This window comes from Peromyscus leucopus, chromosome 15, assembly GCF_004664715.2.
Source record: "Peromyscus leucopus breed LL Stock chromosome 15, UCI_PerLeu_2.1, whole genome shotgun sequence".
NCBI lineage: Eukaryota > Metazoa > Chordata > Mammalia > Rodentia > Cricetidae > Peromyscus > Peromyscus leucopus.
In genome coordinates, this window is record NC_051076.1 from 39,111,464 (window position 1) to 39,255,642 (window position 144,179).

At 38.7% G+C, this 144,179-nt stretch overlaps 4 protein-coding genes across 8 annotated transcripts; 2 read left to right on the plus strand and 2 right to left on the minus strand.

Moving 5' to 3' along the window:
• Positions 1 to 8,273: 8,273 nt before the first annotated feature.
• Prg4 (proteoglycan 4) lies at positions 8,274 to 24,133 on the plus strand. Of its 3 annotated transcripts, none has more exons than XM_028874737.2 (11): positions 8,274 to 8,354; positions 8,897 to 8,999; positions 11,932 to 12,054; positions 13,396 to 13,515; positions 18,235 to 19,899; positions 20,486 to 20,563; positions 21,690 to 21,826; positions 22,069 to 22,225; positions 22,623 to 22,823; positions 23,158 to 23,283; positions 23,941 to 24,133. In XM_028874737.2, exons 2-11 carry the CDS (start codon positions 8,924 to 8,926, stop codon positions 24,036 to 24,038), a joined length of 2,781 nt encoding a protein of 926 aa, XP_028730570.2. In that variant the 5' UTR covers positions 8,274 to 8,354; positions 8,897 to 8,923; the 3' UTR covers positions 24,039 to 24,133. The 3 variants fall into 3 exon arrangements, with proteins under 3 accessions (XP_028730570.2, XP_028730571.2, XP_037067232.1); XM_037211337.1 differs by lacking the exon at positions 8,274 to 8,354 and adding an exon at positions 8,379 to 8,597; XM_028874738.2 differs by lacking the exon at positions 11,932 to 12,054.
• Positions 24,088 to 82,393, minus strand: Tpr (translocated promoter region, nuclear basket protein). Its single transcript, XM_028874730.2, is given in 53 exon segments — positions 24,088 to 24,287; positions 24,798 to 24,893; positions 26,869 to 26,987; positions 27,782 to 27,938; positions 28,058 to 28,153; positions 29,654 to 29,760; positions 31,177 to 31,271; positions 31,352 to 31,420; positions 32,611 to 32,706; positions 32,708 to 32,796; positions 34,366 to 34,456; positions 34,697 to 34,828; positions 36,074 to 36,268; positions 38,800 to 38,883; positions 39,460 to 39,608; positions 40,328 to 40,600; positions 42,055 to 42,263; positions 43,015 to 43,076; positions 43,232 to 43,437; positions 44,366 to 44,564; positions 44,727 to 44,870; positions 46,085 to 46,295; positions 47,285 to 47,415; positions 48,715 to 48,846; positions 48,949 to 49,086; positions 49,916 to 50,063; positions 51,268 to 51,452; positions 51,607 to 51,810; positions 52,087 to 52,203; positions 52,563 to 52,715; positions 53,489 to 53,655; positions 55,150 to 55,315; positions 56,142 to 56,282; positions 56,708 to 56,842; positions 58,029 to 58,191; positions 58,972 to 59,120; positions 59,213 to 59,346; positions 60,004 to 60,167; positions 60,716 to 60,942; positions 61,947 to 62,054; positions 63,815 to 64,012; positions 64,680 to 64,771; positions 65,115 to 65,255; positions 66,417 to 66,504; positions 66,581 to 66,661; positions 67,660 to 67,752; positions 70,694 to 70,858; positions 71,048 to 71,151; positions 72,970 to 73,066; positions 78,188 to 78,261; positions 79,708 to 79,812; positions 81,542 to 81,856; positions 82,223 to 82,393. Coding segments are annotated over 53 exon segments (7,272 nt in total). The 5' UTR covers positions 82,245 to 82,393; the 3' UTR covers positions 24,088 to 24,231.
• Positions 82,394 to 82,490: 97 nt separating this feature from the next.
• Odr4 (odr-4 GPCR localization factor homolog) lies at positions 82,491 to 114,976 on the plus strand. 3 transcript variants are annotated; one of them, XM_028874740.2, is made up of 14 exons: positions 82,491 to 82,630; positions 84,493 to 84,614; positions 87,656 to 87,790; positions 90,782 to 90,877; positions 92,909 to 93,015; positions 94,124 to 94,160; positions 94,842 to 94,982; positions 95,652 to 95,747; positions 96,656 to 96,721; positions 99,707 to 99,835; positions 100,629 to 100,719; positions 103,968 to 104,138; positions 112,706 to 112,816; positions 113,396 to 114,976. In XM_028874740.2, exons 2-14 carry the CDS (start codon positions 84,516 to 84,518, stop codon positions 113,461 to 113,463), a joined length of 1,347 nt encoding a protein of 448 aa, XP_028730573.1. In that variant the 5' UTR covers positions 82,491 to 82,630; positions 84,493 to 84,515; the 3' UTR covers positions 113,464 to 114,976. The 3 variants fall into 3 exon arrangements, with proteins under 3 accessions (XP_028730573.1, XP_028730575.1, XP_028730574.1); XM_028874742.2 differs by having other exon boundaries at positions 87,694 to 87,790; XM_028874741.2 differs by lacking the exon at positions 82,491 to 82,630 and adding an exon at positions 82,915 to 83,176.
• Positions 114,977 to 129,631: 14,655 nt separating this feature from the next.
• On the minus strand, positions 129,632 to 136,036 carry Pdc (phosducin). The gene is made up of 3 exons (XM_028874728.2): positions 135,766 to 136,036; positions 132,755 to 132,906; positions 129,632 to 130,551 (listed from the first exon to the last, which is right to left on the minus strand). The coding sequence occupies exons 1-3, from the start codon at positions 135,824 to 135,826 to the stop codon at positions 130,024 to 130,026; spliced, it is 741 nt and encodes a 246-aa protein (XP_028730561.1). The 5' UTR covers positions 135,827 to 136,036; the 3' UTR covers positions 129,632 to 130,023.
• Positions 136,037 to 144,179: the final 8,143 nt, after the last annotated feature.

A 144,179-nucleotide genomic window follows, 5' to 3' on the forward strand; every position in this document is an offset into this window, starting at 1 on the left:
TTTGTCTGTCTGTCTGCCTATCTGTCTGTCTCTCTCTGGTATCCACTATAAAAATCTCCCTCTTAACCATACCATGAAGCAGTGATATCATCAGTTTATACAGGTAGAATAGTGAATTTTTGTTTGTTTGTTTGTTTTTGTTTTTCCATACAGGGTTTCTTCATGTAGCTCTGGCTGTCCTGGTACTCACTCTGTAGACCAGGCTGGCCTTGAACTCACAAAGATCTGCCTTCTTCTGCCTCCTCAGTGCTGAGATTAGGGTGTGTGCTGCCACCAGCTGGCTCATGATAGTGAATTAGATGAATGCTTTTCTTTAAGTTTGTTTACAGTTACATAAAAAAGAAAAGCAGAGGTTTAGAGTTGCTTGTGCTCTGTTAGAGTCATCAGGACTGCACAGCTGCAAAAGGGGCTAATATTTCCACTTTTAAACGGGAAGAAAACAAGATCAAATCACCCCCAAACCTCATCAGGTCCATCTAGTAACTCAGTGTTCCTCCTGAAAATCAAGAGTAAGAGATTTCCCGACAAATGTACCTGAGAATCTTGTTCCTGGCCTTTTCACAGAGAAAGTTACCGGAAGTTTCACGCATGAGTCCTTATTTGTCAAATGAGGATAACAATCAGAGCTACCTCAATGTTTTGTCTTGCTTTGTTTAATTTTATACTTACTTTGCACTGATTAGGGTACCCAGCAGGTGTCTAGCTGACCCCCTATTCTTGTTGATTTGGGTGGAAATGTTCAAATCCTGGAACAGGATCCCTTTCCCCTACCTCAGTACTGGGAATTAAACCTAGGGCCCAGGGGCTTGATAGACAAGCACTCTACCATTCCCCTACTCACTTTGTTTTAACTATTTATTGCTGGTTGTTAGCCTAGTCTTCAATGGGAAGGCCATTTCTCTATCCTTTACTTAAAAAATTATTTATTTTATGTATATGTTCATTGTCCGCATGGATGTCTGTGTAACACATGTGTGCCTGATGTCCACAGTGGCCAAAAGTAGGATTCTCTGGAACTGGAGTTACAGACAGCTGTGAACCACCATGTGGGTGCTGGGAATTGAACCTGGGTCTTCTGGAAGGAACAGTGCTCTTAACCACTGAGCCATCTCTCCAGGCCTCGCCCTTACTTTTTATCTTTGAGACAGAATCTCATTAATAGATTTAAGTTGTGCTCTTCCTGCCTCAGCCTGAGGCTGAGATCTGAAGCCTAGTCACAAAGGCCTGGCTGAAGCTTGATCCTAATTGGTCTCATCAATAAAAACCCAGAGTCAGACATCTGAGTAAAAGCTGAAAGATCAGAGAAGAAAGGAGCAGCCACAGTCACGTCTTACCTCTCCAACTCCTCAGACTGAAAAGGGGCCAGCTCCTGTCTCCATCCCGCCTTATCACTTCTTGTCTTCTGTCTGTACAGACCTCCAGACCTCTGTGGTTAACTAGTGGCTAGCTCCACCCTCTGATCTTCAGGCAACCTTTATTTGTTGGAACACAAACAAAATATCCCAACACCGGGCTGGAATAGAATTCTTAAATGGGTGGTTGTGACCTTGACTTTCCCCTAGAGAGAACATAAGCATGTCACATACCACTTCAAGAACTTGGGGAAACGGAGCACCTGTCCACTGCTAGTGCCCTTAAGTGATTTCTTCACAGAAGGTGCAGAATACCAATAAGAGAACAAGCAGGCGTCATTTAACCCATGTTTTCCCTCCATCCCTTCAACACTGAGGACTAAATGTCACATACTGAGAACCAACTGTTTCACCAATATCAAGATCCTGACCCTCCAGTCCAAGGGAGAGACAAAAGAAGTTCTAACATCAGCAGTACCATTTGTTTATGAATTCATTTTACTAACATTATTGAGCCACCTGAGATATATACATCTTACTGAGTCCAGTTTCCCAAGAAATCAGACCAAAAAGGGGGGGGGGGGGGGGAGATTGCTGGATTTGTTTTTCAAGGCTTCTGCTTAGGTTTTCTGTGTCAAGTGTAATAATAAAAGCTTCAAAGAGGAGCTTCACTCTGAATGTCCTGCTTTCTGATACTTTCAGCAGGAGTTGCCCATCAACACAGGCAAAGTGATGTTAAAGTCATCATTAGGCAATGCAGGACAATGTGCTCCCCCCCCCCCCCCCCCGCAGCCCCCCCCACCACAGCATCTCTTTGAACCGACTGGTGTTCCAGTCTCAGAATGACTCACTGAATGTCTCTTGAGAGTGTCTCCTCCTGTCCCACCTAGCTGTGGTCTTTCAACCCCACCCGGCTTTGCGCCCACTCTCTGAATTTCCCAGTTCTTGAGTATTTGTCACGCTGAGTTACAGCACCCAGATTCACTTTTCACTCACTTAAACGGTTCTGTGGGAATTACTCATGCTGAAGGCCACTGGGAAATCAGCTTGTAATGTTTTTTGTCTGAGATGCCGCATATTATAGTATGTCTCGATATTCTGAAATCCAAGAGGTGTGGACCTGAATAATCACAAAGCTATAAGAACATAGATTAGGAAACAGAGCCAAGACAGTGAAGTGTCTATTAGAAGCAAGGGGCCTTAGTTTAACAGGAAAAAAAACAAAACAAAAACAAACAAAACAAAAAAAAACCCTACAATACTATGCATTACATGGAGAAACCACACAAGGTTTGGAAAATGAACAAGAGATAAAAAACATTCTAAAACCTGGGCTAGAGAAAAGGTTTAGGTAAACAACACTTGCTGTTTCTCCAGTGGACCAGAGTTTGATTGCCAGCACCATATCAAGAAGCTCAGGACTTCCTGAATCTCTAGCTCCAGAGCATCCAATGCCCTCTCCTGACTTCCTCGTACTATAGTGGGAAAGAAGGATACTGAGACATGAGGTGCCATTGAAAAGATACAAATAGAGCTGTGGAGGAGCACAGAGAAGATAGGGATCAAGCATGACAGCCTCAGGGCATTAAATTGGTTAAAATCATGAGCTTTGGGGTCAGACAGGTCTGAGTTAATAATATTCATAATAATATTTTATGGCTTTCTGGCTTCATGATCTTGAACAAGATATTTAATCTTTCTGTACCTTAGCCAAAAATGCCAAATAAGTTTAGTAGTAATCATACTGCCGTAAGATCACCAGGCTGGTCAATAAAATCACAAACACATGTCATTTAGTAATGTAGTTCATTAGGAAACGCCTATATGATTACCAGGTCATTTGTTTCTAACCATCAAAGTTTTATCATGGGCTAAACAGCAACTAGGTAAGAGGCGTGAAAGAGGGGGCTATACATATTTTTACCCCTGTTATGATGTTTGGCTACTCTTCTTGTTTTTAAACCTAGGGGCTTTCAGGCTCCAAATTACATGTCTGTTATCTGCAAGGAATTCCTCAGGTAGAGCTGGTCCTTATGTTTCCATAGCAGCCAGGTAAAGTTCTAGAATAATAATCATAACCACACCCATACTTTATTAAGGCTCTCCATCACATGTTCAGTGTAATTCTATCTTGTCTTTCATGTGTCTCTACAATGCCAAACAATAACGGAAATTATTGCTACTCCTTTACCCAAAGACTGGGAAACCGGGGTCTAGACAACTCAGAGACTTGTAGGGAATTGAATTTCAAGACTGAGATTTGTACAATGATTTTATGTATGGCAAAGCCCAACCCAGCTGTTGACCGCATGATCTTGTCCAGTCCCAGTATTTGAACTGTTTATTTCTGACCTGTCCAAGAGATCTTAGAAAACAGAGGTTTCCTCTCACACCCAAATGTATCTCCAGCAACCAACCCTGGGGCTGGAATGTATCATCGCTACTTGATAATTCTATTGTTCATCAAAACTGAATAAGTGAAGCCAGGTGACTCGTGCCTTTACTCTCAATGCTTTGAAAGCTGGGGATCACAGCAGGATCACTGCAAGTTCAAGACCAGTCTGTGCTCCATGGCTGGTCTAGGTCAGCATGGGCTACGGAAAGATACCTATGGGGAGATGGCTCAGTGGTTCGGAGCACTCGCTGCTCTCACAGAGGATCCAGGTTTGCTTTCCAGCATCCACAAGGCAGCTCACAACCTTCTGTAACCCCAGTTCCAGGGGATCTGGTGCCCTCTTCTGGCCTCCCTGTGCACCAACAGGCAAGCACACGGTGCACAGGCATACATGTGAGCAAAACACCCATACATGTAAAAAGTAAGACTTTTTTATTTAAAAATTTTTTATTCATTTTTACATACCAACCACAGATCCCCCTCTCAGCCCTCCTCCTGTTCCCCCAGCCTCCTCACCATTCATCCCCGACAAATTATTTTTTTAAACATGAAAAAAAGAGAAAATGAATAAATCAGTGAATTCAATGCATGAACCATTTATTCTTAGAAAGTTCAATCATTTTTATTTATGCACATCATTAATAAGTCCTTAACCTGAGTTTTGTCCTTATGTCTTATGACTTTGCTCAGCTTGCTCATTAGTTTTTCACAACTTTTCATGGGCTCTTAGCATCTTCTACATTCACCATTGTGTCCTCTGCAATAAACCGGTTTATAACTCCATTTCCAGTATCAGCACTTTATTACCAGCCATTTATTATTTAACATAATATACATCTAATTTTTAGGATATAATTTTTGTAAACACTGGGAATTTATTTTTTCTATGTTAGAATATTTTAGGAGGACCTTCAATTAAATTTATTCAAGTAAAATGGATTTTTCAGGAAATTATATAGCATCCAAGCCTCACATAGACCACTGGCATTTTTTTCCATGGCCATGGCTGGTCTCTGGTATCTGCAATCCAACATATAAGAAAGGAGAAAAAGAGGAAGCTGGGCAGGCAATTTCATGTTAAGAAACAGATGGAAATTGAGCAAATCATTGGTATTTCATCAAAGTAAACATGGCTGTGAGGTCACACCTACCTAAATGGGAAGCTGGGGTGCAATCTCTGGAGATACAGCTAGAAAAGAGGGGAAGGATTGAGACTGTGCTCTCCAAAAAACATTTAGAAACACTTTTACTGACCTAATGGTTAGACTTTTGGTCAAATATCCAGGAAAATGCACGTGTGTGTATATATACATGTGTATGTGCGCGCACACACGCGCGCACACACACACACACATACACATACTCCTTCCTAGTGTGTGATGATGCCTTGAACAGAATGGACAGAGTAGTCCCAAGATGTGGATCTCTATTCATATAGACGAGTTATTTCACCTCAAGGAGACACTGGTCACATGCAAAATGTGGCAGTGGAGAAGCTAGCATCTGTAGTTTCCCCCTGGCATGCTTCACTTTTTCCTGGGCTGCTGCTAGAAAAAAAAAGAGCATCAGAGCTGTGGAAAGGTGGAAGGAAGCCATGAGGCACAGACAGTCTGGCTGCAGGACAAGGTGGCAGCAGGGACGGAGACATAACAGACCAAGGAGAAGAGCAGCATGTTCTGAAATGATCTAGCACAGAGAAGCGACCCCTGAGTGTTCTCTGAAGGTGTCAGGGTGCTGCTTCCTGCTAGTAACAAGTCTAGAAAGTGATGCTCCGAAGGATTTTCATGCAGAAAGCAGCCCTTGGAGACGGGACCCGACTCAGTGTCCTATCTGTCCTCTCCGTTGCTCTTGACTCCCCCTTCCCAGGCATCCACATCAAAAACCAATCCTGAAGTAACTTGTATTCCAGTTAAATGAGGTTGAAATGAACATTGACAGAATGCTTTTAATGAGGGACAAAATCTCAAAGGCTTATGAAACAACAGGACCATCTCTGTGTAACACAGATGGCTAAGTGCACCAAAGCTTGCAGAATATAAAGAGTTGATGGATAAAAATGTTTCCCTACTCCAAGGGTGAACGTAGCCCAGAGAGTCTCATTATCCAGTAAAATTAGCTGATTTGAAGGTAAATAGAGCTAGGTAAAGCTAATCTTGGCATTTAAAAGTTTCCCATTTTTGACACATGTGCAAAATTAAGGCGACAATAACAATACATTAATGGATATGTTTAAAGTTATAGCTTACACTGGTTATGCATATGTGTGTATACATGTTTTCTTTGTCAGTTTGGGAAGCTTGGACCTTACTTAAGAACAAGTATATATTATTCAATTAATTTTCAAACATCATTTTCTGAAGCTGGAGAGAGAGCTCAGTGGGTAAGAAGACCCAAGTTCAAACTGCCAGGGCCCACAAAAAAAGCTGGGCTTGACCGTCTATAAGCCTGGAGCCCTGGTTCTGTCTCAAGGGAATAAGGCAGAGAGATTGAGGAGAAGACGTGATGTCTTTCTCTAGCCTTCTTGTGTGTACACAAACACAAACCCCACACACCTCCAAAATGTGATTTATCGCCACTATCGGATTCATATAAAGAAGGGGGATGATAGTACAGATAATTTAAAAGGCATAAATCAGGACTTAGTATAGATCTTATTCTTGTTTCCTCTTCTTGACTTTGGTAAGTCTAAGAAGCAAGATATTTCAGTTCAATCCACCCAATAAGACCTTTTATGTACATAATACAATTTTTTTAACGACTTAAAGTGGCAAGACCCTTCCTTAGCCTCCTCTCTAAAGGAGGAATTTACCATAAATATATATAACAAGATGTCAAATCTAAGACACAAGATGTATCCAGGCCATAGAAGGCTTCTGGAAATCTTTCCCTGTAGCTGCTTCATTCCTTTGCATCATTTCTGTCTGAAGAACTTTCTATAGAACATGAGCAGAAATCCACACATCACAGATCGCTCTTGGCAGAAAGACTTGTCCTCTTTGCATTCTAACTCCAAGTCTCCATGAGAATGAAACACTGATCTAAGGTAGTTCAAATTCCTCCTCTCGGTCATCTCAGCTGTAACAGATGCAGCCAGGTCATCTAAAGGGAAGTCACTCTGTGGATTGGGAGGTGGTGCTAGGGGAGATCACCAAGAATCGAGCAGACAGCCTCTATATTGTCTTTATATATTCGCCTGAGAAGTAAGCATATGTAAACACAAAGAACTGAAATATAATACAGTGACTACATACTGAAGTGATGGGTTTACTCAAGAGTGGGATATAATAGAAACAGGATGGAGCTTGAGTGCAAAGTTCTGGGTTCTGAGGATGGTCACACATTCTTCATTCATCACTTTTATCTTATTTATAAAATGTAGGTGATGATGTTTCTACTTAAAGGCATTGTGTGATAACTAAATGTCGCACCTACTAAATATACAATAAATGGCAAAATTTGGGCTAAAACAGTTTGTTTCACCAAAAACTTTTTGTACACACTATCTTGGTGAATCACTAGACTGTATGTTGGCAGTAGAATTAAGATATAGTCTTAAGGAAATCAGTGTCTGTTGATGTCCAGAGACAAATGGACAGGTAATTCCAATAAAATACAGCACATGTGTTGATTATCATCCTACATGTGACTTGGGTTGACGTGGAAGGTGCTGAGACATAGATGAGAACTTAGGAGAGACTTGAACCAGAACATTTTATAAGAAAATGGAGTAAAGCTTCCAGCTGAACTGAAAGGCAGATAGTTTACACTTCCTGTGGCAGGGAGACTCCACTAGGAACATAAAAGACCTCTTCTAAACACTGCCAGTTTTAAATAAAAGGGCCACGGTGAATACCAATACAGTTTCCAGTTTATGTTTGGTTGTTTATTATTTACTTTTGATTCAGAGTCCAACTGTGATGTGCAGTCTGGTCTCCGATGCCTACGCTTGTGATCTTGTTCCTCGGCCTCCAAAGAGACAGGACCACAGGCAGATGCCACTGTGCCAGATTTTCAATAGTCTTTTTACTACAAGCTTTTTACATGGTAATGAAGCCTGAAAACTCAGAGTGTGGGTATTTTACCTTCAGGTGTACTGAGAGCATATTTTCTGTGCTTTACAAAAATAAGAATTCGAAGGAGGAAGAGAATGATGTTACGTTATTGGTATAAAGGAATAATCTTTTCATCTCAAACTTACATTAGAGATGTTTCTGAAGCACCTTTACTGGATTTAACTGGCAAGAGAGGAAGAAATAGTCCCAGCTTGAGCATTTTAGAATTGCTGCTTTGCACTCTAGTCCAAGGCTTCCAGAGTGATGTACCATCTCAGAACAATTTGTTCACTTCACTTAGAAATTAGAAATGTGTTTTGGCCAATAAATCTAACTTTATTTTGTGGTAGTCATTTTTCTTAATGGGAGTGTTTTCCAGATGTTGCCTAAGTCTCGTCGTCTGGGCCCCTGGCCAACGAATGAGGAAAGCTTGATTTCATAGGTTGTCATTGTTGACTTTGCCTAACCTTTGGACTAATTGGTTCATCCCAATCCATTTGCACTGGTATATAAGACTTCCAGCAACACTGGGGAAATTCATCTATCCTTTTCCAGGTAAGTGTCGAGGTTAACATGCTTGTTGTAGTGTTAAGTTTGTCTTCATTAAATGTATTTGGAAAAGGACGGTAGTTGGGAAGTTTTGAAAAGAGTCACAGTTACGTGAGATACTTGCTGGAAGCCTATGAATTTATATTGAGTTAAAGGAAAGTTGGAAGAACTGCCCCCACTGCTCTTGCTAAACTTGACTTTATTGAAGCTGGTCATTTTATCTCCAGGATATCATTCAAGCCTTGCACTGTAAGTACAGACTGCTTCTCCAACAGAGTTTTAAAATAAGCCTCTTTTCTGCTATCATCCTGGGGTATTACAGTGCTTGGTAGTTTAATTGAGGTGGCTTGTTCTGTATCATATATTAAACAGACCGATCAACTACTTTCTCAGGAATTCAAGCTGATTGCTCCTAAGTTTTGCTCTAAGGATGGAGTGGTTTGTTATTGAACTGCATTTGGAAAGTTTCTGAACGCTGTGCATGGCGTGCATATTATGTGGCGGTGAGATTAAAGAGCAGGTTTCCGATGCTTTTATTTTTATTTCAGGCAAGGGTGTTGCATCCGAGAACAACCATGAGGTGGAAAATACTTCCCATCTGCTTGTCGCTGCTGCTCCCTGCTCTCTTGATTCAACAAGCTTCATCTCAAGGTAACTTCACCATCAAAAATGCTTCTACCCAACCGCTGTTGTGAAGCACCCAGTTGGGTTTTATGACAACAAGAAAACACATTCAAAAACATATACATTTGCTTGAGTCTGACAATTTGCAACCCTAGAGCTGAAACACACACGGCACATTTGTGTGTTTTGGAATTCTCCCCTTTTCCTCTGGGACTGTGAGAGCTTTGAAGGAGTTCTGAGTTTTGATAGAAAATAATGTCCTTACTCTGTTCAGCTTTTTCCCCCAAAATTAAAAAAAAAATTACAGACATGTACATAAGAAAACTATGCTGTAGCTACACAACACCATCAAAAGAAATGAAAAATGTAATATTCAAATAACACTTGCTGGTATGTTGACCAATTTAACAAAACTTTTACATCAAATGAATCAATATAAAATAACTTACTTTATCATCATGTCAACATAGATAGCAGAGTATAATGTACATTTACAGTGTTTCAAGTGGTAAAGCTCTTTTTTTTTTGGTAGGGACTGTTCGTCCCATTATGTGCTTGTACAGAGCTGAGTGCCATTGTTATGATATTGCAGAGTTCAGTCCTCCAGAGTCAGCCCTAGGGGGACAGCATGTTACTCCTATTTGGAGATCCTCCGTGTCCACGCAGCATAGCCATGGCAGAAAGAGTACACAGCATGAGGTTAAGTTGTTTAGTCATAACAATATGGAACTGTAGCTTTTCCCTTTAACATACACAGTGTGGGAGAAGGAAAAAAATCAATATCCATAATTATTACAGTGAAGTTTTATTTTTAAAATAGACATTTCTAGTGAAATGTCTAAAATTCTCATTGAACCTGAACAGGAGAGATGGCTGCTTGCTCAGGCACGGTTTCAGAATCACCCAGAAAAGACAAGGCGGAGAAACACAGAAACCAAATATAAATGCCGAGTGAGGAATGGTGGCCACATTCTCTGTCTCGGACCCCTCAGTTTTCTCATTTAGTATTAAGACTCATAACACGGGGTGTCTCCTAAGCCACCCCTTTTCTTTCTGAAACAGTGCTTGTTCAGTGAAGGTTCTTTTTAAATAAGTAGAATTATCATGATGATCGGTGGGACTGGGAGCAGAGGCTTGGTAGCAAGCTGACGATGCACAGCGTGAGAACTGGATTTCAGGTCCCTGGCGCCCAGCGAAAAGCCAGGTTTAGCAGCACAGGCCTGCAACCCGAGCTCAGGGCGTTAAGACAGGCTGGCCCTGGAGCTCACTGGCCAAGCAGACTAGCTCCAGCAGCAAGCGCCAGGCTCCGTGAGAGATCTTAGCCAAGAAAACAAAGGTGGAAAGTGATGGAGGAAATCTGGAATCAACCTCTGGCCTGCACGTGTGCACACACACATGCATGTACCACAGACAGACACACACACACACACACACAGACACGCAGACACACGCACACGCTAGTGGTTTAAATAAATAGCAAAAAACATAAGGCAATAATAGACCATCTATGAAAAATAAGTGGATTTGTTCTATAAATGTGCTAAGCGTAAAAGAATAATCTTTTGATGTTGTTTTGTCTGCTTTTCTTGCCTTCTCAACCTCTTCTCATTCTTTTCCCTTTATATATAATATATGTATTTATATACATACACTATATATGCATTTTTGTATGTATTGTGCACATATGTATGTAAGCAACCATTCTAAAAGTTATCCTACTCTTCATTGTTTATATATGTGTTAAGACTTAACTTTCCTGGATTCTCTTGAGATTTTTTTTTCAGTGTATTTTGATATCCCCCTACAGATCAGGACATTCCATTGGTGGATTCCATTGTTACATCCACGCTGTTATCTCTTGGGGAGGATCTTGCAGTGTTATCTGCCAAATAGTGTTTAGAAATATTTGAGGTTAATTATTTCATCCCATCACTATTGTTTGCTTGTCCCCAAACATGCAGTTCATGACCTTTATATCCACACCCAGATCCTAGTTCAAGAGTTCTCTCTTATTCCTACTGACAGAGGGCACTTACTGGAGCCTCCGCTTGCCTAAGCAGCCTCCTCTGAGTTCATCCTTGACAGCGAGAGGCAATGCGGTTAGTGGAGAAGGGCCATGCTTCAAATTCAGATACATGGGTTCAAATTTGACATGGGCTATTTGTTTAGGATGATCATATAATTGATTATCCCAAATCAGGGCATTTATAAGAGTAAAGGGATTGTATAAATGAGAAATATATATTCGTTGAACACACACACACACACACACATATATATACATATACATATACATATATAAACAGTAACTAGCTGTGTGTCACTGGGCAAATTATTAAAATTTGTCTTTTTTTCTTTTTGGTTTTTTTGAGACAGGATTTTTCTGTGTAGCCCTGGCTGTCCTGGAACTCTCTGTAGACCAGGCTGGACTCAAACTCACAGAGATCTGCCTGCCTCTGCCTCCCAAGTGCTAGCTTTAAAGGCATGTGTGGTACCATCACCTGGCCTATGTCCCCCCCTTTTTTTTTTATCTTGGAGAGGGCTACTAACACTTTCTTAGAACCATATTCATAAGCTCTGGAGAGAATGGATGGCTCAGTACCTGGCATAGGGCTGCTCAGAAACATGGTCCCTGGTAATAACAATGGAAGCAGTCTCTGCAGCCGTAACAGTCACCTTCCCCCAGAACTGTCACTCCTCATGCAGACATTCCTGGGCCCGACTTTCAACGGTGCATCCTGTTGAAACGTTTACCATCCCGATCTAGTGAAGAATAAAATGACATGACTAAGGCCACACAAAGGCTTACCCAAATATCAGCTAGGTCCGTCGCTGTGTGCTCTTCCCAGCATTGCCCAGTGGGTAAGGCTCTCCTTCCTGGGTGGCTTTGTCCTCCTTAATAGATGTCTCCTTTTCTAAGTGGTTTGGCCGTGTTTACCCTAGTATTGTATAATTTTAGATGTATCAAGCTGTGCAGGGAGATGTGGGGAAGGGTATTCTAGAGATGCCACCTGCAACTGTGATTATAACTGTCAACACTACATGGAGTGCTGTCCTGATTTCAAGAGAGTCTGCACTACAGGTATGTGCCGGGAGCTGGCCGCCGTCTGTCAAACCCGCTGCTCTGATCCTGCTTTGGACCCTTTGCGCTCTGTTCCTTCTCCCTCCCACCTCTTTCTTCAAGTGCCTTTTCCTTCACTTGCATAAACGTTGAAGTGCACCATACCCAGGGATGGCCCCAAAGCTTCTGATTTCTGGGGTTGTGGACAGAGGCCTGGGCACTTATCACCTGCACATCTGTACCAGCTGCTTGCGTGTAAACTGTCTTGAGTAGATGCTTAATAATGTGACTTGGTGGGTATCAAGTAGGAAGGAAGGCAGACGTCTTCACTAACAGTTGGGTTTTGATGGCTGAGGTCGAGCCTCTCAGATAGTTTCATCAAAAGGACCAATAGGCACAGAACACTGCCGTATGCTATTTGAATTTGGGGTATTAAATGTGTTTCTAAAGAGGATATTTTAAAGATCGAACAAATAGCAGGGTTAAATGATGAATTTCAAGGCCCAAACGTTCTGAATTATGAGTGGTATTTCAATTGAACACTATTTGGGCCATTTCTTGTAATAGACACAGACTATTTAATTTTCAATTAATATAAATTTAATATTCAATTTATGAAAACTATAATTAAAATCTGTAAAAGTTATGTTTGCATTAGAATTTGCAGGTGGTAACAATAGTGCTGTAAGTTTGTGTGTTGGGTGAAGTATTTCAAGCAGGCCTTGAGTAAATCATTGTACCTCCCACTGAGGTTTTTTTCTGGAACAAGCAGGCCTGTGTCATAGTCTACACCATGGCCATTAACTGAAACCTTTCAGGCTTATTCTCTGCCCAGTTTATCATCTTAAGAGTGTCTTCATTGTAGATGATTTTTGCCTGAACAGTAGTAGCCTGCTCAACTGGTTTCTTGGGATTTATTATTATAAGATCGGAAGATTCAATGACAGCAAATCTACTACAGAGAAATGGTCTTTGTGCGAGGCAGTGTTGGTGGTGTGAGGAGAGGACGAAGGATCTCATATGAAGGGCAGTTTGCCATAGAGATATTTCCCAGTTTTCTATTGTGTGTACACATGTAAAGGACTCTGGTAGCATCAGGGTATTTCTTGGTATTTTACAAGGAAAAGAATGGTGCCCCAGCTCATCAAATTTCTTCCCTAACTGAGGCTGTCTCTATTTGGACATCATCCTTTTAAATTTAATTTTTAATCCAGGATGATGTGTGTACTCCAAATTCCAAATAAGAGACTTGGAAGTGCACCCTTGGGACTCCCGTCAGCTGTCAGAGGAGAAAGGCTACAAGATCCGCGTCAGTGCTGCTCTGTGACTAATAACGCACTTTGCCTGTTTTGCTCTGGACAGAGCTCTCCTGCAAAGGCCGCTGCTTCGAGTCCTTCTCACGAGGGAGAGAGTGCGACTGTGACGCCCAGTGTAAAGAGTTTGGCAAGTGCTGTGCTGATTATGCCAGCTTCTGTGAAGAAGGTAAGAACCATGGCGCCAGCCCGGGCTGCTCAGTCCAGCCAGCCCCGTACACACCCGGGCTTCAGACACACATCTGGGGGTCTTGATTGTACTAACGTATGAGCTGCTTAGAAATAATTTTGTTTCACAAAGACAAAGCAAAGCATCTTCCGACAGGAGCCTCACAACGACCTCTAGTCACGAGCAGGGAGATATGGGCTGAGTGTACACGCTTTTATCTCCCAAGGTGCTTCCCTTACAGTTTAAAACTTGTCCCCACCTAATGCTGCCGACTTCACCAAATCAGCTGTCCTTAGAGCTCTCTGTGCTCTGAGCCTTACCGTACTGAGTATATATTTAAAGGCAGAGCACTTCCAGCTTCTTTGTATACACGAATCCACAGGAAAATCTGCTAAGAAGTTGGTACCTCAATTAATTATTTGTTCCTTCCCACCCCTCCGGTCCCCTCAGTAGTTTCTACACAAAGCTGGTGCAGGACAAAGTCAATATAAAGGGAGACTCACTTAAAAACCTTCTGTGGCCGTTAAACCTGAAGGAATACTTGAACAGTGTAACAACAGCCCCATCCTGGTTTCTTTTATAAATAATAATAATGATAATAATAATAATAATAATAATAATAATTGAATACTTTCTCTTCCAATACCTGTTTGTAACCATTCTTTGTCAAAATGTGAATATCTGTGGAGGCAAAATTGAGATAAGCATTACTTACATGATTTGATAATGTTTTTGTTAGGCTGTGTCTCTTCTTTGTTTAGAATGGTGCAAACTTAGCAGAGTTGAGAACTGTTTCTTCACTCTTCAATATTTTTACAGGAAGTATTCTAAAAATACAGGAGACAACACCCTTATTTCAAAACCCCAGAGCACAGCATTCCTGCAGCTTTCAGAAGGCACCGTGATGGGGATATATATTTACTCACTACCTTGATAATTATTTTGGCTAAGAGACAAGCCAAAACCAAAGAAAAGAAAACAAAACAACACCCTATCTCCCAAATACCCCAAGCAGTTATTATGGCAGAGGATGGATAGGAAAGAAAACTGAGTGAAGATACAGACAGAGCATTTGAAATACACATAGTACTTTGTGTTTCTGAAGTATACCCGAGGTTTAGGCTGGAAGTGGAAAGAATGGAGGCAATACAAGGCAACTCCATTCACAGATTTCAGGAAGACAGTCAGGCTCCCAAGTGAAAGTAAAAGAACTATGCAGAGCTTCAGAACTTCATTAAAAACAGTATTGGAATTGCCAAGTTGTTTCAGGGTTGCTATAGATACTGGTTATTGGGATCTATCTAAAAATTTCAACATTTTGAGAACGGACAGGAGTGATATCCACCCAATTGCCTCCCAACATGGGTAGAGAGAAGCCCGAAAGGTTATCTGTTTTGGCCACGATCCCTAACTAGTACCCGGCAGAGCTATTACTCAACTTGGCATTTTGTTGTGGGGAGGAGAAAGAGGGCGAGGTACAGTGCCCGGTTCCTGGAAGTCAGAAGAGTTCTGAGGAGATGGTGGGAGCAGCGGGTGTATGTAACTCTTGTCTTCCCCATCTCCACTTCTGTTTTCTTCTCTTCCAAGTCCCTCTCCTTTCTTCTGATTCCCAGGGATGCCCCATGCTCCCTCTTTTAGACATTAAGGAATGGGAGGAGGGAATAGAAGGCACAGGATATACACACCAAACCATTAGTTTGTGTTAACTCGGGAAGGGCCATTCATTTGTGGAAAAGCGTAATGCAGAGATGTGAAATCTTCAAAGTATACCTATACAACTTTTACAATAAAAATAAGGGCAAACTGGCATTGTTTGACCCAAATGCACATGGAAACAGGAAACATATATTCGAGTTGACTAGGGTATGATTTTTCCCATTATCCATATACAGTATTATTTTTGTAATTGTGGGATGATGGCAAGATAGGTGAAACTCATAGAATTACAACTTATTTTAGATGGGCATTCCTCTTCAGAAATGTTGAATACACATTTCACTTTACAGATGAGAAAATGTTCAATAGTTTGGGTTATTCCAAGGTCAAAAAGGTAGAGACACCTAGAGAAGCATATGACCATCATTAAGAGCATTGACCTCCTGAAACTGTTTTCTATCATAATTGCCCACAGTTTGAGAATCACTATTTTATAGCAACGTGTCCTCAGAATTACTGGGGTTATTCGTGTTGGGCTACAGCTATCCTGTACTGACATTTAGCGGTGTCTCCTCTCGAAGCCACATGCATCCCCGCTTTTCAGTTAGCGCTGTTGATGACTCTAAACTGGATGTTAATCAACCTGTCTTGTTGGCCTCAGTGCATAACCCCACATCACCACCTCCAAAGACTGCACCTCCGCCTCCAGGAGCACCTCCCATCATCAAATCAACCACCAAACGCTCACCCAAACCACCAAAAAAGAAGACTAAGAAAGTTGTAGAATCAGAGGAAATAACAGAAGGTAGGAAGATGTCAGACATCACTACAGGAGATTTCTGAGCCGAAATATCCTGTAGGTGGACTGTTCTTATGAATATCCTCAGAGGGTAATCTTTTGAGTCATGAAGGGCTCATCATATCTTTTTTTTTTTTGTTGTTTACTTGACTTAAGTTAAAATTTAAGCCAAAATATAAACCCTTGGATATTTATAGTCCTTATTTACCAAACCCAGCATGGGTGGTCCTCATCAGAAGAGGCAAATTTCACTATAAAAAATGAAAACATGATTTTTTTCTCCATTTTTTTTTTATAGAATTAGATTATGTAACTTTTATCAGGTGTGGAAAAAATCAGGAGAAAGTCACATTGTTAGTATGTACAGTCAACTCAGGTGACTTGCTTTTGATCGACAGCTTTAAAAAGTGAGTAGTGCTGTTACCCACAGCATGACAGCAGACTACAACTCTTGAAGACCAGTTATCAGCATTTCTTGTTGTGTGCAGACCAGCAGTTCTGTTTGCTTTGTTTTGTTTTAAATCACAGTTGGTGTGATCAAACTTTTTATTTGATTTATAGAACATTCTGTTTCTGAAAACCAAGAGTCTTCCTCCTCCTCCTCCTCTTCCTCTTCAACTATTCGGAAAATCAAGTCTTCCAAAAATTCAGCTAATAGAGAATTACAGAAGAAACCAAAAGGTTTGAGCATTGATAAAGATCAAAGACTCTATCAATGCTGCATTAAACAATCATTTTTCAAAAAGTTATGTGTTGATAGAACGGTTTGTGATCTCAGTATTTGGGGAGCATGTAACCATGGAAACAGTTTAGAAAGTACCAAATGAAAACAACTTACAGAGACTCAGTGGTAAGCAGCTAAGCCACCCTTTACAGCAAGGGATCTGAAGATGCTGTATTAGTGACTGGAAGCACAGATGGTACTAGAGACAATAGTTTGTGGCAATCCCTGTCTAGCAGATCACTGTGTCTTCTTCTCTTTCCTCTCTGCCCCCAGCCTTTGTTTTCCCTTCTATGGTTTTATTTAACAAAAACCCAGTGCTTTCCCAACATTAGTCCTTGACATTCTGCTAAACCTCCAGGGAAAGGCAAGATTATCATTATTATTTTCCTAACCTTTATACATTTATTTATTTATTTATTTATTTATTTATTTATTTATTTATTTATTTATTTATTTTGTTTTTTTGAGACAGGGTTTCTCTGTGTAGCTTTGGAGCCTTTCCTGGACCTCACTCTGTAGCCCAGGCTGGCCTCGAAATCACAGAGATCCGCCTGGCTCTGTCTCCCGAGTGCTGGGATTAAAGGCATGCTCCACCACCTCCCGGCTTTCCTAACCTTTAAAAAAAATATCTATCTCACTTCTCTCTGCAAGTTAAAGAATAGGCCATTATTTCCCGAGAAGAGATTCTATATTACCTGTTCTTTGTATTTCCTGAAATTCTAAAATACATTCTTTCTCTAGTAAGTACTGGAATTGTGAGGAATGTTTCTTTGGATGGTGGTAGTTTTGCTATAACCTTCTCTAGCCTGATAGCCAGATATTCTAACTTCAAGTTATTCCAAGAATCCTGCTCACAATGGAAGTGCAATACAAATTTGTTTGCCAAACAGATTTCATATCAGTGAAAAGCTTTTGGGGCTTGATAGCTCCCCTAAGGGGTAGCAGCTATGGGGAATCTTAAGTACAGTCAATTGCACTAGCGTCCTGATTGCCTGTGTCTTCTGGGACTATCGAGTTTATCAGCGCAGTCGGAAATGAGCAGTCAACAGCTTTATGGAGGGCGACTAGGCTCAGCAGAAACCTTGGAAAGAATGGGACCAGATCCTCAGTCAGTTGGAGAGAGCTTTGTAGGAGTTAGCGCTAAGAAACTACAAGAGGTTGGAATCAAGTTTCCAGGAAGAAGGGACAGCATCGAACAATACGGAATGGGGGTGGGTGGCATGGGGGAGCAGGTGAGGGGGAATGAGCATTAACACAGACATGCGTTCATGCTGCTGCTCACTTTGTTGACTTCAAGCTGCCACTGTCTTCCACATATTTATGTTTAGGGTTTCATTTGTGGTTTTCATCCGTTTACCTCGTTTACTCAATAAAAAGCCTCCAAAGATAAAAACTTTACCTTTTACCATATATTAACAGACATTAAAAGTTAGCAATTTGCCTACAGACACATAGTTAGTCAGGGATATGGCTCTGATCATTATGTTACTATTAAAGGGGGAAAAAGTATTCAAAATACAACTTCTATTTTTTTCTCTAGTAAAAGATAACAAGAAAAACACCCCTAAAAAGGAACCGAATCCAGAAGCACCAGTTGTAGATGAAGCTGGAAGTGGACTGGATAATGCTGAATCCAAGCTCACCCCAACTCCTGACAACCCGACCCCTTCGTCTCCCAAGACTACAGCAGCAAAACCAGCAAGTGCTAAACCCAGTCTTGCACCCAATCCTGAGACATCCAAAGAGGCATCTTCGACTTCCAATAAAGAGACAACCGTTGAAACGAAGGAGAGTTCTGCAACTAACAAACAGACTTCTGCCAGCAAGAAAGAGAAAACGACTTCAGCTAAAGAGATACGGAGTGCAGAGAAAAAAGATGCTGCACCCACAGCTGACAGCCCCCCACCCACTACCGCCAAGAACTCAGCTCCCACCACCACCAAGAAGCCAGTACCCACTACTACAAAGGAACCAGTTCCCACCACCACCAAGAAGCCTGTAACTACAACCAAGGAACCTGCTCCTACCACGCCCAAGAAGCCTGAACCCACCACCCCCAAGAAGCCTGAACCCACCACCCCCAAGGAGCCTGAACCCACAACCCCTAAGGAGCCTGAACCCACCCCCCCCAAGGAGCCTGAACCCACCACCCCCAAGGAGCCTGAGCCCACCACTCCTAAGGAGCCTGAACCCACCACCCCCAAGGAGCCTGAGCCCACGACCCCTAAGGAGCCTGAGCCCACCACTCCTAAAGAACCAGCTCCCACGACCCCTAAGGAGCCTGAACCCACCACCCCCAAGAAGCCTGAGCCCACGACCCCTAAGGAGCCTGAACCCACCACCCCCAAGGAGTCTGAGCCCACTACTCCTAAGAAGCCTGAACCCACCACCCCCAAGGAGTCTGAGCCCACCACCCCTAAGAAGCCTGAACCCACCACCCCCAAGGAACCAGCTCCCATCCCCACAAAGGAGCCTGAGCCCACTACCACGAAGAAGCCTGAACCCACCATCCCTGAGGAACTGACTCCTGAGGTAAGCGAACCTGAACCGACTACAGCAGCTAAAGAGAAGACAACAGAAAAAGACACACCCAAAACTACAACTGTTGCCCTTAAGACGAAAGCAATTACACCAGAAGAGACTACCAAATCAGAGGCAAGTACCACCACACAAATAACACCTACAACTCAAGAAACCACATCACCCCAAAAAACTACCGTGAAAGCAACTACTCTCGTACCCAAAGTACCGGCTCTGACTGAAGAGACTCTGAACAAACCTGAAGAACCAACCCCTGCACCCGAAGATTCTGATGATCCTAAGATATCTCCAAAACCCCAGAAGCCAACCAAAGCACCCAAGAAGCCCACCCCTACCAAAAAGCCAAAAGCACCCAAGAAGCCCACCCCTACCAAAAAGCCAAAAGGGAGAAAACCGAAAACGACACCACCTCCTCTAAAGACGACTCCAGCAATGCCTGAAGCGAACACCACTCCGTTAGACGTCGTGTTGCCAACCACCGCCAGCCCTAAGCAAACTCCAAACTCAGAAGCAGCTGAGGTAACACTCGATCGTGAAGATGCTGAAGGAGGAAAACATGTCATGATTCCCAGGCCTCCTGTGTTATCCCCCATTGTTATTCCGGGCAGTGATCACGTGGCCAGCGCACTCAACCACGGCATGAACATCAATTCCATGCTTTCAGGTACTAAGAATCAGTTCCTCTGTTGTAGAATCTCTCTATGGAGATCCAGGATCCAGAGCTCTAACTTGTGAACTTCTCAAGTTTGATTACAGCTTCCCTACAGGTGTGCAGAGTATGAATAATCATAGTCTATTTAGTCTCCAGGACATTTGAGTAGTAATTAGCGTCAGAAATTTAGTGTTGGCAAAGTCCACACATGTCTGTTGGAAGCAGAAATGGGGTGTAGAATGTCAAAATAATTTAGTTAGGACTGTATCCTTTAGAAAGCATAATGCAAAGAAAAAAAACAAAACAAAACAAACCCAGTTCCGTTTCTAAATCAACCCCAAAAGGCAGTGACTGAAAACAGTTCAAATGTCTAATAAATACATCATGTGAATGAAGATCTGGACAACCTCTTACACCTTACTATTTTTATGTAATACTCCTGAATCACAATAGGTAAGAGGAATTATGGAACCTTATCACCTCCTCTTCACCTTACTAGACTTTAGAAGGGTAAACAGGAAACAGAATCCTGTGAAGGATTTGAAGACAACAAATTGCTTTCCCCATTCTGTTCTTTAATAATTTTTGTTTGTTTTAGACGAGACCAATTTATGCAACGGTAAGCCAGTGGATGGACTGACTACTTTGCGCAATGGGACATTAGTTGCATTTCGAGGTGAGCTACGAATGTGCTTCTTGTTTTGTGTTGGCATTCCTGAGGACAGTCACGAGGGTGCTAATTTGAACTGTACTTTTGAAAGGAAAAACTGAAAATATTAGATTAATTTAGACACATAAGTACAACAAATATTTGTATTATTACTGAAGACTTCTTTTTTTTAACACAGTAATTTTAATTTTATTGATAATATATATTATATATTAACAAAAGCAATTCTGTAAAAATATATTCAACTCAAATAGGAATTCAGTGTCAATTTCAAACTAAAAGAAATGACAAGAGATTTGCATTCCCTGACCAATTTTCTTAGAAAATTATGCCTCCATTGTGAGGTAAGAAAAGTTGTACTTTTTGAGAGTTACAGAGAATTAAGTATATTTCCCATGGACTGATATTTTAGTATTCTTAGAACACGGGTTAAGTATGAACGAAAACAAATCATATGTAGTAAAGGTTCAAGAGATTTTAGTAATCATTAAGTTATAACACTAATTCTATAAAGAAAAAACACTGAAACCCAGAGAGCTATACGTCACAATGGCAAAAGATCTTTTTAGAGAAAGTAGAAACTGAGTTGGTGAGATGGCCTAGTGGATGAAGGGACCCACTGTCAAGCCTGATGACCTGGATTGATCTCTGAGACCTACATGGTGGGAGGAGAAAGCCAACTCTCAAGTTGTTCTGTGACCTCCACATGCACCCTGCAAGTGTCCACACATAACAGATAAAAAAAAAAAAAAAATCAAATCAAGTTAACATCAGGATGGGTGTGTAGTAGCACACTCTCATAATCCCAACCCTCAGGAGCTGGAGGCAGGTAGGATCTCTGTGAGTTCAAGGCCAGCCTGGTGTTCACAGACTGTCTCAAAACCCTCTAAAATTAAATTAAAAACTTAAAACATAGGAACTAAAATATCTCAAAATATCTCCTTTCCTAAATTTTGGGTTTAAGAAATATCTTAGAAATACACAAATTTTCTTTTTTACGTGGCTCTACTTCTTCTAGGCAATTAACACATTGAATCCATTTTTCTTGATAATCATCCTTTTCCATTTTCTCTTCTGTGGGGACTTATTTTAGTATTCAGTCTGTAGGCTGACTCGTTTCTTTACTTTCTAGGTCATTATTTCTGGCTGCTGAACCCATTCAGACCCCCATCTCCACCGCGCAGAATCACAGAAGTCTGGGGTATTCCTTCCCCTATTGACACGGTTTTCACTAGATGCAACTGTGAAGGGAAAACTTTCTTCTTTAAGGTAACACAAACCTTGCTTGGAAACAAGGATGCAGTTGCACCTTGTCCTAACACCACCTTAACCTTCCATTTGGAGACAATGAACTGTTTGTTTTCTCAAAAGCAACAATCTGATAGTACTTACCATCTGCTTATTCAAATTCAACCAAGTTATCGTCATCTGCCTAGGCTTCCATCTGAGAACCAATTCCAGAACCATGTCTACAAAAGCCTTTAACATTATTTTCTCCTTTAAACAATCAGGATTCTCAGTACTGGCGCTTCACCAATGATGTACAAGATGCTGGGTATCCTAAACCAATTGTCAAAGGCTTCGGAGGGCTAACCGGGAAGGTAGTAGCAGCCCTTTCAATAGCCAAGTACAAGGACAGGCCTGAGTCTGTGTACTTCTTCAAGAGAGGTATGTATCACACAACTGCCACCGTGACACTGCTCTTTAAGAACTGACTCTTTGATATGCGATTGCTAAAAATAGTATAGGACATAAGAGTTATTTAGATCTCCCGCAAAGTGAATCACAGAACATCTGGGTCTGATAAAAAGAACGCTGTCATTGACTCTGGGTTAGGCAATTTGTTGGATTCGTTTGTTCAACACACATTTCAGGTCTTAGTAATTACTGTATTTCAAGAATATTTTTCAATTAACTATTCAATTAACAATAGCCATTATTAAAGAATGTCTATATGTATTTATGAAACACAACCAAAAAATGTAAAGGCAATCTTAACCCATTCCTCTCTGTGTGGATTAACCTGAGTTTTTGTTTGCAATGTGGTTTTCCTCATATGTAACAGGTGGCAACATACAGCAGTACACTTACAAACACGAGCCCGTGAGAAAGTGCACCGCAAAGAGGCCTACTATCAACTACTCTGTGTACGGGGGAGCGGCGCAGGTCAGGAAGCGCCGCTTTGAGCGCGCTGTCGGACCTCTGCAGACACACACCTTCAGAATCCACTACTCGGTGCCCATGAGAGTCGCTTATCAAGACAAGGGTAATGTTTCCATCACATCAAGAATTCTGATCATGAAAGAGATTACTAGTCAAAAAGTGCTAACAATTTAAACTCATGGATGTAAAACAAATCCATTGGCCTTACTGAGTAATAACCAAAGATCAATTCTTTTTTTTTCTTTGTGGGTAAAGAAAGTTGTTTATTCAAATCTGTTAATTATAAACCAACAAGCACTGTATACAAGTCTGTAACCCTCCAGACAGTCCTAACAGTGAGGTGTTAATGCCACAGCAGAGAACAAACTCGGAACCTGGGCTTGTGCAGCTCTAAGGCTGCAAACTCTTTCAAACCTTTATACAAATTCTGCCCGCAGGTTTCCTCCATAACGAAGTTAAAGTGAGCACACTGTGGAGAGGATTTCCAAATGTTGTTACCTCGGCGATAACACTGCCTAACGCCAGAAAACCCGACGGCTACGATTACTATGCCTTTTCTAAAGGTAAGGAAGAGGAGCAGTTTGCGACCTTCCCAAGTCGATCTCACTTGTGGAAGCACAAACGTAGTCTAAGTGGAAAGGGCAAGTGTACACTAATGACTGGAAGTGAGACACTCAACTTCAGTGTTTACTCAGCGTGAAGGGAGAGACTGCTGCACCCATTTCACTTAGCTGGAGGGAGTGCAGTTCAGTCCTACCACACCGCTAGGAGAGCAGGAGGAACAGTCCCTCATTTCTATCATGAGAGGCACTTAAGATCTCACATGTCAATACAGTCTACAAGGTGTACAAGACATTCATGGAACCAGTTTTATTAACTCAAGTCTATTACCCAGGATACTAATGTTTGGAAAGACCAGCTATCTAAATTATTCTGCCCATGACTGTAATATGAATGCCTAAGAGGTATACTTTGAGAATGATAAAAGCCAAATGAATCACCTTTTAGATTACCTTGATTCTTTAAATACTTATTTCAAAAAGCAGAGTTGAACCTAGTATTACTTGAAAGATGCTGAAAGATCATTCCATCACACAGATTATTTTTTGTCAGGAAGTTAAAAATCACCTTTAATCCTGAAATGACACTGACTTTGAATCAACATGAACAAGTGTTTTACCTTCCTTTTAATTAAAAAGATGCCTTCTCTTTCTCACTAGATCAATACTATAACATCGATGTGCCAACTAGAACAGCGAGAGCAATTACTACTCGTTCTGGGCAGACTCTCTCCAAAGTCTGGTACAACTGTCCTTAGCTTATGCGCAAAGAAGAGTCATCAAAAGGAAACGAAGAAAACTGATAAATTTTGACATTGAAATACATTTTATTAATAAAGAATGTTGAAATGAGCATACCTATTTAAATACAAAACACTTCTCAACTTGACAATCATTATATTAAAACAGATTTGCCAATCTTATTCACAGGTGCTGTAGTTTACAGATCACTTAATTAATATTTCCTCTATTCAGTCCTCCTCTTCCTCCCATTGCATGGCTTACACCTGTAGACGGAAGTAATAAAAGGTAATCATGTTCAGTAGAAATATCTAATATTATAGATATTAAAAGATATTCCCCATGTTGACTAACAGTTGTTAAAACATCACTAGTTTTATGATGTAAATACAGTCTAATGAGTTACATTAGAAAACATGGAAATAATAAAATCTTGTATTCCTTTACTAGCTACAACAGCTACAAAACTTTTATTGCACAAAAAAGTACCTAACATCCTAAGAATGCAGGTAGAGCTAGTACATTGAATACACAGCATGCTAACACTTTAGATTCTCCAAATCTTCTTTGGATCCAATGAAATAAAAGGTACCAATTGTATGTAAGAACACATTCATTTTATAACAATGACAAGTAAACCGCCTAAAAGAAGCTTTCTGGTTGTTAAGTATCACAATATCATCATGTAATATGAATCAATCCTTATGATTTCCTTTAGAAACTTGTTGCACATGTTATTATTCACATATCAGGTAATTGGTATGTCTGGAACTCACCTCTCTGTCTGTTAAACTGACGACCACGGACGCCTTGTCTCAATGTTGTCTGAAGTCTTACTCGTCTGAAAGGCTTTGGCTGACTACTGCTAGTATCTAAAGAAAGCATTAAGATAGAAGGAAAGCGAGTTAACCAAGACAGCAGCTCCAGTTACTAGGTCAACCCACAGACAGACTCAGATGCGCCTGCTTAACTGTGCTCTTATGAGGGAAGGAAACTAAACAATCACACAAACACACACAAACATGGTACAGTAGAAAGTGAAAAAAACAACAAAATTGAAACACAGCATCAAAAAATCTACCTGGAGAAAAAAACATTGGAGTTTATTTAGTCAACTACTCAGGTATACACACAGTTCCTGGAGCAGGGCATATTATGGTAACAAAGAATCAGGTCCCAGAGAAGACAGACTACTGTAACATATCTGACTCGTAGTTTTGGCTAATACCTGAGATCTAATCATTAGCAAATCCTGCCAGCTCAGATGTAAAGAAACTCAGCACAACCACACATCTATGACAGTCCGAGTCACTGTCATTCGCATACAACAGCTCCCAGGTTTGGCTGGTTCTGTTCGTTATGAAATGTTGGTCTCTCTATACACCACGGGCAAAGCAACTGCAGTGTCCCCTTCACCTGGGTGAAGAACTTCAACTGTCAACTACGAAGGACAATTATGAACAACTGCGAAGGTCTACCCGACTCTTCCTGCCCACTCCTCTCACAGGCTCCCCAGTCTCAGTCCTCAGTCTGCTCCAGGCACAATGACCTCCTTGCTGACTGAATGGCCTAATGGCCCAGACACAACCCAATGGCTTCTGGGACTTTATACAACTGCAGAGCTTTGATCCCTTTCCAAATGTCAGTTTCTTGGCCACACTTCCTGTGAAATTCCCTATGGCAGACATTCAACTTTGCTGAATGAGTACCCAGACGGAGAAGGAAATTAATATTAAAGACAGTCTCTTTTCCAGTAACAACCCACCACATTTTCTCACACAAGGGCTACTTTAGTAACTAGTATTACTTCTACTATTGAGGAAAGATAATTCTCAGAGAATAATTATACTTAATTTCTGATCCTTTTGTACATAAAACTGAGAGTTACATACATAATTTTTTTTTTTTTTTTGCAATTCTGACTATGAGTATGAAATGTGGATATATAAAGACGCTAGCTGCCAAAATACTAATATAGGAGTTGAACCTAGAGACGTAAGCCATTGGTTGACATGTCAGGAAAACAACCAAGAGGGACAGGAAGAAATTTTGGGACTGCAAAATTATGTGATTGTAAGCCAACCTTGCATCCTGGCTTATAGTTTATTAGCTACATGATTTTGTGAAGTAATTTAACCTTTCTAAGCCTTAGTCCTCATATTTAAAATATGGGAATGGATCCCTACCAAATAGGGTTGTTGTGAGAACAGTATGAGGATAGCCTGAAACATTGTCTATACTCAAAAGATGCCATTATTTAAAAAAAAAAAAAAAAAAAAAAAAAAAAGCCCATAGAAGTAACTTTTATTATAGGAAGACATAATCTTTCCAAAATTAAATTAAAAAACTTGAAGACAACTCTTTACATTAGTAAATTTCAAACATGGTTTTGAAGTAAATGGAGTCCCACCTTCCAACCCTCCAATCAAAGCTGCTCTGGTTCAAACAGAAGGAGAGCTGGGAGAACACTCCTTCGATTCCTTCCCAGTACATACAACCACCCCTCCAATTCAAGTAGTACCTTTAGACAGCGAACAATTCCTTCATCTGAGAAGAAACCAGAATGTAAGCAGCACAGTTAAGAAACCCAGATATTTTATAGGACCTGTGCTGACACCATTTATCTGGATAAAATGTAAGTGAACTACTCTTGTGTGGATCTACCTTCTCCATGCTTCTGATTATCAATGCCAGAATAGCCTTGTAATAATAATGTAAGTTCCTATTAATGATAAAATTAAACAATGTGTTTTAAAAGTCAGGAGTGTGGACATGAGAGATACGTCTCTGGTAAGTATCTCTGCAGACAAGGGCAATGAATGCACGCTCCATGGGCACAGTCCTTACCCACAGAAGAGCTGGAAGGAGGGTCCTGGCTGGTCGAGGGGAGATCAGATTCATCAGATGCTTGCACAGGTTCCTCTTCCTGCTGGCTGTCAATCTCTAGGCCTGCCTCTGAACTAATACTAAGAAAATAAATGTTGATTAGAAAACATAAAATTGATTTGAGAATGTATCCCAAATCCTTTTTGATCTATTCGGTATATAATTAGTAACAGCTAATATTCTCAGTGGAACTTATAACCTCCCCCAAATTAAGTACCAATGTTAAAGAATACAAACAGATTTGCTTTTTACCTTATTATTATACCCCAGTAGACCTGGCTTATGAAGTATTATCAAAGAAAATTGAGTCCTTCAGCTCTAAGCAGAAAATGTATTCTATCAGCAAAGTTTCTGACCATTAAAAAAGTACAAACTTCCTACTTTACAAGAATTAGATTCCAGTTTGAAACTTAACTCTCCATGGGCTCCTTTTAGCAAATTATTTCTGTTTCCTTAGAATGAAAAAGTTTTCAAAAATGCTTTTTAAGGGGCTCGAGAGATGGCTCAGAGGTTAAGAGCACTGTCTGCTGTTCCAGAGGTCCTGAGTTCAATTCCCAGCAACCACAAGGTGGCTCACAACCATCTACAATGAGATCTGGTGCCTCTTCTGGCCTGCAGTCATACATGCTGTATATACAATCAATCAATCAATCAATCAATCAATAAATCTTAAAAAAACAAAAAGTTTTTTAAAATCATCTCTCATAGTAACCCTAAATTCTGAAGCTGGCTAGATTCTGAATGCAAGGTAGCTTTCCCAAATATAGTCTTGGGCTTATCCACAGAGCAGGATACCACTGAAAACAGACTCTGACATATTTGCTTGCTAAAGCAAACAATTATGACAACAAACAACTATACAATAAAATCATACCCTTCAGACTCTGCCTCCACAAACACTTCATCTCCATCGTCACCTGCTGCTGTTTCGTTTGTCGTGGATAAAGTGCCTGTGGACGTTGTCACCATCGGAACAGACTGAGAGGCATGTTCTGAAGCATCAGAGGTGGTACTCTCAGTAAACACAGTCACTTAGAAAGAAAGAGAATAAACAGTTACCTTTGTGGTTCATTAATTTTGAGCCAGAACAGATTCTATGGGGTTCTATGTCACCAATGAAACAAAATGTCCTCGTTTGTTTGGCACCAACCTGGAGCTGCTACTTGGAGAGGTGTAGTGGGAACACTGCGGCCACCAGACTCTTCTTCATGAGCCAGGAAGAGGGGTGTTTCATACATTCCCAAACCTAGAGACAATGTATCAGTGAGTGACTAAAAGAACATAAAAATGCCAAAGCAAAGGACTAGCACCAAGTGTATAAGCTTGTGAAGCTCATAATTTAGTTGCTCCATCAAGCAAAAATCAAGCTCAGTACATATCTTTTAAACTCTTTAACACTAATTAAAGTACCTCCAAATAATTAGCAAAAATGTCTTTTATTCATATTAGAACATACTAATCACACACACAAAAAGGTACTTTTGCTAAGAGTTTAAAACAAGCTAATTTTATGGAGTGTCCAATTCTGAACAAGTACTCGGTTGAGATCTAGTCCTCACCTAACTGCCAAGGTTAGTAATCTTCTAGTGACACTTAACTTTCCCTATGGTTATAAAGTGAGTTAGTGGCTACTAGCCTTCTCTATTCACTTGCAAAATGCCAGACAGTTTCCCAGAAAAAATGCTGAATTTCACTAGTGGACTAAATGGTAATTAATTCCACAAGCACTATAATTCACCTAACAGGTATCATCTACCTCTACTACTTAATTTTGGGGTCATTTTATTTTTGTATTTTTTTTTTTAGATTTATTTTATTTATTATGTAAACAGTGTTCTTTCTGCAAGTTAGCTGTATGCCAGAAGAGGGCATCAGATCTCACTAGAGATGGTTGTGAGCTACCATGTGGTTGCTGGGAATTGAACTCAGGACCTCTGACAGTGCTCTTAACCACGGAGCCGTCTCTCCAGCCCGTCATTTTATTTTATAGCTCATACTTTATTTTGAAAACAAATATTAATAGGGAAAGTCTAATTAGTTATATATTTAATTAGGTTTGCCACAACTCTCAAGTTGTAAACAAAAAACACACTGCACTCCTAAACTTAAAACAGCTGGTTAATTAGTCTATTTATTGGTTCAACATCTATCTTTGAAGATCTGTGTGGTACTTTGAATGAGAATGGCTCCTACAGGCCCCTGTTTGGAGGCTTGGTCTCTAGCCAGCTGAACTGTCTGAGGAGGATCGGGAGGTACGGCCTTGCGGGAGGGCACGGCCTTGCTGGAGGTATGTCACTAGGGCGGGCTTTGAGGTTTCAACAGCCCACGCCAAGCTCAGGGCCCTCTCTCCCTGCTTGCAGATCAGGATGTAAAGCTCTCAGCTACTTTTCCAGCACTGTGTCCGACACCATCATGCTCTCTGACATGATGATAAGGGACAAATTCTCTGAAACTGTAAGCAAGTGTCCCCACTTAAATCCTTTTCGTAAGTTGTCTTGGTCACAATGTTTCACTACAGCAATAGAACAGTAATTAAGACAATATACAAATATAAAACCAGTTTTTAGGCTAAGGGAACTAGAACTTCACTGATGAGATTAGAAAAGGCAATGCTCTAATAAGAGCCACATTGGTAGCTTTATGTAAATCAGGGCAGGGATTATATTATAGCAACTTAAAGTCACAGCATACTAACTTATACCTCATACATGAATTTAAGAAATCACAGGCTTATTTGCTATTTTACCTCCTTGAGAAGCAAGTTGGCCAAGATCAGAGTGGCTGGAACTTGTCTGTGGCATATCTTCAGGTGGCCCAAACCGGAATCTAGGAACACCAGCAACCTGTGGGGAACTAAATGGACAAAAAATTAATTTGATGGTAAATTTAATGCTGCTTGTTTAAACCATGAAAAAAAGACTATTTTTTTTTTTTTTTAAAAAGAGGCACGTCAATAAGCAGGGAAACAATGAAAATGGTGTCAATAAAGGATATCTGGCAAAAATATCATTCAATTTAGTAATATGAATACTTTGATTTATTTAACTTTTAGCTTCCCTGGACTATGCTAATGTTTTTGAACTTGTCTGAAACACAGATACATGCAACAAGAAGCAAGCAAGCAAGCAAACGTTTTGTTTCTGACTATAGTTTTCACTGTTTAGTAATATAAATCAACTACTCTCTGGCCTACTGCAGGTTAAACATCTAGCTCTAAGATTTAGAAAAACCCTGCGTTAGATGACTAGACTAATTGCTTTCTGCCTGTATCCTACAATAATATCATGTATCCCATTGCCTATTCAGGACATAAAACAGCCTCATTTCTTTCCCTCTTTTCCAGCCACCCATAATTACAAGTGCTTATGGGTTATACCTCTGTGATTATCTAGTTAATTTTCCCTTCTACTTGAAAGTATACTTTCAGTTAAGGCCTTTCCTTCAGGTTGGTTTTCAAACCTCCTCCATACAGCTGCTCTAGGAACCTTGAGCACTCCCTACTACACTTCTAACTTCCAGGCTGTTTATTTGGCCCCAAATATCAAGAGGTTCAAAGCCATTTCAACTTTAAATTTCTTCATGAAAGGTTCATGCTGGAGAACTGGTGCTGAAATTGGTGACCCTGGGGTCTGTGGAGTGGAATGTATTAAGGTAGTCCTCACAGGCAACAATAACATCTATCCTCACAGCTATAAGGCTTAAATAATGCACAGAAATGCTAAGTAATCATTAGGAATTGTAAGATTCAATTAATGCCCCCCCTTACTAACTGTTGGAATAATTACATTTCTGTTAACAAAGATCACTTACACTGTCACTCCCCTAGACAGTTAGGTGACAGCTGGTTACTCTAAGCTTTCACAATGTACCACGACCCCTGCAATGACAAACCCTTCCACCAGCCCCTATAGGGCATCCACTGCGTTAGGGAGTATGTAAACATGTAAGCACAAACTGAACCATTATCAGTAAATGAAGTTACTCAGAAGGGACAGCAAGGAATCTGCTCTTGTGAGGAAACCCTAGAGACAGGTTTCAAACACAAGCATCCTGATTGTAGAAACCACATTCTTAAGCTCTGCCACACTCTCTTAGTAGATGTATTTTATTCACCCTATATAAACTTCCTCATTATCCTCCTATTCCATGTGCAGATCAGTGGACAGCAGGGTAGGACTCTACAAATAACGCATCAAAAAAACAATCAATTTATGAGGTAAACAGAAAGAAGCTGATGCGTCTCCACACATTCCCATTTCATCAACTTACTGAATAGCTTCAGCAAACCCATCAGTGCGATGCGGCACCACAAGAGTTGGGGTACTCGGAACTGTCCTGTCTTCATCATCAAAAAAGTGTTGTTGCTGAAACAAAGAATGCAGGACTTAACAGGCCTAACCATATATGTGTAGATTCAATGCACACATGATGGCTAGATACTAACCATACCACCTATTCCTGGAGTCAACTGAAGTCCACGCCCTACAGACTGCCTCCGGGTCATCTGAATTCTCTGTGTTAGAGAAGGAATTACATTTGTTTTAAAGAATTAGGCAATAAAACAAACACCAAAGACATATTAATCTGGCAATGACATAACTGGAGAAGATTTGTAATTAACAGGACATTTCTAAATTGCTATTTATCTATTACAAATATCAGTGATACATTTTAAATTATATTAACAAAGGTATTTATGAACCAAAAGGCACCCTAATAATATTTAATTTGAACATGTACATACACTTAGTTCCTGTCTCTTTGATTAAGTATTAACAAGTGAGGTTTTCCATCGTAGCTTATACAGAACTGACTTATTACTCCAAAGCTAAGACAAATCTTGAATTGACAGACTGAATGATTTGTGATACCCACAAATGATCCCTTTAGGCTTTGTATTTTCAAATATGAAGTAATTTCCACTACGCTTTTTTTTTTGGGTGTGGGGTGGTGGTTGAGAAAGGGTTTCTCTGTGTAGTTCTGGCTGTCCTGGAACTCGCTTTGTAGACCAGGCTTGGCTTGCCTTGAACTCACAGAGATCCGCCTGCCTCTGCCTCCTGAGTGCTGTGATTAAAGGCATACACCCGATTTCCACTCCTCTTATTTTAGCTCTATTTATATATAATGGTTCTTAATATATTCCCCATGTCAGGAGTAAAACCCAGGCTAACTTAATGGAACCTTTGTGTGTTCCCTGCCATATTCTGCAAGAGCTTTTGACTGAGACACAGCCAAATCTACTCCATGCTCAACATACATTAATTATGGGTTATTAATTAAGTGGAAATATTTAATTGCACATGGTGAAAAAAAGTTAAGTAGAACAATAATTAAAAAAAATCTGTGCACTTTATAGGAAGAAATGTTCAAAACAAATGTTACTGAGCTGGCAAAAATCATTTCACATTAATTAAAATCTAAGAAAGAAATGTTAAGCCTATAATAGCAACCAGAAATTTATTTGCTCTGATTATAATCACTTTTATACATATACAAACATATATAATTTTTAGCAAGCCATGTTTCCATGTGTCAATTCATTTGTGAATGTAAACTTATAAAATCTTACAGCATGCTAAAACATTAAAAATTCATGTACCATCTGGAAGGAAGGAAGGAAGGAAGGAAGGAAGGAATGAGTCTGTCTAATGGAAAGTCACATTTTAAAGGGTGCCTTTTTCAGAAGCTGTTGTCTTTTAATACCTGAACTGGTGGTCCCAACTCCTGAGGTGGAGCGTGAATGGTCAGGCGTGGAGGAAGAGGATGTGGTGGGCGCCTTGGTGACTGGGGTGCTCGAGGGGGTCTGTCTCTCCGATGCTGATGTGGGCTGCTGTTCTCGAGCAGCCTCCTGAGAGAAAGACGACTCAGCTGCACTTGTACTCCCCTCACCTATGGAAGAAAGATTTCTGTTGGGAAACCGGCCACAGTAACAAGTCCTGGAGCCTCTGAGTTGTTTTTCTTGAAGGATTTGAGACAGGGTCTCAGTCCAGGCTGTCTTCAAACTTGCTATGTAGTAGCTGGCCTTTAATTCCTGGTCCCCCTATCTCCCAAGGGCTGGGATTACAGACATGTACCTCTCTTATGCCTCACTCAGGATCGTTAACAGAGCAAACAATATGCAAGTAAGTACATTCTCTTTAAAACTCAACATATGACACGGCAAATATTTACTAAATTTGGGCTTTACTATTTTTTCTAATGTTTAAGTGTGCATATGTGTGTATGTATGTTCATGTATGTGCCTATGGCAGCTAGAAGAGAGCACTGGATCCCCTGGAGCATGAGTTACAGGTGGATGTATGCCACCTAATATAAAAACCAAACTCAGGTTCACTGGAAGAGCAGTATATGCCCTTAATCACTGAACCATCTCTAGCCCAGGATTATTCTTAGTAAGTGTACAAATTACTTAACTCTAGATAAACAGCATGTCAATCAATCAAGATGACTAAAGAAAGGCCTCACCTAGTGATGTTTACACTTTTATTCCCCTAAACTTCAATTGTTACTCACTCAGGTGTCTAGATCTCCTGCTGTCATCCACTACAGAAAAATAGGATACCAGAGAATTAATAGTTTGTATCTGATCTAGAATCAGAACCTTGTCTTGACATTTAGTTATTTATGAAGTTTTTAAATCATTTTACATTTTTGTGGTTCAGATTACTAACTTAAACTTGGTTTAAGGACTCGGGACAAGTAAAGATAGTCACAGGAGTAGTAACTTAATGAAGAGAAACTATTTTTATTTCGTGTGTGAGTTTTTTGCCTGCATGTATGTCTGTGCACCACATGCATTCCTGGTATCCATGGAGGCTGGAAGAGGGTATCAGATTCTCCTGGAAATGGAGTTATTGTAAGCTTCCATGTGAGTGCTGGGACTCGAACCTGGTGTCTTTTCAAGGGCCATCTCTCTAGTCTCATAATTAACCTGAAAATGGACCAAATTCAACTATAACCTTAATTTTACTCAGACTACTAGACTTAATTTTGCTTGACTACATGAACAGCTCCTCTCTCCAAAAGAAGTCTTACAGAACATGTATCGTATTGGGTATATTTGGGAAAAATGGCTAAGACTATCTCCTCCTAATAAACTTTTTTAGTGCTAATATCTGAAGACATACATCTACACACACATTTGAAAACATTCAATTTGTTTGGACTGACCTCTTTCGGCTGTGAGCGGCCAGCCATCCCTGCTTTAATTACCCAGGCAGTAAAGGCAGCAGTGGCAAATGGCTCTGTGCTACATTAGAGGTTCCAAGATGCCTGACTCTTATGGGAGTTCAATGAGGGAGCAGACAGTATAATAATGACATCTAATAGACAGGTCACGAGGGTAGAAGATTGCTAGTAAGACCCTATCCTACTAACAATTTCCTTGAGTCGTATTACATCTAAGGTTAGTTCAGAAACGATTACCAGAAGTATTCTACTCAAGACCAATGATCTTACCACTGTTTTGGGAATCAGCAGCTCTCTGGTTACTTTCAGCTCCGCCCATACTTTCTTCTGTTTCCGTACCTGGATCAGTCCCATCACCACCCTAAGAACAAAATGTAACGACTGAAGCAAATCAAATGAACAGCCTTAAGAACAAAGCCACACCACATGATTATAAGCAAACAAACCGGAGGAGAACCAAACCAAGCAAGCCAAACAAACAAAACTCCAACGGTATAAAGACTTTTATTATCCTGGTAACACAGGCTTTTCCCTATCACAGGAAACAGCAAGCTTTCTAAGCACAGCTTTTAAGGAGACAGTCACACCTCTAACCAGTTACCTCAGCATCATCAGCTTCATATCCATCATTACCATCTGCACTACCAGTGCCTTCATTACTATCTTCACCCTCATCTCCCATCCCCGTGTCGTCTTCATCATCGTCATCATCATCTTCATCTTCTTCATAATCCTAGAGGGAAAAGGCCAAGTGTGAATCAAGTGCAGGCCCACCCACTTTGCACATCCTAACACCTCTTTAAATGACTTATTTTATTTTATTTTTTTTGTTTTTTTGTTTTTTCGAGACAGGGTTTCTCTGTGTAGCTTTGCGCCTTTCCTGGAACTCACTTGGTAGTCCAGGCTGGCCTCGAACTCACAGAGATCCGCCTGGCTCTGCCTCCCAAGTGCTGGGATTAAAGGCGTGCGCCACCAACGCCCGGCTAAATGACTTATTATTGATTAGGATATCGGAGTGTTTCAGGAGTTGTATGGGTTTATTTAGTTTTACAGCAAGGAGAAAAAAACTATAACATTTTATGAAATTAGTTAAACAGTGATCAACTCTGAAATGTTTCCATGCGATCTGCAAAAGTAATAGCTATCTACCAGGTGTCAGGTGGTTCACTTTATATCCAAATGTGAGTAGAATTAAAGAAAATCAAAACATGATAGTTTTAAAAATATGCTTTATTAACAAAAGAATCTAAAGAAACACCAATACGGAATTAAATCCCAAAGTGAAAAAATACCAAATTCTACCTAAAACTCACCTGATAGGGGTGATGAACTAATTTTGGATTACTTTGGAAATGGGTACAGGGTGCCAAGAGAAAAAAAAATAAACAAAACAACTACCAACTCCTATTTCTTCTTTTTATCTCCAGAAACAACGGCATGTATCATTAGATCTCTAGCCATTCATTTTTTACTAAGACTGCAGATGAAATTTGAAACAAACCAGCTGGCAGGCCATGGGTTCCTACAATCCCAGCACTCGGGGAGACTGAAGCAGGGGAATTTGGGGCAGTTCTAGCAGGCCTGGGCTATACACCGAAATCCTACTTCCAGTAAGTAACAAAATAATTCCTTAAAACAAGGTAAACAAAAAGTTTAAAAACGGATTATCTCATGGCTTGCTCTTTGATTATTTTTAATACATATCACAGTATACCTGAACTAATCAGTATAAAAGAAAAACTCGGTAATCGAGTGAGACTGACTGGGAATGAGAACTCACTAGCTGACATTTTAGAAGCACCAAAGACTTAAAGCACTGTGACTGACGCCGGCACTCGGGTAGAGGGAAGAAGGTCCAGAGCTCAAGGCCAACATGCACAATGTGATGGGATGGAGCCCCAGCACTGGAAGGGGAGTTTAAAAAATGAGAGCAGGAAGAAAGCTGATGAACCCTGGAACTTGTCAATACTAAACTCACTTCATGTTCTCCATCATTTTCTTCATCATCATCTTCATCGTCACTGTCAATTACAATTACATCATCTCCTTTGCCTTGACCATCCTGAGAAGAAGGAGTTTGTTGATCTGACTGAAGGGGTCCAAGATCGATTTGTAGAGACTGTGAAGTTTCTTCACTGTCTTCCATAGGTGTATAATCTCCCTGGGTGACTCCCTTGAAAAGTTAGAAAGATGTTTTACCCAAACTAGAAACAATCTGGACCCATAACGAAGAAAGTAAAATACTTCTATTGTTTCAAAAACCAACTTTACCGCCCACTACACTGAATATTATATAACTTGACTATCCCCAACCTGAAAAGCTGAATCTGAAGCTTTCTGAGCACTGGCCTAACACTTGAAGGGAGTGTGGGTAGAGGGAGTTATGGAGCAGACACATACAGCAATAAATAAGTAAGTAAATAAATAAAAGAATATCTCATGGGGTCACACATATGGGACAGGTAACTGATGACTGTTGAGAGGGAGAGTTACCTCATCCTAGGATGAACCCAAACTGGTTGTTCAATATACACAAAAGCCCTGAAGCTATACACACACACAACACACACAAAAGGGACTCAGGTTGTATTTAGATATTTGTACATGCCTGCCTACATCCATCCATACATCCACAGTGTAATAATGGTAACTGGGGAAGAAGAGGCTATCAGTTTAAGAGTGGAGGGGGCACACGGAAGGAGTTGGAGTGAGGAGACTTGGGAGGGGCTAAAGGAAGGAAAGGGGCGGGGAGAGTGCTGCAATTACATTTTAATTACAGTGTATAGAAACTAAACATGAAAAGCAGCTATAGACGGTTATGCCTATCAGTCTTAATGTTGTCAAGACTGGCGTAAGTCAAAGCTCTGCACTCTGAAGAACAACTTGTTCTCAGACCATCCTCTAAAAATGAGCAGGACAGAACTGGGGAGAGGCTGGGAGGACTCTGCCCAGTAAGTAAGCCAAGGCGTAAGTAAGCCAAGGCGCCCAAAGTGTTAGCACATGACATGTTCAAGCCACAGCTCCTCGCGACAACTACAGCCTCCCTCTACACATGAAGAACCACAAATGGCATTGAGAAGTGACAGGACAGTGATCCAACGTGGTGGGTGCTCTCTCTCAGCTGGTCTCGAGACAAATACTCCAGTCTGCAGGAAATGCTGTTGGCACTAAGTATTTAGGATAAAGGATACTAAGATATGCCAGATACTAAAATAATTCTTTGCTCAATAATTTTCCACGTTTTGTTCCCTACCGAAATAAACTTGTACTAACAAAAATTTCTGACATTTATTTAAAAATGTATCCTTTTGCTTATGTACTCAGTAAAAATCTATTTTTCATGTTAGTCATCAATAACATCTATAAACTAAAGAAATTCATGAAAAATACATATACCATATTGAGAAAAAATTCAGTAAGTTTTAGTGTAATTGAAAGTGTTCCCAAAGTGACTTGCTTATGTAAGAAAAAGCAATACTTAATGAGAAGTTAATGGTATGTTTGAATCAAAACAATTTGACATTCTTAAGAAACAGCTTTTCATAGATCTGAGGTTGATTTAACTAAGGCTGACAATAAAATAGAAACCTACACTTTATTTTATATTTCTAGTTTCTTTAAATATCATAGTCCAAAACACATAAGATAGCATTTACAGTGTTATATATTATATATAACATAGGCTTAGTTTTAAATTCGTAAATCAAAGAAAAGTGATTAATTTAGAACATTAATGCATCTCATAAACTAAACTTGCAGTTTATATTACTAACAGCTAGCTTCAATTTCTTAATTTCACAGTAACATGATCCTGAAAGTTTATCCAGAGAAAGTACTCTTTCAAGCTTAAGACTACAACTTAAGTTCAAGAGGGAACTACAGTGTGGGTTCAATTCCCAAGTCCACACTAACTTATCTTGGCATTAGTTCTTACATATAAAGTAGGGTTGTGTTCTAACAATTATGAGTCAATAAACACAAATTTCTTTGACTAACACTATAGTAGTAAGTGAAGGATTACTTTATGTTAATATTAATGACATGGATTCTCCTCCTGAGGGCAAGACAGAGTTTAGACGCCCTACAATCCTTACAATGTAATCATTTTCTCACAAGCAAAGCAATCGGGAGTTAAAAACATGCTTAGGCACATAGCTGCTTCTAACAGGTGGAGCTAGGCAGGAACCTAGTGGTAGAACAATACTTACTGGAAATAGTACCTTGCTTGGAAAACTTTTTACTGCATACGAACAGAAGCATTCTTACATGTTGGTTTTTGCACAGCATACTTACAGAAGCAAAACAATATAGAAATTGCACTGGTTCTAGGATATCTCAAAATGGAAGACCAGTTTTGCTGGATGTGGTGGCACACTTCCTTAATCCCAGCGCTTGGGAGCCAGAGGCAGGCAGATCTCTGAGTTTGAGGCCAGCCTGATTTACAGAGAAACCCTGTCTCCAACAACAACAACAACAACAAAATTATAAACAGTTTTAAAGTGCAATCTGCCACACATGGCAGTACCTGCCTGTAATTCCAGCACTTGGAAGGCTGAAGCTAGACTGTCTGAGTTTGAGGCTAGCCATAGTGAAAGCCTGCCTCAAAAAACAAAACAACTTAAAAATCCAAAGTGTTTCAGAAGGTCAAAGTCAACTCTATTATCAATTTATTTTTAGTAATTTTAGTTAAATGTTTCTACTCACCTCTCCAATGGAATCTTGAGAGTCCTGATTATAAACTTGAGTTTCCACCTCTCCATCAGTACTTTCTTCTGCCATAACTTCTTCCTAAATCACAACAGGTGATTTCTTATTGCCCAAGTGGGCGATGAATCGTCACCCACTCTGCCAGTTTTTCTATAAACATTTAAATCTACAATTCTATGAAGCTATGCCAGAAACGTTATTTATATCAAAATATACTCAACATACCTTTTCAAGGTATAAGACTTATAAGCATTAATTAATACATACAAGTAACACTAGTACTGTTACTGTTTATACAATCTAATTCATCACAGTCTATCACTGAAAAGAAACCTAATTTTGGCTAACCTTAATCTTAGAAACACATGGCAAGTAAGAATGCAGAATGTCAATGAGAAAACTTCCTCATAAAAATAGAATTTGTGTTTTTGCTTTTTATGAAAATGGGAAGAAACTCATGAAAAAAATATATATGCAAAGACTGTAAGACAACTGGTAATGGCAAAATACCTTCATTATCAGGAGAACTTTACAGTTCAAGAATTGCTCAGATAATACAGTATGCTCCCCTGAAGTGAACTTGCCATTGGTCAGGACTGACAGCTAACCCTCAGCTCTGCGGAGGCAGTGACGACACACAGGAGGGATGGTACAGACCTCGGTCCCCACGGGGGTGACTGTCTTCAGCTTCTTCGGGAGAGGCATCTCCACCGTGTCATCAGAGACCTGGTCCGCTGCTTCCATGGTGCTGTCCTCCTCCTCCTCCCGGGTGCGCTTTGGCAAGGAGGAACTGGGGGTCGCTGAAACTTTCAGACCACACAATTTAAACCTCAAATCAGAGCATGGCAACATCATTCAAAGATAATACTAGAAATAGTCTTAAATTAGCAAACCTGTGTAATATGTCGGATTCATTGTGACTGTACTGATAATTGCTATTTACAAAGTTTACACAGTACTTTATATCAAACCAAGAACTCCTTAAAAAAGGAAGACTATACTATGTGTAAAATGAACATTTTTAGTTTTCAGGATTCACATTAAGTTACATATAGTATGTTGGCTTATTTTTCACCTCTAAACACAGCCCAAAATACCTGGGGGATAAGAAAAACTTTTACTTAATGACAAAAACTGACTGAAATCTAACAGTACAATATGAATGAATGTTAAAAGTATTTCTTAGATATAATATATATTGTGACTTTTCTAATAACTTAAATTATTACAATAAATGTAACTTTTTTTGGCTAAATCAAATGCATATTTGAAACTGTTCTTGTATCTATTGGTCTAATATGATTAAAACCAAATGAAGAGCACTGGTTGTTCTTTAAGAGAACCTAGGTTTGTTCCCCAACACCCACATGGGAGCTCACAACTGTCTGTCACTCTGGTTCCAGGGGTATGATGCCCTCCTTTGACCTCTGTGGACACCAGGCACACACATGGTGCACAGACATACACAGACAAAATACAAACATAAAATAAAATAATTAAAAAATATATTAAAAGTAAATCTCACCAGTGCCAAATACTGCTGTGGAAGTAGATGGCCGCTCAACTGGTGAACTCTGTACCACCTCAACTATGTTTGGGGACAACTCTTGATTCGTGGGTTCAATCTGAGGGTGACTCTGTTGAGTGGGTTGCACAAAAGCTGTAGCCTGTGTTTGCTGCTGTACAGTTAGGATGGGCTGAGAAATGGAGGGCTGAACATTAGGACTAGTAGAACGAACAGATCCACTCGCACTTCCAAACACTGGAACGTGTTCCACCGGCCCTTCAGACTGCATAGCTGAAAAAATAATTAAATATTCGGGAAGTAAGCCTTCTGCCCTTACCGAAGCTGAGTCATTACTTACCCTATCCATTGGCATACAATGTATTCCCTAGTTTTTGTATGTGTATTACCATTTACTACACAAAAATCCTGTGGGAAAAAGTTATGTATTCTGTATTGTACTGCCTTTGTGACTATACAGTAACACATAATAATCCGCTGGTTAAATTAAATGTATATTTGAAATTGTTCTATCTATTGACCCAATAAAATTATGACCAGATGAAATTAGTATGAGGAAGCTGAAAATGGTCAGAAATCTTTTCCTAAGCATCAATTGGCTTTGAACTGGTCTCACACTACCGTCATGAGGACTGGGAATAGGGAAAGAGCTGAATGGTTCAGTGCTTGTACAACACGTGTAAGGCCCTGGGTTTGATCCTAAGTGTCCCCCCCCCCCCACACACACACAAACCCTAACAAAACAAGCTTCCTCCTCCCTAAAGAACATAGTTTAATTGGTAATCTATCTGATAATCTTTTATGGAATGGAGCTGAAAGGATATAGTCTTTATTTTCAGAGCGTTTACATCATGTACTGCTTGGGGACGTGGTCTCACTACAGAACTTTGGTTGGCCTTGGATTCAGATGTCTGCCTACCTCTGCTTCTGACTGATGAGATTTCTAAATACTTAGGAAAATTAACTCAATTCTATTACGTCAAGGCAGTTTAAGATCTTGCAAACCTTTTATTGGCCATCTATTTTGGGACCAAGGAAAGAGATTGAATAATAAATTGAGACTCTCAATCTAGTAGGTTAAAATGATAAGTGTAAAATCAAATCAGGTGCAGTAATTATTATAAGTGCAATTGGGACACAGTGAAGACAGCATCAGGAAGTACAGGTAATTTCAGTCAAAGAGTGATATCTGGTTTGAAAGTGCAATTTTATACTATGGTTTTTCAAAGTGGGTTTCATAACATGTTTCTTAGCCATTAGAAGTGAACATCTGGTTCCAGAAAGCAAAGCATGTATCTAGGAATATATTTTCCCTCTTCATCAGCTTAAAAACAAAGCAAAGCAGAAGAGAAGGAAGAAATTTACTGGGTTTACAGTATCTTGGACAGCCATGATGGCCCATGCCTGTAATCCCAGCTACTTGAGGCGATAAGCCAGAAGGATCATGAGTTCAGAGACCAGCTTGGCCTCAAAGATAAGCAAATAAATAGGTCCGAGAATATGGGTTAGTAAAGATTGCTTGCCTGAGTTTGATTCTTATTACTGAGGAAAAAAATCAAGCACAAGTATCCTAGGGAGCACATACTTCAAATATTAACTACTTTTATTATGATGGCTGACTTAAACTTTGTATGCTCCATTTATCCTTCCTTACAGTTAGCTACTCTCATCCTCTCAAAATCCATCTGTACAAGCAGTGAGTTCAACAGATGCGTTATTCCACTCACCTTCCTGGGACTCCACCTGGGTGGTGGGCATGACAGTTGCCGTTGGGGTAGTGGTTGGGTTTGTGACAGTTGCAGGTGTAACCATTGGGCGGATACTTGCCCTGGGCGTTGACTTATTCCCAGCCATGGCTGCTGCTGTCACTTTACTTGGAGTAGAGACAACAGGAGTTGGCTTGATATTGGCTGTCGGTGGGTCTGATGTGCTGGCACTTAATGGAAGGAAAATCCAAGAATAACGTAGTCATAAAACTTAGGTTGAAGATCCCTTGTAAAATATATATGTTCTATGAAAATCAAGGCATGTACTTTTAAAAATCAGTGTTCAGCATATAACCTTAACATGGTTCAAATCTTACTAGTTTTCTAAACACTGTTTTGAACAGACTTGGTAGGTTTAAAATAGGTAGTTTAAAGACTGAATATAGCTTTTTATTTTTCAGCCATAAAATTTGAAAACTTTTAGTAAAAAGGTTTTGAATTTAAGCATTAAAAGCTATAGGGAATAGTCCACAGTGGTTATAATCTGGCAATAAGGGAAAAAATACCCAGATGTTGAGTTACTGATTCTAAGCCTCAGCTCAGATCATGCCTGTGTGAATGTCTGTCTATGGAGCACGGGTGTGCCTGGTGTCCATAGGGGCTAGAATTGCTGGATCCCATGGAACTAGATATGCAGGAGGTGGGAATTGAACCATCGTCCTCTGGAAGAGTAGCCAGTGCTCTTAACTGCTGAGTCATCTCTCCAGCCCTACCCTGGACTTTTATACTTGTTATGAAACATCACAGGGAGTGTGTAGGAGCTTATCTTAGAAGCCAATCACAAACTAAGCTGCAAGGTGTTTCTGGTCACTGAAGCTTTTCACTTAGGAATGAAAGCATACTGCAAACGAGAGTTGACAGGTACATGACAATCTTCTCTGAACTTTAAAGACAGACTATAGAAGAAGAACAAAGACTCACATTCCTCTTTCCCCGGAAGCTGGAGTGGTTTTCAGTGTGATCTGTCTCTGCTGTTCTGGAGCCTGTAAAGAGGAAAAGCATTGACTTCTGTGCTTCCCCCACCCTCAAGTCCACCGAACAGACGTCACATAACTATTATCAACCATCTGTGGACTTGGGACGCTAGCCCACATTCTCTCTAACAAAGGCTCCTAAGTAAGCAGCACTTCCTGGTCACCTTATTAGTGGGTTCCTGAGGCTCATCTCTCTGCTCAAGGTGTCTCTCTTGATGCTCTCTGAGCTCTCTCTCTAAGCGACTAATCCGTCCTTCATACTGGGACTTAAGAGCAGTCATCCGGACATCCAGTTCATCTTTCTGTTGATCTAAAGCTCCATTCCTTTGTTTAAGCTCTTCATTTTCTTTAGTTAATTGATCTTTTACACCTAAAATAAACACATAATTATAATTAAACACCAGAAACATTCTGCACTTACATGGCATGTACAATCAGTATTAGATTCTGTACTATACTACGTATTAGTTTTGATACACTACCTATCTCAATGAGTAAATGTCTAAACATACCCATGTTTATTATATATACTTACTTCAGAAAAAATACATAAATTATTCTAAAACATCAAAAAATTTAAACTAATATAAATTAACTTTAGTAGGAGCTTGCATATATATGTATATTCAATTTATTACTAAGAATAATAAAATTCACATCACACAGTCTACATAGTATATATTAAAAAACATTACTGAAGCAAGGCGTGGGTGAGCACACCTTTAATCCGAGCACTTGGGAGGTAGAGGCAGGCAGACCTCTGTGAGTTCGAGGTCAGCCTGGTCTACAGAGCAAGTACCAGGACAGCCAGGGCTGTTACACAGAGGAACCCTGTCTCAAAAAACAAACAAACAAAATAAATAAAATTAAAAAAGGGGAGCAGTAACCCAAGCGAATTACCAGCATGCTTCATAAATACAGCAAACACATCATTAAATTTTCTGGGGCTGGAGAGATGGTTCAGTTAAGAGCACTGGCTGCTTTTCCAGAGGAGCCACATTCGGTTCCCAATATCCACCTGGTGGCTTACAACCTTATGTCACTCGAGTGCCAGTGTATCTAACACCCTCCGTTGCCTTCTGTGGGCACCAGGCACACAGGTGGTACACACATACACATACAAACAATTATACATATAAAATCAAAAATAAATCTTAAAAAAATTAAAGTTAAGTAAATCTGACAAATTCAAACAAACAAATTTACAGTATTGCCTTCTCTTTAGCATTTAACTTTGTCTGTACTGCATAATCAGGTTCCAGTGTGCCATTCAAATTGTAGCATCTACATGAACTTACCAGCCAGGTGTGCAATTTTTGACTTTGCTGCTACAATTGCCTTCCTTGTTTTTTCATCCTTCTCAGTTATTTGCTGCCGGAGCTGCTCCTCCTGGGTGGTTCTATCCTGAAGGTCCTGACGAAGGCGGGTCAGTTCAGACTGAAGCTGCGCAGTCTGCTCCTGGAGAGTTCTTGCTTCTGACTCTTTTTCTGATAATGTCTTTTCAAGGAAAAAGGAATATGCAGCTCAATCAAATCAGTACAAAGTATGTGTCTTATAAAGTCTTAAAGTCTTCATGGTAAGGAGTGTCAGTGTTTAAACATATTGTTCTTTACAGAGAGAATTGGGGACATTGGCTGTCCACCGCCCCCACAATCGTACCTTCTGCAGAGTTTCCACTTGACCCTCCAGTGACTTTGTCTTTGTTTCAGATTGGTTGAGGGTATCTTTGAGCTCCTGCATTTCCTGGACAGAGATGTGCTGCTCCTGATGGTCTCCAGAAGACTGAGTGGAAGTCTCCATGGCCTAAGATGATGAGTAGTAACACATTGTTACCTAGTGATTCTGCTGCTACAAGTTTAAAGAGACAACCCCAACTGTACAAAATGACTTATAAGAGCACTTAAAAGTGAATTTCAACAGAACAATTTTAATGTTCAAAACAAGAAAATTAGTTATGGTCCTCATACACATAGGTGTTAAAGATGATGCACTGTAGATGCACTTCTGGCCCTGAACTCAGCCCCTAATGATAAGTCAAACGGCACAGTGACCTAAGAGCATAGGCAAATGATACACCTTCTTTGGAAACTTGTTTTCTGCAAGAAAAGCACATTGAAGTGCTAACAAACAGAAAAAGGATTAAAAAATGTTAATAGTTATCATACACAACTTGTTTAAAGTGATACAAAACCTTCTTAGTTGTAAAAGCTAGTAGTTTGTTCCTATCATTAACTTGAATTAACAAGGAGCTACTGTGATGGTAAATTTTGGACTATCAACTTGATTATGGTAATGAACACTTTAACTGATGTGCCCACAATTCGGGAGAACCTGAGAGGGCTGTTTCAGAAAAACTGAATACAAAGGGACAAAGGAGGAAAGTGATGTGAGCCGGAACTCCTCCCCCTGCTCTGCTTCATGCAGCAGGCAGGCACATTTTCCTGCCATGGAGACACTGGGTCATGCCTCCCCAGCAGTGGGGGACTGTATCCCCTAAATATGATGCTATTGGGTCACAAGAACGAGAAAAGGTAACTGATATAGCTCTGAAATCAGTTTTGCAAAGAAATAGTATTAGAAATATGAAAAATAAGGCTGGGCGTGGTAGTGCACACCTTTAATCCCAGCACTTGGAAGGCAGTGGTAGGCCTTCAAGGCCAGTCTTGTCTACAAAGAGTTATAGGACAGTTAGGGCTACACAGAAGAGACTCTGTCTCAAAGGACAAACAAACAAACAAAACAACAAAACCAATCAGCACTTATAATGATTTGTCGTCACTGTATAATGTACTTGTGATCACCATATTATATAAGTATCTCTGGCCGGGTGTGACAGTGCACACCTGTAATCCCAGGACTCAAGGAGCTGTGGCAGGAGGCTCAGCAGCTGCAGGCTAGCTTGGGATATCAAGTGAGAAGAAGGTCAATACCAACGTTAGGCTTCTATTTCTACAGTGAATGGTAACCATAAACGTCTACGAGTTTAACTCTGGGGGAAACACATGTCTTACAAATACCTTATCCTGCTGCGCCTTCAGCTCTTCATACTGAGTCTTGTACCTGCGTCCGATCTTCTTGACTTGAGTGATCGTTTTGACTTTTTCCTGTATATCAATTATTTTGGCATCTAAATCTTTCTGAATGTTTTCCTTTTCAGTTCGCACTTTGTTTAAATCTTCCTTCAGACTCTGGATTAAATTTTGGTTGTTAGTCAAGGATGCATTTGATCTTTGAAAAAAACAGAAGAAGAGGATTCTTAGAAGAACAAAATACACAAAATGTTTTGCAAATTTTAAAACATTCCAACCTCAAGTTTCCCTTAAGGGGCAGAGGAACTTTACTGACTGGGTTTTTGTCACATGCTCTCCTGGATGCACACTCGGCGGTGCTCTATGCAGTCTGCCCTCCTATATGCGACGTTGCAACTGAACTTTCACATGAGACAATCTCAACTCAGAGCAGCAGCTACTACCAACTCTGTCCAGGTACAGTCAAACTTTTTTGTTTTGTTTTTCAAGACAGGGTTTCTCTGTAGTTTTGCGCCTTTCCTGGAACTCGCTTTGTAGACCAGGCTGGCCTCGAACTCACAGAGATCCGCTTGCCTCTGCCTCCCAAGTGCTGGGATTAAAGGCGTGCGCCACCACTGCCTGGACAGTCAAACTTTTTGAACTTTAGTTCTATTGGAATAGAGTAAATACAAGACAGAAACTTGTAAGCTATAAAGTGTTCTGAAAGAGACAGGGCAAACACAAATTCAATCCACACCCCCACCAAAAAAACCCACTTTACAGATTTACAAAACGAGACTATTAACAGAAAAACAAAAAGATGAACTATAAATTACTGATTATATTTTTTTAAGAAAAGAAATTAGCTTTAGAGTTACAACATGTAGCTTTCAAATAATCAAAGGAAAAACTTCACAAAGGTTTAAATGGTGGTAGCCTGACTCACCAGAGAAAGAGGCAAAGAACCACATGGAAGGGCTCTACTACTTCCTACTACCCAGGAAGCACTTCAGGATCATATAAAGAGTTGAAATAAACTTGAATTCTCATTAGAGCCAGTTGTGGTGTACACACCTGTAATCCCAGCACTTGGGAGGGTAACACTGAGTTCAAGCCCACCCTGGGTCACACATGGAATACACTTAGGATGTCTCATGGGAAAAGAAAAATCCTCTATAACATACATTTTTAAACTTTTATTCCTAATACCTTGCAATTTCAGCCTTAAGTCTTCCAACTTCTTCACTTAGCTGTTGAATTCTCTTAGTGTGAATTTCCTTTTCAGAAAGAAGCTTTCGATATTCTTCTGTATCTGGATCTTTCTGTTGATTTACCAGATGCTAGAATAATAGAAATGCATACTTTGCTTGCCAAGTTTTACAAACAAAAAGTACTATCATAAAATGGCAAAATATCTAATTACTTCCATTACCCACACTGCATGCAGAGTAATCAAGTACCCAACTGTAAGTTCAAAGCTCTAGTTAGGACAGTAAAATCCAGCTAAGACAGGAGGGCAAGAAAACACCAAACGTCATCAACTGTTCATCATTTTTCCAGAGCTGTGAATGGACGTCAGTAAATCTTAAAGTTCTTTTAACATTTTAGTTTTTATTGTGTGTGCGTGCACATGTGTGTGCGTGTGTGTGTGTGTGTGTGTGTGTGTGTGTGTGTGAGCGTGTGTGTGTGTGTGTGTGTGTGTTTGTGTACATGCCATGACATACATGTGGAAGTCAGAAGTCAACTTATGAAAGTCAGTTCCCACTGAGTCTTTAGGCCTGATGGTAATTAGTCATCTCACTAAACTATCTAGAAAAGCTTTTAATATTATATACCTAATTTCACTGAAGTAACATTTATAAAGAAAAATATATGTTTTATGGTCTAAACATGTAAGACCATTCTAAATGCAACTTATTCCACTAACCATAAAAATTAGGCCAACATAACAAAAATGCTCCTAGGTCTGGGTAGCTCAACTTCCTTTCATGACTTTTCTCACTGCCTGTCTAGTAAGGGCAAAACGAGCAGAAAAATGCTCTGAAATTCTAAAATACTATTTCCTTATCACTAAATGGTTACCACTGTCTAGTATTTTCTGGGTGTCAGAGAAACTACATTTCCTATTTATTTTCTGTCACCAGAACAATGCTTGAACACCCACATTTTACAAATGAGGAAAACTATAGTCCAGAGCAGTTAAGAAACTCACATGTAAGTCACATGCCACATAACTGGTACTTACAAAGGCAGACTTCTTACTAAATGTACTATGCTATATGATCTTATCCCCAAAGGCCTAGTGAACAAGTTTTCTACATGTGCCTCAATAAAAAATACATGCATTTTCACACATAAAATTATTTCAGAAATAAAACTAAAGCTTAGCCACTTAGAATGACAAAAGCTTTAAATAATATATAAAGCATAAGTGAAATTAAAAAAAAAAGTGAGCTGTAACATGCCATATACTTTGTGTGTGTGTGTGTGTGTGTGTGTGTGTGTGTGTGTGTGTGTGTGTGTATTAGGCTTCTACTGATAACTGCAATTTTCACCAGTGTCCTAACTATTTTTCCATCTCTCAGTTTTACTATTATTTAAAACCATTTCTATGGTAGTCAATGACTAACTGTATTTACCTGGTTCCGTGCCTTCCAACGCTTGACATCTTCTTCTAGCAGCTTCTTCTCTGCCTGCAGCATACCGCTTTTCTCACTTAGCTCAGCATTGGCTTCTTGTAAAGGTAAAATATCTAACTCCAGTTTCCTCACCTGAAAACAGTTTCAAGTTGAGTTTTTTTTTAATAGCCAGTGTTAAATTCATTTACATTACAAATAGTAAAAGCTTCTACTCTTGACTGGTAAGACACAAACCTTCGCTTGCATTTGCTGTAGGTTCTGTTCGAGCCTTTCCTTTTCTTCTCTGAGCATCTTATTGGTTTCCATGACTACATTCATGGTTTCAGTTTTCTTCATCAGTTCTTCATGTTGAGCCATTGTTTTTGCAGTCACCTGAAACAGACACAGACACAGAGGTCAACAGCCACATTCAAAGAGCTATCTTTTTCCTACCAGTTTCCAACTTCCCAAATAATAACAGTAGTTTCAATCTATTCTAGAAGGACTCTGGAATTTTATTCTAGAAGGACTCTCGATCCCATACTGGTCTGCCAGGCCCTCTAGCACAAGGCAATGATGAGATTGATAAATTATTGATAGGAAATGTGCTGGAGGCCTCAGAATTTCATAAAAAACACATGTCAATAGTAAAGGTTTAAAAAAGGATTTTTCCATAACCTGGCAACAAGCCAAAGAAATAGTAAAGAAATGCTCTACTTGTTCTTCTACAATCAAACGCCATTACCAGCAGGATGTAACCCAGAGGGTACTCAGAGGAATGAAATCTGGCAGATGGACATGTTTCACTTTGCAGAATTTGGAAAATTGAAATATGTACACCACACCATCGCATTAATTAATTAATTAATTAATTAATTAAGGTATTAATACACAGCAGCTGCAATAGATTAGAAAGCTGGAATTTAAATACCATACACTCTAGTCTAAATGCTTCATGTGCAGTCTCAATCCTTATAACTATCATTCACATGTTACAGATAAGGAGACGAAGTTCAGGGAAGCTGAGATCTAATCCTATGGAAGTGGAAGTACAAACCAGACAGCTAGAACAGAGCCTCTAATCACCACACACCTAGGCATACTGAGTAAAAGCTCAATGAATTTACAGGGTTAGGATGAGTGCTGACGTCCAATTAAATTCCTGTAACACGGTGGAAATAAGAATGAGCTTTCCTTCTTTAGGCTTGGTGTATGTGCATACCTGAACCTTCTCCCTTTCTGCATTCAGGCTATCCTGAAGATCTTGCAATTCCCGTTCTAGAAGTTCAACTCTTTGTCGATATCGCAGACTCTCAACCTGAGCCACCTCAAACCTCGTTTCAGCAATTTCTTTTTCTCGCCGTATAAACCTACAAGAAAACACATGTTAAAATTGTAGAAAGCTAAATATTTAGTATTTTTAAACTTGGGCAATTCTTAGATGACAAAAAGCATTTACTTTAATAGTTATTTTCATATTTCAATGATAGATTAGTTGCTACTTTTGGGGTTAGACAGCAGCATTAGAAACATATGCCGGGCGGTGGTGGCACACGCCTTTAATACCAGCACTCGGGAGACACAGCCAGGTGGATCTCTGTGAGTTTGAGGCCAGCCTGGGCTACCAAGTGAGTTCCAGGAAAGGCGCAAAGCTACACAGAGAAACCCTGTCTCGAAAAACCAAAAAAAAAAAAAAAAACAAACCCAAACAAACAAAAAAGAAACAAACAAAAAAAGAAACATACTATCCTGGGCCTGCGCCAAATAGCTCAGGAGTTAAAAGCAATGGGTATGCTTCTGGATCAGAACCAGATCTCTGGAACCCCCATAAAGGTGGAAGGAAAAATCCACCTCCATGAAGTTACCCTCTACTTCAACAGGTGTGCTGTGGCATGGGCATGCACACACACCAAGATACAATCAATAATATGGAAAAAAAATACATTATCTTTAGGTTGTGCACACCAGCACACACCTGTAATTACTGCCAACACTTGTGAGGGAGAAGCAGCCGGGGTTAGTGAGAAAAAGACTATCTCTTTACAATTATTTATGAGACATCTAGTTTTCCTTTCTTTCTTTCTTTCTTCTTTTATTATTTTTTTTTCTTTCCCGAGACAGGGTTTCTCTGTGTGGCCCTTACTGTCCTAGAACTCACTCTGTAGACCAGGCTGGCCTCGAACTCACAGAGATCCACCTGGCTCTGCCTTCTGAATGTTGGGATTAAAGCTGTGTGCCACCACCACCCAGCCTAATTTTCATTTCTTTTGTTGAGATGGGATCTTGTTATGTAGCCCAGCTGTCCTGGAATTCCCAGTTCCCTGCTTGGTCTTCTGGGTGCCAGGACTACAGATGTGCACTGCATCAGCACACACAGCTAGTGTTTAGTTTTTCACTAAGAATCAGCTCAAGTTTTCACTACCAGATTCAATCTTAAAATCACTTATTTTATTTAATGTATTTGTCAACAGTGCCACTAGGTTCTTTGGCCAATTAATATGGAATGAGCTGTCCAGTGTGCATTTGTCCCTGTCTTACTACAGAACCACTTTAAGAAGAACATATCTGACTTACCTAAGAATTTCTAAAATCTGTTCTTGAGATTTTCCGTCTTCACTGAGAGATGTATTTAATGGTGCTTGCACAACCTCTTTCATAGAGGCAACTACCTTGTCACTTAATTTTTCAATTTGATCATGAAGTAGTCTGTTTTGTTTCTCTAGATCTTCACAGCGAGACACACTCTTGGAAACTTCATCCTATAAGCCAAGAATCCATTATAATGGTTTCCCAAGTGTAAAGGGAAAAAAACAACAACCAAAAAACAAAACAAAAACAAAAACAAAAAAACCAACAACAAAACCAAAAACCTTTCATTTCTCAAAAAGGATCCACTGTAATCTGCAACAATACCTTCAACACCCTCTCTCTTTCTTCCCAGGATGCTTTACATGCCAACAACTGTGACTCTGCTTTCTGAGTTGTTTCTTCCAAATGCTGACGGACTGATGTCATCTTTGAAACCTGTTCCTTGGCAGCTTGCAGAGCTTCAACATCAGCAGCATGCAGCATCAATTCTCTCTCATACTTATTCTGAGCTTCCACAGCTATTTTAGCCTGTAATTAACAATTCCCCCATTGACAAAGAAGATTAAAATCCACGAAGTGAATACTTTCACACAAAAAATGTATTTTCTCTGTATGCACGTATTTGAAGGCCTCTAGAGCTCCCCATCTTATTTCTCTCAGACAGGGTCTTTCCCTGCATCTGTCTGCTGCCGGCAACCCTCCATCTTCTGTACATAGTGCTGGGGTTTCACATTTTGCGTGGAAGCTGGAATCCAAACTGAGGCTGAAAGCTCACTGCTCAGAAACTATGAAAAGGACACTCACTTGTTCCTGACAGTCACGTCTGGCTTGCTGTTCATTAGTTAAAGCTGTGCTTGCTCTCTGCAGAGCTTCTTGTACTTCATTCTGAACACTAGAAAGTGTCTTCTTCAATTCAGATAACTAAACAAAACAAGGGTCAGACACAGTTAACTACAAACTTGGAAAATTAACTAAATTGAACACAGCTATAATCTGATGCAATCTACAGTTTTTACTAATCCATATCCTCTGCCTACCAGTTTGCAAAATTTGAGGCAAAGCTTCTAAAAATAGCACTAATAGGCAATTTTGTAAACTGGTCTAAAATTTCCAAAAGGAAATTTATCCAGATGCACAGAATAGAGTGAAATACAAATTTAAAATTGATAGGTACGCATTGAATCCATTTTCTGCTGAAACAAGCCAAAGTGTAATTTCTGAACTGGTAAAGAGGATTCAACCTTTGAAGAAAGAGAGCTCTATGGACCCAGTGAACTCACCTGCTGCTCCATGCTCTCAATGGCTTTTCTCTTGTCATCCTGAAGTTCCTGTTTCTCCTTCTCAACTTCCATCAGCTTTTTCTCCAACTGTGTCTGAAACTCTGCTGATTCTTTTAAACGGACTTCAATATTCTTATGCACTTCCTCTGTCACCTTCGTCACATCACAGCAAGAAACAAAAGGGATAAAAATTACACCTAACATTTTTTCCCATTCTAAACTAAACCGGAACCAAACTAAAGTTATTATTTGTCTTATACTAAAAGAATCCCCAAAACACCGATTAGCTAAGCAGATATGCCACATAAATCTAGAAGCATAACTTCTCTTTCAACCTGGCTATTATTCATTTTTTAATTGAAATCCAAATCTCTTATTTCCCTGTCCAGCCTCATATCCATTAGCCGAAATCTACTTACTTGGTCTATCATTAAAAGATATTTTCCTTATATACTGATACCCATTGATGCAATTACAGGAGGATTTTCCAAAATAGAGAGTGACCTTACTGTTTTAGCCGCCACAACAATGTATCCTCAATCTACTACATTAGTCTTTGAAGAAAATTTTCTATGACACATTAAGAACCAATGGTCCCACATAAGCTCAGACATAATTTAACACATTTATCTGAAGACTTTCTCTCTCTCACATTGACACCTTTCTCCTACCTTTGATTATCCATAGCCTCTATTCAAATGTGCATGCCTGTCATGTTATGGGAAGCCATGCAGACATAGCAGGTCTCATTCCCCTCAATGTCTGATCTGTACCTATTCCTTGCTTTCTAAGTTTTGTGGGTTTTATTTTGATTTATTAGAACCAAGAACTTTTCAGCAGTAAGAACAATGATGCAGTCCAACCGATACCACGCTGCTTTACATACAAGCAAGTTCTTAATTAAAGACAATGTGAGTTATACATACCTGTTTCTCCTTGTTCAGGGAATCTTCTAGACTAGTCACCATTGCCCGATACTGCTCCACATTACTAGCACTTGTCTTGAGTCTCTCCTTCAAGTCATTGACCTGCTCTTCAGCCTGCCTTAGCTGACTCATAAGATCATCAACATCATCTTTGTCACTAGGCTGACCTGTAAGACATTGAAAGCTCTAATAAAATAGATACTTCCAATTAATGCTTTAAGCAGCTTTAAGACGACTACTACCAAGAGTGCATGAAACCAGGATTAAGGCAAAAAAAGTTGAATACCAAAATAAAAATTAGGCCAGGCATGGTGGCACATGCCTTTAATTCCAGCAAGGGGTAGGCAGTTCTCTGATTCAGGGTTGGCATGGTCTACATAGTAAGTTCTAGGCCAGCCAGAGTCATGGCAGCCAGGGCCCAAGAAAGCAAGGAAGGAAAGAAGGAAGAAAAATCTAATCTGTTATCTCACTGCTTCTAAAAATTCAAATGATTGAAATCTCATCACAAAAATTAAAAATATTTGAGAGAATATCAAACCAAATCTACAAGCTGTAGTTTATCCCAACTTTTGTTTGATCTAAAATAAATGGACGAGCAAACTGCAGGTTGAAAAGAATGCTTTGTCATAAAATATCAGTAAGAGGAGATTACTGGATAGTAACACATCCACTAAACATGTACCAGACACCTGTATCTAAGTGTGTATTATACACACACAAGCTTGTGTTCCACTATTAATACAATGATATAGAAAGATCCTATGGAAACAGAGGTTTTAAATTTGAAATGGCAGATCTGTGTGAGACAGCAGAATCAAACACAGTTTTACAGTCCAAGGATGCCAACCAACACAAACAAAGAATTCTTTGACAGGACCTTACCATAGATTTAGTAAAAAACAAAACAAAACAAAACAAAAAACACAAAACCAAAAAACCCTGTGGTGGTTTGAATGAGACTCACACCCCCCATAGGCTTGGTTCCCAGTTGGTAAACTACTGGGAGGGGTTGGGAGGTGTGGCCTTGTTGGAGCAGATGTGTCACTGGGGTTGGGTTGTGAGGGTTTCAAAAGCCCAAGCCAGGCCTGTGGCTCCCCTCTCTGCCCACGGATCTGCAGATCAGGATGCAGAATTCTCAGCTACTCTTTTAGCACTATGCCTTTCTGCCTGACACCAAGATTCCCCACCATGATGATAATGGACTGTCTGGAAATAGCATGTCTCCAATTAAATGCTTTCCTTTATAAGAGTTTTCCTTGGTCACGGGGTCTCCGCACAGCAGTAACAACCCTAAGATAATCTCTTATTTCAAACCATAAACAAATTTTAAGTATCAATAAATGGGTACATTGTTGTAGAGAACTTGCTTTACATATGTGATGGATGCTCTGGGTTTGAGCCACAGAAAGACCACACCATTCCAAGCCAGTGCCTTCAAAGAATGGGAAACTCAGAACATTGCCTAGCCTGGTGTCAAACACCTGTTTGAATTCCCAAGTCTTCCAAATGTATTTTAGAAAAACAGCTTTTCGACTTGGAAAGTAAAATGGTTTCTCCAGTCTTCATTGGGAAGCATAAAGAGGGGATTTATTTACAAGACAGGGCATAAGCTTAAAGACTAATCTTTTTTTATCAATACTACACCAAGCTACTCTTTTTACCTTTACCAGTTCTCTGCGTAGACTGAGAAGCAAGCTGGGCTTCCATATTATTAAGGTGCTGTTTCAGTGTAGCAGTTTCCTTCTGAGAATTTTTTAACAGTTCTTTTGTGTTAAGATGAAGGTTTATCTCTGTATCTAGCTGTCTCTTCGTATCTAACAGCTGAACCTGTAAGAAACAAATGCATTGTAACACTATAAAGATGACATGTAGGTTCCTAGGAAACGAGATGTTAAAAGCAATTTCTTAAGGATCCTTAGAACCCTTGCTCAGCAAGAGTAGAACCACTGAAATTCTTAAAAAGACAAGGGCACATGTTACAATCATGATTTGTAATATAAGAAAGAGAAGACTATGCTAGCTTACTGAAATAAGTATCTGGAGTATGTCACAAGAAAGAAAATGAAGAGACTTCAGCAGATTCCCTGAACTGAGAACACAGACCAAACCATCTCTAGTTCCTGCTACAGAGTACCAGAGAGAAACTGCACAGAAAGAGCACTCTCGGGTAAACAGAGGACAACTCTTCAATGTCCAGCACATTGGTGATGTGCACACATTTGTGAAATTATCACAAATCATCCAAAGGCTCAGCATGAAGAGGGCCTAACACTGAAAATGCCAGCTGAGATGCGGAAGGGGCTCCTGGCAGCGGACAGTGGCTAAAGAGGGAGCACCCCTCTCCTTTGGGGACCTGGCTACAGGCAGGTGGCAGCAGTGGGCTTGTGGGGGTCACTAATGATCTAGGGACTCGTACTAACAAAAGAGACAGGAAAACGAGGAAGGCGGGTGGGAGGGAGACAAGGTGGTGACAGCAACGGAAGCTGGAAGGAGGCCGTGGACAGATGCACTCCGTGTTATGAAATGTACTGAGCTTTCAAAGAGTAAGGTTACTTCAGAGTGTACGAACTTTGATAAAACCATGCTTCATCTTAGACAGCATTTCTACACAGAACAGTACCTACAAATTCCACATGCAGAGGCTGACACTCACATCTAGATTCCGAGTAAGCGTATGTCTTTGTTCCACCTCGTTCTCCAGCTTCTTCTTCAGGTGAGAGATCTCGTGCTCCAGTTTTTCTATCTGACTACTCAGCCTTTGTTTGGTTTCCGTTTCCGATCGCTCTAGTATTCCCTGAGGTGAAAAGAGCGAAGATGCTCTTTTAAATGCTCAATAAAGAAAGCAATACAAGGAACATTAGAGGCTAGGCAGAATTATGAGATTACAGTCTACGTTGAAGGTAGAAATGAGGTTTTCTTTGTAGGTTTACAAAGGAAGTATTAGCAACTTTCCATATTACAACACACATTTATTTAATGGTGTGGGAGTGGAGGCAAGAAACACTACAGTAGTTATACAGTAAATAGTTGTAAAGCTCTGACATGCCAATTATAGTGTTTCAATCAATTCTCTTCCTGAGTTTCCTTTAAAATATTTTTTAGCACACCTCCAATTTAAATGGTCACCATAATGGATGAAAAAAATAATGAATTGTCTTGCTAGGAAATTTAAGAAGGTACAAAGGCTAATACTATTTCAGGTGTTTTCTATTTGGTTACCTGGATTGTCTGTAGATTAGTCAGCAACAAGTTCTGTCCCCTCTGTTCCGCTAATAAAGACTCTCTTTGCTGAGAAAGACGGACTTCTGACAATTTAAGCATTTCTTTCTCCTTCTTCAAATTTTCTGCTCTTACCTTAAAATGAATACAAATGAAAAAAATGTTTGGAAATACTGCGTCAAATGTAATACACTTACAAAATTAAAATCAACTCTTCGTTATTATGTATTTCTTAATGTAATTTAGACTACAACCCTTGATCAAGTAAACATAATTCCCAGTTTCATGCACAGAATATAAAGATTGGGAATACTAACAGGTCAAAGGAAAAAAATCTATCACTCAACACCAATAGTCACAATTACTTTGCTTTAACAAAGTATTCTTTAAAAATAGTGTAACTCTAGCTGGAGACAGCACAGTGGTTAAGAGCATTTGCTGCTCTTCCAGATGTCTTGGCACTCACACCAGGCAGCTCACACCTGTCTCTACCTCCAGCTCAAGGGGATCCGATGCCTCTGGGCTCCTCAAGCACCTGCACTTACATGCACATATAACATACAGACATATGTCTACACATAATTAAAAAAATTATAAAAATGAAACAAAGCAAAACCCCAAATCCAAAACACCAGAACAAACAAATATGTGTCTAACTATGCCATAATCAAATTAACGTAACTATGAATTATTTAAGTTTTATATTCCAAATTCGTTTCAAAGGATTTCTTTCAAAGCAATGACTAATCTAATTAGAATTCTTTTCTTCCTTAAAGAGTGCACTCTACGTCTCAAGAGAGATGCAACAGTGACTTAAAATTCAATATTTTCAAAGTATTCAGATTGAGTCCTGAGTCATTAATTGTCAATCATAAAACTTTAAACTATCAGTTTGAAAAGAAAAAGTTCCTATTTCCTACCACAATGTAGAGCTAGATAAAGTGAAATGTAGCAGGCAAACTAAAACAATGAATTCAAGTTCTAACTAATTATTTCACATGACTATCAAAGATGCAAATTACTTACTAGGATCTTGAACCCATTTCTCCTAAAAGAGATGACAAATAGCACCTACCTTATTAGATAAAAACCAAAAACTGATGGTATATTAATTTTATCACAATCCAATTTGATATTTAGTTGGGTTTATTTCTTTTTTTAATGCTCAACTAAGATTTTATTTAGTCTTCCATGGACATAGGTAGGCTATTTCGAAAATATGTATTGTAGTCCATACAATGCTTAACTAAGTTCTTTCAACCAATAAAATCGAAGGAATAACTAGGGATAATACAACAGCTGGGGGAGGAACTGGTCTCACTTCGGCAACAGCGAGCTTCTCGTTGGCTCCTCTCAAGTCTTGCGTCATTGTGTTGATGATCTGCTCCTGCTTCTGAGTTGTTGCAGTGAGTTTCTGATTCCTCTCTTGCAGAGACGTTATTTCTCGGCGATACCCTTCAACATTATCTTGCAGCATTTCATAACTGGTAATAAAGACAAATATTTCTTAGGTCTCTGATGAATTCCACAAAAATTTAATTTCACACGATTAAAATTAGAAAGTGGCTTGTGTAATAATGTGTTACCTTCCATATTCCCCTTACTTAGCAGGTAAAACCGAAGTTATAAATAAGGCAGTATTTTATGCTCAATAACTTACTAAAAATCATGTTGAAAACAATGTCAATGCACTTTGAATACATAAGATAACAACCACAATGAAGGAAACGCTCCAGAAATGATAGCCACTGTGGCACACACTTGCAATACCAGCCATGGTGGCACACACTCATAATACTAGCATTGGGAGGCTGAGTCAGGATTCTGTTCCAAGTTTGAGGCTAACTTTGTTACTGACTATCAGGCTACCTGGGGATATACAGTGAGAGCTACACACCCACAATACTAGCACTGGGAGGCCAAGACATGCTAGCATGGTCTACTGACTATTATGCTACCCAGGCTACAGAGTAAGACCCTGTCTCAAAAAATTAACACTCCTCACCTCCTCAGAAAGAGCTCCAGAAACAATTTGAGGAAAGGAAACCAGCAGCATTCATTACATGAACCTCAACTGACAAAAATGCACCCTGGTCTTACCCAGGAGAATTCACAACCAACACTAAGATATGAAGCATTACAGTTTCCCATTGTGGAACACATTCCACAGAAAAACAATATTAAATTAATTCTCGAACCTGACTGACACGTATATTGAAGTTTAACATTTAATGTCATTAATTCTCAAACAAAAGAAAATTTACCGTTTAGAAGCAAAATCTAGTTGAGTTGAAATTTTGGTGTTTTGTGAGCGCAGATCTGTGACTTGCTCCTGAAGTTTCTCTAACTGCTCATTTTGAAGTTTTTCACTGTCCATTTTTTCTTTTTTATAGTTCTCAAAGATTTCCTGCAACTAAATATTGGGGATCATTAGACGATGATACTTTCCTTAAAACCTCAGCCTGAAACTAACCTGTGACTTTAGCCAGGTATCATAGTCTTTACCTGTTTCAGGGCGGCCTTGGCTTCTACAGCCTCTGTGGATTCAATGACAGGTACCGGAGCAGGAGTAGAAACAGTCTGTGAGGTACTTGAACGTTTTGGAGTTGACACAAGAGAAATATCATCTAAACTTGAAGCTTCAGAAAAAAAAAAAAAAAAAAAAAAAAAAAAAAAACATAAACTGTTTTGCTTACTTTCATAAATTGGTTTTAAGATTTACTTGCAAAAGCATCATTACTAAATCAAGAAGTGGAAAGCAAATTATTACTGTAGTTTTCAGAGAATGAATGAACCCATTAAAAACTATTAAAGATTGGTGGCTCAGTGGGAAGAGCTGCCTGATGACCTGGGTCTGACCCCTGGGACCCTACCCACTGGGAAGAGAAAACTACCAACTCCCACTAGTTATGCTGACCTCACACACACAGTAGCGTTCATGCGTGCACACACATGCATACACACACAAAAAGATTGTTCCTGGTTTTTTATTAGAGGCAGTTTGTTACAAATTAAAATAATAAAACAAGAAAAAACTCTGAAATTCACTAATAAGAAGTATGTTTTCAACAGTATTCATTGATTTCTTATTTCTTAGCAGTGTAAGAAGTATGTTTTCAACAGTATTCATTGATTTCTTATTTCTTAGCAGTGTGTCAAAATGACACCTAAAAATTGGTGACATAAATGACAAACAGTAGTTGAAGTCAGTTTCTATATTAGAGTAGCTACTGCCTTTGTCACAAAACCTATTCAGTATATTTCCAAAATACTTTCCTGAAATAACAAAAACCCACCTTGTAATGGAATGGCCATTCCCGTCGTCTGTGACAATAAAATCCGGTACATGTCACGCTGACGAACTATGGAATCAACAAGCTGCATTTGATGCTGTCGTGACTCACGGAGCTGTTCCAGTTCAGTCAGAGAGTTCTCAAGCTTATGTTGAAGCTCAGAAATTCTGCAGAAAACGGATAGTGTTTGTGGGTCCATGTTCAGAGGTGAGCACAGTTTCTATTACAATATAAGTCATCTAAACACCTTCTGCCTTCAAGCACACCGCTTTCCTATCTTTTCCCTTTTCTTCTGCTGATAATTACTTCTCACAATTCCTACCAGAGGACTTATCAACAGCATCTGAAAAATCTGTCAATATCAAACCAACTGAAACTTCAATCTTCTTGCTTTTTAAACTATTCTTCCTTCCCTAACACATATATCTTTATAAAAGTTCAGTATACTACTTGAGTAATGCCCACGTAGCTTTTCCACGAAGACTTGCTTCTTGAAACTTATATGAAGTCTGCCAAGCTACATATTGCTACTGACAGGCTTTTACCTATTTTAGCACTAGTCAAATTAAACTGAGGTTTACCTCCTTATTAAAAATAACTTCACAGTACTGTTGCTTAGCATGATTTTCCTAAGTCACTATAGTCCCATTATCCAGCATTGCTAAGGACACAAACAGTAACTAGTGCTTAGCACATTGGCGTGCTCGCTGCTTACTTAGAGGATGTTGTTTCTTGTTCTTCTCTTTCCCGGGTTTCCCCAAGTTCTCGAAGAGCAAATAAGAGACGCTGGTTCTGCTGCTGGAGCTCTTCGATATTCCTGTAAGATACTAGATGCTGCGATATCACTTCCGACGAGCTACTTATGTCGGCAGAGCTGACCTCTTCATCACGGATCACATGGTTACCCCGGGCTTCTTCAAGCTCCATCAAGAGCACTCTAATCTAGAAATGAAAATTGAATGTCATAAATAGTTACTGTTAGAAGCTTTGGTTCAGGGAACATATAGAAGAAATGAAAGATTTCAAATGATAGCATCATTTGTAAAAAGATTAAAAAAGATTTTTAAACAAAAAAGCAATTAATGCTATCTTAAAAAAGCAAAACATCAAAATTTATCACTTAGATGTTAAAAATGTAAAAAAAATTTAAATGAAAGTTATTTTTAATACAAAGAAAACTTACTGAAAAGCAGAAAACTATAATTCCAGAAACATGGCTACTTTTCTAAAGCAAAACTACAAGTAGCTATTCTGTGTTTATTTTATATGGTAGGGTAGACGAAGAGCAGACATGGTGATACTCATCTGAAATTCCAGCACCCAGGAAGATGAAAGAGACTTAGGGCTCAAGGTCAACTGGATGTATGAACAAGTCCCTTTCTCGGAAAACATGAGTAATGTACAGTATATTCTATTTTTTGTTTTGTTTTGTTTTTTGAGACAAGGTTTCTCTGTGTAACAGCTCTGGCTGTCCTGGAGCTCACTTTGTAGACCAGGCTGGCCTCAAACTCACAGAGATCAGCCTGCCTCTGCCTACCAAGTACTGAGATTAAAGGCATCCACCACTACCACCACCTGGCTTAGTATAATCTAATTTTAGCAAAACACACACTTACATATTCAGATGTGCACTTATTGATACATGAATGACACGAAGTAAATATGTACCAGTTTGCTAACACTGTTTACAGTCTAGGACCAGCAAGCTAGGAAGATGGGAGATGGAAACAATCAAGAAAACCCCCTCCCATTTCAATAGTTTGTGTACTCATTTCACAATTTGAAAATGAATCAAGACTAATCCTGCTGGAGTGTTCCTACTAATTGACTAGAACACCTTCCACCTTTCTTAGAAGGGCTTTCCTCAGATACTAGGACACAGACTCAAACATTACTGGGCAGTCAGCATTACAAAGAAACCTGGAAAACATACGAAATAGTCTAACCTGTTGTGAAAGATCTTTTATTTGCACTTCCATTCTCTGATTGTCCCTTTCAAGTACTGACGAATGTTTGTTGGCTTTATCAGTTTCCTCCTGCAGTCGCTGAATTTCCTTTAAAATGTAAGCACAAGTGGAAAGTCAGTAGCACCTTCAAGGATTTGTGTGTGTGCAAGAAACCAAGCATTTTCTGCCCTTATCAAGTTTATTGACAAGTACAGTATATTACCAAATGGCCCCCAAATCTCCATGACCAGAAGATCTACAGTAGCAATCATGGTTAGACTGATCAACTTGAGATGTCAACATTAAATGTGCTGGGTAAGACACAGAAGACTTGATTAAAAGCATCAGCAGTACATCTACATAGAAGCAGCACCAAACAGTGGCCACCCAGAAGGTGAGCACAGGGCTCTGCATTTCTACAACACAGCATCAGGCAGAGTTTTAAGAACCCTCCCCAAACCAGAGGGATTTAAAAATCTGTTCTATCTCCCTTTTGGACTCATAAGTTTTTACATAATTTAAATCTATCCTGGTGTTTTCATGTACTTTTAAGAAGCTGTGAATAAGTTAACTGCAAGGAGAAATGTGACAAAAGAAGTACACAAAAACTCATAAAAGACAGCAGCACTCATAAACCTACCAAGTCCAAAGCAAGATGTATTACACCGCATGGTAGATGTAGCTGGGTGACAATTAGAATCTTGCAAAAAAGCACTGAAGATTTACATTAGAGAACACACGATACATGTTATGGGCAGAAAATTCCAGTTATTAAAATATATACAAATGGCCTTTAAGCCCTGTTATTATTAGGAAAGTGAAGGGACAAAGTGTTTTCTAAGGTGAAAGCTGCTATTCTAATTGATAAGTTTTTCTGCCCGTTAATTATCCACACCCACTTAATTATCAGACACCAAGAAGCTCCAGGCAATATCCTATTAACAGGGAAACTTAATGGCCCAATTGGTCCTAAGAGAATTCTTCAAAAAATAGCACTGTGAGGGTATTTTGTCAGACTGCCAATAGTCCTTTAGGGCAAAATGAGTAAGTTACTCTGATGCAAAAGACTGTATTAGCTACATTTGCATTTCAGTGCTTTCTAAATCATAACAGAAGAAAACATTTAATTCTGAATTAAGGGTACAATTTTCTCATATTCTCCAAGAAGGAAATAAATCAGTTAATAGTAGCAGAATAAATTCACTTATCTACATTTCTTCAATAAAGTTCTCCCATAAATCTTAAAGACTTTTCTCTGTAATAAGCTATACCCTAAAAGTAAATTATTATTATTATTATTATTATTATTACTACTACTAATATTATTATTATTATCCTGGCTGTCCTGGAACTTCCTTTGTAGACCAGGCTGGCCTTGAACTCACAGAGATCTGCCTGCCTGAGTGCTGGTATTAAGGGCATACGCCACCACTCCAGGCTTAAAGGTAAATTATTTAGAGTATAAACTTCCTTCAATCATTAAGTAAAACATAACCTCCAATAGCAAAGAATATTCATGAACTTCTTGCAACGTTTAAAATGGCAAAGGAACTGTTACAAGATAATGCACAGATAGGCTAAATTTTTAAATGATACAAAAATCTGTGCCGTAATATCAAATAGTATAGTCATTTCTACATAGGCTATCAAAACCATCTGAGAAAAAATAGTTAAGGTTTACTTCTCGATTGCTTTAAAGTATGTAAAAGGCTCTTACAATTGAGCTGAGTGAAAGTGAAACTTTGTCATGGCGGGGTGTCATGTAAAGCTTCAAGCTGTTCCGGTGCAAAGACCTTTATGAAAAAACTACCCAGTAGATGTTTCGTTAGCAGCTCTGCCCAAAGCTCAAGTTCAGAAATGAAACCAACCTTCATAGCTTGCTCCAGCTTTGCAGATAAACTCGCCACAGCTTTCTGAGCACGCTCATACTCTTCACGCTGGCGTTTCAATATCGGTGCTTTGGCTTCCACTTCCTTTACTATCTCATCCAGATACTTATTAATTCTTTTATTTTCTAGTTTCTCCAAAAGCAACTGATCCTGAGTTTCCACATAAGCATTATATAACTGGAAACAGAAAAGGTGGTCAGTTCACTAAGCTGAAGTGTAACAACAGTAGTACATGGTCTACGGAGGCTCACAGTAAACATCCCTTACCAGTTACAAAAAAGAAATATTTGTTACATACCACACACAAAGAACTAAGAACAGTTTAACAATTCCTTTGTCCTGACTTATTGCTCACTTTTAATTATATGTCTGTGTGTGCGGGGTAAAGGGGGTTCGTGCATGTGAGTGAAGGTGCCTGAGGAGGTCAGAAGACGGTAAATCCCGTGAGCTGGGGCATGGTGGTGTGAACTGGGTGCTAGATAGGCACTTTTAACCACTGAGGCACCTCTTTAGCTCCAGCATCTCCCTCCTTTTATTATTAAAACGTTTATTACTGTATGTGTGTGTATAATGCATCTGTGTGCATGCCGAGGTGTGTATGCGGAGGTCAGGCGACAACTTTTGAGAGCTGGTTCTCTCACCAGGGGTTCTGAGGACAAAGTCTGTCAGACTGCAAGCTCAAGTGCTTCTACTCATGGAGCCACCTCCCTGGACAAAGAACTCCTCCTAAGAATGATCTGCTAACCACCAGGTTATTTAAGAAAAATGGGAGGGAGGGGCACTAAGTTTCAGAGACATCTGAGCACTTCTGTAATAATGGAACACAATCTACTACCGTTCTTACCTCAGTTAATTTCATGCCAGGCTTTACAATTTTAGCTACAGCTGCTGCAGTGGGAGACATGGCTGCAAGCTCTTCTTCAGACAAGATCGCTCCTGTGCAAACACAGGCAGAATTATTTTCCCTTTTTCCAAAATTGCAAAACAGAAAGCCACTAATGAATATTTAAAGAGAAAGGTAAGTATTTTACTTATTGTATTTCAAATATAACACAAATATGAAGACCACATAATGATAATTGGCTATTCTAGGAATTAATAATCAGATGTGATCAAATGGTACTTTTATCTGATTATGCTGAAGCCACACAGTGTGTTATTTTTCTAATAATTAAGTTTTCTATATTGTAGCATGAAAGAGAAACGCTATTATTTTAAGCTACCATGTTTAGATAGGTTTTATTGGTTCAAGGAATTAACAAGTATGTGTTAGTCATACCTTTACGTTTTGTGGCAGAAAGCAGGTCATTTGCATTCTCTAATTCCTTTTCCAATTTCCCTATTTTCTCAAGCATTTCTTTTTCCATTTGATCTTTAGATTCTTCAGCTTGTAGAAGATGATCTTGTATTGTTTTGTTGGCTAAACACATTTTTAAAGACAGAATATTGAAACATTAAAATCTTGCAGTTTATCAACCATAACATAGTAAGAATCTTTCCCTCTGGAGACAACATTAAATAAAGAGGCCACACTTGATGGTTATTTTCCACTGGAAGTCCTGGTTCTCCTTATCAGCCTTGAAATACTTCAGTCTAAATGCTTCAGTCTGATGGGGCTAGTCTCTTTTTAACACTTCTTAACAATGAAAACACAAGAGACTACATCTTTGGAAACCACTTTGGCCTTTACTTTAAAACATAAGAAATGAGTAGAAAAGATAACTAAACATAAAGATCATAAACACTGTTGGATTTCCATTTCCCTGAATTCCATATTATAGATTTAACCATGGCTTGAAAATGAGAAAAAAAATGTATCTGTAATGAAAATGCAGACTATTTTGTCACCATCCCATAAACAATAAAGCACAACTACTTATACTGTAATACATACTATGAACAACCTAAAGTTAGCTTAAGGGAGACAGGCAGTTGTGTGTAGGTTATAAGCAAGTCCTATACCACTTTAAATAAGAGAACTGAATATCTTTAAGTCTCCTTGATGGGTCCTGGTGCCAATTCTTGAGATGTGATGTTTATATTCGTAAGGTTAAAATTATCCTTTGCTTGAATTTTCTTCAGGTTTGGCATAATTTATCTGTGAAACTTTATCTATAGTTTTTGCTAGTTTGATATTTTAACAAGGAATCTATGTGTAAATCTAAAAGCCTAAAATCTATATAAAAGCCTAAAGCCTATATAAAGGTCTAGGTATGTAATTTGAATGAATAGGTAATTACTTAGATTATCTGAGGTTTGTCATTCAGTGAACTAGAATATCTCTAAGATCACTAAGAATTTATATCCACTGTGGTATGACTGACTAAATACATACGGGGTCGGGGGGAGAGGAAGGAGGAAAGGAGGGAGAGAGAGAGGGAAGCAAAGGAGAGAGGGCAGGGAGGAGAAACTGCCAAGGTTTAACGACTGACAACTTTTCTGAGCCTAGGCTCTTTATTCCGTACCAAATTTTGTCCCCAATAAAGCCAAGCCTTACTTTTAAATTAAACCAGCTCCACAAATACGAAGAAATGTACTTTTACCCTCAAACAAAACCATCTTGTCATCCTCTGAAGCTTACCTTCCCCAGCCTCTTTCAGAAGTTTGTGCAGTTCATCCACCGCCCGAGTCAGTTCATTGCTCTTGGCCTCAGAGTCGTCAGCAGCACTCTACAAGTTAATCATAAAGTCACCACCAGCCAAGAATCATACGGTAGGATGCTAATGTGTGTGGTGGAGTTCTTACCTTGTATAGATTGGAGAGTTTTATGTGAGCATTCAATTCATTGTGGAATTTCTCTTCCATACTGGCTTGCTGTTCTTTGGCCTAAAATAAGACAAAAAAAGTACAATTATATCAATGTATACACTAGTAAGTACAGCTTGAATTATTTAAGATATTTATGAATCATCGAGAGAAAGTCCATTTTGTAAAGATAACAATTGAAACAGATTTCTGATAGTAAATTACTTTGAGGATAAATACTTTTAAAGCAAAATATTAAAATTTAAAATGAACTCATACTAGTTTTGTACCTAGTATTTAGTCCACAGCATGTAACTGCTATTTATGATTCTACTCAGCCTAGTAAATATTTGGAGACAATCTGGTTGTTTTATGGGTGTTAGAGAAAGATGAAACCATGGAATCATACAGGTGTGGAAGTAAAGGCAGATAATCTTATCACTCAGGAACTAAGGATTATTAATTTGAGGCACCTTGCTTGAGCTACAGAAGTGGGTCTAGACTATCCTTGAAAACATAGTAAGATCTTATCCAAAAAACCAAAAATATTCGACAATATTTTGTCAAATAACAGCAGTCCACACTTTTTAGTACTTTTGTAAACAAAATTTATTTTAGGGCCTGTAGCTCTATTGGTAGTGCTAGGGTCTGAGAATCCAGGAATAATCCACCAGAAAGACTGGTCAATCTTGACTAGAATATTGATTCCCAGCACTATATAGAAGCAGGTGTGATGGGAGCACACTTCTAATCCCAGAACTCTGGAGAAACAGGAGGTTTAAAAGTTCAAGGCCTGGTAGTGGTGTACACACCTCTAATCCCAGAACTTGGGAGGCAGAGTTAGACAGATCACTGAGTTCAAGGCCAGCCTGGCCTACAGAGAGAGTTCCAGGACAGGCAGTTACATACCTAGAGAAATCTTTCTCGAAAAACCAAACAAAACCAAAAAAAGCTGAAGGCTCTCCTTGGTTACACCAGTAAGCCATAATTAATGCCAGCCTAGGCTTCATAAGACTCCTGAAATTAAATTAAACCAAACCACAACAAAACAAAAAGTATTTTTAAGCAGTCATATGTACCTCTTTTAATTTTGTCAACAAATCCTCTACATGTTTCTGAAGATGTTCATTTGATGTTTTTAAGCCATTCATCTGTTCTTCCAGTCTCAAAACCTAGAAACAAATGGAGGTGTCATAACTGAGATCAATTTAATATGAAGTTTATACTATCAAAAGGAAAATAACTCCCTTCAAAAAAGGTAATTTATAAGTATGCATTATTAAGAAAATAAGATCTTTTTTCTCTGTCATCTGCCTACAATGTGGTGAAATCCCTTTATTACAAACCTCAGCCTCCATGATGTCCCTGATCAAGACCACAGGCCAAGCAACCATCGACTGTGCCCTATGAGCCCAGAACAATCTGAAGTCTACCTCCAACAGTCTCTAAAAGAGCACCAAGGAGACACCGACTAGAACGCTGTGCCCTTTGCTATTTTACGACCGAAGACAATGCTCTAGCTTCATACAGGAAACAGCACAGAGCGCATCTGGTCCCCAGTAGCAGGAGAAAGACTATCTCTGGTTCTCACAGTGGATGTAACTCAAACAGTTTACTTTTTTTTGAGGAAATCCACTGAAAAGATTCTCATAAAAGTACAAGTTTCAGATGATTTTAAGGTCAGACTACTGGATTTGGTGAAAGAAGCCAAATATGACCCATCACCTCCTGATGGCAGCTAGTCCTTTCATGATGTACAACCTGGACAGAGTCTCTTGGCAACCATCTCAGAGAAAGACTCTTGAACTTGATGGAGGTCCATACCAAACTCTTATCACCTACACTGTGGGAAAATTGCAGGTCTTCTCTCCAGAGTTCTGGGGCTATGTGCTCATTGCATCCCCTCAAAGGAAACCTCACCAGGAGTGATGCTCCCCAGAAGTTAAAAACACTCTTGGCCTCGGAGATTATGCAACAAGACTTCTTTGCCACAAAAAATCTTTGTTCTTCTTCCTCTTTTACATAGGCCACATCTCTGCTCACCCATGACAAGATTTCAGAACTGAAACCATCTTCAGGAAACTTAGCAGAATACTGGATATGCTATGTTAACTAATAATCCTTATGTGGTCTTAGACATATTCTAGTTAACCTAATGACAAACCTTAGATAATTCAAGTGATTATCCATTCATTCAAACTACATACCTGGATCCTTATATAGGCTTTAGGCTTTAATATAGGTTTTTGACTTTTAGATTAGCATATAGATTCCTTGTTAAAATTTCTAACTTGCAAAAACTACAGATGAAGTTTCACGGGGAAATTATGCCAAAGAGTGAAGAAAACCAAACAAAAGATAATTTCAACCGTATGTAAATAACTTACAACCCTAGTTGTATTGTCTTTAGCACACAACCAGACAACCACTTAATATTAGCGCACAGGGTGGATACTAATAAGGCTTCCATATTAATAACTCCTAATGCATCAAGATTCCATAGGGAATTGTCTGGTTTGGGTCTTGAGGATGTCTTTTTAATTGAAGGAGGAATTAGCAATCATCACCCATATTCAGGCAACTCAATGTCTCAATGACTGAAAAATAAGGTTAATGCTACTGAGAAATTTTAATGGCACCACTGTTGCTCCATTCACAAATTAGACATAGTTATAGGAGCTTGCCAGCAGGTACACATGCTTTTAAACAGTCACTCTGTAGAACAATACTTATAAATGAGGTAACAATAAGAAATCTTTTGAACATTAACTATTGTACCTGAGTCTACTACAAAGTTTAGTATTAACCTGAAAAGATTTTTCGAATTCCTTGTGAAAGTTATTTTAGATAAGATGATTGCTCTGGACTCTGTGATCTACACAGGGAGGAGTGTGCTTAACAAGAGCACCTGCTACCCAAGGGTAAACACAGGTGGTACTGTAGAAACTACAGGGTCTAGTGCAAGGAATCAACAATTAGAACATGGAGACTCCTCTTACAGGTCAATCTTTACTCAATGCTCATTTCTTTACCTGACTTGTCATGAAACATATGTTAGTCTCTTGGAATTACCTTCACGTTAGTAATCATAGTGATCTTAGGTTTGTGTGCAGCCATTCAGTGCACCAAATGTCTCACTTCAGTAACCGTAACAAGAAGAAAACAGACATTCAACTGTTGAACCTACATCACTATGTTGTAGAATATTATTTTAAGGTGTATTACTTTTGTTTTTGTTGCATTTGTTTAACTCTGTGAAGCTGTGTTACTGTGTCTGTCTAAAACACATGGTGGTCTAATAAAGATCTGAACGGCCAATAGCAAGGCAGGAGAAAGGATAGGCGGGGCTGGCAGGCAGAGACTACATAGAAGGAGAAATCTGGGAAGGGGGATTGAAAAGAGGAGCCAGAGAAGAATGAAGACATCTGGGGCTAACCACACAACCAGCAACTGAATAAGATTTACAGAACAGAACAGGAAAAGCCCAGAGGCAAAAGGCAGATGGGTAAGTTAAGGAAAGCTGACAAGAAACAAGCCAAGCTAAGGCCAAGCATTCATAATTAAGAATAAGCCTGCATGTGTGATTTATTTGATAGCTGGGTGGCTGGCGCCCCCAAACGAGCAAACACCTCTAACAGTATCACTATAGTAACTGTGGGGCAAAGGCTCTAGGGTTTAGTTAGTCTCTAAACCTGACAAGACCGGCCAAAAGAGGAAAACTGTCAATGACCTAAGCAGGAGCTCCTTAGCCTGCTGCTGCCTTCCTTGTCTTACTTCCACCGTCGTGCAGGGCAGATTCACCTAGTGCACTGTGAGCCAGACCCTCAAAACAGAGTGAGTAAAGAGAGACTTACTCGATGGAATGATGTGTCTGAATGTAACTCACAAAGTTAGGGCTACTTCTTACTATCTTTGCAAAGAAAGGTGTGTTATTAGAGCAGGTGGTATAAATGTCATCAAAACTCCTGTAAAGTCTTTATTTCCCTAGTTTAAGGTGAGTTCTACCATGCCCATTTAGCACAAAACTAACCAGGTAGAACACTGTCGACACTTACTGAATTCACAATTTACTTACGCCATGCTCAATACAAAGAAGGTCATTTTACTGCTCACCTCTTCCCTTTTGTTTTCAAGATTACACTTAAGTTCCAGAATTTCATTTCCTTTTTCTCTTCCTAGGGCCAACAGCTCATCAGTTTTGGTTTTCAGCTCTGTGTTGAGCCATGAGTTCTGGTTGTGCAGCAACTCCTTTTCCTGTTCTAAGCGTTTTTCTCGATACTGAAAACAATTTTTAAGTAACAATGAGTACAACTATATAAAAAAAACCTTTCATTTATAGTTCAGGGACACATGAATTTTATTTCAGAATAGAAACATATAGACTATTAAGTAAGACAACAAAAACTAAAGTAACGTATAGCTCCTTAGGCGCGAGTCTGCATTCGTTGGGAGTCTATTATTACTTGCCTTCACAGCAACATCAGAAGCTTGAAGTTCATCCACCTTTAACTCAAGTTCACCCTTCGTCGTGTTGCTTTCTTTAAGTTTTTCATTCAGACGTTTAACATCCTCTAGAAAGGAGGGTGAGAGTAAGCATTAAAAATAACGACTAGTTAACACTTGCAGGAACTAAGTATCAAAGTAGATTACTAGAAATATAAACCTACTACAAACTCAATTTCTACAACTACAAACTCAATTTCTATTAAAACCTTTTAATTTTATTATCTATTTGTGTGTGTGTGTGTGTGTGTGTGTGTGTGTGTGTGTGTGTGTGTGTGTACTGTGTGTTGTATGAATCCTTTAGAACTGGAGTTACAGGTAATTTAACCAAATTCTAGTCCATTAAGAGCAGCAAATGCTCTTAACTACTGAGCCATCTCTCTAACCTGTAAATGCAGTTGTAACCAATAGGTAGAATCCAAATTTGTACACCCACCCAAGTGAATTAATTCAACTGGTTACTTAACTTCATAAATACTTAACATTAACTTTAACTTTTCAGCTTGATTCCTAAAGAGCTATTAAAATTTTTAAAAATAACCATTCAATTTAAAAGGTAAAGACAAATATAAAAACATATTAAATGCATTTAATTTTTCTTGTTCTTTAATAACCATGTTTTTATGAAAATAACTTATTTAGTCCTTATTACCACTAGCTAGGTAATCAAAACAATCAACACGCACTCTGAAGTCATTCTTCTCTGAGACTGGAAAAGCAGGTACCAAGTGAGCATTCCTACACAACATCACAGCATACATGTGAACACTTTTTCCTTATTTAAAGAAATTAATTTTTTTAAAAAAGCCCAAGGGAAAGTATAATTAACTGTTTAAGCCATTTTGACAAATATATCACACATAGGATGCTGATACATTTTATATTCCTTCCTTGACAGTTTCACACATGCCCAATGAATTCCAGCAGTCTCATCCACTGTTTCTCCCTGTCCCCCTCCTTCTGCTGACAGCCTTCTGCACAGCAAGTCCACGGCTATCTTGTCACCTCTCCAACCCTGTCATGGCTTCTTTTCAGGGCCTACCGAGTCCAATTATAGTTGCTTGCACTCAGGAACTCACTGCATAGCACAGTTACCTGCATAGCACTTGAGGAGATTGGGGCCTGTTAAAATTCCACCACAGAAGTTCTAGCAGTTAATGGTTGCGGAGGGTGTTTTCTTCAGCGGTACAGCCACCAGCAAGTTGCCCACACTCCAGTTTGTTTAAAAACACTGACTTTCTTTGAGGTTCTACGATTAAGTGTTTATGGATCGTAAAGGTATCTACATAAAATGAATGTAAGTTCAGCCTTTGCAACTGTACAATTAAACTCCTTTCAACTTGGTATTATAAATAGCATTGTAGGAACCAGACACGGTGGCATATACCTGTAATCCTAGTACTTGGGAGAATAAATCTGAACTCAGCGTGGGCTATTAAGTGAGTTTGAAAAAAGCCTGGAAACTTAACAAGACTAAATAAATAGTATTGTACTATAGAGTTGTATGTATAAAATTTAGCTCAAATTACAACTACTCTCAGTTTTCATGGGTAAACTTCCTAGACACTTAAGACTCTGTCTGTGTGTCCTTCCGTCCATCCATCTAAAGACAGGGTCTCTATGTAGTTCTGGCTGCCCTGCAACTCACTATGCAGACTGAGCTAGGCTGGCCTCAAACTCAGAACTGGCTGCCTCTGCATCCTGAGTGCTGGAATTTAAAGGCAGGTGATATGATGCCTGGCCAATCTCTTGATAAGTAAATGGAAGGAACAATAGAATTATTATACTGAACTCTCCCACACTAAAGAAATATAACAGAAGTATCAGCAACAGAAGCACCACCAGTAACAAAGAATATAGTCAGAGGCACAAACATTTCTTCATACCTGTTAAATATTCAACTTCCTGAGACAATCTCTCATTGGTTCTGATTAGGTCTCTTTTTTCAGCTTCTAACTCTTCCTTTGCTCTTGTAAACTGGCTCTGTCATACCAAGAAACAGCATGTTTCAAGAACATTAGTTAAACAATCAATACAGGTGCTTGAATCATTTCAATTAACATTAGCAGTTACTTGAAAATGTTTTCTTTCCCCTATAACTTAGGCATCAACAACTTACAAAAACTCATAATAATCTCAACACATCTACCTATATTTCTGATTTTTAGAATCATTCTTTGAAGTCAAGTTCTCTGTTCATTTTCAAAGAAAATTATTTGTTTCTACTACTACTTCTAAGAACTTTATGAAACTTGGACATTGGGCCCTTATCAGATATTTTCCCCCCATTCCTGGTAGCTACTGCTTTGCTTTATTTCCTTCGTAGCACACGAGATTTCAGTTTACAGTGATCACAATTATTTTTGTTCTTGTGGCTTACGCATTTAGTGTAATTTCCAAAAAGATCATCATCAAATTAAAAAACAAAAAGCTTTGCCCCGTTGCCTTTTAGTTTTATAGCATAAAAAATTAGATTAAAAAACAAAACGAAGACTACCACCATCAAAAAAAACCCAATTTTATGTCCATTATATAGTCCATATTCATCCTGTTGTACTTTGTGTCGCTAAGGAACACTATTCCTTAGACAGCATATATTTATTTACTTCTAAGTCTTCTATTTACTGTTGGTCCATGTTCCTGTTACAACAATATAAGACCATCCTGTTTTGTACTATGCTCTGTGTTATAAATCTGAAATCAGTAAGTATCACATATTCAATTTTGTTATTTCTCAGGACTGCTTTGGCTATTTGGGGGTTTTGTTTGGTTTTATGCAAATTTTATAATTATTTCTTCCATGTCAGTTAAGAATGCTATTGGAATTTCGTTAAGAACTGTGTGAGGCACAAGCCTGTAATCCTAAGAACCTAAGAGGCTCTGACTGAAGGATTATGAGTTCTAAGCCAATCTATGCTAACAGGCTAAATCTGTAAATACTGCTGTGGGTAGACGTCACCATTCTTCCACATTAGAAGAGATAACCTTTCCATTCGTGCTTTCCTCACTTTATCAACATCGTATAGTTATTTACAAATCTTCACCTTTCTTTAAACTTACTTCTAAATACATTTAAAAATGTTTTCATAAGTGGAACTGCTTACTTCTTTTCACTGATGTAGAGAGCTACTGATTCCTGTACACTTTGTACCCTCTAACTTTTTAGAATTCACTTATTAGTTCAAGGATATTTTCCATGGAATTTCTGACAAAAGATCATGGCATTTCCAACTAGAAATGACTTTTTAAATAATTTATACTTCTTTTATAATACTTTGGATGTCCTGTTTCTTTCTGATGTCTGTTCTTGTAGTTCCATGTTACAGATATGGAAAGTGTAGGTTCCCTGCTGATACTGGAACTTCAGAGAAAAGCTATCAGCTATTTCCTAGAAATCTTTCTCAATAAGAAATCAGTTGCTACAGCTTTGATCCCAAATAGCCATGCAAGGACCATAGTTTGGTTCTCAGTCTGTGGCAACGTTGTTGTTATTAACTGTTATTGCTAAGTGATATTAACCTCATAAGGTGGGTCCTAACATGAGGTATTTAGGTCACTGAGGGTGTGCCTTTGAAGGAAAAAGTAGGACCTCAGATCCTCTTTTTTATTTTTTTGCATCCTATGCTGAGGTGAAGCTTTCTTCACCACGTTCTTCGCCATAAGCCCAAAGCAATAGAGCAAATTGGTCACGACTGAAACCTGTAAAACTGTCTGCTGCGGGAGATTTGGAAGTTTGTCATTGTTTAGGAGGGTTAGTTGCAAGTTATTATTGGTCATGGTCAGTGAGGAAACTAAACAAAGGAGGTTAGATTCAAGGATTTTTTTTTTTCGTATCTTCAAGAGCTTTGCACTTGAGCCGGGTGCTGGTGGCACACACTTTTAACCCCAGCACTTGGGAGGCAGAGGCAAGCGGATCTTGAGTTTGAAGCCAGCCTGGTACAGAGTGAGATCCAGAGAGCAAGGTACAGGAGAAACGGGAGAGGAGAGAGAGAGGAGAGGAGAGAGAGAGAGAGAGGGAGAGAGAGAGAGAGAGAGAGAGACAGACAGACAGACAGTCAGACACTGAGATTTGAATTTGATACCAGTGAGTGAATTTTTTATTTAAGGAAATGAAGTCTAGAGAAGTGCATTAGATTTGTTTCAGAAATTTTCAGGACATTGAATGAAGACAGAGTTTGAGTCAAATAATAGACATGTATGATCCCATTTGTGTAAGAGTAAAAAACCAGGTGTTTATGATATGTTTGTATATAATTGTGCAAAGGGAAAGATGTGAAACTATGTTAAATTGTTCACAGTGAACCTCTGGGGATGAGAATGGAGAGAAGGTGGTTCAATTGGTTTATGTATACTGAATCAGTATTCTGCTTTTATTTCTGTATCATTTGAGTTTTTAGTGTGTATTATTTTTGTAATAATTTTTTTAATAAAAAAGGATAAAAGGGTAGATTACTGAATCTACTTTTAAACTAAAAAACTACTAATCTCAAATATTTTACATTGGTATGAATTTTCATATATTGATACAAATTTAAGGCTATTTTTGTTTTAAAATATTGTATACATGTCTCTACTCTTGTTTAAGGTATTATACCTTTCCAGCTCATTTTCAAATGTAAAGTTCTAGTCTTTAAATGCTTTTATTACAAAATGTTTAGGAAAATTAAGAAATGTAGGTTAGCAGTTAGTCATCTATAACAATCATACTTGAAACCATGCAGATATGTTTTCAAGGTTAAATAGATGTATTTTATTTAGATATATAGGTGGTCTTCAAACACTTCAGAGACCTACAGAATATAGCATTTAAGATGTTTTTAATAACCTAAGGTTTTTCACTACAGTGAGACACATCTGCTCCTGACAGCACCAATCTACCAAAAAAAAAAAAAAAAAAAAAAGATGCGCATAGAAGAATCTCCATATGGAACTTGCTTCTCGTGTATAAAAACAAGGTAGGGCAGTCCTTCAAAATTTTCCTGCTTCACAGAAAAGTATGTCAGATGTTCTAGACCTGGAGGTCGAAGACGGAAGCTCCAGCATTGCAGAGGAACCTTGGGCGACTGTCCAGGCAGCCAACCCGCTGTTTGTCTTTCTATATTTTTAGTTTTGAAAGTTGTTTGCTCTGCACTTCCTGTTTATTCCAGTAATATTTTATCCTTCTTGAGTCTCTAATGGGGGTTGAAGACTAGATAGTTACACTGTTTTCTTTGTAACCAAATTCAAGAAAGAAACTTACAAAAGAGATGTAAAGTTTATAAATGTTGAGACATAAAAGCTTAAGTTGTTTATCTAAGAAAATGTTTTAAGATTAAAAAAAATACTTGGGCTGGAGAGATGGCTCAGAGGTTAAGAGCACCGACTGCTCTTCCAGAGGTCCCGAGTTCAATTCCCAGCACCCACATGGTGGCTCACAACCATCTTTAATGAAATTTGGCACCCTCTTCTGTATACATAATAAATAAATAAATCTTAAAAAAAAATACTTTTAGGATGGTAATACAAGCTATGGTAGAAGGCGGTTTAGGTATAAAACTTTGGACTCATCAAGACAGAATACGTAATAGAGTATTTTCTCCAAAACTGCCAAATACAAACAGAGATTATGAATGTAATTCTTACCTGATAATTGCTCTTATTTTATATAGTTTTACTGTGTTAAGAGTTAAACCCTTTCCTTTTTATTTAGACAAAAGAGCGAAATGTTGTGAAATATTTGTTTACACTGTGAAAACGTGCCTTTGCCTTTTGATTGGTTTAATAAAGAGCTGAACGGCCAATATCCAGGCAGGAAGCAGTTAGGTGGGACTTCTGAGGACAGAGAAGACCCTAGGAAGAAGAAAGGCAGGGTCGCCAGCCAGACACAGGGTAATCAGGATGGTAATACAGAAATGAGGTAAAAAGTCTTGTGGAAGAATGTAGATTAAAAAATATGAGTTAATTTAAGTTATAAGAACTAGTTAGGAGCAAGCCTAAGTTAAGGCCAAGTCGTTATTAGCTAGCTGGTGGGCTCACAAGAGTCCAACAAGAAAGTTTGCTACAACTGTCAATGAAAATAAACCTCTTACCGTATGTTCTATATAGCATTTTATTACAGTGACTAACAGGAAGCTGGCTTACAAGGCAGTTAAACACATTATTTTCTAGCTCTACCAGTTTTGTTTTATTAAATTGTATTTATGCTTGTGCCCATTATTCTTTTGAGTTATAGACTTCACTGTTGTTGCTGTTTTATAAAACTTAGAATGCTTATCAGGATCTTGCATTAAAGCCTGTATTAATTTGGAAAACCATCTTAGCCAGGAACATGCTGTTTTTCTTCAACATACAAGTATAAATATGATTTTTAAGTGTTTAGAAAACTAAGTTTTTTTTTTAATACCAAGGCAAAAAACAAAAACAAAACCCACATTAACATTTTTAAAGTGCTTAAAGCATGTTACATTTCTTACAAATTAATTTATCAATGTATTTTAGGTATTTTACACTCCTATTCAGAACCTGAAAGTATAATTTTTTTTTCTTACTGAGTTTTGAAAGAAAAAAAAAAAACTGAGTCTCAAATCAAATGTAATTTTAAAAATGTAGTTTTATATGGTTAAAGAAAGACTGGATATGACTATTAAAAAACATAGTAACAACCATCATTATCACATTTAATCTGTTATTCTTATCATTGCTCTAAAGAAACAGTGGGCCGGGCGGCGGTGGCGCACGCCTTTAATACCAGCACTCGGGAGGCAGAGCCAGGCGGATCTCTGTGAGTTCGAGGCCAGCCTGGGCTACCAAGTGAGCTCCAGGAAAGGTGCAAAGCTACACAGAGAAACCCTGTCTCGAAAAACCAAAAAAAAAAAAAAGAAACAGTGATCCAATATCAAACTGTATCAAACCACAGTGAATGCTGGACTACAGTTGCTAGTCAACAGATAATACATAAAATGTCAATTTAGAGAAATTGTATGTATGCATTTCTATATACATATTTGTTAATAGTTTCTAGAACATTTCACCTTCCACTGACTAGTATCTAAGACATAAAAGCAGAATAGAAAACCTTCAAGTATCATAACTGCAATCAGCTTTATTTATGGACAGCGTTTTTACCTGAATGCCTAGATTACGATCTTGAGCAGTTTCGAGTTCTTTGTTTTTCTCAGTTAACACTTTTACTTGGTTATCTAGAGAAAGGAACGCAATGCACACAGATGTGTTAACTTAAAATTCGCATTTTTACCCAACTGCCACCATCACACTTTTAAAATGAAGAACCATAAAGACTGATCTAAAACCATATTCCAATTTTGTGAATATATTCTGGACTTATTGTATTCCAGACCAAAAGTTTAAATATACTCCAGTCAAATGTAATAATTTTACTCCTAATTTGTAGTAAAATTAGCAATGTCAGTTTTTCAATACCATTTTCTATTTAAGTTTATATAAAATAGGGGGCTGGAGAGATGGCTCAGAGGTTAAGAACACTGGTTGGTCTTCCAGAGGTCCTGAGTTCAATTCCCAGCAACCACATGGTGGCTCACAGCCATCGGTAATGAGATCTGGTGCCCTCTTCTGGCCTGCAGGTATACATGTAGGCAGAACACTGTATACATAATAAAATAGAACAAGCAGGTCAGGTCAGGATCAATACACATAATGTAATATGAACTACATATATGTATTCATTACATATAATAAACATGTGCAATTCTGTGCTTTTTTATTACTAAGAACTGTGCCTTTCCCATAAAAGAAAAAATTCTGTTTCCACTCCGATTGTATTCATGATGCATTTATCCTCCTGTATACACTCAGTTATATAGGAAAAATACACACTTGGAAATTTCTTTCATGAAAGCATCTAAAGCCAGGTCTAGTGTTACACACTTATAATCCCAGCACTTGGTAGGCAGAGGCAGAGCCAGCCTTAGTCTACAAGGTGAGTTTGGGGCTGCTCAAGACCTTGCCTCAAAGAGCAATATCTTAGTTGTAGGGAGAGAGATAGGGAGGGGGTTGAGAAAGGCACAGAACTGAAAGTCTTTATCACTCCTCAGTGGGTATGAAGCAAAGCTGCAGCCCTCTCAGAGAGCAGTGTGTTTTTTAAAGATCCTTTGTGAGGTAGTCAGAGAGAGATGTGAGCCCAAGGTCTGCTGTCACCATCAAATTAGACTAAAAACACCGTTTTTAGCCAGGCGGTGGTGGCGCACGCCTTTAATACCAGCACTCGGGAGGCAGCGCCAGGCAAATCTCTGTGAGTTCGAGGCCAGCTTGGGCTACCAAGTGAGCTCCAGGAAAGGCGCAAAGCTACGCAGAGAAACCCTGTCTCGAAAAACCAAAAAAAAAAAAAAAAAAAAAAAAAAAAAACCACACTGTTTTTTGTGGTTTGGGTGGAGGTAGGTGTTTGGAAGGCCCAAGGACATTTAGAATGAGAAAACAGGATTACAGATGTGACAGCGGTCAGTCTGCCTCTGGGCCTGAAGTCAGGGGAACTGGGTGTGTCTTTATTTTGTTCAGGGCTCCGCTATCTGGAAAACCTGTTTCCAGGAGAGGCAGGCGCTCTGCCTCAGCTATGCCAAGAGTAACTGAACACCCAAGATCAGTTAGAAAGATGTTAATTAAGTACTTACTTAGCTTCTCAAGCTCCAGCCGCAAGTTCTGACACTCGCGGGTTTCATTCACAAGCCGCTCCTGACTCTGGGATAACCTCTTCTCTATCTCAAAGTACTGTTGCTCTATGAAAGACAAGGCCAAACACTAAGAGTAAAGGCAAGCACACCTCCCACACCCCCAAAAGCAGCTGTCTTAAGACCACTATTCACGTCTGAAAAACTTAAGATCCAATATTGGAAAAATCGAATCTCAATAAATAGATTTAGCACTGTAAAGGACTTTTCTAACATTTTCAACTGACATAATATAACAAAGATAATAATGCCTAAAAGGGGATTCATAAATTAATTTCTTCTAAGCAGGCAACAATTTTGTATCTTGGTATTTTCTCCAGACCTCAGGAGATTGTTAAACATTTAAAAATAAGCATTTATTAAATTAAATTGTTATTTAATTAAAAACTGAATTTTTTATAAAGGTTTGATGTAAAACAATTAAAATGCCATCTACTTAAAATTTCTGTAAAAATAAATCTGCAGACTTCCCACAAAAGGACTGTGCACAAACTGTTTATATCATCCCAGTATTGGGACATATTTAAAAAAAACCTCAATATTTGTTGTCTAAATTAATAAATAGAATATAGTATATTATGCAAGTTATTTAAATTCACTAATTACCTGTATAATTGCTGCTAACGTTATCTACGTTGCTTGATAACTATACTTTTTTGAAGTGAAATTTAATTTGGGTAGAAATTTCTAATCTCTACCAAAACACAGCACTAATTCCCTCAATTAATAGTAAACCAAGGCTGGGGCAGTGGTGGCACAGGCCTTTAATCCCAGCACTCGGGATATGGAGCAAGGCGGATCTCTTTGAGTTGGAGGCCAGCCTGGCCTACAAATCGAGATCCAGGACAGGCACCAAAACTACACAAAGAAACTCTGTCTGGAAAAACCAAAAAGTAAACCAAAACATGTAACAAGAAAAAATCCTGCTGGGTGGTGGTGATGAGGCTTGGCGTCGTCGTCTTTAATCCCAGCACTTGGGAGGCAGAGGCAGGCGGATCTCTATGAGTTCGAGGCCAGCCTGGTCTACTGAGCTAGTCCCAGGACAGCTAGGGCTGTTGCGCAGAGAAACCCTGTCCCGAAAAACCAATAAAACAAATTCTTATTTTATTAATGGGTAATTACTATTATCTTTAAACCAGTTCAAACCACTAAGTCCACAACTTTCTTATACGGAAGCAACTACAAGGCCATATAAGCAGATCTGTATATATTTTCTATTAATCTCCAGCTTTCTGAGGGAAACACGATACAGCCAAGTCATTTAGTGCAATTTCATTGCTTTTTTTTTTTAGTGACATCTGTTGCTTCCAAATTCATTTTTGTGACCATTTACTTTGTTTTGGGACGGACAAGGCACGGAAGAGGTGAAATTGGCAAAGGCCTATAAATCCAGGTGGGTAGAAAATAGGGGGAATTACTGTCATTTAAAGAACAACAAAACAGAATCAGGTTAGGGTTGCAGAGTCCTAAACATCTGGTGCAAATTGACCAAAATTTCTCCATAATTTGTCTGTGGGCCCAAGCTAAGAGTTCCTACGTAAGACAAGTTGAGGGTGGATTTAGATCTGGGAGGAGGAGGAGGAGGAGGAGGAGGAGGGATCGCTCCTATTCTTTAAAAAAAAAAAAAATCCCTCAGCGAGGAGGGAAGAGAAGGCCTACACTGCACATGGAGCCTGCGTGATGCTACCCGCACACCTCGCCGAGAGTGCAAGCGGGTAAGGAGGAAGGTCGAGCCTCAGCTCCGCAACCAGAGCTCGGAGAGAGCTCACTCACTTACCGCTCTCGACCTTAAATTTCTCGTGCCGCCCCTTCAGGCCATCGATCTCGGACTGCTGATCAGCTAGGAACTTCTCAAGTTTGTTCTGGGTCGACTTGGGGAGCTTGTTCAGCTCGGGGCGCTCCAGCACTTGCTGCAACACCGCCGCCATGTCGGCCGGGGTCGCGGCGGCGGCGGCGGCAGCAGCAGCCGCCGCCGAAGGAGAAACGAAGGAGCAAGGCGAAGCGCGGAAGCCAGAAGTCTGAGCCGCCCCGTCCGCCGCCTCGCTCGCTGGCTCCCTCGCGCCTGCCCGCCGGAGACTCCCGCGGCGGGACCCTGGGAAATAGAGTCCCGCGTTAGACGCAGCACTCGGGGGGGGGGGGGGGCGCCACCACGCCCTCTACGCGCACGCAGCTGCCGGAAGCTATGCACCCTGGGAATGCGAGTTCCCAGCGGGCCTCTGACCCCAGCTTTCGGTGTCACCGGCTTCCTGACCCGAAGGCTCCTGGGAAATGTAGTATTCCTCCCTCGCCTCGGCGAGCTCCGTCCCGCCCCCACCTCCCGTTCCGCTTCCTTCGTTCTCCCCGCCCCCCGGCTCGCCTCGTTCCGCTGGGACAAGTGTCCGCGCGGTGGCGCTCACATGCGTGCTCGGCAACCATCGTCCTCCCCCCCACCCCCACCCGGGGAGCAAGGAGGCCTTACCGTCAAAACCCCGGGATGCCATGGGTCCTCCTCGGCGGTCGCTTCTAGAAACCGAGCCACGAGCGGGTCACAGCAGGGCGGATCGACAGGCTCCGGGCTACCGCCACGCTCTCAATGGTGCCCCGAAGGGGGCGGGGTGCAGGCCACGCTTGCTTTGGTGGAAGAGCTGCGGAGATGTGTGCCGGGGACGGTGTGCGTCATCAGGCTGCGCCCGTCGGTGCCCTAGTTTGGAGAGGGAAGTGGAGCGTCCCCAGTCGCTCTCTGATGAGCTCATTGGCGGGGGAAAGCGGGACCTGAGTGGCATCGCTCTGACCCTGGAAGGCAGCTAACTTGTAGTCTCACCGGAGTTCTCTTGCTGACAGAAGGTTCGAGGGGTTTGTTGGCCACGTGTGCACATTCTGAGAACAAGTGAGTCGGCCCACGAATGTGCGTGCACTCGGGCACCAACAACTTCCTCTTCGAGGGGGAAAAAGGAAAGGATATAGTTAGGGAACATATGGACGATCACTCTGGTGCACACTGAAACCCAGTTCTGAGGAGTTGGACTCGTGTCGATCCTCGTACAAACATGGGGGTTGAAGGCACTGAATGATTCGGTGCGAATTAATATAGTAGTCAAGTTAATATTTTAGACAAAAAAGAAATCAGGAAGAGTTTGAATGTAGTTTATATATGAAGATGACACTGCAGAAAAATGTCTGATGTTGATGTTTTTATATGAAAATGTTTTAAAACATTTGCCACAGTATCATCTTGCCAGAATAACAGAACTGTGTTTGTTTCCAGATCATGTTTCAGCACTGTTTTTCAGTATGTACTTTGTTTCATGGAAGAAACATGTTTTCTGGAAGAATGTGTTGACCCTTGATTGAAAATAAGGGTTAGCACATGCCTGTGATCTCAGCACCTGGGAGTAAGAGGCAGGAGGATTGTTATTATTCCAGGACAGCCTGGGTTAGTAGTCAGACCCTGTTTCAGTGAAGGGGGTGGGAGGGATTAAGTTAGTACAGATATACTAGTTTCCATTCACAAACTGAAGGACAGGACAGGAGCTGTCCGTTGCAATGATTTCATTGAAGGGCAGTATATGTTGTTGATGTGAACAAAACAGGACTGTCAGAGCTTAAATCCCTCCTTTCCCATGAAACAGTTTTGTCATTTGGAGGAGTTATTTCCTTCTTTTGATTTCTTTATGTGTAAAACGGAGATGACAATACTAGTACTAGCCTCATGGGGTATGTATTAAATGTCAATGCATGTAAAGGACTTAGAATAATGCCCTGTGCAGAATGGAAGCTACATAGTTGTCATTACTGTTTACTTATGTGGCTGTTAAGTGAGTTGTCTCATGTCAGCAATCATTCACTTTTGTACCTTCCCACTGAGTACAATTTCTAGAAAGTAATCATTTGAATCAATTTGAATCTCTCTACCTCTTAATGAATGAATCAGAAATTCGTCTTTCATATTTTAAAAATGAGAACATGGAAGTTCACCAATAAATTAACAAAGAGAATGTAGCCAAGGAGTAGATCTAAAATAAGAAATTAGATGTGTTGACTAATGGTTTCATTATTTCCTTATCCCAAGAATGAGAAGTAGCTTTAATTTCTCATGGTTAATTGGTAATTGTGATTTTTGTTATTGTTGTTTTGTTTTCTTTCTGTGTTTTTGAGGCAGGGTTTTGCTGTTTAGATCCAATTGGCCTGGAACTCACTGTATAGCCTTGGCTGGCCTCCAACTCCTGGTATCAAATCTGCCTCAGCCTCTGGAGTGCTGGAATTCTAGGCATGCGGCACCATATCTGGCTGGGAGCCTATCTTTCCTTCCTTTCTTTTTTTTTAAAAAACATTTATGATTTTAATTTGTTGTACATACCTGTGTGGGTATGCTACATGTATGCCGACTCCAGAAGCGGGACTCAGATTTCCTGGAGCTGGAGCTTCAGGCATTTGTGCACCACTGGACTTGGGTGCTAGGAACTGATCTCAAGCCCTACGAAGAAGCAGCAAGCACTCTTTAAGCCACTGAGCCATCTCTCCAGCCCCCAGGGAGTTGTTTCTTACAGCACTGTACTCAGAATTCCAAAGCTACGTTTCAATTGTACAGAAAAAGAATGCCCTATGTAGTAAATAATCACTATAAGACATAGGACAGTTGTCAGGATTGTACCACTTACTTTTTTTCTCTCTATTACCCTTCTGTCCATTCTAAAACATTAAAAATTACATTTTTTTCCAAAAATGCAAATTTTATTTCTTGTAATTTAGGCTCTTGAATTTGGCTGTCAATAATGGGAAGAACCTACATTGTAGAAGAGACTGTTGGCCAGTATCTTTCAAACATCAATCTCGAGGGAAAATCTTTTGTCTCTGGTCTTTTGATAGGACAGGTATGTATGTATTATATGTCTGTTACTCTACATATTGATGAAAACAAATTACTCATTAATTTAAATTAAGTATGCCATTTAATAGTAAATTCAAGGTTGTGTATGGAAGGAACATAAATCTGAAGAAGGTAACCCAAAATGGATCGTTGAGTTATCATTTAAAAGAGAGGGAACCTGGCTGAAGTTTGAATAAGTACAATTACATTCCCTTTGGTACTGTGAAAGTAACTTATAACGTCCAAACTTCAAAATTTAACTCTTCACCGACCAGATTATTCACATTTTGCTTTCTTTGTGTTTTAGACTGGATACATAGCTCAGTTGGCACTTGCCCAACATTAATAAAGCCCCAAGTTTCAGCCTCAATGTTACTGGGGGTTGTCAGCATGGTGAAAGTCAGGATCAGTTCTTCCCAAGTTCTTGGCCTCTTATCCAAATAATTGAAAATAAGGACTCACCAGTTTGCAAATGTGGCAAGATAACTTTGTAAGAAACAAAGCAGAAGTTCAGATTCACTGCAGACCACATGAGTGAGAGTCCCTAAGTGTCCAAATGATTGTTTGTGGCTTACTTCTATGGGGTTCAAAAGAAGGAGATGCTGGCTTCTAAGGATATAGTTTGAGTGGTTGTCTATTGTGATTGCTAGGTTACATAAGGTCTGATACTTATTTTCCCTAATGTACATGTCCCTGCCCATAATCCACCTGATTTAATTCAATTTAAATTAATACATAGACATAAGATTTTTCCTTAAAAGTTCACTTGACAGTTTGTCTAACTGCACATGCATCTAAAACCGTTTTAGGCTGGTTGGACGTTTCTATTCCTCTTACCAGATATGTTGGGAATACAGTTGAATAGAAACTGTCTAATGTGATTGTTACCAAAGACAGGGAAATCTGTACTGTTTCTTAGAGATGGAAGTATTGTGTAGCCCAATGTAGGTAGTGGCCTCAGGGGGTGAGGCTGCTAGGAGAGAGGTGTTTATGCCTGGTTCCTACAGGTGAAGGGACTAGGCTACCAAGTATATTTTAAGAGGGGGCAAGTAAGTCATGACCCAAGTGAAATAGGGTCCCAGGCTAAAGGACTTCCCATGCTTGCCTGCCTCACTCAGCACCTCTTAAACCAGGCATTTTACTACGGAGCCCAAACCAGCCTTGAACTTACCGTTCTCACTATAGATGTGAACCACCATATCCAGCTCCATACTGTCTTTATTTCTTCGTTTTCTGCATTCTTTCTCTTCCCTTGATTCCAGAGCTCACCTTTGTCCTCGTCTGTCTTCTCAAGCTTGCTTTTTTCCTACTCGAAATGTTAGTTTCTCTTTCTTTTCAAAGTTCAACATCTTATGAAAGAAGGGACTCCTGTATGTGAGGCATGGTGGCTCATGGCTGTAGTCCTGGCACTTGGAAGGCGGAGGCAGAAGGATCAGTCTTGGCTGCATAGTGAGTTTGAGGCCAGCCTGGGCTATGTAAAATCCAGTTCCAAAACAAAATGAGAAAAGGGATGGGGAGAACCTAAAGAAAAAGATGTAGATATATATCTTTACATTTTATTTTCATGATTTTTTTTCAGTGTGTGTGTGTGCATGTACACACATGCACATGTGAGTGCAGATGCTCAAGGAGCCCAGAGGGGTTGAAGTCCCTAAAGCTGGAATTATAGGATGTTGTGAATTACCAGATGTGGTTGCTAGGAACTGAACCTGGTCTTCTGCAAGAGAATACTCACTCCTGACCACTGAGCCATCTCTCCAGCCCTAAGAGACATGTCTTTAATCAAGCCATACACTCTTGTATATATTTGAAAGTGATTTTCTGGAAATAATACTTATTTCAAGATGATGCTAATGATCTCTAGGGAGTTTTAGGTCATATTTGCAGATAACACCAATTAACTACATTATGAGCCGTATTAACTAACTGAGGAACCATGCTGTAGTGAAACTGAGATATCTTGTAGTCTATAAGTTTATTTTTAGGTCTTTCACTTTTAATTACCATTTTTAACTTGTTAAAAATGAAGGACCTGGAGTTTGGAACCTCTTCGAATTTTGTTCCAAATCCCCTCCCTTTTTCTCTCAATGCATCTCTGTAAGTTTATTTATTTATTATTTATTTATTTATTTATTTATTTATTTATTTATTTACTTACTTATTTATTTATTTATTTATTTATTTATTTACTTTTCATTATTATGGCAATCCAAATAAAATAAACAAGGTCATCGTCACTTTCTAAATGAGATTTTATATTTGCTAAACATCCAATCCATTTAAACTACAGAGAAAATAAATAAAATGATTGGAGTATTGGCTAAGCATAGTCCATTTTAGTTATGTCAGTTCACTTGCACATTCAACATCAAAAATTTTGTTCAACAATTTTTTGTTTGTTTGTTTTTTTGTTTTGTTTTGTTTTGTTTTCGAGACAGGGTTTCTCTGTGTAGCTTTGGAGCCTGTCCTGGAACTCACTCTGTAGCCCATGCTGGCCTCGAACTCACAGAGTTCCACCTGCCTCTGCCTCCGAGTGCTGGGATTAAAGGCATGTGCCGCCACCGCCCGGCCTCAAAAGTTTTGTATAGCCCTGACCCGCCTCAAATTCTCTGTAGTCCAGGATGACCTTGAACTGTGGTTCTCCTGTTTCTATTTCCTGAGTGTGCTGGATTACGTATGTATGCCATCATGCCTTGTTTACGTGGCACTGGTGATTGATACTGGGGCCTTCTCCATGCTAGGCAATTACTGTATCAACTGAGCTACATCCACAGTTCCAGAATTATTTTTAAAGACCACTCTGATGTATATTGAGGATGTCCAAGTAAATAATAAGTTGCTATTACATACATTAAAGATAAACAGCATTATGAGAGACATACTGCAAGGCTGTTTATTAAAATCAGTTCCCTTGAGTATAGCTTCCATATAATAACATGAGTATTAACAGTTTAAATTGCTGAAATACTGTTTAGTTTTTGCATGACAGAGCTAATTCTTCAATCAGATATAACTGCAATAAGCTTTTACAATTTGTTTTTAAAGTGTTCTTCACAAAAGGATTATGTGATTCTTGCCACTAGAACACCACCCAAAGAGGAACAAAATGAGAACCTCAAACCTACCAAAGCTAAGTTGGATACTTTGGATGAAGAATGGGCCACAGAACATGCCAGCCAGGTAAAATTGTCTTGCCGTATAGATGTTTGTATTTAGTTGATAACAGAAAAAAAAAAAAAACGCTTCCTGCGTTACTAGACTCGAATTTTGCAGTTTTCTTTCTTAAGTGCATGCCAGTGGTTGTATTCAAAACACTTTTACAGAAGGCTTTGAACAGAAATGACTCTTAGGACTTAGTTATGGAACAAGTCAGAGAACCCATTCAGTAAGGGCAGGACAGTGTGGTGAACTGACACAAAGATAATACTAGGGAAACAGCAAGCAGTTGGGCAATTGCGTGTAGTTGAAACACAAAGCGTGTAGGAAAATGTAATTAAATACAAGGCTTGTTTATGGGTGGCTTTGGAATGCAATTCTAAGAAGTGCACTTGGTAAACAAAAGCCCAGTGGTAAGGGCAGAGAGAGTCATGGTCCTTTTTTAAGGATGTGGCCTTAAAAAAGTGTATGTGGCCACCAGGAGATCAGTCAGGCTCCATTGGATGGCCCACACCTGTGGATATATGGGCAGCACAAATTGGACGCACAGGGTTATTAAAAAAAAAAAGTAGGACATGAAGTTAGAAGGAAAAGCATAGGGTAGTGGGCTGGATCTGGGGAGAGTGGGGATGATTATGATCAAAGTATATTGTGTGAAATCCTCAGAGTACTCATAAAAGTATTATATTGAAAAATCCAGTGGTAAGCCCTGAGACCCCTGTATTTTAAAAGAGGTTAAAGCGACTTATGCCAGTAATGTGTAAGGTAGCATTAATATTGGCACAGTACTAGTGGAGAGTAGAACCTGGAGACAGAAGAGAAACTGTAGCTAAAGCAGTAGTCCAAACCAGTGAGGGTTTGAGTCTGAACTAGATTCTGAGCTTTGTGAGGGCAGGACCTGTTTCCTGTATTTATGGCTGTAAGCTGAGAACCTACAGCATTTCCCTGGTTTATAGTGTGAGTTGTAAAATACTAGATAATGCGTGGATCAATTGGCTTAAACTTCATTCATAATTTCAGAGAAAGAGCTAGAATCATGAAAATTTAGTGACCAAGTGGACTGAGAATAAAGAGATTTAGAACAGAAAATAGACAAAGATGGCTGAGATTTTTACCTTGAATGTTTGTGAGACAATATTACTGTTATGAGAGAAGGAAATGGATTTAGAGGTTGCTGAAAAATGTAATAAATATGCTAATTCACTTAAAACATTTCTTGAATGAGTTGTGGTATAGAATAAAAAATAATAAAGATGATTAGAGTAAGATGAAAGAATTATTGTATTTCTTTCTCAACTTAAAACCTCTAAGATAAATAAACGTGCATATATTTGTGATGGGTGAGTAGTATGCAATTATAAAAAAATTCCAAGAATTACTACTGTTGCCTCTTAAAGAAGGTATTACTTTAATTCCTACTGGTATATATAAATGACTTTCTATCCTAAATTTGCTTTTGCTTTCTTATAATTTTTTTCTTTCTTTCATGTCTTTTTACTGTGCATGTACGCTGTGTATTTGTGTTTGCAAGTGTATAAATGGAGGCTTGAGGCTTAGGTCAGTAATCTTTCTTAATCACTCTGCATCTTACTCTTTGAGGCAGAGTCTAGCTTGTCTTGCTGGCCAGCTTGCTCTAGGGAATCCCTGGTCTTCACTCTCAGGGGATGGAATTATAGGCCAGCTGCCAAGCCCATCCAGCATTTACATAGGTTCTTGGAATTTGAATGCCGATCCTTTTGCTTGTGTGGCAAGTGTTTTAACCACTGAGCAACCCTGCCTTCCCCATGAAATTTAATGTGTTCTGTATAATTTACATGCAAATACATACACAGAGAGACTATGCCTGAATTTGTAATAGTAAATTAATATTTTTGGCTGGGCAGTGGTGGCGCATGCCTTTAATCCCAGCACTCGGGAGGCAGAGGCAGGCGGATCTTTGTTCTTTGTGAGTTCGAGGCCAGCCTGGTCTACAGAGCGAGATCCAGGAAAGGCACAAAACTACACAGAGAAACCCTGTCTCAAAAAAAACAAAAAACAAAAAAAAAAAATTAAGATTTTTACCTCTAGAAAGATTTAACTTTGTTTTAATTTTTAAAGCTTTTAAAGGTTCCCCATGATAAATATGAAAACTGTGTAACATTTGTCAGACTGATTAAATGGAAATTATGAAATCCGAGGGAACCATGAGCTGACATAATGCAGATATAGTAGAAATTATGTTTTAATATCTAATTTTCTAAAATTTTAACTTGGTGATCGTTTGCTTATACCATAAGTCTATGAAAGCTAGCAAAAGTACCCTTGTCACTGAAATTGGCTAGCAGAGAAAAACACATATAGTTTTAAAACTAGCCACATCATGTGCAGGGAAAATAGTAATAGAGGGCAGATTAGTGTATACACATACAAGACTGTCTGGTTCTCCAGGGTAACTGGAAGTTCAGAGATCAATGTGCAAGAGAAAACAGCTCCCTCAAGTTGACTTTGAAGTTAGCTCACTGAATTAAGATGTCAGTGTCCGAGCAGTCAGTTTAGGCTGAGGAAAGAACCTGAGGAAAGGCATAGAATTAGACAGCCTAGGGCAGTGTGTGGGGAACAGGGAGTAGTTTTGACCATGCTTCACTATTTCAGAGAAAGTAGATCAGCTATGTCTCTGAACATCAGATTGGCCGGATTCTGGAGAGATTAAAATGGCAGTCTAAGGTAAAATATTTATTTTGCAGATGGTTGGAAGACCATTGAAAAAAATTCACTTTACAAATCTTAGGAGAAAAGAGTCTATATATTGATGCACCTGAACAAGTTACTGAAGTGATTTTAAGCTACAAAGTTGAGGGTGCTCTGAGAAGGGAGATACATTTATCTATATAGTTACACTCTAGTTTTTCAACTGTCTCTACCCGGATTCTATGTGTATAGGTGGTCCTGGATAGGTATTTGCTGATTTAGTGTTTACTGCATAAATAGAAGAGATTGACATGCTTATGATAGCTAATACTGTATTTTTATCTTTAGGTGTCCAGAATGCTCCCTGGAGGACTTGTGGTTCTTGGAATATTTATTATTACAACTTTAGAACTAGCAGATGATTTTCAAAATGCCCTGCGCAGAGTAAGTCCGAAGTAGCATAACCTCTTAATGAAATCAAAGTTACATATTATTTTAAGCATACATATATTAGTGTTCCATAATTCTATATGCTAGAATTATGTTGAAATAGCCTTTTCTATCCATTGGCTTGCAGATCTTATGTGTAATAAATCTAAATATTTTTTCAGTCAAAGCGACATATTTTAAAATACTTGTAAAGGTTTGTTTATTAAAGACATATGTATGATTGTGGGGGGCGGGTCATGCAGCCACCTCGGTGAACTTGTGGAGGTCAGAGGACAATGACAACTTTGTAGACTCAGTTCTCTCCTTCCATCCTTTTGTGAATCCCAGGGCTTGAAGTCAGGTTGTCAGCCTTCCACGTCAATGCCTTTACCTACTAAACCACCTTACTGACCCTTAAAACACCTCTTCACAAGATGGTATCATGATGTTATGTAAGCAGTCATAATGGTCTGTTTTTCTTGTGTAATAGCAGTTTTCTCATAGACCTTCCACTTATTAGGAAGTGATTGTAGTAATATCAAGTTATACTTGTCACATCTTTTGAAGTTCTGAGATTAATATATAAACAATAATCATGTACTTAGTCTTCACTCCTGGAGAGGGTGCATATCCTGCATCTCTTTTTTTTGTTTGTTTGTTTTGCTACTACATCAGAAAACCAGGTAGTATAATCAGTCCAAAAGTAAATGGAAAAGTCCCAAGCTGTTTTCTCTTAAACTCAAACTAAAGTAGTCTTCAGGAAGCTTTCCTATCTTTACATACTCAGTTTCCACATGTACATTCACAAGCGTATCTCACCATGTGAGCAAGAGGGACTTTATACCATTCAGAAGCACAAAGCTGGTAGCTGGAGGCAGTTTTTTAAAAAAGCAATCTATAGGTGCTGTAGCTACCTCCACTTTTGTATCCTCTGCTGCAGATACTTCACCCATGACTTTGATACTTGGTGCCTAGGAAGAAAGGATATAGACCCTCCCTGGCATGGTTTTCAGTCTTTTGCACTCTTCCATTTTAAGATTTACTTAAATTTATTGCCTTTTTCACTAATGTAGTGCGAATCCTAATTGGTCTTAATAATAAAAGCCCGGATCCAGATATCAGGCTAAATGCTGAAAGATCAGAGAGACAAAGGAGCAAGCCACAGCCACCTCTTCCCTCGCCAGCTCCTCAGCCTGAAAGGGAGTGAGCTCCTGTCTCCTCCCACCTCATATTCCTCTCTCCACCCAGCCATATCCCTTCCTGTTTCCACCTCCTAGTGCTGGAATTAGCGGTGTGTGCCACCACAGCCTAGCTTCTAGTGGCTCGCTGTGCCCTCTAATCTCCAGGCTAGCTTTATTTGTTAGAGCACAAACAAAATATCACCACAAGATACTTTAATAAATAACTTTATAAAATGTGTTGTTATTGTCAATACTTTTGGTCATTATATAATACTGTGCTTTGTGGAGCAATTTCTTTTGATATTATCAGGAAAGGCATGTGTCTTCTGGTAAGTTGTTTTCAGCTTATAGATCATAAGAATGAGATGACAAATTAGACCGCTCTACACATTGTTGTAAGAAAGCTTAGAGCCACATTCATCACCCTCTATCTTCATTCTAAGTCGATGTTTTACAGGTAGTATTTCTGACACAAATTTAGGTCACTATTCTGATTTTTTTCTCCTAATTTTTTACTGCTTTCATGTTTTGTGAAATTTAAGTAAGAAATGCTAGCTATGCAACATGTTTTATTCTTGTAGTTAAAATAATCACTACTTTCCTTTATAACAAAAACAAAGTTTGTATTCTATATTTTATATAAATGCTAGTTGCTCAAAATTAATGTATCATGCCCAATTAATTATTAATTATGAGGAATTACGTTTTTTAGTTAAAACTTAATTTTTATGTGGATTCTTTTATGAAATCACAAATGGTTATATGATGATATAGTCCATGAAATTCTGAAGATTGCAAATTATCATTGCCTTTTCCCACATTTTTCATTATGTGATGAATTCATGTATATTTTTCTATCTTTCAGCTAATATTTTCTGTGGAAAAATCTATGAATAGAAAAAGACTATGGAGTGTCTCAGAGGAAGAGGTCTCAGAACGAGTGATACTTCACATTTGTTCTTCTACAAAAAAGTATCTTTTATTTAGGTGTTTATGATTAATGTCTGTGGTTCTGGCTACAGTACTAGTGTTGCTGACTAGTCTGCACCTCCCACAGCATACGCTGCACTGAACCTGCCTTTCCTCTCTCTCTCTCTTCCCCAAATCAACATATGCTGCACTGAACCTGCCTTTCCTCTCTCCTCCCCAAATTATATGCTGTGCAAATCACAGTCCCACAGTTCTTTCCTTCAACATTTGTTTAAATCATCCTTTTGAAAAAAGACTATGAAGTTTGTCTTTAAAGAACACATTGTTATGATCAGGGAGGCCAGTAATCATATTAATAATGATCATGGCTACTGGTTATGTGCTGAGTTTGGTAGAGAGAAAGGACTCAGGACTCTGAATTCTTTGCCAGCTCTCTAACCATGTATACTTTTGCACTGTGGGTTCTTTTCAGAGATAAGCTTAAGCTTATAATGTTTTTTGCTGTGTTAATATTATTTTTATCTTCATTTCTTAAAGTTAAAATGTGCAATTTGAAGCACCTATAATTGAGCTGGACAGTGTAGGAATTCTTATGCCTTCGCCATGGTTACATGGCTTCCTTAGACTCTTTCCTCTATAATTCCCCAGGATAGACAGTCACTAAAGAGGAGACACAATCCAAGGACCCACTAAATGAGGACTTGGAGAAGACAAAATTCAAAAAGAGACTTTTCCTGTAGAAGATGTGATACTTGCCTGGAAAATGTCACAGCCCAGTAAATGTTCCTGAGCTTGATCCCATCTGAAACAGCACTGTTTGTGCTGTGCAGACGATGTTTGAACAAGAACTCACAGGTGCTTCCTTTCCATTTATTATGATTAGCAATATTTACAAACAGAAGGAAACTTGTTTTGTTTGCTTTTTTAAGCACCAGGAGTACTGTAGTCAGCAATCATATACACACATAATATACATAATACCTGAACATTCGAACACTTATATAAATGCATACCTATATATCTGTATATGTCTTTTAAGTATCTGAAGTATTATAATTTTTAAGCACTTATATGTACCATTTTTAGTTTTTGGATCATATTTTATTATCAGGAATTCTTTCGGAGTCATTTATGACCTTAATTAGTAAAGATTATCTTGTCGAACTTATGATGTCCGTGATCCAAAGGTAAGAAAAACCACTCTTTAAATATTTTTTTGTTTTACAAGCTACTCTTAATAGTCAAAATTCATCTTTATTTATATTTAGTTTTAATAATTTTCGGTGTCATCACTTCTTTTTGATGCATATGACCACCTGTAGTTTTTTGTGTGTTTTTTGTTGTTATTGTTACTGTTGTTGTTGTTAATCTCCTGGTTTACATTTGAGAAGCTGGTGATGGTAAAAGTGACTAAGAATTTTGTGTCGCTTCAGTGCCTAGTCCAATGGTTCCCGTTTGGCTTGCCGAAAAGCAATATGAAACTACTCACAGTGTAGGGAGCAGGGAGAGGACAGCCACAGTGAGGCGCCTCGGTGAGCACTTGCTGCACGCAGAGTCTTTAGAGCGGGCTGGCGAGGCCACGGGTGAACACAGATGCCTAGGGCACCTTTTAGAATTCTCCACAGAGCTCTCTGACCCTTTTTCTGCCTACCCCCGTGAGGCTGCGAAGATTGTCTAGCGTGTATGAGAGAGGACTAAAATTAATGCATGCTCACTTTATATATCTCCTTAAATGGAGAATTGACAGGACCTTACAGGATGCTAGCCTGTTCAAGTTATATATAGATTTTATACCTTATATTACTTTATTAGTGCATATATGTTACCTAAGCCATATCATGTTTTGTTTTTCCACCTTCCCTCTAAAGAGTTCTTCAAGACCTGCAGATTGGAAGTATCAAAACAGAGTGTCTACCTCATGGCTGTCTCTAGAGTGTACCATTCACGTTAATATTCACATCCCACTGTCGGCTACTTCTGTCAGTTATACTCTGGAAAAAAATACAAAGGTATCAAGAAGTAAAATATGTTTTCTTCATTGATTACTGAGTGGGTTCTCTGCTGTTAATCTGGTTGTGACATTTATAATCCTCAAAACTTGTACTTTATTAAAATGATTTTTATATATATAATGAACTTGTTACTCTAGCTGGATTAGGAATTTTTTTTAGCATGAATAATGTCATAATGTGTATTTAGCATAACAGGTACTTAATAAATATTTATTAGTTAACATATGTAGCGTTTAATTATGTCCATAGATTTACTGATGGCCGTCTCTTGATCCTAATTAGTTTTGCTTTGCTTTTTTCTATTCCTTTGTATTTCATCATTTTTTGTTTCTGTTTAATTTTTCTTCTTTAATACTGCCTTATGCTACTCAAGGCTCATTTTTCTATTTTTTAAAAGATAATAGACACCATTGGGTTTTATTTCTATGCTCGTGTAGTTATTAAGACTTTGGAGTTTGTGGTATAAATTTTAGGAAAAGATCAAAAAACTTATTTAATATGGATAAGGAGCCAAAAGATTAGGACTTGAATTTGTGGTACTAGATTTAAACACTGTTATTGACACTTGGACGTTTTCAAGATTTCAGTGTAGTAGATGGAGAATAACAGAAGAGGAGGCTTGATTAAGATAACTTTACATCTGACAGATTCCATCTTGTTTTTAAGAGTGGACTCACACGCTGGGCCAAGCAAATAGACAGTGGTGTTTATTTGATTAACGGACAGGTTAAAGGCGAAGATTGTGACCTATTAGAAGGACAGGTGAGTCATGAGAAAATTGTCTTACTTAGGAAAGAATTTTTTAAGGAAAAATGGACTTCTCTTTAGTTCTTGTCTTCATTAAAGCAAGCTTTATTTACTCATTTCTAGGACCTTTATTTATTTATTTTGATGTAGGGTTTCTATGTAGCCCTGACTGTGCTAGAACCCCAAAGATCTGCTGCCTCTGTCTCCCAAGTGGGAGGACTGAACGTGAGCAATATCATCCTGGGTCTTACAAAGTAAAGGGCAAATGTTTTTCTCAGGAAGTGATAGGAAGAGGCTATTTCTGGTGTAACTGAGATACCGAATTCTGGGATTAGGAATGTCATCTGCATCTAAAGCCTATCTAATCTCCACATTATGAAAGCTTCTTTAAAACTGGCTGTCTTGTGTGCTGCCATCTGTAGCTCCATGTGGAAGCCTGCGTAGGAGTCTCCAATACCTTGACCTAGAGAAGGAGGAGTGGAGGTGATCTCTCTTGTGAAGCAGGGGTCTGCAAACTGGAAAAAGCCAAATAGTAAATGCTTTAGGTTTTAGAAGACATGTTAGTTCATGTTCAACTATTCATCTCTCCTGTTGTCCCATTAAAGTAACCATAGACAGTAGGTAATATAAATGAATGAGCTTGACTGTTCCAGGAAATACTTATTTACCCAAAGAGGTGGCAATGTAATTTTTTACCTACAGAAAATAATATACTAATCTCAAATCTAAAGGAATTAGAGTAGGGAATAATTTTAAGAGATTATTAATGGTTGATGTAAAGTATATAATGCAGTGTGTCTGTACAAAAGCAAAATTAATTAAGATTGCATTTTATCCTTGTTATTTAGAAAATGTAAAATAGTTCTTAAATTGCCTTTTAATTTTCATATACAACCTTAACAGTCTGGCTTTTGTATTTTTAGAAAAAATCTAGAGGAAATACTCAAGCAACCGCTCATTCTTTTGATGTCCGAGTGCTAACGCAGTTGGTAAATATTTTTAAATACACTTATTTAAAATAAATTATTTCACCTAACATAACGTAAAATTAGGAATATAATTGAATTAATTAAAAAATGTAACAAGATATGAAACTATCTAAGACATCCAGTTATAAGAAAATTATTCCCAAGAAGCATTGCTCTGATTAAACCATTTTGAGCCTTTTTGTCTCAAGGCTATTAAAGTGTTAACACGTAAATAGCGATTTTGAAAGCATATGTACATATGTATCTAAATACTTTGAGCTGTTGATTTGATTATTAAAGTTGGAATTCTTAGAAACTTTTAAAAGAAGATATATGTTGATAGACGGAGAGTTGTCATATATTTAATTTGAGGTATATAGTCCTTCTTATACTCTAATTTGATAGAAACTCCAAAGGGGAACTGGAGCAGTGGTTCAGCATTTCAGAGCATTTGTTGTTCTTGCCGAGATTATGGGTTCGATTCCCAGCACCCACATGGTGGCTCCCATAACTCCAGTTCCAGGGAATCCAGTGCCCTCTTCTGACCTCCACGTGCACTAGACACATACGTAGTACACACATACATGTAGGCAAAACACTCATACACATGAAATAAAATAAATCTAAAAGAATCTCCAAAGTATTATTTAGCAAGTTTCATTTTTTTCTGTATGCTATTTTAAAATTATACATCTATTTGGAAATTCAAATTTTTTTAAAAATTGGGTATATTGAAGAAACTAAATTAAATAAAAACCACTTAAATTAAAACTACTAATTACTTCTAAGTGTTGTTCACTTTAATACTGCCTCATGCTATTCTGAAGAACAGTCCATGATTATAAGAAGTATAAGAAATTTTATTCCAGTATGACTCTAGAGTTTGAAACCCTGAAACACTACCAGAACTTTCAGTTTTTTAACTAAATTGAGAAAGTGGAGATAATTTGGTTCTTAAGGTGCTTTGCCATCTGTCTCTGTGTTTAACTATAAGACATTGCTAAGTTGGCATTGGACTTGAGCTTCTCCATCTAGTTTCTAGTGTTGTTTCACAGTACTTAACAGTACTCTTTTTTGTCTTGTATTTTCTACTTGACTTTGGATTTTAGAAGTGTCTTTTATTTCAAGGCATGCTATTTTTCTACATATATAACCCTTTACTAGTTAGACTTACTTTTGGGGGCTTGGGGATCCGAGACAGAATTTCTCTGTGTAGCCTTGGCTGTCCTGGAACTCACTCTGTAGACTGGGCTGGCCTTAAATTCAGAGATCCTCCTGCCTCTGCCTCCAGACCACCACCTGGCTTAGACTTACTTCTTGATATTGCCTAGTTAAGAAGTCTAATTCAAGACTCTTTACGGTATCAGCTCATGTGTTCTGACTTATCTTAGATGTCTCTGTGGTATCTGAATTCTGTGTGTGTCCCGAACCACTTGTCTTGCCCATGCCACCTGTGTCCTGCTGCTCATAGTCATAACCCCACCTATACATCAAGATTGAGCCACAGTTTATTAATAACAAAAATAAAATATGAAGTATAAAAAAGACATGAAGTTGGGAGGCAGATAGGCACTTGGGGACTTAGAAGGAGGTCATGATAGGTGGGTATGATTAATATCACTGTTTAATGTATGGAATGTTCAAAGAATGAAAAATAACTTTTAAATAAAAATCTAACTCCCAAATGCCAGTACTTCCATTGGGTTTCATTTGGTCAGCAAAGTCAGAGGCTTCTTTTTCCAAACGTTTTGTTAGTACCAAAAGGTTCCTTCTCTTGTGAGCACATTAGGGTCTTTGTTTGTTTGTTTGTTTGTTTTGTTTTGTTTGTTTTTTCGAGACAGGGTTTTGGCATCTGTCCTAGATCTCGCTCTGTTGACCAAGCTGGCCTCGAACTCACAGAGATCCGTCTGGCTCTGTCTCCCGAGTGCTGGATTGTAAGAGCCAGAGGTGGTAGATGACTCAAGGAAACAGCATTTCCCAGATATAGCAGGGCTGGTAGACATTTGAACTCAGAGACTACAACTGACGGACTGATGCTTTGTTTTGTTTTAATTGGGATGTTTTGCTTTCCATCACGATCAAAGGCCTTCAGAAGTATTTTCAGTGTTCCCATGTTGTCCTTGTTTGGGCACTTAAGACAATCAGACTTAAACTGTCTGAATGGGGTGGGTTGATGGCACTTGATGTTCTCAGAGAGGACCCAGGTTTGCTTCCCACATCCACTGGCAGCTCACAGCTGTCCATCTGTAACTCCAGTTGCTGAGGACCCGATACCCACTTCCAGCTTCCTCCGTACTGCACACACATGGTCACAGGCATATGATCAATCAAAACATTTATTTGCATAAAATAATAATAAACATTTAAATGTCTGGAGCATCTGAAAAACAAGAGATATTGTGTACTGCTTAGACTGGAGACGATGGGCCATGAAGTGAGAACAACCATGTCATCCCTTTGAAACTGTTAACAGCATTTCCTGGTGACAGCTCTTGCTGATGTCAGGATCTTACCTGAGGGAAGCGTAGGTTTGCTTTTAGCATATGGAAGTTTGAAGTATTGAGAACACAGCAATAAATGTGTGTCTAGGCGTTGGTTAGAATTCGACTGTATGTATGGTGTCCTAATTTGTATACTTTGGTGGTTTTCCTGTGTTCCGTGCTTTGTATCTCCTACTGTAGCATGTCTTCTTTCTGCTTCTTTTTATAATACTTTTCTGAGGAATCTACAAATAATGTATTTTTACAGAACATACTAAGTATTAGTATTTTAAATAACATGTTAGTGAGAAAACGTTAAGATGTAGTTGGTTTTCTCTCTATATTAAGAATGTAACTTATAAAGAGACATATGAAGAACTTAATAATTTATGGAGAATATTTTCAAGTACTTATGCAAAAAAATCCTTCCTTTTCTATAAAATGGTTACTTAATGGTTAAATGTTTTCTACACTTAATAATGTTAGGACTATTAGAACTAATATGGATTAAAATTTTGTCTTTTAGCTCCTGAATTCAGACCACAGATCCACGGCCACAGTCCAAATCTGCAGTGGTTCTGTAAACCTGAGGGGAAATGTGAAATGCAGAGCTTATATCCACAGCAATAGACCCAAGGTTAAAGATGCTGTGCAGGTATAGAAGGAGTAACTGACATGAAGAAAATGGAAACAGCTTAACATTAAAATATCCTAGAAGTTTACTTTGTTTTTATCTTACTTTTATGATTATTAATTTGGTTTTAATTAATAAAGTTCCTATTGGATTCAAAATTTTTATATATAAACTGTATATGAATTTAATAAGTATTCTACCCTTGTAATATATCAATACCTTTGAAATAATTTCTTTTGAGGGGAGCTCAATTTCTTAACAGAAATATTCACAGGAAGAATTGTTAGGTAATGTTTCAGAGTCCAAAAATTTGAAAAATGATGACCAGTATTTACATTGTAATACATTTCCTGATTTAGAATATTAGAAAAATTGGTTTAGATGCAAACTTTAATTCTTTATTTGGCTTTAATATACACGTAGTATTTAAATGTGGGCTACATGGATTTATCATTCAACTACAACTATGTTAAAAATAATAGCAATAGGTATGCTGAGTATATAGAATAATAAGTGGAGTGATATATCAGTTATTGAGTGGACAATTCTTACTCCAGAAAGCAAATTGTGGTGTGTTTTTTTTTTTTTTTTTTTTTTTTTTTGAGACAGGGTTTCTCTGTGTAGCTTTGCGCCTTTCCTGGGACTCACTTGGTAGTCCAGGCTGGCCTCAAACTCACAGAGATCCGCCTGCTCTGTCTCTCGAGTGCTGGGATTAAAGGCGTGCGCCACCACCGCCCGGCATATTTTTTTTTTTAATATAATGAAATAATTCAACTTTGAAGTATTTTATTTCTTACTGTGTTTTGTCCCATAGGCAGTGAAGAGAGATATTTTGAACACAGTTGCTGATCGCTGTGAAATACTATTTGAGGACCTGCTTTTGAATGAAATTCCAGAAAAAAAAAGTATGACTATAAATTAATACTTTTTTGTGTTTGTTCTGTTTCATACAGTAAGGTGTCAAGATTTAACATGTATGTCATCTTCTATGGTATGTTTTATAGTAGTAAGTTGTCTTTTACTTTTATTGCTGAATAAAACCTTTTCAGATGCTCCCTCCTCCACCATTGTGAAATGTGTTTTGAACATTTTCTATTAGCAAAGCTGTTGGCGTTTAGCTGTTGTACGGAAGATTTTTTTTTTTAATGTTTTGCACCTTTTTCCTCATTTTTAAAATTAGTTCTGTGAGAATTTTGTACGGTGTATTTTGATTATATTCACTCTCTCCACCATCTCCTCCCATATCCTTCTTACTACCCCAATTTGTTTGTTTGTTTTTTTATAGCACACCAGGTATCGTTGGCGCGGCTTGAATATTTTTTGGACATGTTGCCTTCCCCTGGAGCGTGCTTAATCTGATAGGGGCCACACCTTCCAGAAGACCGGCTCTCCTTTCAGCAGCTTTCAGTTGCAATAGCTCTTAGCCAAGGGTGGGCCTTGCTGCGCACTTCCCCTATCTGCGCTGGGATTTTGTCCGGCTTGAGTGTGCGCAAATCTTGTGCCTGCCTTCACAGTTTGCCCTGCTATGTCTGGAAAGCGCTGTTTGTTTATAGTCCTCCACCACCTCTGGCTCGTACTGTCTCTCTGCCCCTCTTCTGCAGTAATTCCAGAGCCTTTGGCAGGGGTGTGTGATATAGATGCCCCATTTAGGGCTCAGCATTCTGCAGTCTCTCGTTCTCTGCACCATGACTGATTAATTGCCATTTCCTGCAAAAGAGACTTCTTTGATGAGGGTTGAGAGAGACACTGATCTATGGGTGTAACTATAAGACATTAGTATTTGGTTTAATGTGATTCCCATTTAGCAGCATAATAGTCTCTCCTCTAGGGCTTGTGACCTAGCCAGCCAGAGGAGCTTCTTGGCCCTGACAACAGTGCCAGGTGTGAGTTTCAAATTGTGGAGCAAGCTTTACGTCCATTCAGAAACTGGTTGGCTCCTGTATGTCATTCATGCACTAGTAGACATATCTTACCAGGCCCGTTGTCCCTGTAGCTGGCAGGGTTCACAGCAGACTAAGATTGATTTATTTTTTTTCATCAGCAGCGTACAAAGCACCTTCTAGTACTGTGAAAGCTGGCCAGTAGGGGTGAGGCTTTCAGAGGAGTACCTGCTTGGTTCCGTCATGTTTTAGCACTCAGCAGTAGGGCTTGACAGTGAGCAAACAAGAACATTGACATTAGCTATACCACTCGGGGATTTATGGGATCTTCCTGGCCAATAAATCCAAAAGAAGTAACCCATTCCCAGCACCGGACTTTTTATTGGTTAACCTGTGGTGTTGTAGAGGCATTGTTGCCCAAACTCTACATAAACTTTTATATATGTGCATGTAAATACTTCTGGAAGCTTCTACAGTAGTGGGTTTTCATAGGATGTCTGCCATGTTAGTTCCTTTCCTGTATTCCCCCTCTACCCTGCCCTTCCATTTCCACCCTGTATAACACTCTCTTCCATTACCCCCTTTACTCCTTATAGCTGCATTCTCCCCCCGCTCTCAGGGAGGATGTTAAAACAATTGCCTCTGATGAACTAGTTTTGCCAAAGGAAACAGAGTCAGCAGTTTACATGTAAGACTTTTTGTTGATGTTGTAGGCTTTAACACAACTTAGGTGTACTCAAACATTAACTTAGAGGTGTATAGTGGATTTTCTTAAGTTACTGTTTATACACTGTTATGTTTTATATTTCTTAGCTGTTTCTCTAACAGACTTGATTAGGTTCAAGAAAGGTTGAATTGCATCTTTGGGGAAACATAAGCAGTTTATGTTTTACATCTTGGTAATTTGTATTAAAATAATTTTGTACTCAGAAAAATTATATTAAGTATGCTTTTGAGACTACACCTTTGTGTCTCCATTCTGACTATTCTGCTGGTGGGTGAATTTCTGATTCTAAGGGTTTTGTTTTGTTTTTCTTTTTAATAAGTGATTAAATGCAGTGCAACTAATCTTTGGCATTCAGTTTTTATACCCTATTCTTTCTTCAGGGACATTTAGAATCCAAATTTGAAATGTGCTTAAGATTCTGTACATCAATTATCCATGCATATTATAACCATCTTCTAATTTTAACTTACTATTCAAGTATGTTTGGTTCACTCTATCCATCATCCTATCCATCATCACTATAACCATCATCCTAATTTTGCGTGCTCTGGTACAGACTGCAGTTATGTAATTTAACAGTAGGAGGCAGTGTGGTCAAAGAGTAAGCCTCTTCTTCCAGTGCTGCACAGATGAGATCATACCCTGCAAGTGGAGGAGTCGTGTGGTTTATGTCACTGCATTCCCTGTGACACTTAGGAACACTTCAGCATCTCTGTCTGTAGGTATATAATGTAACCCTAGTTTCCTGAAGAGGAAGTGTAGATTGCTAATAGAATGACCCCAGTTTTCTTCTGCTTGATCTTTACATTGATAGCTTTTTAACCATACCTGATACAAAGTGGTTATTATCTACGAAAATGTCTACTTCTGAGTTAGTTCGTGAGAGCCACATTTAGAGCTAACCAGCAGTTACATTTATGTAGCTAGTAATTTTTAAAATTTAGGCACGTACAGTCTAATTTGCAGGTATCCAAAGAAATGTGAAACATGGTGGTTTGGGGAGATGACTCGGTGTGTAAAAATGTTTCTTCCCAAGCACGAGGACCTGAGTTCAGTCTCTAGAACCCATGAGTCCTGAGAACAAAGCCAGATGTTATGACATAGACTTCTAATCCCAGTGCTGGGGAGACAAAGACAGGGAAGGCCCTTACATTGACTTCAAACATGCATAAATGAAGAATAAGTTAGCAGTAAAATCCACAATACTTAAAAGATTAAAACAAACGAGAAAGGCAGCAGTCTTAGGGGAGTTACACAGTTGACTGGGTGTTCCATCATAGGACACAGTGGGTCGTATATGGACATGTGATTAGCAACATCTTTACAGTAAAGGTAAGGAGGGTGTGTGTTTCATAGGTATATTATCCAGGTCTCTTTGGAGAAGCTAGGGAAATTGAGAAAAGAAAGAACTCAAAGCAGTTTTATCAACTAGAAAGTTCAAAATCATTATCATTTCAAACAGACGTTTTTATGTTTTTTGAAGGTAATATTTGTTGACACCAATGACAGATATATCTAAATATTGATAATGTAATATTCTTTTTAGATTATGAACTTCCTCAGCGAGTTTTTGTTCCCCTTCCTGGATCTGCTGTAATGTTATGTGATTATAAATTTGGTGATGAGTCAGCTGAAGAAATCAGAGACCATTTTTCAGAGATGTTAGATCGTGAGATTCAAATAGAGGACTTGGAAATTGCAGAAGAAGTAAACACAGGTAAGTGAAATCTGAGTAGACCACACCTAAACTCACCATGCCTTCCTGTTTCCTTAAAGCTACTTCTGTTTAATACTTCGAATTATTAACTGAGGTATGTACGAACACACACACATGACAGATCTCTGCACATAAAAACATAGAGTATTTTCTTTGGAAACTTACCCAAACTTAAAACACATCAGGTGTTTTTGAGTCTAGCCAATGAATCTTCATAAGACAAATTCAGCTTTAAATGTGTGGAAATAGGTAATTTTCAGGTATTTATTTCAACATGAGAAAAGTTTTTCTCAAACTGTTTTAGAAAATTTTCTCTGTATAATTTGTCATTTTCTTTATGTCCTCATTGTATAAGGGGGCACTAAAGTAAGGTAGGCAGTTCCAGAAATCAGATGAAGATGCTTTGGAGAGAGAGCATAGACTTTTGATACTATTCAGTTGTGTAGACTAGTGATTCCTCTAGACTTTGTTTGCACATTCGACCTCACCTTTGGAAGGTTTTATTTTCTGTAATAAGTACAAGATATAAAGATGTGTATATAAAGAAATGTGCAGACCTATCTAAATATTATGTAATAAAATTAATTATTTGTAAATATTATTAGATACTGAATAAAGAACAGCTTAATTTAGAAGTTTCTGGCTTGGTAGAAAGTCTTTGGGTTACTTTTGAATATGAATGTCGATTAAATTTGAATGTAGCAATTGTAAAAGTTTCTTTTCTAATTTCTTACTCAGTTCAGTTTCATTAATCCCCATTCCCCATCAGGGGAGAGTACAGTGTTCATTTTGGTAAAACCATGTGGCATTTAAGTGGGGATTTCCTTCAAATTTGTCAGTGAAGGATGAAGTTAGTTGAAGACGCCTATGTCTAGTTTTCTCCCCAACAACTCCAGTTCTGTGTTGATAATGATCAAAAACAGTATCTTTATTTTTGAAGGGGAAAGAGATCCTAAATTGCTCAGTGTTTGATGTTAAAGGAACTGTGTGTTAATCCTTTGAAAATGATATTTTTAACGAGCATATTCCCAAGGAGATCAAAGCTGTTTTTTGAAAGTACCATGGAGGGGCTAATGCAATGGCTCAGTGGTTAAAAGCAACTGTTGCTCTCGCGGAGGATCTGGGATTGGTTTCCGGTATCCATATGATGGCTCACAGCCATCATAACTCTTGTTCCAGGGGTTCTGATGCCCTCTGCTGACCTCACACGAGGTGCACATATATACATGTGGGCAAGACACTCATATTCATAAAAATAAATAGATTTTTAAAGAGTAAAAATATTTGAAAAACAAAGTATGCTGGAGCAGAGGAATCTGTGCCATTACAGCTACCCAAGAGGCTAAAATGTGAAGTGATAGGATCCTTGAGCCTAGGAATTTGGGCTGCCTAGTCTGTAAAATAGAGAGAACATTTGTCTTCCCCGAGAAAGGAGAAGGTAGCATGTTGGCTGTTCATCAAATACCTTTACTCAGGTTAGCGACTCTGTTCTTTTTGACAACTAAGTGTCCAATGATGTTCTAGCTTCATTGTTGTTTCTGTGCTTAAATACCCTGACAAAGACAAAAAATGGGGAGAAGGGGTTTATTTTAGCTCCCATTCCAGTTTACGGTTCACCATTGTGAGAAAGTCCCAGAGACAAGAGCTGGTCCTGTCAGCTCCACCACAGTCAAGAGCAGAGAGATGTATGCATCTTTGCTTAGTTTCAACTACCTTGTTTTCTCTTTGTAGCCCAGGGCTCCAAACCAGGGGACAGACGGCACCATACACTTTCACCCCGTCTTCCCACATCAGTTCAGGCAATCTAGACAATCACAGACATGTCTACAGGCCAGCTTGATCCAATAGTCCTGGCTTGAAACTCTTCCTTGTGAGTCTAAATTGTGTCAAGTTGACAGATGAACTATCATGCGTGAGAAGGAAGTTTTTGTTGTGTTTACTTCCTTGTCTCTAGTACCTAATGATAATTCTTGAACCATTCTATTAACAGTAAGCTAAATCAGTGGTTCCCAACCTTCCTAATGCTGTGACTCTTTAATCCAGTCCTCATGTTGTGGTGACCCCCAGCCATAAAATTATTTCATTGCTACTTCATAACTGTAATTTTGCTACTGTTATGAATTGTAATATAACTATTTAATATGCAGGGTGTCTGATCTGTAACCCCACAGGTTGAGATCTGCTAGGTCCTAAATGAATCTTAGAAATGTTGGGGTGATCAAGTTTCTGTAATTCATCCTTTTTCCTTTAATACAAAGATCTGTATCCCAAGGTGAGTATACAGATTCTTTTCTTCCTTATTCTGAGTAGCAGTCAGCCTTCCTGTAACGCATTCTTCAGGAGTATGGATCCATAGACACTTGCACTGCATCCTGACTTGCGTTCATGGTTTAAATTTGAGGCTAACTAGCTGTTCTAATATTTTAGAGCTAAATAGTTCCACACACTTTATTCTCTTTGTTATAGTTACTAGAGAACACTTTTTTTCCCCCTTTCTTCCTATTTGCCATCTTCTAGATTAGGAATTTCTAACCTGTAAAGACCAAAGCTCTTAGGGTCTGAATTGACTTAGAAGGCCTACAAACCTCTTGAAAATGTTTGTGTATTTGCTAGGAAATGTCTTGTATCTTTCAAGGGGTTAGTGATTTAAAGAAATAAAAGTATCATAATACAAATTACATTTTTATTGCCATTACCAAATAGTATCTACTAGACCATCCCAAGAACGAATTACCGGAATGGGTAGAATTGTATACCCATCCCCTCCAATATAGTGATGCTTTATTTCAAGTACTTTAGATTATGACTGTATTTGGGGATACTTAAAAGATGATTTTGTTAAATGATATCATTAGCATGGGCCCTAATCAACTCTTGCCAGCATCCTTAGGACAAGGCGAAATGTATATATGTACATAAGGGCACAAGGGACGATTACACACCAAGAAAGGCCTGTGAGGACAAAGGAGAGCAGTGGCTGTCTGCAAACTGAGGAGAATGTACTCCGAAGAAACCAGAAGTGCTCATGCCCTGAGATTGAGCTTCTAGCCCCCAGAACTGTGAAGAAAAAAACATTTCTATTGTCCAAACCAAACAAGGGAAAACAAAACAAAACAATAACCTGTAATCTGATTTAAAAGATAGACAGATGTCAGAGAATATAGTGAGAACACCTAAGGACTGACTCAAGAATAAAGATCAGGATTCCAGGGTCTACAGTTACTTGATTAGTGATTCAATAAGAAAAAAGTATTTTTTCCCCAGGCGTGGTAGCAGATTAAGTGCTAGTCCCTACGTGCTAGCACTCGGGAGACTGAGGCAGGGAATTGCCAGCTTGGACTACATAGGGAGTGCCAGGCCAGCCTGGGAAACAATGTGAACTCTTCTCAGATAGAACAGTAACAACAAAAATTTCAAACATCAGCAATATGCCTTGTAAGTGTATGATCGACAAGGTTTTTCTTTTTATGTCTTTAAACTGTATTTTTTTTTCTTCAGAGAGCCAGCATTTGGAGAAGACAGTAGATTAGCTTCCTAAGGTTCTGTCTTCCACTTTCTCTTTAGCCAGTCTGTTGTGTAACAGGTCAGCACAGTCAGTGATCTTCCAGCCCTCCTGTCGGGGGCTCGGGCAGACTCTGAGGTTGATGGTGTTCTTCTCCACACCATGTCCCCTCCCTGTGTAGCAGACTGAGGGTGTGCAAACCCCAAGGCCTCCAAGTCTCCTGCTGAGCCTGCCAGTTTAGATGTTAAAGTAAGACCTTGGTTTCAGCTCCCACTCCTTAAGGAAGGGTTGGGAAGAGACACCCAGCTTTCGTAGTTCACAATTCTTCCCCGTACTGCTTGTATTTGTCATTTCTCGTGCAAGCACACGCCTGGTGACAGATTGCTGTGTAATACAGTAGATAATACCAACTTTATTAAAAGCCTCATAATTTTGACTAAGTCTCATTTTTGCAAATAAATGACTTTTAGACCTCAAAACAATACACTTTATTATCAGATTAAGGGCTTGCCCCATGGGCCATATTTTATCTTTTATTTTAGCGTTGCTTATATCATGTTAAATATTAATATTATCATGATCCAGGGAATATAAATACCTTAAATATTCATACTAAAATTGTACTTAGTCCCTCTTTAAATATTTAGTTGTTCTAGATAGCATGTAAATACTAATCCATACATCTGCTTTTGTGGGTTTTAACTTCTATAAGCTTTTAACTTGGAAATTTAAGCTTTTAGGTTTTTTATTTGTTTATTTGGTTGGTTGGTTTTTCAGGACAAGGTTCCTCAGTATAACCTTAGTTGTCCTGGAACTAACTTTGTAGACCAGGCTGGCCTTGAACTCACAGAGATCCCCCTGCCTCTGACTCCTTAGTGCTGAGATTAAAGGTGTATGCCATCACGCCCAGCTGGGAATTTAGTTTTCTTCCTCACCATATTTTATATTTTCTTCCTATCTATATTTTTCTTATTTTGGCAGCCTAAGGTAAAGATGATGTCTCAGTTTCTTTTTGATGGCTGTGATAAAATACCCTGGCAAACAAGTCAAGGGAGACAGGGTTCATTGTGGCTCACAGTTTAGGACTGCGGTCTGTCGTGGAGAGAGTCACAGTGGCAGGAACTTGAGTGAGCTGGTCACGTGTGTCTGCAGTCAGGAAGCAGAAAGCAGTGAATGCAGGTGCTCAGCTGGCTCTGCGTTTTATGCAGTCCAGGATACAAGTCAAGGGATAGTGCCACCCACTTTCGCAGTAGGTCTTTCCCTCTTAGGTAACCTTCGGGTCATTCCTCATGTGTGCGCTTGGAGGCTTGTCTCCTAGCATTCCAGATACTGTCAGGTTGACAAGCAATACTGACCGTCATTGATGGGTTACCTGAATGTATTTATTACAGTAACAAAGGGGACAAAAGAGTGGTTTGAAAGTTAGGTGTGGACACTTAGATAAACAGTATGTTAGCACAGAAACTGCACTGAAAGGAAACAGTGACTTTCTAGATAGTGCATATTTTTCTGTTTCTGGGATTAAGTAATACACTGACAATATTACCATTCAATTACCTGTGAGACTACCCAGCTTTTGAAAGTTATAAATTATAATCAAGCTAATAATTTATTATGTATTGATTGCCTATAATATATTGAACATTCGGATTCTAAAGAAAGATTAAACTGGTACTTCTCAACAATCTCACAACACAGTAGAATGTACAAAGAAGTAGATTGCTGTGAACAAGGTGATTAGGTCTGGAATAGAAAAGTGGACAGCTTGCCAGATACACAACAGATGTGTGCTCTCTGTATGGGACTCAGAGACATTTCTTGACTTTAAGTTGATATTGAAGGAAGAATTAAGTAAAAGTGATCAGGCATTTGAGGAGTTGAACACTGGTCTGAGATAGCCAACAATAAAAATTATCTAGAATTAGGTTAGCTTTGCCTCACTCAGAATTTGTTAAATTGGAAGGGGGGATTTAGTAATTCTGTATAGTTTTAATAGAGAATATGTTCTTTATTATTTTGGGGTGGGGTAATAAAACCACAAATTTCGTGCATATATTAAGTGTTTTAAGCTAAACTTTTTGTTTGGGGTTATATCCATTTGTTCATTCTTTTATTTCATATAATCAAAGACATTGGGTGTATAGTTTTAGCTTATCTTTTAGATGCATAATGAAAGCCATAGTGTGATTTGACTTGAGTCTATGCTTGCCACTAATAGCTGTATAACCTGTCTAAGGCCTTTCTGAGCCCCAGATTCCTTTGGGCTAGGGGATATATTTTCTAAAAAGTACCACACATAAATGGAGGATGGTAGGATACTTTATCAAATAATTAATTTTCTCTCATTGAACTTTTGCACATTAACAAAAATACATTAGTATTAAAGTGTGAACATAGTATTTTATAATAGACTTGGATTTTCATAAGCATCTGAAGTCAGGATTTCTATATACAATAAACCTCTGAAAATAGTTCAAGTTCAGAAGTGGAAATGAGTTATATATTTAGGACTATTAAACTTTCTAAATATCTGGTATTTTCTAAGTTTTTGAAATTATTATTTGCTTGTCTATTGCTGTGTGGTCTATAATATAGTTGCCAAGTAGTTGCTATGTTTAAAAAATACACATTTTGCCAAGTAATCAAGTAACATACTTTTAAACAACTTAAGGGATAAAAAAACAATTTGTTTGTCAAAATGACTCACTAATGTTGAAGGATAACTATGACTTTAAACTTTCTTGAATGTGTTAGTCATCTCATAGACATTAACTTAATAATTCAGATGTACTTTGTCTATTATCAGATAAAAATAAATCGAAGACACGCCTTTAAAATATGCTGGGACTCATCTTTGTCAATTCTATTATGGTATTGGACATGTTATTCTTTGTTACTAAATATTCATCGTTTATTATTTTCTGTGGTTGAATCCAGGGCCTTGTGCATGGTAGGCATGCTTCATACTATTGAGCTATGTCCCCACCCCTTGGTCTTTTGAGACATGTCTTGTTATGTGATTCAGGCAGGCCTTGAACTCCTTCCTGCTCCAATGAACACTCGAGTGACTGAGAAACATTAATAATTTAAAGGAAAAATAAATAATCCAGATTACTTAGCTGTGCTGCTAGGAATAAAACTCAGGGCCTTGTGTGTGGCAGAAAGTCACATTACCATTCAGCTATATCTCAAGCCCTGGTTCCTCCCTTTTTAAGCATGATCTGTTTTCTTCAAGTTTGCTATCTTTCTGCCTCAGCCTCCTGAGTGCTGAAATTTAGGTGTGTGACAGCACCACACCCACCTAGGGGGATGTATTTATGGATAAATTGTTGACTGTGGTTCTACAGGGATAGGGAACCCATCTACTTAAAAGGTTCAAGTCCTGGGTGGCTGGTGAGATGGCTGAGCTGGTAATGCCACTTTGCTGGCAATACTGATGACCTCAGTCACAGAAAAATAATGAAGTAGATAAAAGCACCCTACACACACCTTTTTTTTTTTCTTCATTTTTTGTACCAGATCCACAGATACCTATTAAAATACATTTTTTTTTTTTTTTTTTTTTTTTTTTTTTTTTTTTTTTTTTTTTTTCGAGACAGGTTTCTCTGTGTAGCTTTGCGCCTTTCCTGAACTCGCTTTGGAACAGGCTGGCCTCGAACTCACAGAGATCCGCTGCCTGCTCCGATGCTGGATTAAAGCGTGGCACCACGCCCGGCTAAAATACATTTTTAATAAATACATTTTAATCAAATACATTATGGGATAACTCATAAAGACTTTTTAGTTCTTTTCAAGCCTAGTTCTCTGGAATTTTGTAGCACTGTACTGCACCACTGCTTCTGGGAGACGGTATGAGTCTGGCCAGGCTCCTCCAGGACTCTCCATTCCTGCCACAGCCTCAGTAATGCTACTTTCATCTGATTTACATATGATGATTTTCATGTCAGATTTTGTTTTCGTAGGATTGGTTAGCACTTTGGAAGAGGTTAAACACTTTTAGTTGGTGTTAAGTAAATTTAGATAGGCCAATGTATATAAATTATTGCTAGCATAGTGAAGTAAAAACTTAGATTTGGGCTAGGGAGAAAAAGTCTGACAATTAGAGTTCCATCTCATGGACCCTTGGTTGAGGGAGAGAACAGACTCCTAAACGTTGTCCTCAGACCCCACATGTCTACCTCAGCACATGGGCACCCACACTCATGCCCATGATGTCTCACACACACACACCAATAACAATACAAGTTTTTAAAAATTATTTTCTACCATTTACAAAACAAGATGAAAAAAATTACAAACCCTAAGTTGACTACCTAGAATCCTCAGCTTCACACTTTACCTACTAGGATTTGTAGAATGTGATGCAGTATTTGCCTTCCTTAACTTTCAGAGGTTTGCAAGGTAAAATTTCTAGTCATATTTTCTTGGTATATGTCAGATTTCAGAGATTAAAAGTCAATAATCTCTTTCTGCATTAGGCCAAATAGAAAACCTTTACATAATATAGTTTACCTCAGTTCTTTCTCGTATTTTCTTTCTGGAATCCAATTTTAGTTTGAAGACTGAATGAATACAGGAGTTGTTCAGTTCAGTTTAGGTCAACAGTAAAACGACATCGAGTGTTCTGAAGACTGTCACCTTGATATGCACCCCATGAAATTTAGTCCACCTGCATTCAGTAATGAACAAATCATGTTAAGTACAAGAGGAAGAGGGATCAGGAAAGATGACTGTGTGGTTAGGAGCACGTGCTGCTCTTGCAGAGGCTCTAGATTCAGTTCCCCGCACCCCTATGTCCACTCAGAACTTTCTGGAAGTCCACCTAGCAGGGATTTGATGCCCTTTTCTGACTTCCACAGGCGCCAGACACACATGTGGTGTAGAGACATCCATGCAGGCAAACACACATACACATAAAAATAAAGTTTTGAAATAAAAAAAACAGATCTTTAAAAAAAAAAAGTCAGTGAGTGGAAGGACAACACTGTTGATTGTGTATATTCTTTATTATGTTGTTTAAAAATGGCAGTTCTCGATTTCTGTAGTTAGTTCTGATTTCTTGCAGCTTGTATGACTTCCTCTCTGAAGAGCGAAGTGTCACTGACCGACACAGGGGACGAACAACCAGAGCAGCCGAATACAACGACGATTGGAATGAAGATCCAGCAAAACATAGGTATTCGCTTTTTTATAACTTGAAACAATGAAGTGATTCTGAGTTTTCTTTTGATCTTAAAATTAATTTCATTTCACCAACGTGTTAGATTAAGACAGTGTTTGCTGGGTGTGATGAAAGTGGCCATAGCCTCACAGGTAACGTGCATTATAATGATTGGGAAGCACCACCCTCCAGATCTGTGCTTCAGTGTCATCGAAGTGTGAAACAGCTGACGTGTGGGCGGGTGTGTGTCTCTGTGTACTTATATGGATGCGTATGTCCGTACATACACGCATATATTTACAGAAGCTTTTTAAAATACTTGTTCTGTTTTCTCTTAGTGTGCGTATGTGCAATAGAGACATTTTGTCCAATCTTTGTGACCTAAGTTTTCAACTTACTACCATATTTAAGAGTTCTCTGGATTTTAGTTCCTGCATATCTTTTCACATTTGAAGTAGGTGCGTGTATGCATATGTCTGCTGTGTGCACTGTCTTACAGGCCCCTCTGTTACCCACACTTCAGAGCCTGGGGGTCAGCCGAGCCTTTCTTTTGCACATTCCACTTCCGTTGTTTTGTGTTTGTTTCACTTTCAGGTGCGATTGCTGCACTCACACTTGCGGTCCTTGCGGCGGGCATCTCCTTTCACTACTTCAGTGATTAGGGTGAGGCCCAGAAGCTTCCCGATCACCCGGAAACCATTGCTCAACAGCCATGAAAAATAAAGATGGAAATGGCCCACCTGCATTTAAGCTAGCAACGAGCTCTGCTGTGGCAATGTCTATTAGATATGTTTCTGACTTACATGACATCACCAGCTGCCTGGTTTAGCCCTGCTTTTATTATCTGGCCCAGATTTCCAAAAGTAAACGATGCATCTAAATGGAGTTGCATGAAACAAATCACTATTATGTATTTTCAGAAGAGTCAAAATGTGAGCTATTTTAGAGTTTAGGCCTATTGAACGGCCTCACACATTGATCAAAATCTTGAAACTTTGAGCAGTCAGTGGAAACCATAGTTGATAGGATAAACAACTAAGTTTATCCTAGAGGACTTTTCTAATCTGCACCTAGTTGCAATATTTTGTAGACATTGTTCAAGTTGGAGGCCGTGAATACTATTTTAACTTAAAAATGGACTGTGGCTTCCTGGACGCAGTATGCTATTTGCCTCAAACCAAAAACAAAGAAAAATGTAAATCAGAGATGCTCTTCTAGTTAGGGCAGTTAATGTTCAGTAGCGCTCACCTTGCAGCCTTGTGTAGCTCCTGGCAGAAACAAACTAGACTGACTCTTCACTTAGGCCCAAGACTCCCATAGATTATGATCAAACAGTATTTTTTCATGATTGTAAGTCATGAGGTACAAGCTTCACTGAGACAGTAGAAGAAATAAACTATAGGAAAAATACACATGAAGCCAGTTCTCCCGAGTTCACAACAGCAATGTAGGGAATAAAGGACAGAGCCATTGATGTGGGTAAGAGCCAGGTCATGCTCCTTAGAACATGGAGTGCATTCTTTGAAGGAGGAGGGCAAACTGCAGGCTGGTTAATGGTAGTAGACGCAGCTGAAGAGATCAGTGAACTGGGAAGGCAGAGCATCAGGAGGGATGTGCGAAGGGAGGGTGACAGGGTCCTGGAGAACCAGGAGGGGAGAGTGGAAGAGAGGCAGCCCTTGAGATGACAGGGTTCTCCACACACGTTAGCAAAACATTTATAAATTCAAGAAACACATTATAGCTGAAACACATTTAAAACAGTAAAGTCCATGATTTGATCCAAGTGGTGAACCACAGGATACAAAGCAAGGTTTAAAAAAAGCCAAAGGCATATATAGTTCCTCAGCTAAGGCAAGTCAGTGACATACAGAGTAGACCCCTCAGTAGCAACTGCAACTGTGTACCCAAGACACCGGAAAACTGCCTTCAGAATTGTGAGTGGAACTGGAAAAGTTGGTGCAAAGCAAAACTGAGAAACAACAGACCTTCATTAAAGAAACTGAAAAAGGATGGTTAATGAGGAAAGTTACTCCAAAAGCAAGATCGAAAATGAAGTATTAATGAACAAAGTGATTAATATTGTAAATTTAAAGTTGTTTGTATAAAGCAATCATAATGAAGTGTTTACAGAAATTGTAAACAGATGTAAAACTGAATAAATATTGTTATGCAACATTCCTGTGGAATTTTCAAATAAGGCTATGACTGGGAAAATCTGGTTTCAAAGGTCAGAGGACGGTGAGAACCAAGTGGTCTGAGGGGCTGGTGCTAGGAGTCAGGAACCAGGTCAAGAACGTTTAAATAACATTATTTCAGTATGTGCTTTACTTTCAATGGTACCATCTCAAAAAAGCCATCGGGAGAAACAGCCCGTGAGAGGGAGATTAGGAAGGCAGAGACGGTACAAATAAAGGAAGAGACTAGAGGGGACACACATGGTCAGTAGAGCTACATGTTTCACAAGTCCAAGACCCTGGCCTGCAGCCTCACTACAAAACAGACGAGTGAGACCCTGACTCAGAAGAATAAACTGAATGGGCAAAGTGTTTAGATCAATAAATTCTGGAAAGTAAAATTGTAGTTAAATGCAGATGTTAAATAGACCTGTTCAGTAGTGTTGAATAGTCAACAAATTAAGATTTTTTTTTCTGTCATTACCAGCCTCAGTTTTTTAACCCCTCTTTTAAAGATAATACTACTCCTCAGTTTTTTAACCCCTCTTTTAAAGATAATACTACTATTCAAAATCTTAAGCAAACTTTCAAAGCGTATGTGATGAGGGAAGACTTTCTAGGTTATTGTATGAGGTTCATATAAGTTGTTAAAGCCAGAGATAGCCAGAGAAAACTACAGGCTAATAACACTTCTTAACACATGTGAAAGTCAGATTCACTATTCAAGTTAATTCAGTACTGTATTAAAAAGATGTATGCATTAAATATCAAGAGCATGATGATACTTGTTAACTTTTTGTTAATGATCTTAGAAAGATAAAAAAGAAACAAAAGGAACCCAAGGCATTTTAAGAACATGTGACTAGACTATGAAGAGATTCATCTGCATAAGAAACTAATTATGGCTATAACCAATACCATTTTACATTCACTAGGTTGAAAAATTAAGACATGGAGGGGCTAATAAAAATGGTATGATAAAAGACATTTCACACTGTAGGTGTTCAGAAAGCTATTTGGTTTTGTAGAGTTAAGTAATTGTATACATACATACCTTAGGTAAATTCTTACATAGATACAACTCTAAGAGTATGTAACAATGTTTATGACTAATCCAAATACTTATTAATTAAAAAATAAATTATACAGGATGTAATTTTATTTAGCAGGGAGAATGTCCTACATGCAAACACAAAGGTAGAATTTAAAAGCCTGCCTTCATGGCTCATACCTGTAATTTCAGCACTGGAGGTTGAGGCAAGAAGGAAGACTTCAAGTTCAATGACAGTTTGGGCTGCATAGTGAGACCCTATCTCAAATAAAATTAATTATATTTAGAAATGATTAGGCAAATGCCAAGTCTACCTATAGTGTAATACAGTTTGTAAAGTCAAGCAAATTTAAAATATATTGCATGTTTTTGTGGTGAAATTCTTGTTGAGGTACAAAAGTTGATGATGGCAGAACAGGGAAACAAGGAAGGTGTCCCAAATACATTGAAAACAGCATTGCCATGCTTTGCTTCATAAGTACCAGGTGTCCAGATGCTCATTTTCTTCATGCCAGTGATAGATTAGTTTTCTATTGCTAATAGACCATCTCTGCTTACTTCATTGTCATTTTTCTCACAGTTCTCAGAGTAGACAGAAGTTACTTTAGTTCTCTACCTGGTGGTTGGTAGAACATCTGTTATCTAGGGGCAGATTGGAGTTGAAACATACAACATAGTTCTTTCACACGGTTGACAATTGATGGTAGCTCTCAACTGGGAATCTAGCGATCACATCTCAGTTCTGTGTAGGGTTTGCATCTGACGAGTTCTTCCATCATACTGGCTGAGTTTCTTCGTATTTTATCATTCTTGGGGTCAAAGAAGTAACACGAGCACAAACATTCCAACAAGAGAAAAATAGAGATTGAGTCCTAGAACCCTGGCTTGGAAATTCCCGAATATGATTTCTGCTACATGTGTTGGCCATCTTAACTTTCAGGATAAACCTAAGTTACAAGACAAAGGGAAGAAATTCTTTATTCAGAAGGGGAATATGACCTATACAGTTAGCACAGTTTGCCTTTTAATCTATTGCTTGCTTTCCTCTGCCATGCTGCTTCTGTAGACCTATAAAAGGTCTCTCCTTTTGCGTAAGTCGTAAGTTTTTCTACCTATCAGTAGTTAATCACTTTATTACCAACACAGTGGGAATTAACCCAAGCTCTATGACAAGCTCATAAACTTGCTTGATTCTTACTTTAGGGGTTTGTCTAACTATAGATTAGCTACTGAACAACAAATGCCCAGGAAATTGTTAAAGACATATTAATGTTAATACTTGTCATTAAGGACAAACAAAAGAGAAGTGACTGGTTTGTCTTTGCTTTCACCATTTTGAAAGCACTTTTGCATTCATTGTCTCGTTGATGTTTATAAAATATTTGTGTTGTAAGTGGGGCAAAGGCTGATAGATAGGACCTTAACCTGATGACTGTAACTGAAGAATTGCTCATAATTAGGAAGAGTAAACATTTGAGTAATGTGCTGGATAGTTTCCTTGTCAACTTGAGACATGCTAGGGTCATCTGAGAAATCAACCATCAACCTTTGGGAAAAAAGCCTCCATATGATTGACCTGTAGGCAAGCCTGCAGGCCATTTTCTTGACAACTGTGTGGGACCATCCCTGGTCAAGTGGTTCTGGGCTGTATAAGAAAGCATACTGAGCAAGCCAGTGAGCAGCCCTCCTCCATGGCCTCAGCATCAGTTCCTGTCTCCAGGTTCCTGCCTTGAGTTTCTGCCCTGACTTACAGCAAACAAAAAGATTATTCTGCTGGGCGGTGGTGGCACACACCTTTAATCCCAGCACTCAGGAGGTGGAGACAGGAAGCTCTGTGAGTTTGAGGCCAGCCTGAACTACAGAGTGAGTTCCAGGAAAGGCTCCAAAGCTGCACAGTAGCAGTGGTAGCACATGCCGTTAATCCCAGCACTCGGGAGGCAGAGGCAGGAGGATCTCTGTGAGTTCGAGTCCAGCCTGGGCTGCGATCTTATCTATAAATATTGAAAACAGTGTACTAAAATCTCTGATGAATTATCATTTTCTCTTATATTCAGTTATTTTTATAAGAAACAAGGAGTATTTTGCATGTTTATTATATTCATGTTTCTATACTATTCTGCTTAATTCCTTGCTGTGACCAATTAACTGACAAAATGTAATCTAAAGGAGTAAGAATTTATTCTGGCTTACAGTTTGAGGAGACACAGTCTATTATGGCAGGAAAGACATGGCAGAAGTGGGAGGCCAGCTGGGTCATTGTATCTTCAGTCACAAAGCAGAATGAACAGGACCTGGGTCAAGCTAAAAAGTTATAAAGCCCAGCTACAAATATCTCCAGCATGAATCCACCTCCTAAGGCTTCTACAACTTTCTCCAGTAGTACCATCAGGCTGGGACCAAGTGTTCAAATGTGAGTGTGCTGGAGACATTTTACATTCAAACCATAGCATTCTATCCATAGCTCCCATTAGTGCATGTCCATTTCATGGTGTGAAATGCATCCCTCTCAACTTTCCAAGTCCCTTTGATGAATAACATTCCCAACACTCTTTAGATGCCTAAAGTCTCTTCTGAGGACCAAATCAATCTCTTAACTGTGAGCCCCTTGAAAATTAAAGGGAAAACTACATATTTCCAACATAAAGTGGCCAAGTAAGTGTTTCTGTTCCAAACTGGAGACTGGGAGTAGAGCAAAAAGATTGAACCAAAGCAAGACAGACATCCAGAGGAAATAGCAAATCTTCTGGCTCCATGTCTGGCATCTTGGACTACTGATAAAATCATCTCAGCTCCAAAGGGCTTAGGTAGGCCCTGCTTTCCCACCTCCAGCATGAGTCTTTCTTGACCTCTCTGTTCCACGTATGCAGCATTCTTTGGTAGATGTCCATTGGTCTGACCTCTCAGACATCCTGAGCCCTTCACTCTCATGCTTTATCTTCACTCGAAGGGTCTCTTACAGTATCTCTAACCCTGTCACGTGTTGCTTGACCTCATAGGCTTTCTGGAACCATAGAGCCAGAGTACAGGCAGCATTTTTCATGCTTCCAAAAACCAGTGCCATGCAGACAACACTACCAAGTACAGGCAGCATTTTTCATGCTTCCAAAAACCAGTGCCATGCAGACAACACTACCAAGTTCTGCTGCTAGCTAAATATAGACCATGACCCACTTGGACCACAGCTGTAGCCACTCTTGTGTGCTGACCCTAGGGAAAACACTTCCCTGGGCAGTCTTTCTCTGAGAGGAAGGAACCACTTTGGTGTTCTGAGTCTAGGCTTTCTTCTTTCAAATGAGTTTGCATTTTCACAAGTTGGAGCCTTGGATGAGTGGAGTCCTGCCCTCCAGCACCTTTCCTATGCCTCTGCAGAACAGGAGGTTTCTCTTTAAAAATGGCAGCTTCTTTTCAGCTGTAACTTTAATTTTGCTTCTGTCCTTTTCTTAGACAGACTGCACTGTTTTTTTTTTTTTCCATTCTGCAACACTTGTTGATCTTTTCTACTCAACGCTATTAAGTTCAGCCTCATTTCAGTTCTCAGGACACGAGCAGAATGCAGCTAGATTCTTTGCCAGAATGTAATCCTGATGACATCTAACCTGCTTCCTGAGAGAGTCTTGTTCCTCTCCAAAACCTCAGGAGCCAGGCGTCCACAGTCCACATTTATTTCAATCTCTGGAGTTCCAAAACATCTACCAGAATAGCTCACTAAGCTTTGTGCATGTTGTGTCTATTGTCTAGCTGATACAGCCTGGAGTCACCTGAGAAAAGGAAGCATTAACTGAAAAATTGCCTCCATCAGATTGGCCTGAATTGTCTTGATTGTTGATTGATATGGGAGGACCCAGCCTGTAGCCGGAGTTTTCTCTGGTCCCTCCTGGCCCTGTGGTCCACAGCTGCTTATAAAATAATCACTCAGAGGGTTACTATTATTTACAAACTCTATACTATTTGGCAGGCTTCTTGCTAGCTAGCTCTTATAACTTAACTCAACCCATAACTATTAATCTATGTATCACCATGTGTTCCATGGCTTTACCTGCATCCTATTACATGTTGCTCCTTTGGTGGATGTCCCGTGTCTCTCTAGACTCTGCCTTTCTCTTTCCTGTCTCTTTCCTTGGATTTCCCCCCTGCCTCTAAGATGCCTTGCCATAGGCCAAATTGGCTTATTTATTAACCAATGAGAACAACACGTATTCACAGCGTACAGAAAGATATCCCACAGCACCAGCACACTGTGGCACCATGCCCAGGCAAGTGGGTATGAGTTGCATAGGAAAGCTGGATGAGTGAGAGCCAGAGGGAACCAGCTCAGCTTCAGTTCCTGCTTGAGCTCTTGCCGTCCCTCAATGATGGACTGTGATCTAGAAGTGTAAGCCAAATAAACGCCTTCCTTCCAAGTTGCTTTTCATCATGGCATTTACCACAGCAAGCAAAATGGAATGCCTGTTTACAGCATTCAAGGGCTTTTCTAACCCAAAGTTCCAAACTCTCTCACGTTGCTCTTGCTAACCAGTTGCAAAGGCCCAAGTGCCGTGGAGTTGGGTTTATCTCAGCAGCAGCTCCACTTAGCAGCACTAAATATGTTAGTTATTTTTCCTTTTACTAACATAAAATACCTAGGGACAAGCAAGCAATTTAAGGAAGGAAGAACTTGATGTGGCGTGTGGTTTGAGGGAAGGCCTGGTGGCAGAATGGAGGGCCAGCTGGTTGTAGCGCACCAGCAGTCAAGAATTAAAGTTCAGTTAATTGTTACTGTGTAAATTCTATGACATCTCATTAAACACATGCATGTATGAATTGTAGTCCTAGCTTTCATGTACCACTTTATCATTATTTCTAGCAATAATCATTATCAATAATCTTTTCTGTATTTAATACTTTTCCTCTTTAAGGTTTTTATCTTAGCATAGTGATAAATGCTTTTAAAATTGTTATTTGCCTTATATACATTTTGCATTATGTTATATTCTATTTTTCTGTATCATTAATGATAAATTAATTTCTTTTGAATAAAAGCACCTGGAATTTTTATAAAAATCAAATTAAACATTGAAATATTTGAAGAAAGAAAGAAAAAAGAAAAATTTTATTTATAAAATTGATATCTGCAATGTGTATGTCTGTGTGTGAGTGCAGGTGCCCAAGGAGACAACGTGCCAATGGATGTGGATCCCTTGGAGCTGAAGATATAGGTGCTGGGAAGCAGGACATGTGATATGGGTTCTGGGAATAGAATTCTGGTCCTATGCAAGAGCAGTATACTCACTTAACTACTGAGCGATGCCTCTCCTGCCCTTTTAAGGGAAGCTGGAGAGAGAGTGTTTGACAATGTGTATCCAAGGACTTAAATCATGTCCTCTAGAAAAGTTGAGCCTTTAATGGCTCAACTGTCTCTGCAGCTCAACATCCACAATAAAATTTTTTAAAAAATATTAAAAAAATTATTTTATGTATTTGCTTGACAATATGCATGTGTGTGCCCTCTCTGTGTGTGCCTGCAGAGACCAGAAAAAAGGTGCCATTAATGGAATTGGAACTAAGGAAGGCTGTGAGTCTCCAAGTGGGTGCTTGAAAGCAAAACCCAAGGCTTTTGCATAGCAACAAGTACTCTTAATGGGTGAACCATCTCTCCAAAATCTGTAATGTTATTTAGTGAAAGTGAAATATAATGTAGAACCATTATAGCCTTGTTCTTTATAACTTCTATGGGGACTCCCACAGTTTGCTATTTAAGTCTGTAATTCAAGTTACTCAGCATGTTCAATTTCACTTGTAATTACCATTAGCTACTAAAAATGAATCCTGTTTGTTACCCCAGGAACCCTGTAGGAGAACTAATTACATGTTGTCAATAGTGAATAAATAACCTTTCAATTAATTATTATTTTTGAAATAACTTGCTTAAAATTAAGTTTCTATGTATTCAAGAATTGAAACTGAGGAATAGGTACCATGAAAAATAATATAGCCTGAGTAAACATACCTGATTTTATGAAAAACTCACTTTTGGAGCATTTTCTTACATAGTATTGTGGTGATATTTTATCTGCATACCCCAGTAAAGTTTATCTGAGGACCAGAGGAAAAAGCATAGTAAACACAGAGGTCAGGCAATGGTAGCACACACCTTTAATCCTATCACTGGAAAGTGATCTCTGTGAGTTCAAGGCCACACTGGGAACAGAGCCAGGCGTGGTGGTACATACCTTTAATCCCAGCACTAACCGTAAAGGTCTGGAGGTCTGTACAGACAGAAAGGAAGTGACAGAGCTGGGCAGGAAGAAGAAGTGATGTAGCTGGGTGGAGAGAGGAAATGAAATGGCAGAACAGAAAGGCATGGGTATACAGGAAGTAGGTCTCTTTGGCTAAGAATCTCCAAGTGGTGAGAATGTGGCTGGCTTCTTTCTGCTTTTCTGATCTCTCAATTTTAACCCCAATATCTGGCTCTGAGTTTTGTTTTTTTTTTGTTTGTTTGTTTGTTTTATTAATAAGACCATTTAGCAATTTGTCTACATAGTATGGCAGAACAAACAAACAAAAACCCAAACAAAGCCTGAAAGGTAAACAGGCTTCTACAGTTTGTACAGCCATGAGTCTCAAGTATTCATAAGATGGTGTTTCCCACATGAACTATGAACCAAAGGCTGAGGGGCCCCCAGCTGGATCAGGCCCTCTGAATAGGTGAGACAGTTGATTGGCTTGATCAGTTTGGGAGGCCCCCAGGCAGTGGTACCGGGTCCTGTGCTCATTGCATGAGTTGGCTGTTTGAAACCTGGAGCTTATGCAGGGACACTTGGCTCAGTCTGGGAGGAAGGGACTGGACCTGCCTGGACTGAGTCTACCAGGTTGATCACAGTCCTCGGGGGAGGATTTGCCCTGGAGGAGGTGGGAATGGGGGGTGTCCTGGGGTAAGGGTAAAGGATGGGAGGGGGGAGAATAGGGGAACCAGTGGCTGATATGTAGAACTGAATAGTATTGTAAAATAAAATAAATAAAAAAAAAAAGAAAAAAAAGATGGTGTTTCCTTGATACTATTGCTAGAATAATGAAAATACACAATGGAAAGCCTAGGTTACTATTTTCTTCACTGTTTTCTCTTTCAGAACTGCACCCACTCCATTAGTTGATTAGAGTTCTGAGGCAAAGCTTTCCCTGATTCCACATAACTTTGTTTTCCCCTATTCACTGACTCCTCCTCTTCCTTCCATTTATCTGCAGAACTGACACATAGATCTGAACTATATTTATACAGATCTTATAGAAACCGGAATTTGGTTTGTAAGGTACTGATAACTTTGAGGTAAATAGTATTGCTTAATGGGAAAAGTATAGGTTCTAAAATTGACAGACCCAAGGCTAATATTAAGTTTTATATCTTGTTAGCTATACAAATGTGAGAAAGATAGCTAACATCTAACTCTTCCATGTCTTCATTCCTGATCAGGATATATTATAAACAACGTTCTACCCTGTATGTTCATACCCCGTATCGTCTTTAAATACCATGATGCACGTGAAGTTATGTAGTTAGTCTTCCTGCTTACTGAGAGTTTGACGTTTGTTTTATTTTATATTTTGGCTTATAATAGTGCAGAAGTAACATAAACTCACTAGAAACCATGCTTTGAATTTTTAGTTTTGATTTTGTTTTCAGCCTTGGCTAGCACTAGGCAGCATCAAACTCTCTGGAAATGTCAGCTGTACTTATATTCAGCCACTTAATCTCTGGGCTAAACAAAAACATTCTACACTATATTGTGTTCCTAAGCTGTGGTTTTTATTGCATTAGATGTACTCGGTGCATTTTCAACTTAGGATATGTGGTGATTTGTATGTGGATGTCCTCCATAGGTCCAGGTATTTGAACACTTGCTCTCCAGTTGGTGATGCTGTTTAGGTAGGTTTGGGAGGTGTGGCCATGATGGAACTTTGAAGAATGTCACTGAGGTCAGACGTTGGGTTTCAAATCCTCCCCCATTCCCAGTTTAAGCTCTCCACTTTAGGCTTTCGGATCAAGATGTAAACACTCAGCTTCTAGCCCCAGCCACCGCTCCTGTGCTCTGCCACATGAACTCTTATCCCTCGGGAACTGTAAGCTCAAATAAACTCTTTCTTCTATAAGTTGCCTTGGTCCCTGTGTTTTAACACAACAGTAAAAAAGTAACTAATGCAGGATATGGGTTTTGATGTGTTTATGAGAAATTATCACATAGTATGTTCAGGAGCATCTTTCTAGGGTAACATACTACAAAGTTGATTATGCTATCTGGGGTTTCCAAAGCGACCACTGTTTCACATTACAGATGGTATTGCCTTTATATGACTTCCATAAAAATCATGAATTTATATAAAGTTAGCTATTATGTTTCAGGAATCTTAATATTTTACTTTTCACAAAATGTTTTATTTTATAACATGCTAAACAATTGTTTGTGACAACTGTGTCTTTTCTTAAATTCATATTTTTTTCTTTAAAGACACAAGAGCTATTGAAATAGCAGAGAACCTGAAAACTAAAATGATTATTGCATTTGTCTGTCTATACAAACGTTTGATATGTGTTTAAGATTTGATTATATCATTTTTTTCCCAATTCAGTACTATAAAAACAATGAATTTGGGTTTGTTTTGTTGTTTAAAACACAGTATCACTATGTAGCTCAGACTAATTATGAAGTCATGATCTTCCTCCCTCTTCCTACCCAACACTATTACAGTTATTATTTGAGTACCTCCTACCTTAGCTACTCAAGTTCTGGGCTTATAGGCACAAACCAACATACCCTTTTGTCATATTTCTATTTATTTACTTAGTTTATGTGTGTGTGCGCGCATGCACGTGCACATTTATGCTTGTCTTAGCATGTAGAGGTCAGAGATCAACTTTTGGTAGTGGGTTCTCTCCTTCCATCTTGTTAGGCAGGGTCTCTCCTGCCAGTTCTCCAGTTGGCTGGGTATTTCAAGCTAGTGGGATCACAAGAGACCATCCCCACCTCTCTTCTCACCGTAGGAGTTCTAGGATTATCTATGTGTACCACTGTGTTAGACTTTTTAATGCGGATGCTGGGGATCATGAGGCTTCCATGGCAAGAGAGTAAAAACTCATTGAGTTATTTTACTGCTTCCTCTAGCCCCAGTGTGCTCCAATACTCTTTTCAGGTTTGAAACGTTTAGTTAAAGACCACGCTCTGAAAAATTGCCTGGAGAAATGCTGCTGTTGAGTTTACATTTTTAAAAAAAGAAATGCTTGTTTCATTAATGGAAGGCACACTGTTTATACATTGCTACTTTACTTTCAGAAGTTATAGGTCATCAAAAAATTTATATTCCAACATGTTTCAGAATATAGTTTATAATACCTCACAAACTCAATTATTTTCCTTTGTCTCACAGATGTCCCAAGAAAATATTCAGCAGCACGGCCCAACAGCTTTGAGATTTACTCGGCTCTTAAACTTTTGTTCAGCAGTCTGATACTAACTTGATGATCGGTAGTTGTGAGGTCCAGTTAGGAAATGATGCAGGGTTCTAGTGACAAATTATGGTGAATTAAATTTCCATCAGTATAAGGAAGCAGGAGGCAGAAGGCGAGTTTTCTATGTCATGGTAAGTGATTTTCACCTGGGGATGATTTTTGCCTCCTTCTAGAGAACATTTGACAATGTCTAAAGCAAGTTTTTGTTGTTGTTGTCACTGTTGCAATTAGTAGAGGAGGGACCCTACTAGCATCTAACTGGGAAAGGTCAAGACTGCTGTTAATCCTCTTTAGTGTGCACGATGAATCTCCTCAGAAATGCCAATAGTAGTGAATTTCAGAAATCATGATATAGGAAAGGCCATCAGGATGAAAAAAAGAACCCAAAGGGACAATGGGGGAACTCCCAAGGAAGAAAGACCACAGATAAGTCTGAAAGAGTATAGTTCATAAACGCCCGGTAGAGAGAGAATTTCAATTTGAGAGTGATCATCAGCATCTAATGCGCCCCAAAGCATGGAAGATGAGCTGTAGAATCCAACATTGGTTAGATTAATAGTGGTTGAGCCATTTTTTTGGAGTTACTTACCTGCCTTTTACTACCCAGAAACTTTTAAAGGACTTTTCTCTTTTGATTTAAATATTGTATATAAGCTGTTTAGTAAGTTCATTTCTAGAAGGATATAAGTAGTGTGTTTAATATAGATGCATTACATCTGACATCTTCATTAATTAGCTCACACACATACACACACATATATGCATGATTTTATGCTTTTAAATCTGTATAGTATGTGAATCATCTACTTGTTTTTTTATTAATAATGAAAAGTAACATTTGAATAATATTTGTATGTTAGGCACTCCTGATTAATTTACATGATTTACTCATTTTTGTCTCATAGTAACTGTGAAGAAATGCTGTCATTATCTGTGTTTGACAGATTTTGAAAAGGTACAGAGAGATTAATTAGTATGCTCATACTCACAAAAAGAGTGAGTGGATTCAGACCAAGAAGTTTGCTACGGTCCCCAACAGAGTTACCACCATCACAATAGAGATACAGAGATAACAAAGGTAGAAACAGTTATTCCCTGTTTCTTGAATAAATGCTTGTTTTTTGTACCTTAAATTTCTTGTTCTCAAGGACTCGGCATGGACATTGCAGATTATCAGTCATGTTTTATGAACAAATGAGTAAATTAGCTTTTCAATTTACAATTCAAATATGCTATTCATTATAAATCTTTCTATCCTTAGACAAAAAAACAAGCTATCCTTCAAATCTGTTACAGTTTTTATTTGGGTAGTTACATGACATTGTATGATACTTGAAACCTGTTAGTTTAAAACTCTTTGCTGAGCCAAAAATGATCTCTGGGGTGGATTGGGAGGGCTTAGGGGAAGGAGTTGGGGGTTGGATATGATCAAAATACAATGCTGAAATTCTCAAAGGAAAAGATAAATGTATTTTTAAATGACCTCTTCTCCTACGGAACTGAACAGCAGATGAAGTGTTTGCACGAAGGCATTGGTCATGCCGCATTTCTGCAACAGCAGACTTCAAGGATTCTAGTCAAGTCCTGTCTTCTGTGTGACTCTCCTGATGAGTATTATACGATCAAAGCTTCACCCTGGCACCCATTAGTCACCTAGTCTTATTTTGAGAATGGTTGCTATCATCACTCACTCTCTCTAAGTTGGTACCACCTAGTTACTTTTGTTTTGACAATTATGGGTTAAATACATTCCTAGGCTTAGTCCTGCTTAAGCTTGCTAGCTGTTTCTTTTAAATTAAAACATGGTGGTTTGTTTCTCACAAGAGTAGAGCTTTCTTTGGATAGGAGTGTTTCAAGCAGTCATTTTTAGTATTTTTTCCTATAGACAGGTGCTTCAGTTCACTGGTTAGTCTTTCTTTCCTGCCTCTGGCCTGCAAAACTGCTTCATTCTGCTAAGAGAGGCTAATAACTGAACAGAGTTTACATCTTGTTTTAAACTATGGTTGTCTTTTGAGCAATTGGACTGTCCTTCCTCACCATCTTGCCACCATCCTTTAAGAATTCCTTCTGCCAGGCAGTGGTGGCACACGCCTTTAACCCCAGCACTGGGGAGGTAAAGCCAGGAGGATCTCTGTAAGTTCTAGGCCAGCCTGGTCTGCAGAGTGAGATCCAGGACAGGCTCCAAATCTACACAGAGAGACCCTGTCTAGGAAAAAAAAAGTTTCTTCCAGCCCATGGAATAGTCAATCTATAGCTATTCTGTTGAGTATTTAGATTTATAAATACCTCATGTGAAAACCTTGTTTATATATATATATAATTGAGGGACAAAATTACATCAGAGACTGGTCAGCATAAGCTGATCATTTATTTTAAAGAATTCTTCCTCATCTGTGTCATGAACACATAGCCCAATGGCAGACATTTTGCCTTCTTTTCCTTTCCTATTCTCTGTTTCCTCCTTTCTTCTCTTCTTCTAGTTGATATAGAAGATTCTAGAGTCTAAGTGAGGGATGGGGTTGGAGATGTGAATCTCAGAGTGGACTGGAAATGGTTACCTAGATGGAGTATTTAGAGAAGTCGATGAAGGACTTAGACGGGAGAGAGGGTTGGGTAGGGGGCGTGTCGGTATGTTCTCAGAAGCCGGAGGATGTAACTCAAGGGGGAAGGGAGTGATCGCTCTGATATGGGTTTATGGGAGATTGAATAAAATATGGAATAAAAATTGGCCAGTAAGTTTGATAAGAGATTTAGACTGCACTGAAATTGCCGGCACAGAGCTCCACCAGAATGATGTAAAAATGAATTGGGAACAGATCATAGATAGTTTTTGATAGCTCCTTTGGGAGTCATAATTTTAAAGATAATCAGTTATATGAGTGGTAGGTTAAAACTTTAAATTGTAGGTGGACAAACACTTCAAAGCCAAAATGAGAGAAAGGGGGCAGATAATGCAGAGGAGAGGGGAGTAATCCTGGAAGAGAACTTCCGTGTCTGTGAGAATGAGTGGAGGTACCGCACAGCTGGATTGGTTGCCTTGAGACACCTATGTGAACTCTTCGTCTATGCCCTCAGTAGACACAGTTCATGTATTGTTGTCGTTTCAGTTCTGGTGGTAGAAAGACAAGGTAGTTCTCATCGGATAGCATCCGTTTTCTCAGTGAGAAATGAACAAGATGAAATGTTGAGAGTCAGGGATGGGGATGGAAGAAGTCTAAGGGAAAAAGAAAAGCTATAAACTTGTTACTTAGAAGACTAGAGACCAAGGCTTCAAACATTTCTGTGCTTTACTCGTGGGCTGCCAGGGAGAACTGTGTCAACCTGCTCTGAGCACACATCTCACAGAGTTCGTTTCTGGACGTGTATCAAGCGCCATTTCTTCCGTTATTCGCCATGTTGCTTCAACCCTTGTGCATCATCACCTTTTTCCTCTGGTTTAGATACCTTTCACCTTACTCTTCAGCTAACTTATGTATTTATACTTTTAATGTTGTATTTTGTTTTCCATGTCTCAGTCTGGGAGGGTAAACTTCCAAATGTTTTCCTTCCTTCCTTCCTTCCTTCCTTCCTTCCTTCCTTCCTTCCTTCCTTCCTTCCTTCCTTCTTTTTTTTTTTTTTTTTTTTTTTTTTTTTTTTTTTTTTTTTTTTTTTTTTTTTTTTTTCCTTCCTTCCTTCCTTCCTTCTTCTTCCTTCCTTCCTTCCTTCCTTCCTTTCTTTCTTTCTTTCTTTTTGATAAGGAGGATTTGAAACAGGGTTTCTCTGTGTAGCCCTGGCTGTCCTGGAACTTGCCCTGTAGACCAGGCTGGCCTTGAACTCATAGAGATCCAGCTGGGATCTGGGATCTCAGAATGCCTCCTCTGCTGGGATTAAAGGCATGTGCCACCACCATCTAGCTTTTATTTTTTTTTTTTTTTTTTACAAACTTCCAAATGTTTTCAAGTGAAAATTAAAATCCTACTTCTCTGCATCTTGTTGCATTGTTTTAAATATGAAAACAACAATTTTCACATGCAGATTGTGATTACTAGAGACTAATGAATGAAACCATTTTTGTATTTTGAGCTTTATGAAGTTTTTAGGTACTTGAGGATATAATACTTGACTCACAGTAGACTTTACACAGAATATTTGTTTCTTCATAGGATTTTATTCTTATCATATAAGTCAGTTCATAAGTAGCATTCAGTTTCAAAAGCCCAAATAAAAATGCCAAGGGAAAAATGAGGAGTATAAAAGCTAACAAATAACTTGTGAGGGATCTTTAAAGTGACATCAAATTGACATCACTCACTTCCTCTGTTTACTAATTATTTGTTAAGAACTATAATATTTTTGCAGTAAAATATTATCTCAATTTGAATAACTAATACTAAAAAATTCTTTCAACATAATTTTAGTGTCTTTTATTCCCCAAATCTGAATAACCACATTTAGTGTTTGCTAAAGGAATATAGATACTACCAAAAAATCAATGTTCACTGTGTAAAGAATAGGTATGAGATACTGACGTAGTGAATGCTTATTCAACATCTTCATCTTCCATGTTGGTCTGCTCTAGGTCATGTATCTCTCTCTCTGGTAGTAATCCATATTCATTTAGGAAAGACTCCACATCTCCAGCAAAAAATTCTTCAGCAAACTGTTCAGCAACACTGATAAAATTGCTTATGAGTTCCCCACCTTTGTATACAAGCAGGGTCGGGAGAACATCTGAGGAAAAGCGGTCCCCAGCACCAGTATGAGAAGCTTTGATTTTACAGAACTTGACCATTGGGTACTCTGCTGCAAGGCATGCTAAACTGTTGTTGAGTGCATCACAGCCCTTCACACCATCTTCGTAAATGTTAACCACGATGGTGGTGACCTTCTGCTCCTTTTCAATGGTTTCCAGGAACTGCTCCCCTGTTTCCAGCTCATACACAAACCCATACCTAGGCCCGAAACTCAGCTTCTGGTGCATGTCCTGCATGCACTGTCTACGGTATTTGCGAAGGCAATTTTCATCTTCTTTGTCTTGATGAATTAGTTCATACTCTTGAATGCTCATCTGAGAATGCAGGAAAGAAATAATAGAGATAATTCAGTCAGAAGCGTTTCATCCTTGGATGCATCAAACTTATTGTCAAGTCTAGGAGTTTTGACTTGATGTCCTCCTTGCTTTGGCTACTTCTTCTCTGCTTATGGCCTTCTCATTTAAGCATCAGCTCAAAGGTCACTTTCTCTTGTTACTTGATTAACCAACTTAAAAATGACCCTTGCTCTATTCTCTTCTTTCTCCATCCTGCCTTCATTTTTCATACCAACAAGTACTGTTGGGGATTGAATTATGTATTTGATTAATGAATGTCAGTTTTCTAATTAATGTGTTCAGTGTCAGCAATTATTTTTTTCTGACTACAGGCACTACTCAGATCTGCTGAATCAGAACCTGTAAGGGTGAGGCTGAGTTGTCTGTGTTTTAACAAGCCCTCTAGGTTATTCTTAACCACTGGCTTAGTGAAAAGTAAGAGAACTATGTATCTTACAAAATAGCTACATTTTCTTGTGATTAGAACATCAAATTACCTTAATACCCTTTCGTAATATAGACTCCATTATTAATAGATTTGATAGACAATTAATCACCTCTTCCCCTCAACCAAGGGAAAAAATTAGACACAAAGGAGTGGAGTGATACAGCCTATTGTCATACAGCTCTCCGAAAGGTGTGGAGCAGCCCAGAAACTCGGGGGCTGGGAGCTAGGGAGTCTCAAGGGGATTGTCACCTACAGTGCCTTCATCACATCTTCATCACATAACCCTTGAACTGCACCTGCCGTCCATTTTTGTTACTTGTTTCTGCCTTTTGTGTTCGTTTTCCTAATATCCCTAATTCTTTCTCCCTGACAATCTACCCCTCTCTCCTACTCCCTTTCTTCCTCTCTCCTCTCTTTCTTTTGGTATGATTGTGCTCTGTAGCCCAGGCTAGCCTGGAACTCAAGGCCCTCTTACCTCAACCTCCCAAGTGCTGGTATAATAGACAGATGCCACCACAGCCAGAACTCTTTCCTATTCTGATAGTTTTTCTCTGTCAATATTGTCTCAATTAAATTTATTTTAGTCCTAAAATTATTAAATGTTTTGTATAATTCTTAAGTTGCCATCATAGTTCTGCTAGTTCAAGCAACCAAGCCTCATGAATATGGATTTAAAGATACATTTGAACATTCATATCTGAAGTTATTTTGTTCATACATTGAGACATAGATTTTTAGGCATACAGGCACATTTCTGAAGTTTAACCAGGACAAAATTTTTAATAATAACATCTAGATTTGATAGTATTTTAAAAAACATTTCTATTTATTTTACCCTTCATAATTTGTTTAAAACAATTGAGGATGTTCTTATAGTTTTTCAGTTTCAAAACTGTGGTTGTCTCATCCACATTGCATAATGACCCAGAAAGAGAACCAGCTTCTGTCTTCTTCCTCTCACTGTGTTAGACTGAAGATCACTACCATGGCCTGAAGCCATGGGCCAAGGCACATTTCTGTTCATAGTCTCTTAACTCAGTATTCTATCAATATACACTGATTCGGAGATAAATAATCTACTAGAGTGATTTTCCCCACAAATGAAAATTTCTTTATGACTTTCTTATTATTACCATTAATCTTATTATATAAGTAATGTATGCTACTTATGGAGACTTAAAATGGCCTAAAGTTTTTTTTTTTAAAAAAAAAAGGAAGCAAAAACACTGATGTTCTACCAATTTAATATTCAGATAACCTCCATTGACATTTTAGAGGTCATCATTAACTCTCTCTAGACTCTTGCAATGCTGTCTTTAAACAGTGAATCATCTGCTTATCTCCTTCCTTCTCTTCCCAGGTATCTCATTCTTCTAAACTGTGACCATCATCTCCCAAGAGAGCATCCCCCTACTTCTCTGCACGGAGATTCACGTGCAAGAGTGGAAGCACACAATGTTTTCTTCGTTGCCTTAAAAAATGGAACTGTTCCTGTAATTTAAAATTCTATGCTTTGTGTTCTTATATTACAAATCATCCTCTTCAATAGCTCATATATTTATAATCCATTCTCTGATTCCCACATGTATTTCTTAGTACAGAGTACCTTGTCACAGTTTTCACTCTGTGCTACAAGGAAAGCATTTCATAGTATTCCAAAGTGATTCTCTTGAGGGACAAAGACTAGGAAACACATAACTTTACTAACTGATTACAGGTCTTTGCTCCTCTTACCTTTCTGCTGATTCTGTCTTTTGAGTCTTTGTCATCTCTGCTCTGAGGAGAAGACATTTGTCTGAGGATCTCCTTCTTACTGGGTGGCATTGAATCACCATCTTCACTTTCTAATTTAAACTTTCTCCAATCATTTATTACTCCTTTAGGTCCTGAAATAAATTTTTTAAACATTTTTCTCTTTATTATTAAAAAGACTATTTACATAATTGAAATTTGGGTATTGCCATGAGAAAACTTGTCATCTCTTACATCAGAAGCAAACATGGTGATTGGACTAAAAATATTTTTCCTGACTTGTTCATAAAAATAATGTTCAAGATTAACTTTAATAAAGGGCAGAGACCATGGCACAGGATCTTTCTAAAATATCTGTAATAATAAAAATATAAATTATGTGCTTTGAACTACTCACAGAAGGTTTACAGGTAAAAAATATTTAAAAATTGGGATATGTAAAAACAATCAGAACTTTAGAAAAACAGCACTCACCACATGAGAAAGACGCTTCTGCAATAAATGAGCATTGGTACTAGAGTGTTAAAGGACACTGGAGTTATTAGAGGAGAGACAGTAACAATGGCATCCAAACACAACATGTGGCAACAGTACCTGACTTCAGCTAATGAAACTAAAGCAACAACTATCATCACGTAACCATCCGACTCCTTCTAAGAGCCTAAGAATCACTCAGAAATACAGAGAAGATAGGGTTTTCAAGTAGAGCGCCAGGGATATTGCCCAGTGATATACTGCTTTCCTTATATGCGTGAGGCTCTGCCACATCACACAGAAAAACGTGTTCAGTGTCAGCAATTAGTTTTTCTGATGATGGGCACTGCTCAGATCTCCTGAATCAGAACCTGTAAGGGTGAGGCTGAGTTGTCTGTGTTTTAACAACACAGGCAAAAATCACCTATTTGGAATTAATATTTGGTTCTTGAGAAATATTGCTTTGAAGGTCTTAAATTCTTGAAAGCATGCAATATTAAATGAGCTATACATACTAAAGCTTAGTCCTGTTTCTCATTAATACTATATTCTACATTTGGGTGTATTCCTTCTCCCTCACATTGTATATTATATTGTATATTAATTATAATATAGAGTACACAAATTTAATATAAAGTTATTACATCTGTTTTTGTTAATTGTATTAAGGCAAACACTCTTTTATTTTTATTTTCCTACAGTCCTCTGGAAGAGCAGCAAATGGTCTTAACCACTGAGCTATCTCTCCACCCTGAGCCATCATTCCCTCCTCTTCCTCCTCTTTTAAATATAAAGCACACTGTATTGTTATAAATGTGTATACGATGTAGTTATTTATTACTGATAGGTGGTATTGTTTCCACATTTTTTTCTATTACATACAATGCTGAATGAAGCATCTTATAATCCATTTTTTTTCCTATTTGTCAACTATAAGTGCAATTACTTGGTTGAAGGACATGTACATTCTGGGTTGTGATGGTGCTAACTGCCCTTGCAGAGGTTAAACCAGTTCAGTTTATCCTCTTCCCAATACTTCATTCAGAAAGCGTAAAATTTTTAGTTTTTCTATTTCTGTGAAAAAAAAAATGCATCACACCAAAGTTAGGTTTGTGTCTTTTTAAAATTATTTTTCTCTGTGAATCATTTGCCCACTGGGACGGTTAATATTGATCATCAATTTGATATGGTCTATAATCTCTTAAGAGATAAGCCTCTGTGCATGTCTATGAGGGCGTCATCATCCCATGGGCTGACGTCCTGGAAAGAGGAAATTAAGCATCAGTGTTCATCTTCCTCTGTTTCCTGCTGTGTGTGGGTACAACATCCCCAGCAGCGTCAAGCTCCTAAAACCTTGACTTCCCCGCCGCAGTAGATTGCACCCTGCAGCTGTGAGCGGACATGAACCTTTCTCCCTTAAATTCCTTTTGTCTGGGTATTTTATCACAGCAACACACCAAGTAATTGATATGTCTACTCTTCTATTTGGTTGCTGTTTTATTTCTTACTATTTGTAGAAACTCTTAATATATATTAAAAATCATTTTTTTGTCCATTGGGTTACCAATGTTTCTCCCAAGTACGGTAAGTGTTTCTCTTAATGTTTTCTCCCGATGACTTTTACCAGACAGTGGGCATTTCCTTTGTTTCTTCCCCTTTCCCTTCCTATGTACCTTCTTTTTCTTCTCCCTCCATTCACTTCTCTCCTCCCATAATTTTCTGCTTCCTTCCAGCAAACTTATCTATCATTTCTCTTATAGCTTCTTTGTTTATTTCATATTCTTACTCTAGCTACTATTAAATAAACTTCCATATATTTATTTGGGTACTAGTGTGAATTCATTCAAACCTATGACTAAATTTAAAGGTTCCAATCAGTGCTTATAGATACAGGAATTAATGGTCACATACAATTCTGTAGAGTCAAAAGAATTTGGAACTTAAAATTTAAGTCATAGTACCTAACATTTAAGGTCTTGGTAGTGGATATAAATAGCCACATACAAATGAACAAGTTAAGTTTTGGGTTTTCTGGAGGTAGGCTGAAATCTACTTAATTCAAGCATGCCTTATCTTCTTACTCTTTTTTTCACATTTGAAGAGCTAAAATCAAATATTACTTACTTTGACAACACACACACACACATATATGTAGAGAGAGAGAAACAAAGACAGAGAGACAGAGAGTATACTAAGGAAAGTCTGTGGTGGGTACACACAGGAGGGGTGGGAGAATTGAAAGGGCCTTATTTAAACTATGGATAGAAAAGTCAGATAACTGGGTAGCAGGAAATTATCAAGAATTTGCGTTAACTCTAACCCTTTGATACTGAAATAGCAAGTAAGTAATCTTGGGCCATTTCATCTTAAGCTAATTTATTTCATCAGATATTTTTGGATTATTCTTCCTGACTAGATAAAGATAGTACTTAAATTCAATAATATTCTCCATCAGAACAGCAGATATTTCTACAATTAATCTTACTTTAATGATTATGCTTTTTCTGCATGTCAGTTACCTGTGTGTGTGGCCTGTCCTTCAAAGTCTTCCTCTAGGCTTTGGTTTGTGGCTTCTTCCATGGTGTGGGTTGGATCTGGTGTAATCTGGATGATGAACAAAGAACAATGAGGCAGAAAGTTCTAGAACACGTATGCAGGCACATACACATCCTTAAATGCACATGCATGTATTATAATCCCCTGGTGTCGCCCAGGTGGACTAAGGGTTATCACGGTGGGAAAGGGTGTTTTGAATGTTTCTGTCTGCCTTGTAGCAAGACATTAATTTAGCATATGCTACTAAAGGTGTTTGTATAATTTATGATTTATCTCATAAAGGTTTATGTTTTCATTTTGAGTTTAGGTAGTTGGCGAACAATATTGATTAATGAATTCTTTGTTTTATTTTTTTTTTTTTTAATTTTTCTGGAGCTGAGGACTGAACCCAGGGCCTTGTGCTTGCTAGGCAAGTGCTCTACCACTGAGCTAAATCCCCAACCCCGAATTCTTTATTTTTATTACTATTTGTTAGAAGATTTCATAAAGCTATATACAAAAATTTCATCTAATGAAAAATTCTAATTAATTTCATGCTTACTGTCTTAGTATTCTTTTGTTGTGAAGAGACACCATGACCAAGGCAACTCTTATAATGGAAAGCATTTAATTGGAAGCTTGCTTACAGTTTCAGATGTTTAGCCTATTTATCATCATGGCTGGGGGTAGGATGACACACAGGCAGGTGCTGGAGCAGTAGCTGAGAGCTATATCCTGCTCTGGAGGCAGAGAAATAAAGAACCTGGACCTGGACATGGACCTCAAAGTCCACTCCCAGTGACACACTTCTTCCAAGAAAGCCACACCTACTCCAACAAGGTCACACCTCCTACTTGTTCTAATCTTTCTCAAATAGTGCCACTCATTCCCTGATGACTAAACATTCAAATATATGAGCATATGGGGGTGGGGCATTCTTATTTAACCCACCACACTATGAGCACTTACTACAGGACATGCAGTTACCAAGTACCTTAGGTGACAAATTCATTTAATGCTGTCACAGCCAAATGTGGTAGGACAGTTATCAATTCCATATTACAAATGTGAAAGCTGGAAGATGCCTAATTTGGTTATGTGTCATGCACGGTTGGTCAAGGGTTTTAACCTAAGCAATTTGACTATGGAGCCTACTGTTATTCATCACACTGTTAATTAAAGTAACATGATTTCCCCCTTTGATTTGGAAAAACACACTGTATAAGTTAGTATTGAAAAAAGATGACCTAATCAACACTTAACACTAAAGACCAAGTTTTGATGAAACGATTGCCCCTCAAAACAAATGAAAACAGATAGCAACTAAGTCTATAGTATAATTTTTTTTCCCCCTACACTCTTTTGTAGTTTTGAAAAGGTAAAACACTATGGGGACATCATGGCTAATTGACTTCTTTATGTTTACTTCTCAGTAAAATTCAATTTACTTGCTTATTTATATTTGAGTTATCTGGCAATTTTGGTTATTATACACACTAGTATATTCCCTAAGGGATCCATATAGTTGTAATTTCTCTGAAACTCTGTAATTTCTCTGAAACGCAGGGAGGCTATATAACAGTGGATATACCAAGTATCTTTAACTTTTCTCTTTGCCCTTTCAAAATCAATTTTTTCTGTGTTGCTTCTCTGTGTATCCTTGGCTGTCCTGGAATTCACTCTGTAGACCAGGCTGGCCTTGAACTCACAGAGATCTGCCTGCCACTGCCTCCCGAGTGCTGGAATTAAAGGCGTGCGCCACCACTATCCAGCCTTCAAAGTCAGTTTTAAACACTGATGTTATCCAATCTGTATTTTTAATCACTTCTTAGCTTTTGTTTATTTATGCTTTGGTGTTAGAGTTTGTTTTTTTTTTTTTTAGTGCTTGTCTTGACTCATTTTGTGTCTTGACTTGTGGTGACAATATTTGGGCTGGAATTCTGTTTCCTTTATTACAATCTCTGACAGAATCACCTGAGATCAAAATCTTTTCCTGATTGTTTTTTCCATTCAAACAAGATAAGGCTTTTAAGTAATCTATTAAAGGAAAGCCAATCCATTCTATAATATTTATGCAATTATAAGTATAATTAAGAATAGTGAATTTGAATGTATTTATTAAATAAAAAGAATAACAGAAAAAGAAAAAATGAAAGGGAAATAAGTAAATACTGTTGGATTAAAAAATAAATTTAATGACTTCAATTATTTAAAACCACTTTTGTTTCTAAAGGAATGTGAACTTTCTTGCTTCAAAGTAAAGCCAAAGAACAGAGAACTTGAAATATAGCTGATTATTTCAATTGCTGCTTAATTCCTAGAAAAATAGTTTAATTAGCCTTTTCTCTTACAAGAGTAGATTATTAATTTGGCTAGCTACAATTCTAAATAGGTATGTATAAAGTTAAGAACATTTAAAGTAATTGTATTTTAAATCTTGAAGAGACAGGACCATAGCTCCCTTCTCGGTTTATTTTTCAATAGCTTAGTTGTCAAGCTAGTAGAGAAAAAAGTTTTACTAATTTTTAGGTAAGCACATAAGCCAATTTCAACAATTTTTTCATTAAAAAGATAATACAATTAATTAGGTCATACCTCATCCATTGGTTGGATTAGTGTATACCTAAAATAGATTGTGTCTGACATTTTTCTGGACTCTGAATTACATTTAAAAACAAAACAATTTTAGTAATGTTCTCACTAATACTAACATATAAGCCAATTGGGTGGCCTTCCTTTGAGCTAGAGTGTAAAAATTTACAAAATTTGCTACTGTTTACTGTCAGGAGAAGGAGTAAACCAATTAGAAGAAAAATATTGAGACATGGAAATATTTGTTTTTACTGCTTATGATCTCTGTGGTAGATGGCATAAACAGAATCTTATTCACTATGGATAGGCTTTATCTATATTCATAATAATTTCCCTTCTAACCACCTCCTGTAGGACTTGCTGGTTATCCCAAATAATTTATCATCTTCAAACTTTACACTAGCATCATATAAGCAATTGCATTGGTATTTGAAAAGAATGTAAATCTTGGCATACAGAAAAAAAATTTTTTTAAAGTTTTTTGAGACAGAATTTCTCTGTGTAGCCCTGGCTGTTTTGGAATTTGCTTTGTAGACCAGCCTGGCCTTGAACTCAGAGAGATCTGCTTGCCTCTGCATCGAGTGCTGGGATTAAAGGTTTGTGCCACCACGCCCAGCCCCCAACATAAATATTTTCTAGAGACCTGCACAATGACAATGTCAGTTACCATACCAACATAGATGAGAAATCTCGTGAGGCCTCACCCCTAGATGAAGAGCTACAGGTAATTAATGACTGCTAAGACAGGGAAAAATTAGTCTTTTCCAGGGACAGACAAACCCCCTGATAAGTAGACTACTAAACTGACACAGTGTGGATTCTATACATGTATGTATGTATGTATGTATGTATGTATGTATGTATGTATGTATCTATCTATCTATCTATCTATCTATCTATCTATCTATCTATCTATCTATCTATCTATCGAAAGACCCTAACCCTTCAGGCTTACACCCCCAAGCCCCAGGAGAATAAGGAACTAAAAAGAAAATCTAGTTTCAAGGGCAAGCTGACTCAATCATTATTCAACCACCCCTGTAACAATGTAACAATGCAAAAAGATTTCTGTTAAGAGATGTGCTCAACTGTGACTGGGATAGTTCCAAGTGTTCCAGGAAGGACCACTGTGACCTTTGTGTAAACTCTACTCCTGTCCTGATACCCCCTTGAGGTTTCAGGAAGAATGTACATGCAGACGTGACTGTACCCACTCTGTGATCAGACCATGATCTCGTGAAACAAAATTGTATGGGAATTGTAATCTTATGGCTTTTATGGGTTTTTCCTTTAAAAGCACCCATGTGGCTACAGTAAGATGCGACTCTTGCTCTCAGGAGAAGAGTAGCCCGTCTGTACAGTCGCTTCAATAAAAACCTTGTGCTGTTGCATCAACTGGACTGGAGTCTGGGTTCTTGGGGTGCCCACTTGAGAACCTAAACATTGGGGTCTAACATCTATCACAATTAAAGAAGAGGGCATGAAGCTGAGAAGGAATGGGGAGGTATTAAAGGAAGTGGAGAGGGAGAGTGGGGTTGAAATGATGTAAGTGTAATAATCATGTATGAAATTCTCAAAAAATATTTTATAAAGAAAATAAGTGTTTTATGTGCCTGATGTATAAAATAAAACATTTAAAGTATTTGTAATTAAAAAGTCAGCATTTGGCTTGAAATGATATTATGAATAACGGTTAGAAGTTTCATCTTTGCTTTAAATAGAGAATTTCAAATAACAATATTATTAGAAGCCTTTGGGTGACAATGAGAGTGTTTTTGTGTGACTGGAAATTGATGATAAAATGTAGCAAGAATGGGGCAATGTTGGGGAGCTCACCCTGGTGGTGAGGATGGGGACAGCTGGCAGGCTGATCAGCCCTGTTACCATCCAGGCCCAGAACCAGGGCTATGAGTTAGCCCACCTCAACATTTACCCCATCTATGACCTGCTGGAGCATGTGAAGGAACCAGTCCTGAGGACTCGAAGTTGCAGGATCTCCATGACAAAGGACAACAACAGGATACCCAAGAGGAGCCTCAGTGAAGGTCCAGTATAGATAGTGTAGCAGAAGCCAGAGGCCTCGAACCAGACCAATGACTCATTGCAATGAATACTTGCAAGTAGAGATATATGGACTAGAGGGTATACTGTGTGACTCACTGTGCCACACTGCAGCTTCAGGGATGAGATTTTTCTTTTCTTTTTTCTTTTCTCTTTTTTTCTTCTCTCATAAGTTTTGTTTTATTTTATTTTGGGGGAGAGGTTGCAAGGGCAGAGGAATGATTATGAAGGGATGGGGAGATGAATGGGACTGAGATGCATGATGTGAAAGCCACAAAGAATAAATAAAAAGTTTTAAAAAAATGTAGCAAGAAGACAGAAAAACAAAACAAACAAACAAACAAAAACTCACCAACTGTTGACTTCATCAAGATTCCCACTGTCTGAGTTACTATGTTTTTCATTTTACCAAGATATCAAAATCTGTGACCTTGCTTCTTTTTAATGTTATAATGTCACAATACTGTTAGTTTGTTTGTTTTGAGACAGGATTTTATGCATCCCAGGTTGGCCTGGAAGGTGACACGTAGCTAAGGATACCTTGAACTTTTGATCTTCCTGCCTCTATCTCCCCGAGAGTTGTGATTACAAGCCTGTGCTACTACACCTGGTGTGTGGGTTGGGAACGGGGCTTCCTGCATAGTAGGCAAACATTTTATTCACTAAAATACATCTCCTGTTATAGTTTTTGATTGATTACAAACTTTAAAATTTCTTAACTAACTGCCGTAGAATCAAAGAACTACTTCTGTCTGTCCACCATTTATTTGTGTTCATGTGTGTGGTGTGTGTATGTGCATCGGAGGAAGTGCACTGGCTTGTGCAGGCACATGTGTAGAGGCACAAGCAGACAGCTGTCCTCCTTAATTGCTTCAGTTGCTTAAGGAGCCCTGGGGGATTGGCCCGTCTCTGCCCACCCTCCCCCGCTGCTGGCATCATAGATGACCACACTGACTGCTAGCTTTTTGAAGAAGTGTGTGCTAGGCATCCAAACTCATGCATGTCTTCATACTTGTGCAGCAAACGCTTTACCCACAGATTTATCTCTCCAGCCCTCAAGGAGCTATTGTTTTGTAAGATGGCTAAAACTAGTAAAAATATTTGGTGGATAAAATCCCTAACTTCCCGTTTCCCCTTTACGGTTGTTAGAAAGCTGGATTTCATGCCCTGCTCTGTCTTCTATGAGGGTCACACTGCATCCAGTCACTCTTGCCAGTCATCCTGTTCTGCCTTTTTCTACATTTATTCATGTATCTCCTGTGTGTCTGCTTTCCTGTTCCAAGGTGACTGTGAGCTAATCCGATCAACTAAGCCAGGCTAATGTTCTCACCAATATTCATGTGTTCATTGAGATATTTAACCCTTGCCACAAATACCTTCTCGGGGTAACACTGGGCTCCTGTAGACAACATTTTGTATCTCTTCTTAGTAAGTTATTGGTTAATTTCATGAGAGATAAGCCTGAAAACACTATGTCAGATCACACGAGGACTACTAGGCCTGGGGAGAACTCTCCTTTCAAATGGTAAGGATGGAGGTGATAATTCCCCAAAGCCATATTTTCCTCTTTTTACCACTCCACTATTTATGATCCTAGACTTAAAGAAAGAGCTAGTGCTAGCTGAGGGTGTGCCCTTAGGTGAGTGTCATTACAGAGGAGATTTTATGCCTCCTATCTGTGGATTTCTTTCAATTACCCTCAGGTTTACTTGTATGTATCTTTTCCTCAAAAGAGGAACTTGGCTTCCTGTGGACCATGCATTTAAATGCTTTGAATGGTAGCATACATAGTGAGTCGCACTTGGACATGTGGATTTAAGTCCAGCTCTGCTAGATCTTAGCTATATGACCTTAGGCAAATCACTGAAATTCTACTTGCTTTAGTTTTTCATTTGTAAAACTGGCAGTAATATTTTTTATCTACTTAAAAAAGTATATGACAATTAAACACAATAAATTATATATAAGTGTGTAGTATTTAATATTGGTCATGTAATAAGTTTGATAAAAAATAATTTGTTAATTGGTGAATAATAAAAAATGAAGCCTGATTAATTTTAAGAGTCAACACAGATATATACTGCTTATATCTAATTATCTCTCCCATCAAAGCTCATGTATGTATGCATACCTACACGTATCACACATTTAATCCCTCAATTATTTTTATGCTCCTATTTCATTACTGACTGAGTGCTTTCTAACAGTACTCTGATTCATATTTCATAAGGAATAGTTACTGTAAAGCATTTGAGAATACACAAAATAAGGAGGTTAATCTTGAATCAAAAAAAAACTACAACATAACAAAATATACATGAAATTGCAAAGAGGAAATAGGAACGTTGACTTAGGTGGGGTGTGACATAGTTATTCTCTAATGACTTGACTTGAGGTGACTCCCTTACGTATGATTTTGCTAATGGTCAAGTGACTGCTTTTCTCTTCTGTGCTTATGTTGTAGTCCCTCATAGATCCGCCATTTATACTCTTTTCTACGTTTCAGTTCAGTAATGAAATAGGGCCTTGCTGAGACAGTAAAGACACTCAGGATTTTTGTGGCTCTCATTAGTTATCCTAGTTATTAATGTAGAGGTTCATCAACTTTTACACTTCACGGTTATCAGGAGAGTTTTCTTTAGAGATAATTGCTGTATGCTCGAGTGGAATATAGACACCAGAATGAATAAAAACAGTGAACTGAGCAAGTGGTGGAAACTCAACAACCGTTAATGTGCTCTTCTTTGCATGCAGAGTGCAAAGTTTAGGTGCTACCCACGGAGTCTAGATACAGTGCCTGACGGCTGGTGGGAGAACTGTGATGGAAACATGGGCAGAGGTGCAGCAGAGCAGATGGAGCATGTTCTTAGCTGCTTCCCGACTCTATAAATAGCGTTACCTTTTCAGCACATGAGCCGGAGCTGGTGGAAGGAGTGTGATGCCTTTTAAACAACTTGTATGCCAGAAACGCTTGGCAAATAGCAATTTTGTATTTGTCAGTCTGTATTATTGGCAAAAATAGATCTTAGAAAAACATGGGCTTTCAGAATTAAAACTGAATTCTTGTGCTTAATGAAAAGATACCTGCTTTCCTTTTATAGTCTATAGACATTCTCTTGCCTGCTCTGGATGGAGTAGATGTGTCATAGTCAGCCAAGAAATTCAGGGCAGCTATCTTTCTTAGTTACACACACTTTTGGTAAACTTATTTACTCCCAGTATATGCTGTTTAATTCTATTATGAATATTATGAATGATTCACCGGATACTTTGATAATAACACAATATAAAATCCAGTTGATAAATATTTTGTCAAAAATTGGCATGATGATCATTAGATGATCTACAGAGTTAATTATACATTAATGTGATTTCAGGTATTATATATAATGGGTGTATATGTATATATTTAAGATGAACATTGTAGTTAAAAGCTGTTTTGTAGTTAATAAAATAGCTTCACTTTAAAACAATGGGAAAAAAACATACTATACTCATTTTCATCACACAAATAGTAAAATTTGTTAGTAATGATAGTGTGCATGGGAAACAAAGTAGAAGAAAAATGAAATCAACCAAAAGAAGAAATTCACATAATTTAACAAATCTCAAGTTCTCAATATTTGTTTCAAGAAACATCATTTCTATCTCTCCAAAGTATTAGACATTTGAAATAGATATTTTTATCTCCACTTTAAAGTTTAAGAAAGAAACAACAGCCTGAAATGAATACTATTATTTTAAG

Excerpts from the sequence above, each read along its gene's own strand:
- Prg4 (XM_028874737.2), top strand. The coding sequence starts at position 8,924 with ATGAGGTGGAAAATACTTCCCATCTGCTTGTCGCTGCTGCTCCCTGCT. Across the intron at positions 9,000-11,931 it reads TCAACAAGCTTCATCTCAAG|ATGTATCAAGCTGTGCAGGG; the intron begins GTAACTTCACCA and ends GTATAATTTTAG. Across the intron at positions 13,516-18,234 it reads TGCCAGCTTCTGTGAAGAAG|TAAAAGATAACAAGAAAAAC; the intron begins GTAAGAACCATG and ends TTTTTTCTCTAG.
- Odr4 (XM_028874740.2), top strand. The coding sequence starts at position 84,516 with ATGGGAAGAACCTACATTGTAGAAGAGACTGTTGGCCAGTATCTTTCA. Across the intron at positions 87,791-90,781 it reads CCACAGAACATGCCAGCCAG|GTGTCCAGAATGCTCCCTGG; the intron begins GTAAAATTGTCT and ends TTTTATCTTTAG. Across the intron at positions 90,878-92,908 it reads TTCAAAATGCCCTGCGCAGA|CTAATATTTTCTGTGGAAAA; the intron begins GTAAGTCCGAAG and ends TCTATCTTTCAG.
- Pdc (XM_028874728.2), bottom strand. The coding sequence starts at position 135,826 with ATGGAAGAAGCCACAAACCAAAGCCTAGAGGAAGACTTTGAAGGACAG. Across the intron at positions 132,907-135,765 it reads AGGACAGGCCACACACACAG|GACCTAAAGGAGTAATAAAT; the intron begins GTAACTGACATG and ends AATTTATTTCAG. Across the intron at positions 130,552-132,754 it reads AAGACAGAATCAGCAGAAAG|ATGAGCATTCAAGAGTATGA; the intron begins GTAAGAGGAGCA and ends CTGCATTCTCAG.